Raw genomic sequence first — 144,179 nt, forward strand, 5'->3', positions numbered from 1 at the left:
GAACCAAGACACTGCTGCTGAGCATATGAAATGTATGGGAAAAAGATAATATTTTCTTCTACATAATTTATTGCCTAAAGAACCGCAATCGTTTAAAAATAAATTGAGTGGAGGCTCTTAAACTACAAGAATGTCTCTAAAAAGAGGAAACCGCATTGCACCCCTTCTGATCTCATTCCAGTACACTTTGTTCTAGCAAAACATAAAAGGTCAATTAGAATTCTGTAATTTAGCAATCAGAACAATGAGTCATTAAAAACAAAAGACATGAAGACACAGCACATCCATAATATGACATTTTAATATTTGAAATAATTTCTTTAGCTACAAGTATCTTACACATTTTCTTTGAACAAACCTTATATTACAACAAATGCTTCAGTAACCGGTTTTCACAATCTTTCACTCTTTCATTCCCTTTATGTGACGGAGAACTCACACGCAATCAACAAAAATGCAGCATGTACAGTTTCAATATATTTTTTTACGGCAGCTCTTGATGTGTTAGGGTAAGCTTTGGTCGTGAACGTGAAACACTGAAGTGTTACATTCAGCATCATGATCATGGGTGTGTGGTTGGGAGAGCTTGTTTCTCAGGCATTATAGAGCAAAACACATTTTCTCATGGATACCAAGCAGGGGATTTTAGGGAGACCTTCAATCTGCTTCAGAAGATCCAAAGTGCAATCTAGGTGAGTATGAGAGATGAGACCACAAGGGCAAGACTTTGCTTCAGCGCACAGGACGGTACAAATGAAGCAGCTTCCTTGCGATGGTTTCATTTGCGACATGTCCGATGAGGGGTCCGTTTCTTGGTCATCTCTGCTCGACATCGACTACGCTCATTAAACCAGGGCAAGTCAAAGTTTCTGTTGAAATACAGCGAAAGAATTACTTTTATATATTGCAATTAAATCAAGATATCAAAATAAACATCATTAGCATTATGCAAAACAAAAACAATTTGTAACTTACTGCTGTTTCAGGTTGGGAAGAGGTCTTCCAAAAGCCACCACTGGCAAAAAGGGTGTCACCATAACAGACTCCACTGAGGAAATACACAAAAAATAAGCACATTAAAAGAGAGGACCAAATACTTTCAAGGCCAGAATCCATCTGCTGACATACCATCTTCAAGGTCTGGATAGAAGGAGAGCAGCTCTGGTTCGCTTTCCTGAATGACCTTCCTCCTGTTCATCCTCTGCTGCAGGCGCTGAAACATCCTCTGCTCCCGAATACGCTGGATATCCCACCTGAAAAAGAGAAATGAGATTAAAGGATAAATAGATTCACAATGCTCTTGTCTACTGGACGCTACACATAAGAACAAAAAAACAAAACAAGCATCACCTCTTCCTCCTTTTCTCATCAAGTTCAAGCTTTGAATGTCTCTTCAGAAAGACGTTATCATCCAGACACTGCACAGAAGAAAGGTATGAGTATTTAGATGCATTACTAGGGCTGAATGATTAATTAAAAAAAAAACAATATGGCTTAGTGCTATAATCAATTCACAAAAGCTGCAATGTAATTAAATGCATCTTTGTACAGCACAAGCAGTTCATGATTTGGCGTTTTCAGCATCTCACAGTGGATCGGTTCGCAGAAAATGCAGCTCCATTTTCATCTGCTCCGAGTTTGGGTTGCTTATAATGTGCATTTGGGAACACAGTGCCACAAACCAAACTGAGTGAAAACATGAACACACTGGAGAGCTGCTTTATAGTGGAAAATGAAGTTGTACTTCTGATGTACTTCAAATGAGACACTGATTAAAATCAAGCTGCTTTACCATATTAAACATGAAAAACAATCTATTGTATAAAGTGCTATATAAATAAACATGACTTTACTAGAGTGCTGAATGAAAAAGAACTTTGCGGTGAGTATCAAGGTTTAAAGTTTGAAAATTAAAAATCTGGGACAGCCATACCTATTAGTATTGTAATTTTACAGTTGTGCAGTAAAATATAAAAACTGCTGCAAAAACGCATTATTATATTATTTTTATATATACTTTAATAACACTTGACTTTTTATTTAACATTGAAATAGCATTATTGCAATAGTATTACTTTTGTTTTCTTTTGATATACAGTATATATATATATATAACATTTTTATCGAATAGTAGTGATGATGATGATGATGATAATAAATCTTTATTATTTTATAGTTATACTGATATATAATTGAAAAAAAAAAATCTGGCCAAATTGTGCAGCCCTATAAACAAGTAATTTGATTCCCCCCTCCCCAATTTGTGCGGCCCCATGCATCACTGAATGAAAGATTGCATATTGGGGTGCTGCTCACAGTTCTTACTAACCTCAGGGATGTCCGACGACTCTTTTTGTCCTAAAGGCTCTAAGATACTCTCCCGCCAGGATGGAACTACATACAGAGAATAATGATAAATTTGAACATCTTAAATATACTTTAATTTCAATATATAATTCAAATCATTAACAGAGAGATTACATAAATTTCTCCCCACCTGCAACTGTGTCCTCATGTACAGGTGAGGATTCTCGCCACGGCGATGGTGGCGGCTGATGCCAGCAGCAGAGGTACATCTCTGTGGTAGCCAGATAGGGCAGTTCCTCCGAATGAGACAATTCAAGCCCCATCTCTTCCTGGGGTTCCTCTTTCAGATCTGGGCCATCCTGTGGTGGTGGTGGTGGTGATCTGGGCTGCCCACGTCGTGACCTACCCATCCGAGAGTCTTGGAAAAGAAACCTCCTTCAAGAGGGGGAAAAATTAGGACGTATTTAGTTTTATCAATTAATTGCTAAGAACTTCATTAGGTACAGCACATTAGTTTGAACAAATGTTAAAGGAATAGTTCACCCAAAAATGAAAATTCTGTCATCATTTACTCACCCTCATGTAAAATAAGATATTTTGAGTAATATCTCAGTGTTTTTTTGTCCATACAATTGAAGTCAATGGTACCCAAAACTGTTTGGTTACCAATATTCCTCAAAATATCTTCTTTTGTGTTCTGCAGAAGAAAGAAAGTCATACAGGTTTGGAACTTATTAAAATATTTCAACAACAAAAAATTCATGATCATACCTTTTCAGGTTTTTCCCTCCTCTTCCAAAGTGCATTTGCTTTGGGGTTTGGACCCGCCCCTCAGAATGCTGGACGTCGTCTGAGGCAGTGGCCTCGGCCTCAGGTTCCCTACGACGAGGAGTCTGAGAAGGACGGGATTCTGCTCCATCTTTTTTCACCATCTGCAGCCGGCGCTCCATGCGTTCGATTCGTGCCATTAGCTACAAACACACACCTGTGTTAGGCTGTGTATTAAGCATTGTGTTTAGGTGAACAAGTGAAACAAGTGTTTCAAAATAAGAAAAGTGGGAAACTATGAACATGCCCACTTTAACATTTAAATATGCACATGATTTAAGCTTTTATTTCATCATAGGAGAAGAAAAAGTGCAATACCATCTCTTTTTCAGCTTTAAGGTCATCAATCTCTTTGCTCTTGTTGTGCAGTTGCTTCTGCTGCTGTTCAATCAATTGCAGTTGCAGCAGCAGGATCTGTCGGATGCAGCTGGTCTGCGTGTCCACAAGGCCTGAGCCTTTCCTCACATTCCTACGCTTCCCATCGGGACTGTTCTCTGGTGAGGGGATCCCCACGACCGCCCCCACTTGCCCTCCATCTCTCCGCTGATTGCTGCCATTTGATTCCATAGGATCCATATTCCCTACGTGGTTGTGTTTGGCTGGACAAAACAGTGATTTGCTCTTGACCGGGGAACCTTCAGCCCCCATCTGCTTGGTTGACGGGAGTGTCAAGGCCTCCGGCTTCTCCCAGTTCTCCTCCTGCCCGAGGTTCCCTGCTGGAGATTGGTCAGGGCAGCTCAACACGCCCTGATGACTGATCTTTGCTTGGCTGTGTAGGTGATGCTTTTGATTTACACTGTTGTGGATTGTGCTCAGCACGTTGGTGGCGATGTTGCGGCTTTCCTTCTTCAGGCCAGCCAGGGATTCATGGGCTCCAGCTGGTTTCTTGCTGAGGCTTGTGTCCAGTCTGTGTCCTCCACTTGTGAACACAGTGGATTGCATAGTCTTTTCGACTTGCTCCAGTTGAAGATATTTTACCAACACCCAGCTCTACAGATGAGGACGATTTGTGACAGGCTGGATTTGTGTCTTTGAGGCCCCTTTTCTATAGCCATTCTAGGGGAAAATAACAAAATAAGGTATTTTATTTATAAGGTAAGACATCTTATATTAGATAAGACAAATAGGCTGCAAAGCAAAATGGAAAGATTGGCATAGAATGAGTGATAAAGGGCTGACGTATTGCTTGAATGTGATTTAATGGTTCTGATAGCTTGACATCCAAGAGTAGAAATGTAATTTCAGAAATATTATGTCTGATCATATTTCCAAAAAATAAATGCATATGGTTAGGATAAGCTATCCTTCCAAATGTGCAAATGGCATAAATGCATCCCATGCATTACGTTTACTGTTTCAGGGAGAGCATTGTCCAGCCTCAACTTACATGCAAGCAACTGGGAGTTTTTTATTTTATTTAACTACAATGAAAACCCAGAGTCATGCATTAGCAATTGTTTGGGCACAGGCACTGTGCGTCCACCATTTTAGATCTAACGTTACAGCAAAAAAATGTTTACAATCAATTTAGCAGTTCCCTTCGTCTGCTCTTGAGGGACGATGGCGCCATTTTAAGTCATGCAATCATGCTGCATATTTAAATATAGGGAGCATATCGCAACCACCGACCAAATAGTTCCTTACCATTTTGCATCGATGTTATTTTAATTGTCCCGACCCCGCCCGAACTCACCTATCGCCTTCCTTTGGCCCACTTTCCGATTTTGTTTGAATGTACGCACGCAGCGCATGCGCGGTGCGTTTGGAATCTGATTGGACGCGCGCAGAACAATATTTCGTGGCGCGCGCGTCTGGCTGGGTTTGAGGGGCTTGCATTATGACATCATGCAGAAATGCACTGCAGATTTACACGCCAGTTGCAAAATTACGGTAAATATGAGTGAAAGTATGAACCGAGACATTATAATGAATTCACAGACTAAAATATAACAAATGTTTGTTTATAAGCTCAATGTTAAAAATTCAAACAGTTAAAAAAATAAAATAAATATAGAGTAGCCTACTACCTGATTAAATAAATACTGATGAGTTCTGGGGCTGATTAGCTGACAATACATTCTGGCAAACAGTGTATGCTAAAATACACTGCTGTGTGTTAAGTTGCGTTGCGTATAGACTACATGCGTATACATGCAGTTATTAATATAAATCACATGCATACTTTTGTAAAACTTACACATATTGTAAAAATACTGAAATAGTCAATACTATAACAGACAAAACCTGGGTGTGATAAGAATACAGTGAAAATGTTTTTTACACAAAAAACAACAACCTTGCAAACCTAAATGAATAATTGAAATGTATAAATGTAGCTAATTAAAACCACATTCTCTTAAAATAAGTCTTATTTTCTTCATCAATGTTCTTCTCTGGATGCTAATTGATGTTTAGGGTGTGTTTTTTTTAAATACTTTTTTTTTTTTTTTTTTAAGGTCAGTCAGTTTATCAATACAAAATGTGTCCATTCTGTAAATGTGAATAGATAATGTTGTGCCTCTTCAGATGTCATATCTGCGGTTGTTCTATTGTTTGGTTCAACAATATCTGCGGTTGTTCAGCTGCTGAGGAGAAAAAAAGATAAAGAAAAATCACACATTCATAAATGTACATAATTTAACTCACTTAAATAAGTTGATCAGATCAGAACACAAACCTGAAGCTTGTATGTAAATGACCTGCAATATAGAGACAGATATACAATTATGAAGCATGGACAGCAGTCAGCAGAGGTTATGCCTTATGAATATAATCTTATGTACTAGTGAAAGTGTCAGTGACTCTGTACCTGCCCAAGCTGTGTAGATCTCTTCCTCCATATTTTAAAGGCAACCAGAGCTCCAAACACACACAGCAAAAGTAGTAGTACAGAGGGAACCACAATAACAGGATCAGGACCAGGTTCTGCAATCAATCAATCAATCAATCAATGTGTGTGTGTGTGTGTGTGTGTGTGTGTGTGTGTGTGTGTGTGTGTGTGTGTGTGTGTGTGTGTGTGTGTGTGTGTGTGTGTGTGTGTGTGTGTGTGTGTGTGTGTGTGTGTGTGTGTGTGTGTGTGTGTGTGTGTGTGTGTGTGTGTGTGTGTGTGTGTGTGTGTGTGTGTAAAAGTTTGCCCTATCAATTTAATACCTATACTGATGTCAAGTTTGTTCTCCAGGCCAAGGTGAGTCACAGTACATGTGTAGGTGTGCCTTTCTCTTTGCTCTTTGCCACTGAGTTCCACACTCTTCCTCATCTGGTATTTTCCATCAGCATTGGGCAGCAGTTCTCCTCCTGTGATCCTCTCCTCATTAACTGGCTGGCCGTCTTGAAGCAGGGTCAGATTAATGTGACGTGGGTAAAAACCAGTTGCCAGGCAGGTCATCTGAACTACACCTGTCTCACTACAAAAGCGTTTAATCACTCTCACTCTGGGCTTTACTGTCAGGGAAAGAGTGAACACATTAAGCAGGAAACACATAATGCATGTTTTCCAATCCAAATAAATGAAGAGTGCATTTGTGAAAGTTACCTCTTGCCATCACATGCTGCTTCTCCTTTTTTAGATATTTCCTAAGCTGGCTAATGCACAAAGGGCGGTAAAAGTGGGCATACAGCCATGCATCATACTCCAGCTGTGCTCTACTCTTTATGACAGGCCAATTCCAGTGAGTGTGTTGGTCTCCCTGAACGTTATAGCGTCGTTCAAAGCCACTCTCACCATTAAAGGCCTCCAGAGTCATCATTTGGCCGGGCTCATCGTGGAGAAGTTCGCATCCAACTAGTCTCTGCTGCACATGAAGGCCTTGGAAAGAAATGGTCTCAGATGCACATAAGGATTGAATTCACAATTCTGGCAATGCTTGTTATGACATTAACACAAAGTTCACAGTGCAAAAAAGCTTTACTTAATTTTGCTGACAACACTATATTTACTGATAGAACAATAAGGTTATCTACCAATCAAAAGTTTAAGGTGAAAAATATTTTTTATTAATGTTTTTGAAAGAAGTCATATGCCAACCATGCAAGGCTGAATTGATATGATAAAAAATACAGATAAAAACAGTAATATTGAGAGAAATTATTAAAAAATTTAATCAATTATTTATATATATATATATATATATATATATATATATATATATATATATATATATATATATATATATATATCAATGTTGAAAAAGGTTGCACTGCTTAATATTTTTGTGGAAACCGTGATACAGTATGTCAGGATTCTACCACATTATTTGACCACTTCCACTTTTAATCTGTTTAATACAAGTATGAATAAAAGTAGGCCTATAGGCCATGATAGGCTCATTGATTAGGCTAAAATCCTACTGACTTCAAACTTTTGAATGGTAGTGTATGAACATAATGGACAGATCTGAATGAAAATATTTATTTTCAAGCACTCTCAAGAGAATAGAACACAAGCCCATTAGAGAAAAATTACCTCTTGTATAATTTAAATAATCAATTAAGTGGTATGCTTTGGTTTTCATGCCCTCGTGTATGCCTTTGAAGACTGTTGATATAGTCATTTGCTCCGTGACATTAACAGATTCTTGCGCTGATGCCGGGACAAAACTTCTCTCATCTGCGTTATAGTGGCCGATGACAATATCATCCAGCATAATAACTGCAGTGAACTCTGGGAACGGGACTGAACTGTCTCCAGTCAAAAATGTAGCAAAGACCCATAGCGAATGTGACCCTGTAAGAGAGTAGAGTTAGGCTAGGCTACCTATTAGATTTTGGTTACACTTTAAGGTTACTTTGTTACAGTGTAATTAATTATACATTTAAGTACTGAGTAATAATAGTTAATTACAAGCAGGCCTATTTACTAAAAGGTTAGTTTGGTTTAGAGTTAGTTGCATTTAATTATGCATAAGTTGTAGTTATTACTTTAGTAACTACATGTAACGTGTAACGAGGACAATGAAAAAAATAAATAAAATGAAGGTGAGAGTGCAGAGCATGCAAATTAGAAGCTTCAGATGATAATTATTAGACAATATAAGGAACTAGAAAACGTGCTTCTAGTGTTAGTGCTGTAAAACTGTACGAGTGAGCATGCTTACCCGATTCAGAAAACACAGGGGTTGGCAGTATACACGCTGCAAAGATGAAATAAAACATGCCTTTTACAAGGTGTTAAAAAGGGTTAAATGTTTCCTTAGATACGTCTAATTCTTCTAATTTTGTAATAAGTTTCAGTCTGACTCTAAAGGCAACATTCGGGTAAATCTATGCTATAATTCAGCACAGTCCCGTACTGACACTTCCTCGTTGTTGTGCAGAGGTTAGTTCATTCACTGGAGGTGTGGTTAAAAAAAAAAAAAAAAAAACTCCGGCCACTAGGGGACGCAAATCAAGAGCCTCTAAACTGAATGTGGAACCTTGGAAGGTAGATTTAAAATATTGACAGTGTAATATGGTTAAAAAGAAGACAGTTAACAGTGCATTAACTGTCTAGGATTGTGGTGTTGTCTTTTACTGTTGTAACAATTATTTTTTAGGAGAGGTTGCTTCTCGATTGGGCAGTCAATTTAGCACTCTTGAATCAATTGCTGGTTTTACATGGGTTTTGTGCTTAGAGTACTTTTAGCTGGTCAGGATGAGAGACAATGTTGCTGATTACTCATTAGGCCAGTTTGGGGGACAATCTTAAACCAGCTAAGCCATGCCATTTTTGGCTGGTTTGATTGTTTTTTTTTTTACATTTATTAATTTAGCAGACACTTTTATCCAAAGTGACTTACAGATGAGGAATACAACAAGCGAGAAGTGCAGGTAATACAAAGTTTCAGATATCATTTATAATAATGCAAGCTAGAACAGGGAGAGATTTAGGAAAAGTGAAGGCATAGGGGAAGATTCTTTTTGTGCTGATGGAAGAGATGATTTTTCAGATGTTTCTTGAATATCGTCAGGGATTCACCGATAGGGATGGGAAGATCATTCCACCAGCAAGGAACAGTGAACTAAAATGTTCTGGAAAGTGATTTTGTGTCTCTCAGTGAAGGTACCACGAGGCGTCGCTCACCTACCGACCTCAGGCTTCTGGAGGGGATGTAGACTCCTACGAGCTGGTGGAGGTAGGAGGGTGCAGAGCCCATGTTACGTAGGCCAGTAAGAGCTATGTATATAAACCTCACTCTCCTGGCCTCAAGAAGGCTAGTGACTGACGCTAGAGGCTACGTTCTTTAGCGTCCTTGTTAGCGCGCGCGCCTCCCATGCCGGTGCAGAGAGATAGACAGAGGTGTGATGTGGGCACACTTTGGCTCATTGGCAACTAGTATTGCTGCTGTGTTGTGGATCATTTGCAGAGGTTTGATTGCATATGATGGACATTCAGCCAAGAAGAGGATTGCAATAGTCCAGCAGCCTAGAAATGACCAGGGCCTGATCTTCCTGATGTTGTGCAGTGCAAACCTGCATGACCGTGTTGTCCTGTAATGTGGTATTTTAAGGTGAGCTAGTGATCAAAGATTACCCCAAAAAGTCTGACTGAACTTGATGGGATTATTGTTGATGAACCTAGCTGGCTGGTGTAATTGTGCTGTATAAACAGAGTGGCAGGGAAGACGAGCACATCTGTCTTTGCCAGGTTGAGCTGTAGGTGATGTATCCATGCCGAGATTTCTGCCAGGCAGTCTGAGATCCGTGCAGCTACCGTTGGGTCATCTGGTTGAAATGAAAAGTAGAGTTGAGTGTCATCAGCAGCATAGAACTGGTTGGACAAACCATGTGCATGTGCTTGTATAATGGGTCCCAGTGATGTAGTGTATATGGAGAAGAGGAGAGGTCCAAGAAATGACCCCTGAGGAACTCCGGAGACCAGTTGATGTGCTTCAGATACCTCCTTTTCAAGGTCTTTGAAAGACCAACCTGTGAGGTAAGATTCAAACCAGCAAAGTGTGATGCCCAGAATGATAAGAGGGTGAACTGGGAATTATAGACTGCATGGGAATAACTGGAAATTATGTCTATAACGTGAATACAGTAAACCGTATACTATATAAATAGTTAGAATGTGAACTGGGAGTTCAAGATCTTGATGACAAAAATAGAACTGTAATTATTATTATTCTCCACTAGATCGCACTCTTTGCCAGGTTAATGCTATTGTCATTCACAGTAGGCCTCATGTTCAACACTGAACCTCACACATGTTCTCAAGTAGGACTCTTTAATATCATGTAAACAGCAAGATTATGATTCATTAGTGTACAGATTTGTAAACATGTTAATAAACAAGGTGTTTTTGCTTTATATGACAATGTTTTTTTTGTAACTTCCCACAGGGTAATTAAGTAGTGAATAAGAAATCCCCGGAATAGCAGCTACCAGTATATCACGATGATAAGACTTATCAATATTATAATGGTGTATGCAAAACATGCAATGACAAGGCCATATGAGTTCAGTTAGGCCCATGTCATAAAACTAACCTTGGTGAACTACACAGAATATATCATAATAATAATATTATAGAATACTACTCAGAATTTGATTTCTAAATGTTTGATATATACAAAAATGAATCTCTTATGTCCTCACTCTCTACCCTTTTTCCAGCTTTACAGCACCCTCCAAAAACAGTTTCCACGTCCTTCAGTTTACTGGATTTTTTTATTTTTATAACCTCTTATATTTAGTTTTTAGCCTTTCCTTTGGTACTTTGTTGTATACACAGTAAATACAGCTAGCCTAAATAGTAGAGCCACTTAAATGTGAAGAACAAGACCACGATTATCATAACTTATAGCCAGTCATAAGTTACCAAGACCACATATTATGCCGAACAAAAGAGGAAAATCAAGTAGCTGAGCAAATGAGTCTATAGTTGTAAAGAAATGCAACAGGTAAATTCATAGCAGGGTTCACTAAAGAAAAAACGTTTTAGGGAAAAATGTTCTAGGCTACTAAGGATAGTAGCCTAATTTAAAAAGTCAAATGGATGTCTATAATATCCCTATCTATAGATCCCTATCGTGTCAGTATGAATGCACGTTTAAATAGATTGTTTCCCTCAGGCCGCTGAGATGTTTACATGAATGGTTGACCGAGACTACCCGATTTCCACGAAAACAGAGCGCCGGGTCGACGCCCACTTTACTGTTCCACTTTAGTCGTAACAGCACCCCCCGCACGTGGACCAGCCTGGTGACCGCGCGCATCCGCAGCAGTACATTCGGTGACGACACACCCCTATCACGCTCCTGTGCGTGCAGCGCTGTCCTAAGTGCGGGACAACTCACATGGCACACGGGGACCCTGCGACTGCAGCGAGCAGAAAAACAGGGAAGCATGCCTCTATGCGCATCGATGCATTGAAGAGGTTTCGAATATCGTTTAGACATTTGCTTGAGGATTGAACAGTCCAGCGCGAGCGTTTCCATCGTAGCCTACACATGCCAGAGAAGACTGGCGAAGCAAATTACCAGTCGCTAATTGAGTTAAGAGATATAGCCTAGATGTAGTTGCTGTTTGAAGACGTTCCTGTGGCTATTAAACTACTAAAAGTCGTTTAAAGTAGGACTATTAAAAATATGTTTTCATCATGAAATGAAATTTCGTTAGGCTATACGAAATCATTTTTCCTTCAGTCTTAAAATGAGCCTCGTGAGAAAAGGATTAACTCGAACACCGGATCATTCCAAGTGAAGTCATTATTTAGGAGTATGTGCTTAAAGCAGCAACTGTGAGAAAGAAAGGAGTCGCTGGAGCTTTATTGAGTCACGCGGACAGTAGGTTATGAGGCGGCTCGAAGTGACCTACATTCATAACGCTGCAGTTTAGTCTTCGCGTTTTAAAACTTGATTGTAATGATGATATAGCCTTGTTATAGGTACATAAAGTATTTGTTTCCAGTGATTGTATTTATTGTTATAATTTTAGGCATTTATAAAAGAACATATCATATGATATTCATCTCGATCAAGCAGGAACACAATCTGGGCCAAACCCTAAATGGCTCAAAACTAAGCTTTTAATTGTCTTATCCACAAATTAGCCTATTGGTGAGGAAATTAGCCAAATTCAAGACATTATAAAGCCATTGTGGTCTCAGAAAAACATCAAAGACAGATTTTTCGGGAGATTATGGGAAGTTGTGTGTGGGTGTGGAGTGATGAATCACAACGAGACACGAGTTGCATTGTGATGCTCCAGAGCGGTGTCTTCGAATAGGCTATATCTTCTGAGAAATATAATAATAAAAGCATGGATGAAGAGACTGTGTCATTGTGTGGGGAGCCTTTTTAGCTGATGTTATGTGTGAGCTATACTTCACTGTGAAAAGTCATTTAATGCGTTGGTTGCAGGAGAATATTGTTGAATGGCTTGCTTCACACAAATGAAAAGTTATCTATCGGATGATATTTTTCAACAAGGCAATGCTCCTGCCCAAATTGCAAAAACAATTATGAAGTGGTTTGAGAACAAGTCCATCAAGCTCATGTTTTGGCCTGGTCAGAGTCCAGATTTGAACCAGATAGTGAATGGTCTCACATTAAACTCAAACGAACTGGGAGGCATTTTTCAGCGAACTGTTCGAAGTAATTAACATTGACTGGAACAACAATGACTTTTCTTCCTGTAAAAATCTATCCGCAATTTGGGGAAGGCTATTCTGTGCTAAGTTAACCTACTTTATGTAGCCTAGCCATTTGTGCAATTAATGCAAATTTCCTGATTTGTGATTAAAATGGTTAAGACCATTAAAAGACCACTAAATAATTTGGCTTGGTCTCCATGCCCAGGAGTGTATATGCCTATAATGACAGCAGTCTACCTAAAGGCTTTTTGGTTAAATCCCAGTTAGATCCTGAGAGAAGCGCACGAGCAGCCCACTGTTGCTATGGTTACCTCCTCATATGGACCCTTTGGCGAGTATCTGTATAACACGTACGCGTTACTTGTGGTGTTACGACCGTTTGTGGTTATTGAAACGTTTAAAACCCCTGTTAGAATCTACTTATCTGTAATACAAATGAAACATTCATTTTAAGAAATCAAACAGCTCTGTGTCAATAATTCCTATATTGATTAAAACAGCTCTGAATGAATTGGTTGTGTGGCTGCTTCGTGTTTGTGTTCTCCGGGTTTGCTCACTCTAAAGACATGCATCAACATTTTACCAACACATTTAGACAGTCTTGGCTCTGCTGCCGCCTTTGGTGTTCCCAGATGGAGGGAAAGAGCAATGTTGAGAGGCTAATGAGTGTGACTTCCTCACGTGGTCGAGCACGAGCATTTGCGCCAGAGTCAGTCAACACAGAGAGGACGAATAGCACAGGGATAAAACTAACTACAGTTCCGATTGTGAGGCCAATGATGAGTAGCCTATCATGCTGCACGTTGTAAATCGTCATTGCTAAAAATATGCACGGCTGACAAGGTGTGGTGCTTTCTGGAGAGTCGAGATTATTATTAAGGTTTTGACGGGTCACCATTTTAAAACGAACAGTAGCCTACGCAAATAACAATATTAAATATTAACAAAAGTTTTTGGCAAGCCTACCATTCAATACCACCCACGGGCTTTGAACATCGAATACTATTCTTTGAACTTTGTAGTAGCAGGTAAACAATGTAAATAGGCCACCACCCTACAAAAAAGTACTGTGACAGACAGTATACCAAGCTAATAATATAGCAGGCCTGAAATTCATTATCTGTTCTAAAAACTTGGTACGTTACGCATTCAGCACTTAATGAGTTTATCATTCAGTACCAGAATCAGAATGAGCTTTATTGCCAAATGCTTACACAGACAGGGGATTTGTCATGGTGAAAGAAGCTTCCAGTGCACAGACAGAATAACAGCGATAAGACATAGATAAAAGTAAAATGTGTGTGTGTGAATAAAAGTGAATACAAATTAATAGACAATATAGACAATATAAATATGTTATATGCAATGTAAGGGAAAAAAATTAAGTTTAATCAACTTGGATGTTTAAGTCATTTCAACTTAAATTACGTTAAACTGACTTTAAAAACGATTGGAATCTTGTATAACTCATAAAAAAGTTGAAAATTGCTTAACTTATTTTGATAAGTTAAAGCAATGTAAAAACATGTTGTCATAACTTATTGATCATCATATTGTTTTACAGTGTAGGCTAGATGTGGTACAGTAAATAGGCTAAATAAGACAAATTGTAGGTTACAGATCCATTGCTTTGCTATATGATACAATCATTATAGGCCTGCATGTTCATGACTTCATAAAAGCCAAAATCATGATACAACATTTTAAACTGCAGCTAAATCTTTAATTCTGCTGTATTCAAATGCAGTTGGGATCATGCTCAATCAGTTATGGCTTTAAACATTTCAGTTGGGCGTGATATAACTTCAAAAATAAAATAAAACTTTTAAGATAACTTCAAAATTGTACTCAAAATAACTCAATGTTAATTCACATTTCATTATGGGCACAGCCTAAACTCGAAGTTCACACAAAAACAATGTTATTGATATAAGATTTAGACTATTAGCTGGTATCAGGTCAGTTTATTTATATTTTTTTTAAATCTAGTAGCACTGACCAAGATACAACAGACCTGCTGGTCGGAATATGGTACACCGGTACGTTCCATGTGAGTTGTGTGTGCGCGCGCGGGCACGGTGCGCGGACGGAGTGGTTTTGCATGTGAACTCGGCGACTTGTAAAACTCAGTGGTGTCTTTGCTGTGAGACGCGGGAGTCTGCGTGCGCAGCTTTAAGTCCACTCATGCGATTTAGTAGTGCGCGCGCCCGGTCTCATGGTGTTTGGTGCAGTAACGTGATGTGCAAACGTGACGAAAACGGCATCATCTCGCCTTTGCAGTGGCACTGTTATTATCCTATCTTCGTGATATATACAACCACCACAAATATTCCGAAAATTACCATAAAGCTATGGTCCAAAAATAGAAGCAACAGGCGTGGTCAGTTCACTACATCAGGCAACTCTTGGTGCAAACAGCTCTTCGCCACACCTATCTGTTTATGTTTTCCACTTGCTGCGTTGTTTGTCACGTGCAGTGTCACGCAGTGGTGTTATACAGGTGAGAATGATTAATCATACCTGCAATAATGCGCCCGAGAGATTCACGTGAATGCAACAAGTGGCTCGTGCAGTGCCATAAGTGAAGTTACGGATGCGACTCGGCTTATTGCTGCGAAATGGTCTATTTTTAAGTAGCACGATTTTATTCTAAGACACGTGCCTGCCGGAGCCCCGAAAAGAGGATAATGGCCTTCCAAAAGCTGGTCAGTTTTTCTCTAGGGGAGACGCTCTATCTGGGACACAGTGAGAACTTATTTTGGGGGTGAATCGTTGTTTTTGAAAATAAACTTAAAATAGCCTCAAAAGCTGAAAAAGCACAGGAAGTGCCAAAATAAATCTTCTAAATACGACTTTAGACATTATGATCGATCGTGAATCGTAAACGTGGTGAGCACAAGTTAATAATTAGGCTATAGTATATATACATTATACAGATAATGAGTGTGAGAGAGTAGTTTACCCTACTTACCTAAAACTCAATGGTTTAAAAGCGCAATTGTCCGTATATGTCCATATGTGTCCACATTTAATTGGTCTCCAGTTAAAATGTTATTCCAGCGTGCCACTCTGTTCCCAGTGTCACCTTCAGTACCTGTTTGAACAGAAACAGAAGTGCGTAAAAGCATATTTTACGCAGAGAAAGCATGTCGCCAAAAACAATATAATCATCTCAGATTTCATGTTTTGACAATTATGAAAATAAATACTTTTGTCACGATAATATTAGGTCCCTTTTCTGATATTTCTATGTGTGACAGAGGCAAAAAAAAGTATCCAATAAGAAAACTGCAGTCAGATCATAACCAGATCCTGGGGCCCTCCTCATCTGAGGCATTATTCCACTTTCTACTTCTGTAATTAGATGTCCCGGATATACTGTATCTTTATTAACTCTATAGTCTTTGCTTATATGGAATATATAGCAATCAAAATACTTTTCAACAATCAATATACTGATAACTCAAAATACTTTTTTTGCATGGGTGGTAACACCGAGGAATTTTCGTATGCCAAATATTAAGATAACATGAGACGTTTAAAAAAAAGTTATAAATGCAGTTGAGTAGCTATACTTTGTCAGAGTATAGTTTTATTTTGGGAAACTTTTACTTCACTAGCCTACATTCCAAAGCATGTCGTACTTTTTACTGCATTTCATAAAACAAAACAAAAACAACAACACATAGTTCCTCGTTATTTCGAAATCACCACCCTCTCCGAGAAGCAAGAGCCGAATTCATGAATGCGTTGATTCTTTTCATTATTTCCTGGTTGGTTCACACATCACACTGAACTATTCATTTGACATGTCTGGAAAATAAAAAGTTAGCCTATTTGCAGATCAATACAAATTAAATGTCTGCACTAATCTTTCTTATTAGTGTTGACTAATGCTGGCTAAATAAATTATAAACATTGTTAATCGATCAGCATGTAATACAAGTACATAGCCTACTCTTACTGGAGTAATAACGTATCTGTACTTTTACTGATGTGTCTAAACTGTTTTAATTATTCTTATTTCTTTTTATTATTTTAATTTCTTCTATGTAAAGCACTTTGAATTGCCATTGTGTATGAAATGTGCTATATAAATAAACTTGCCTTGCCTTGCCTTGCCTTATTCCATCCAACACTGAAATTTTGTCATGAATTATTGCATTGTCTGAGTAGTGGGAGCAAAGATCTTGAGACAGACAAGAGACTGACACATTCTAAGTACAAGAAGTTTAAATCCCTTAAACTGAAACCTTCTCCTTATACAAAAACACTTTCACGCGTAAAACGCAAGCAGAAACAGTAATACAATCAATTCCTCTTGACATCAGGCGATTTCAAACTCTTTAACTTGAGGCAGGCACGTGCGCGGGGAGTTTTAAAATTCGTACCGAAATGTTTTCTGGAGAAAGTGTGTCACTGGGCCACGAGGTTTTCGCCAAGGTCACATGGACACATTTCGAGCCTCGTGCAGCGGCGGTGAAGTGGGTGCGCCTGCGCTCGTCTCATCCAAGCATGCTCCTTAGAACGAGGCAGTCTAAGCAAAACCGGGCCGACTTGACAGAACAGTTCAGAGCGACACAGATTGGGCGAGTGACAGGACAGGCGCAGGCTTATGATACATTTTCCTTAAATGATCCACATTTCACTGATGTCTTTGCGCAGCCTTTAACATCTTTTATCAGCATATAGCAGACGCGCACCTATTTTATGCGATTTAAGGAAAGCCATTATTGGCAGTTATGACTTTATCGTAAAGAAGAACTGAGAAGAAAAACAGAAGTGCATCTAAAGAGAGTGCATCTCCACTCTGGGTATCGCATTGGAGATTGTCAAAAACTTGCATGACTTTACTGGACCTCAACATGACGACAGCAGTAGACACAAACAACACAGGTAAGACTCTCTGGATGCTTTAAGAATCAGTCTGGTTCAGCGATTTGTTTCACCTCTCTGCTTAATCATTATCAACTTGCATGTTCATACATTTGTTGCATTATACGAACCCACAAACTAAATGTAGGCTATAATCATTGCTTAGTGCGGTGAAACGTCACAGCTATCTATAGGCTATAATATTTCTTTCTGCCGGACTTGACAGTAAATCGACGTATCAGGGCTCGCCAAATTATCTCGTTTTTAGATTGCATGGTTCTGAAACAAATAATCACGAAGGTATGTTTAATGACATGAAACATATTTCGAATGTGTAGATATTTAATTATTCCTTGATAAAAGTGTCCTTCATATGTGTGAGACGACTGTTTAGGTATGCGTAATTTCTAGCGTGAGAAAAGTTATAGAATAGATATAGATATAGATATAGATAGAATGTAAATGTCAGACGAAGGCAGGGACATCTCGGGTTAAGACACTAGTGTTCTCGTGAATTTCGGGGAACTAGGTCATAACTGAAAAGTCAGGTGTACGGATATCCCTGTGATGCAGGCGAGCGTCGAATATCCTCACTCGATTCACATGGACCGCCGAGCCTAGCCATGTGCTTTTTGTTTTCATTCTTCTCTCTCCGCCTACAGCTATTGGTAAGCGTAGTCGCTCATTACATAATTCCGCCTTGCGATGCGTGTCTGCCCTCCAAGAGCGAACTCGTGTGTGACGCTGCAGTGTGAGCCATGTGCGCGCTGCGATTGGCCCGGAGAGTGAGACGCGGGGGTGGGCATCACGTTAACAACGTGTTCACTTCAAAACTGGGACATGAAATTGATCCAGTTTAACATAACAGTCCCCCCCCCTGCTCTGACACGAATACGTCACAAAATATCCCCGTGACTGCCTATTTCCTCGAATTAGCCTAGTGTTTAAATATCTTTATTAGATTTAATTATCTTTGATTATTAACAGAATATTATGGCTAACTTTTGTTTATGATACAACAAAGAGGAAAATGTGTCAGCGTATTTTTTTATTGGTTTTATATGTCGCTATGATTCGGATGTTTCGTCTCTAATCCAGATTAATTTAATCCATGATTCGAAGACGTTCGATAAAATGCTGTTAAACGTCTGACTGCAATTTCTTACTTATTACGGTTCTGGAATGCTCGATTGTGATTGGTCAGTCGTTCATTCAGAAGTCAAATATTCATTGATAATGACTGTTGCCCATAGCAACACTAATATGTGCTTATCCTACATAACTGCACTTGCGTTCTTTTTCTATATATATATATATATATATATATATATATATATATATATATATATATATATATATATATATATATCACAAATAGTAACAATTTATAATAATTCATCGCTGTGTTGGAAGGGGTGGGGGGAAATTCCGGTTCGAATCTTACCTCTCATCCTTTACCTGTCGTAAATTCACTGCAACGCCCAGTTTTGAACTTAAGAGACAAATATAATGAACCCAATGTAAACACTGACAGCAGTATTAATGTAGAGCAAAAAAAAGCTTGCTCATTGCATGTAGGCGTGAATGAATGGTGAAGCGTTTAAAAAAGCGGCGCGGGTGTGTTTTGAGAGGCGTGCCTAATGAACGGAGTCTCGTTGAAGGGCTGTCCTTGTGTGGCGCACGTGGAGGGGAGGCGTGCTCCCCCAATAATACGCCTGAACAGCTCACACGCGCCCCTGTTGTGCTTACACAAGTATTTCCTTTGACAGGCGTTTAGGAAAGTCTTAAGTGTTTTGATTCAAAAACAATTAGGAGCCAGAGGAAGCACGTTTTTGAACACAAGCAGGGTGAAGATCCAAAACCACTGTTGCCATGTTACTATAACAGAAACATCCACAATGAACTCACTAAGTTAAAGTCTAAAACAGTCCAGTGGATCTAATCTAATTTAATTTGTGACAGGAGCGTTTCCATGTTGTTGCTCCACCTGACACAGTGACTTGTTGAACTTTTGTGCAAGTGCACTCTTGTTATGTAACTTCTAATTGGTTTGCCTTTGACATTTAAAATACTGCAAACTTGCAAAACACTTTGATAACCATAACTTAACACTAAAATAAGAGCACTTTACGGAGTGCTTAACTCTTGCATTGTCAATACAAGATCTTGACCAAAAATTGATACACCTCTTTCTGGAAATAGAGGTGCATACATTTTTGGTCAAGATCTAGCATTGACAATGCAAGAGTCAAGCACTCTGTAAAGTCTCCACCAGGCACATCCCAAAGACTTTAACTGAAATAAAGGTCTGGACTCAGAGGTGCTTTCATTCTTTCACAGTTTGAACCTGATGAATCTTGACATTGTCATCATGGAATATGGCCATAATGTGTCTTCCAACATGTGGTTTCCTAAAATGTAGTTTCCATCAAGTGCAGTGATTTGGTGTGCAGGAGGAAACAGTAAAACATGAGCGATGGAACGGAGTTTAACTTCAGGGGACCAAAGGTTAGGAAAGGCAGGAAGTATTGGACTCTAGGGAATAGTATACAAGGCAATGCCAATGTGTAAACTCTAACACACTGCACAGTTCTTCAAGAGCAAAGTTGACTAATCTTATCTGATCTGAGCTGATGATTTAAACTAATGAGCTGGATATAAGTCGAACAAAAACAGAGTTGTAAATGTTATTTATCAATGCACATGTCTGGGCATGTGCAACCAACACATCATGCAGAGTTGTGCATTTGATACACAGAAATGTCATGAGTCAAATGTGGCTGGCTCACATCGTTTACTGGTGCCAGTGAAACTATAAACCACAAAAAAAGGCCCTCTGAGACACAAGCTCAGGAAAAAAGGGAGTGGCCGCTGGAATTTTTTTATGTCCCCATCCAGTTTACAATAACAATTCCTAGAAAGTATCCCTATTTTCCACCAGGACAGATTCTCTCAGCTTCCTTATTTCCTCAGCACCATCTGTTTCAGTGAAACTCCATGTGTAATGGAGAGAAGTATTTATGGGAACATTTTTATGAGGATGTACCCACAAGACTGTTTTAGGGAGGAGAAAAAAATACCTGAGAACATTTTCAACTCCCTCTCGGTGGGCCTCTCTCACTTTTTGTTTTCGCACTGTGCAGCGAACAGGGAGCAATCTAGTAAGTGCGCTTTTCTTTTTCATCGCCAGGTGGGGTGATATCATACATCGGCTCGTGTGGAGGCTCTCCCAACCGCACCAGCCCCGTGTCCATGTACAGTGAGAATTCCAACAGCAGCCTGCAGTCCTTTACGCAACCCTGCTTTGGCTCTTCATTCCCACCATCCCCCAATGGATCCCATGATTCCTCACGGATGTACACCAGCAGCAGCAGCAGCAGCAGCAGCAGCTCGAGTTCTGGATCAGGAGAGGAGGGAAGCTCATCATGCTCTGGTGGATCCCCAAGACGCCGTGATGATGTTGGAAATGCACGCAATTCACCCAACAAATCAGTTGCCACCCTTACTAGTAAGTGATAAGAACCATGCTTTACCTGATCAATGGACAGTACGGTGTCCAGGAGAACGACTATAACATCTGACTTTCCTTCCAGAGCTGAATGGAATGGTATTGCTGTGCAAAGTGTGTGGCGATGTGGCTTCTGGTTTTCACTATGGGGTCCATGCCTGTGAGGGCTGCAAGGTAAGAAAATAGTATCTGTTTACATACACAAAACTTTAAGAAACATTGCACTTTTAATTAGAGCTTTTGTTTAAACAAAAAATTTACATTATCTGCATGGTCCACAGGGATTCTTTCGACGCAGCATCCAGCAGAACATCCAGTACAAAAAGTGCCTGAAGAATGAAACTTGTACCATTATGAGGATCAACCGGAACCGGTGCCAGCAGTGCCGTTTCAAAAAGTGTCTGTCCGTGGGAATGTCCCGAGACGGTGAGTATCTAGACAACCAAGCTTGGAGAAATACAGAAAAGTTTAGGGATGCACTGATATTAATTCTGACTGTTATTACATTTTTAAATGGGTGGAAATGAGCATATCCAATTTCAGCAGATATCGATAAATTAAAAAATATAAAATAAACGCCCAATATCAGATATAGTACCAATACTTCCTACATCCCGTGAAAGGTTTCTAAATAGAACATTGGTGTACATACATCAATATGACATTTTCTGTACTTTCTTTAACCCCCAGCTGTTCGTTTTGGTCGTATCCCGAAACGCGAGAAGCAGCGTATGCTGGCCGAGATGCAGAACGCCATGAACAACATGGTGAACAACCAGCTTCAGAATGAATTCCAGCTGGCGAGCATCACATCAAACACCCCCTGCTCTTCTTCGTCCCCATCCACCACTTCCTCATCTCCTTGCCCAGGCCTTACAGTGGGGCCGCAACCCCAGCCCCCCGCAGTGGCCGTAGAACCAACCTCATCCCCCCCGGCCCCAACAACCCCATCGGTGCAACCGGCTCAGAGCCCCCCACCTCTTACCTCTTCTCCACCACTGTGCTCCAGCCCAGGTGTTGACAAAACCATCGCCGCCATAACCCAGGCACACCGCGAGACCTTCGTCTACGCTCATGATAAGTTAGGTTCAGCGCTGCTGCCTCACAACGGCGAGCTGGACAACCGAAGCAGCAACCGCTGCATGGCTGGATACCACCTCAATGGCCACAACACCATCTACCACCATGATAATAATGTCGCTCATCATTGCAACAACTTCGAGATGCCACCAGAAAACGGCCTCCATTTTCAAGCCTCCCAAGCACCTGGACAACATCAACAGCACAATAACAACGGCCAGCGATCTCCAAACAGTAACCTCTACGCCGTAAGCCACAGTCAAGAGTTAAACAGCAGCTCACAGGGTCAGAACTGTCCGTGGAAAAAACGCAAGGAGATTCTGCTGGTAAGACCTTTGGTATTCTAACGATATGTTCTTCTTAGTACCAAGTAAAGAAGTCTTGGACTTTTGATTTTGAACGGATTTCTTTTTTCCAGGCTTGTCCAATGAACATGCATCCTTACTCGGACCCTAACAAAACACCCCAGGAAATTTGGGAAGACTTCTCTCTTAGCTTCACCCCAGCGGTGCGAGAGGTGGTGGAGTTCGCCAAACACATCCCAGGGTTTAGCACTCTATCCCAAAACGACCAGGTCACTTTGCTGAAGGCCGGAACATTTGAGGTAAGTCAATGGTATTTAATTTAAAACATCAGACTTTCGTCAAATATAAAAAAGGCCACAATGCCAAATTAGGTTTTACTAAGTATGTTTTATTTTTGAATCTCTCCTGCAGGTCCTCATGGTACGCTTCTCCTCGCTGTTTAACGTAAAAGAGAAGACTGTTACGTTCATCTCAGGCGCCACCTACAGATTGGAGGCCCTGAAAAGCATGGGCATGGGTGATTTGCTGGGAACCATGTTTGACTTCAGTGAGAAACTCAACGCATTAGAGCTCTCAGCAGAAGAACTGGGACTCTTCACTGCAGTGGTGCTGGTTTCTGCAGGTAGGTTGCATATTAGTGTTAAAGGGATAATTCACTCAAATGAAAATTCTGTCATCATTTACCCAACCTTACGTTGTTTCAAACAAATTAGACTTCACTTAATCTTATAATGAAAAATTAAGATATTTTTAATGAAACCTGAGAGGTTTCACTCCCTCTACTGGAAGTCCAGGTAGAAGATCCAAAAAGGTCATGAAGGTGTTATAAAACTAATCCATAGGAATCAAGCTGTGAAGAGATATGATCACTTCATATTATGATGATTTATCTTTATTAAGTTTTGGTTAAACTTGCACTGCATGACTTGCTTTTTTCTGTGTGAAAGAAAATGTTTTGAAAGATTGTTTATACAATGAAAGTCAATGGTGCCCAAAACAACATCGGACCCCATTGTCTTTCACTGTATGAACATAAACACTGAGACGTTTTTAAAAACATCTTGCACAGAAGAAAGAAATGCATAATCGATGACTGAATTTTCATTTTGGGGTCAACCATCCCTTTCATGGCTTGACACTACATATATATCATATAGTAAGTACGTTAGTTTGATCCACTACTTAATTTGGTCTCTCATCGTTTGTTTCTGTTGTACAGACCGTTCTGGGATTGAAAATGTGAATTCAGTGGAGATGCTTCAGGAAAGTCTAATCCGGGCTCTCCGAACCCTCGTCAGCAAGAGCGCCCCTTGCGACGCCTCCCGATTCACCAAGCTGCTACTCAAACTTCCTGACCTGCGCACGCTGAATAACATGCACTCGGAGAAACTGCTCTCTTTCCGCATTGACGTCTAAGGTTGCAAACCACTGCCATGAGAAGCCAGTTAAAGTGGGCCACCGCTGGTTGATTGCAAGACAAAAAAAAAAAAAAAGGGTACAAACATTAGAACCCGTTCCAAGAGAACAAACCAGAAAACAAACCAATGCATTTGGCACTTAAAAGGACTTGATGACACATTTGAAGGGATGCTTTGGTGTCTAATGACCGGTCAGTAGCCTTTATGGCTAGCTAACCATAGGGCAGTTAAAAGGGTCTTTGAGATGTCATTGCTTACTTGAAATGGGTGGTAATAATGAAACAGACAAAAACACTCACATTCAGACTGCATCTGCATAGGGAACAAGTGCAAAATGTCTCTTGCAAGGCTTCACCAGCCAGGCCAGAAGGATCTCCAGGCCACTTCCAGAGAGGAGACGACAGCAGCAGATCAGAGCGTCTCCTCATACCCAGGCCTGGGTTCCTGCTACACCCACACTCAGAGATGAAATAATCATAGCTATGATGCAAATGAAAAGCTATACATGGTATGAACCTTCATGCATATTCACATCCCTGTGACACTGTAAAATATTTGTAAATATGATATACATACTTTAAATGTTTTCAAATGTATAATATATATTTTTTTGTAAAGTTCACATGCTCAACGCAGATGATATATAAATATATGAGCACAGACATATAAGTAGAGTGTATGCATATTATAGAACTTCCGACATGTATTTCAATTGTCTTTTACTTCATAAAGCCATTTTATGAAACAGTGCTGCGTGTTGTCTTTTTTCAAGAAGAAAAATCTAATTTGTGTCGAATAAATCTTGGTGTACCTGTGTGCTGAAAACATTATTGTAAAAGAATAAAAATGTCTAAAAACAAATGAAATGATATAATATATAAATTATATATACAGTATTTATATAGAATATAAAGTATATATATACATAGTAATAAGTTGCTTTTCAGTGTCAAGAGAGTAATACACAGAATGTATCAGTTCTGTCCTCAATAGTACATTTAAAGGCAGTGTCCTCTAGTGGGAGCTGGTGTGTGAACAAACATAGAAGACAGGAAATTATGGCAATTATTTTCCATAAGTGCTGCAATTGAGTAGGACAGTTGAGATCTCTGACAACAGGTAATTAAATTAGTACAATATATGCTGTTCAAAAGTTTGGGGTTAGTAGGACTTTTAAAAAATAAATTAATACATTTATTCAGCAAGGATGCATTAAATGAATCAAAAGGGACAGTAAAGACATTTATAATGTTAAGATTTCCATTTCACATAAATGCTGTTCTTTTGAACTTCCCATTCAAAGAATCCTGGAAAAAGTATAATGGTTTCAACAAAAATATTAAGCAGCACAACTGTTTTCAACATTAATTTGGATTAATGATGCTCAAAATTCAGCTTTGACATCACAGGAATAACAGACGATGGAATTAAAGTCGCTAAAGCATCTAAAAGTCCTTGCAAATGGTTATTATATTATTAAAATATTTACTTATAGTAAATCAACACAGGTAAGTAGAAAATGATAAGCAAGTGGGAAAAAATACAATATCTACCTCATTCATTGTAAATATAAATCAACGTAGTACACTGACGTGAATTAAATGTAACAATAAATCATATTTTTAACATATGAAAGAATATGGAAATAATGAGGGGAAAATATGGTTCACCTAGCTATGCAAGCAAATACCACTGACAAGATCTTTGTCATTATTTGCCTAGACCCGTCTTAGTTTTCCCTGTTAGACATGGAATCTGATCTACAAAGCACAGAATAGAGTCCAGGCCCCATCTCATTACAGACAGCAGAATGAGCAGAGAATATGTGGAGTGCTCTCCACACACATGGACCCAAAACTGGGTCATTGTGCCCTCATAATCAGTTTCACAGCTCCCTATTGGCCAAATCCAGAACAAACCTCACATCTGATTTGGCCAATAAGAGCAGCTCCTGTTGTGTAGCACCAGAGGGCGGATAACTGGTACAGAAAGTGGAGTCATGCTCTAAGTGCCAAGTAGAGTATATCAGAATAACCATGAAAAAAAAAAAAAAGACTGAATTTGATCTGGTTTCATAACAAGCTCGGGGGTGGCCAGAGGCCAACGTGATAGGAGCTTTACATGTCTGAGGTGGAAATGTGCGACACTTTAAAAGTATCCAACTCTGTGTAGTAAAAAAGGGAGGATTAAATATCCAGGCAGCAGAACAACAAACCTGAGTCTAACCTGTTACCTAACCTGTTATGTCAGACGACAGCATATGGAACGTGCATGTGGTGCTACTTGCATAAAGTGCTGCCCTCTAGTGTTAAAAACAAGAGTAGAAGTGCAAAAGTCAAAACTAGATGCCATTTAATACATTTTAGATTCATTTTATTTAAAAGATCAATCCTTTGATACGGGTGAAGAGCAATTTTATACAAAATACTTATAAAAGTATTGACAGTCTGGGTTGGTTAGATAAAGACTGAAAGCACTTTATAACTCACAATACGTACACAGACAATACAAACATTCGTTTATATATCAACAAAGCAACTAGAACTGTACAATGCAGAGAGTGTGCGTGTTATGTAATAGACTCGGACTCAGGACATGACATACGTGGTGGCGATCTGCCTTTCTGAGTCAGGGCAGGAGTACATTTTGACGTTCACATCAGATGTTCGGATTGGAGGAGAGAAACTCAAGCCACTCTGTCAGGACAGGATGTTGCTCTGCGGGCTGAAAAGAGTCACTTATGAATAAACAACTCAGAAATGAATTAGGAAAAAACATGTTGCAAGGATATTAGTGGATTTACCAGTTCATGCTTGGGAGACACATTTTGAAAATGCAATTTATACATACAATGACTTCAATGCATCTCTTCTATGATGAGCAAATTATATATTAAAGTCTATTTTGATATTGTTTGGGGGAGCATAAAGTAAAAAAAAAAATCTCAGGATGAATTGTTCTGATATCACAATAAAACTACAATAAAATAATCATTTCAAAAAAATTCTACAACACGGTTAAATTAAGGAAATTAATATAAACAACATTAAGTAGATCGGTGCAATTTTACACTTATTTATTTGGGAAATAATTATTAATTTTACAAAGCATGGCTAGTTCAGGTTGTAAAATGTCATGTGGTGCGACTCCCCAAAACTGTAATGATATCAATGAATTAAAAATTCATGATATTGAAAAAAAAATATATATATATATATATATATATATATATATATATATATAATACACTTGAAACCCTTAAAAAAAAAAAAAACAAGTGTGCAATCAAACGCTTTCAAAGTGTAAGGAAAATGTTACGCTAGATGGTGGTCATTAAATTTAAACAACAGTTTTTCAAAACCATATCAAGCCAACATGAACACAAAGAGTACACTTCTAAGAACATGGCACAATATCTATAAAGTTTGAATATGGTGCAAACATAAGGTCACTATGCAGCAAAAAGCAATGACATAGATATTTGAATATCTTGATGCTTTGCATCGCAATTATTAAAAAACAACATGGATCAGCAAATTAAAACCAAACCTTTTCACTCTTCCTTACCTGTAGATTGGTGATATCAAACAGATTGCCGTCTTTTCTCACAGACAGGAGAGTAGCTCGACCGTGTGATGGGTAACCCTCCTCAACCCTCAGGTGACATACGGTGGTCGCAGTCTTGAGAAAGATCAGAAGCTTTTCAGCAGGACACCAATCAATCGCAAACCTGATGAAACAAATGTAAAATTGCAAATGAGCCACAGGGAGTAAAATTATTCATCATGTAAGACGAGTTTCCCCTTTTATTGCTGTAAAGTAGTAATGCTGAGTTCCGGTGTTATGTAAGGGTGGTTTCACTGCAGGGGTTCAGGCTGCAGGACTGCCGAATGACTAAAGAAACATTATCAGCAAGATGGTAGAAAAATTTACATTTCTTGTCTATTACCACCCACTGCTACTTATACCAACAATGGAAATAAGTGCAGGTATAATAGCAAAATATGTGGGAGAGCATTGCTATAGTTTGACGATACTGTATTGCAGTAGATAGCACATTAATGTTAAGAGCAAATCAAAGCTATTTAAAACTTTTGTAATTTGAAAGGGTTTTGTAAGTAAAAATTGGGTTTAACGACAATATCTGGTTATGGTTACACTTAAAATAGATGTATGAGATGATTAAATATTATACCATTAATCATACCCAGCATTTATGCAGAATGAGAGAGAGAGAGAGAGAGAGAGAGAGAGAGAGAGAGAGAGAGAGAGAGAGAGAGAGAGAGAGAGAGAGAGAGAGAGAGAGAGAGAGAGAGAGAGAGAGAGAGAGAGAGAGAGAGAGAGAACGAGAGAACTAGAAGAGTACACTTCTAACTGAGAGAGACTAGAAGAGCCACAAGACTAAAGCTAGAGCAAGAGATCCAAAGAGCAGGCCCCAAGAAAAGAGGACCTAGAAGAAGAGCCAGGGCAAGTTACAATCTTCCTTTATCCCTTCCTTGACCATGTGACTGAAACCCAAATGTGAGACATTCAAACTGACCAATCAGAAGATGACAACTTCCCCCACATACTAAAGGTGTGACAATTAGCAGACCCTCGATGTAAACACATCTTGGCCTACAGGGCTTGATCACTGTCAGCACCTCTTTGCCTTTAGGAATTCCAAATGGACCCTGGAGGGGGTTGGAATGGGCAAGCAAAAGTCTTTGTTGATTTTCATCCTTACAGTTGTTACCTTAAATTAGAACATTCCGCAGCAGCTGAGAGATTCAATAAAACCAAAAATAATCATAAATCTGAGCAAAGGTCGCGCTAACCGAATATTTTCCATCATTGACTGAATGTTTTTAGCGGTGACAAAAAAATCTGAAGGCTGTCTATCGTTTTGGCAGATTACACTGAGGGTGATCTATTGTAACTTGTTACTGTAACTCCCACCCTGCGAGTGCGCTCCAGTGTGGCAGCAGAGGGTGGGTTCAGCCTCTAGAACAAAATTAAAACTGCTGCGAGAAGTCGTCTGTCTGAGGCAAAGATGAAAAATCTAACGACAATTGCCTCTGTATCAGTCAACCTTGATACGTTTTATTACACACAGGAGAGCACCCAATTTAAGTCGATGTGGACCATGAGGAAGATATGAGTTCAGGCAGATACAGACACTATCAGGCAAGTCGACTGAGTTTAGGTCAGTTCATTTCAATCGTAATTGTATTTTGTAATATTGCACAGTTCATATTAGCCAGTTCAGGCACAAAAGCTTGTGTTTTAAGGCCCGTTCACACCAAGAACGATAACTATAAAGATAACTATATTAGCGTCCACACCAGCGGATGACATAGCGCACAAGCTTGTTACAGCAGGATGGATTCTGATTGGCTGTCAATGTTTTTATCGTTTATCAGCTGGATAAAATCCTTCTGAAAGTGATTCCAATGATATCTTTCTCTGTGCCGTTATCGTTATAGCTGTGGTGTGGACTATTTATTATTAAGAACGATTTTAAAACTAGGCAATATCTTTATCGTTATCATCCTTGGAGTGAACGGGACTTTAGTGGCACTCCGCTGTCAAACAAACATTCATCTGCTTCCTGTGGTGTTGAGCATGAAAAGTGACTCACATGTATAATCTAGCCTATATGCTTGTCCTGTCAGTTCATGATTAAAAATGAAAATGTGAACAAAAACAAAAACAAAAGCTATTAAACATCTTATCATTAAAATATGAAAATAAAATGACGGGTAATAATAGATTATGACAGAGTTTTTACGACCCTGTTCGTCAAATAGTTTATCAGTATTAGGACACTTGTATTTTGAGCGAAATTTTTCAAAACATGCTGAATAAAGACAAGACTATGCAGCTGTCACACATTTCACAGTGTGGAATCATTTTGAGGATGAGTTGTATGATGTCTTGGGGTTTTTATGAACCTTCTTCTTTATCAGCGTTTGATATGATTGAATATACTTTAAGAAAATGTACCTGGAGTGAAGAGCCTGAATCTCAGACAGCATCTCTCCTTGACTTATGTACCGCTCCATCACTTCCACAAGGGCGGCGCTCACTTGCCTAAGCGGGCCGTTCATCGCCTCCTCTACCAGGCCAGCGGTTCCCTGAAACACCTACAGACAGGAAAGAGGTACAGTCACAATAACATAATGAAACAAAATGAAAACCAGGTAAAACTTAAAATAAATGTAGTTCTAGAGGAATATTAGCTCTAAACACTGACAAAAAGATTTAATCATAATTTTATTACCACCATATGATCATTACCATTCAAAAGTTTTTCATTAGTTATCTCAAACAGTAACAATAAATGTTAACATCTTTCTTGATTATTGTTAAAAAAATTTTTAACAATAATTACTTAAATACAATCTTGGTGAATAAAAGCCTTAAATTGCCACAAAAAAAAAAAGGTTTTAGTATTGTACTGTACATTTGCAATTTTTTTTACAGCAGTACAAATTCTACAACCCCAAATCAGAAAAAGTTGGGACACTGTACAAATTGTGAGTAAAAAAGGAATGGAATAATTTACAAATCTCATAAACATATTTTATTCACAATAGAATATAACATATCAAATGTTGAAAGTGAGACATTTTGAAATGTCATGCCAAATATTGGCTCATTTTGGATTTCATGAGAGCTACACATTCCAAAAAAGTTGGGACAGGTAGCAAAAAGAGGCCGGAAAAGTTAAATGTACATATAAGGAACAGCTGGAGGACCAATTTGCAACTTATTAGGTCAATTGGCAACATGATTGGGTATAAAAGAGCCTCTCAGAGTGGCAGTGTCTCTCAGAAGTCAAGATGGGCAGAGGATCACCAATTCCCCCAATGCTGCGGCGAAAAATAGTGGAGCAATATCAGAAAGGAGTTTCTCAGAGAAAAATTGCAAAGAGTTTGAAGTTATCATCATCTACAGTGCATAATATCATCCAAAGATTCAGAGAATCTGGAACAATCTCTGTGTGTAAGGGTCAAGGCCGGAAAACCATACCGGATGCCCGTGATCTTCGGGCCCTTAGACGGCACTGCATCACATACAGGAATGCTACTGTAATGGAAATCACAACATGGGCTAAGGAATACTTCAAGAAAACATTGTCGGTGAACACAATCCACCGTGCCATTCGCCGTTGCCAGCTAAAACTCTATAGGTCAAAAAAGAAGCCATATCTAAACAGGATCTAGAAGAGAGGCGTTTTCTCTGGCTCAAGGCTATTAAAAATGGACTGTGGCAAAGTGGAAAACTGTTCTGTGGTCAGGCGAATCAAAATTTGAAGTTCTTTTTGGAAAACTGGGACGCCATGTCATCCAGACTAAAGAGGACAAGGAACAACCCAAGTTGTTATCAGCGCTCAGTTCAGAAGCCTGCATCTCTGATGGTATGGGGTTGCATGAGTGCGTGTGGCATGGGCAGCTTACACATCTGGAAAGGCACCATCAATGCTGAAAGGTATATCCAGTTCTAGAACAACATATGCTCCCATCCAGACGTCGTCTCTTTCAGGGAAGACCTTGCATTTTCCAACATGACAATGCCAGACCATATACTGCATCAATTACAATATATCATGGCTGCGTAGAAGGAGGATCCGGGTACTGAAATGGCCAGCCTGCAGTCCAGATCTTTCACCCATAGAAACATTTGGTGCATCATAAAGAGGAAGATGCAACAAAGAAGACCTAAGACAGTTGAGCAACTAGAAGCCTGTATTAGACAAGAATGGGACAACATTCCTATTCCTAAACTTGAGCAACTTGTCTCCTCAGTCCCCAGACGTTTGCAGACTGTTATAAAAAGAAGAGGGGATGCCACACAGTGGTAAACATGGCCTTGTCCCGACTTTGAGATGTGTTGATGCCATGAAATTTAAAATCAACTTATTTTTCCCTTAAAATGATACAGTTTCTCAGTTTAAACATTTGATATGTCATCTAGGTTGTATTTTGAATAAAATAGTGAAATTTGAAACTTCCACATCATTGCATTCTGTTTTTATTCACAATTTGTACAGTGTCCCAACTTTTGCTGATTTGGGGTTGTAGTATATTCATAATGCGAGTAAAAAGTTTGAATTGAATCTCAAATTTCTATATTGTGTGTGTGTGTGTGTGTGTGTGTGTGTGTATGCGTGTGTATGTATGTATGTGTACACATACATTTTTACTTTCGAACTTTTACACATTTATAATGATATATTAACTAGAACAAGAATACAAAAAAAAGTATCTTCTGAACTACGTATGAGTGCATGAACAAAGTCTATATGTTTTATGATAAGAAGCATGTTCCCCTTTTGAAATCAGGCAGCTCATCCCTTAATTCACATTTCTCCACTCTCAGCATAATTTAAGAGAAATGTTTGCTGAGACACAGTACCTGAAGTTGGAACTTGTCACAGGCTGTCATGGTGACGGAGACACGCAGAGGTTCAAGTGATTTTTCGACAGCACGAGGCAAGAGCTCAAGGCACAGCTCAGAGGGACTGACTGAGAGCAGCCTATACTGCATATTTCTCTGGGTCAATGTGGCCAAGGTTTGCAGCCTGAGGGACAAAGAAAATAAAATGAAGAAAAAGGGGAGTTTATTGTGATTATACATATACATATATATATATATATATATATATATATATATATATATATATATATATATATATATATATATATATATATATATATATATATATACACATACATACATACATATATATATATATATATATATATATATATATATATATATATATATATATATATAACTTCAGTGTAATCAGTAACAACAATCTTTAGAATCTTTGATACATTTAAAAAGAACATAATTTAATCGAAATAGACACCTTTTTGATCAATTTATTGCTGATTTGATCATTCTTGCTGAATAATAGTAATACATTTCTGTAATAAAAAAAACTGACCCCAACCTGTTCAACAGTAGTGTATATACAGACTCACTTGTCTCTTAATAGAGTCCAGTCACTAATTCGAGCCTGCTGTCTTTCAAACTCATCCTTGAGCTTAGACAGATGCACATCACACACATTCAAGGCGTTCTGGGCTGCCTGGAGGGAATCTTCCAGCTGAAAACTGATTTGTTTCTGTGCGTGAGAGAAAGGAATGAAAATTTAATCAATTTGATTCAACCAGTTTGTCCCACAGCTTATTATTATTATTGGAGCCAAACCAAGAAGTATAAAGTAAATGGATGTCTTACCTCAGCTCTCTGATTCTGCTTAGCTGTGATTCTTTCCTTCTCTTTGCACTCGTCCTTCTGAACGAGAACGAGATTTAATGTACAATACAACTGTATGAGAATGCAAGTATGAAGCTCCATGTATAGCTGCATAAAACCACATCATAAAAGGGCAACAACAATCAGCCAAAACAATTGCTTTTTATCAGATTAATCTAAAACATAAATCAAATTAGTTTGATAAATCTGATAAAAAGCCATTTTTCTTCATGTACCAGAAAGAAGCCGGATTACCTTTATCTGCAGAGTGGACAGTAGAGTCTCCAGTTTCTGCCGTTTACTCTGAAGCTCTTCCATGCGGACCTGGAAAGCACTGATCAGCCCTTCCACCTCCTGAACTCTCTCTTGATATTCTGCTTTTAAAGCCTTCCATGCAGAACGAGCTTCATTACCTGTGCACCCAAATCAAGGCATCATTTCACTGCTTTGTTTAGCAATGAACAGTCATGTACAAAAATCCATGATGTGTGAGTTACCTGGGTTTTGGGGACATGGCTCATTCAGCAGCTGATCCACTGACTCCAGACCTGCCAGCAGCTGGATCATGTCATACAACACACACAGCTGCCTGAATATATGCTTCTGTTTTCGCCTGCAGTCCTACGCACAGAAACAAATGCCTTAAAGTCGGCATGAAACGCAAGTTGCGGCAGTCTTTTCGTCCTTGTTGTGATGTATATGCGAGTGATAAGGCAAGAAAACAAGAAAAATGTAAGGTGAGACTTGATTTTGTCCATCTGGAATTGATTGGATGGTTGTAGTTTATTGCTGTGATGTCATGTGAGTGACAGGTTGCCCCGCCCTCACGCCAGTAAACACCTCATCAGAGAAAAGAGATGTCATTGCAAGAGGAAGAGGAAGTTGTTTTGATTAAAGATTCCAGGGGCAGATGAATTTAACAAAATAGTGATGTGCATGAGTAAATCATTTATAATAAATCCTGCAATATTCCATTAAAAAGAAAAGAAAATAATTGTCTATACTGATTTCATGGTGACTTTAAAACATCTATATTACATAATTTGAAGGAAATCCTATATTATTGTTTCATAATAGTGTGTTTTTAAAGGGACATGGTTGTTATAAACTGCAGTTACATAACAAAACTCAAAATGTACCATCAAATAAGGAGCCATAATTTCTCCTTCTCCTGTTTCCTGCAGTTCGGTGGTGTTCCATGATTTCAAGAAGGAAGGGTCAGTCCTTTCCAGAAGTCTGAAATCAGAGACTATTATTTAGTGTTTATTTATTCATATACTCTGTCTTTAAAAACTACCATGGTAAAAAAAAAAGAAGGCTTTCAGAATCTTCAGATCACCCTCTGATATGCATGAATTAGTAAATCCCAAAGGAAACTTTAAAACAAAATGAAAACAATCCCTGTAACGTATACAATTGTCAATTAACTGAAGTGGATATGCATTTAGGGTTGTCACACTCACGTGCACATCTATTGTCTTACATAATGAAGGAAATTATTTAATTCGTCAAATGACCATGTGAAAGTTCCTCAGTGTATTTCAAATAAGTGACGTAACGTTAGCCAGAATTTACGCTGTCACAAACATAGATGATTTATACAGAGTTAGGAGAACGGGTGGTTTGGATGCAACACCAATCCCTGAATGGTTAACAGTGATTTAAACATGCACGTAATAACGGCAGCGGCTAATAATACTAAGTAAACGACCAACGTTTCACTGTAACAAAAATACCTCAAAACTACAATTACAACGGTGACTTTGTAAGAAAGACACATTTTCAGGCCTTTGTACTTTCACCACACACATAAAAAACATTTTCAAGTGAACCCTTGATTCTTATAGCATCAGCGTAATTGAAAAAAGCTTAAAACACCGAAACATTAGTTCTAATAAACGCCGTTTCCCTTATAGTTTTTTAGATAATACTTACGCTTCGCCTCTCACCGTCGCCATTTGTGTTTTGAAACTTACCCGCCTAACGCTGATTGGTCAGAACTGCGAGGCCTTCGTCACAAACGTCAACCAATCATTGTCCATGAATGAAACAAGTGCTTGAATTTACCATAGATATGTATGTGCTATATATCTATGGAATGTACAGCCAAAAAACAATACATGATTAGTGTATTTTACAATATATTCATAACATGAAATAAATATTTTTCATTTTGTACATTATATTTAATCTATTTGTTTTAATAATCAGTAAAAAAAAAACGTTGTGTTACGTCTTTTGGATTGATTTAGCCTATTTAAATGAAAGACTTTAAGAAATACAATTGTAATGCTTATGCCAATATGTAGAATATATCAAAAGCGTTGTCATTTAGTAGCTAAAGAAAGTTAAGCAGTTCTATTTCAGTTGCTCATCATTACGATTTTTTAGCTGAATAAAACTTGAAAAATGTATAGGCTTAAATGTATAGATGCTGGACAAAAATGTATACCCTTTAAATAATGAATTTTACTCCACGATTAAACCGGGGGAGAGCACATTTCCGTTATTACTGGATTAAGGCTCACGTCTTAATTGCAAAACTTTCAAAAGGTATTAAGATTATTATTATTATTATTATGAAGAATATTAGCCTATAAATTTTCTATCGTCAATGCATGTCTCATTTTTCAGATTAATAGGACACCATAGCTGTCAGACTCCTAATAGTGGGAACTCGTTAGCCTATGCTTTTTAGCAACATTTATATAATACAATTCTTCAAAAAAAATTATGAAAAATGCAATAAATTTAACAAATGTTATTATTTTTTAAATATCACAATTTCTCCTGATAAAAAAAAAAAAAAAACGTATTCTAAGACCATCTCAGTATAAATCTGTGTTGTCGCTATTATGTTAAGATACTTACTCAACTATGAAAAAAACATGATATTGTAGTTTGGATGCCAGAATTCTGTCAAATGTGTCTATAAGAGCTTTTTAAAAATAAAATACAAAATCATAGAGGAAAAGTGTGCAATTGGACCAACAATAGATTAATTACAACAAATCATGGTTTAAATAATTTAAATTGATTCTGTGATGACCCAATTTCTGAGAAAAGTTAGCTGCATTTATATTTCTATACCTCAACATTAATTGTAAAATGTCTGCTTTTTTGTATTGTGTTCCTCTATAAATTTAAGTGTCAAACTGTAATTTAAATATTTTATGGACAAAACTGTCTCTACAGTCCATTCAGCTTTATATCAAACAGTATGTTTCTATAAAATATGACAGACAAAGCTAGATGTGCCCAAGTTAACACAAACGCACACAAACACACAGCCCAGACACAAGAGGACACCAGTTTACTCATCTTTTATTGTCACATTCATATCTATGCTCTGTATTTTTTTTACAAGGAGTTCAAAACAATAGTGGATGAGAATCAAAGAAAATCAGGCAGGCAGAGGGCTTAAAGTCCCGATAATGTCTGTGGCACCTGCTGTGAGAAGGGTGAAGGGATAAAGGTAGTCTGAAAGGTAGTCTACTTCCTCTCTCATCCTAAAATGTGCCCTATTTAATTCAACCAACCTTCACTCTCCTGTTGCATTATTACAGGTGAAATGAAACAATAAAAATGAAAACGATTTCAACATCATGCTGCTCTGTGTGGCCTGAAAAGATACTATGTTGCGGTTCACAGAGAAAAAGAGAGCAGATTCTATTGCAAACATAAGAGATACAATCCTATGTCATTTCTTAAAAAGCCATCAGAAATATAAATCAAAAAAGAAAGATGAAGAATTTGTAAGTTAAAAAAAGTCAGTTTAATAATAACGGAAAAAAAAAGAGAAGAGACTGGACAGTGAAATTGACATATTTTTATGTTATTTCCCCTCCCACATATCTATTACATTTCCAAATTCATCCTGAACAATTTAAAAAACAACTGAAGAAAAATCATCTTTGGAAGTAAAAGACTCCTATCAGTTTATGGAGATGTTGCTACCCAGTTGCTGAAGTCATTTATTATTAATATTATTATTATTGATTCATTAAGCCTAACATTTTCAAAATTAACTTTTTTTTTTTTTTTTTTTTTGATTTATGTCATGTTCTATCTGTTTGTCTTTATTCTAAGAGGTAGATCAACCAAAAAAGAAATTAAAAACACATGGTTACAGGCCTTTTGACTCAGGCCGTGAAATCATAAAATGATTAGGACAGAAAGTTAGTAGAAGCTCCGGGCAGAATTGCCATTTTATTGCTGATTTCAATCTAGTTTCAGCAAAAAAAAAAAAGAAAGAAAGTGAAGCCGTTTTTAAGACCAGCGAGAAAAGGGCTTTTAAACAGGAAGGATTGTTCTTGGGGACAAGGCTGCATGGCGTGGAGGTAGTGGTGGTGCCATTGAGGTGGGAAAGGATAGCGCAACAGGCACGATTGTGTGTTTCGTCTACACCGGTATCCTCAGTCACTCTACGAATGCTGGCCGAGTTACATCTGTGCCATGATGTGGGGACAATTCTAATTGAGCTTAATTGTGCACTAACCGAATTTCGCAGGTTCCTCCTCCTCCCGTGCAAACCATCACACCACACATCCGTTTCCCGTCCTGCCACCTCGCCCAACTCTAAGCTGGAGTAGTAGGCTATTCTATCCAAACGTCTACAGAAATGAAAAGCTAAAAATAAATTAAAACTCAAAAGTAAAATGTAACATGCACTTTCGCTCTCGTCTGCTTGATAAAAACAATCTTATGGCTAAGTCTTGAGGTAGCGTTCCTAGTTATGTGAGGTTTGAGTCGTCATTTGTAGCACCCAAATGTTTTCCTTAAGGAGAGGCCAGAAACTAGCACGGTGAGATACAACAGTGGCATGCAACGTCGATATGATAATCACACCCAACTATAAGCTGCGCTTCAACCTGTGGTCTACGTGTAAATCTATGCACTGCAATGCAACTTTTCCCAGTGGACACTTAACAGTCCGTGTGACCAACGACAGCCATTCGTTTGACTCGTCACAGAATTGCATAAGTTAAACAACATACTATCTTTTTTCCCCAAGCTCAAGTATGCTAGCGAAACGGTTCTACTGCTTGTTCAAGCCCTCGCCACCAACAACAACAACAACGTGTGGAGGACCTCGAAATAAAAAGGATAGAAGAAAACATTTCCAAGCGCCAAACGGGAAGTCGACTCGCGGTACTCAGGGAACCGTGTATCTAATATATATATAGCACTGCATCCGTTCCTGACTGCGTACAGTCTTAATTAGTTCCTTTTTTCTGGAGTACAACAACAAAACACAAAGAGAATCCCAGTTTGGCACAGGTATTACATGAAGAATGAATCATTTGTTAGTATTTCAAATGAACTAGTAGCAGTGTAAGAGGTGTCTGCGTAAAGAACTCTGATCGAGAAGAAACCTAGCTATAATCCAACCTACATAAATGGAGACAATTTGAGAGAAGAAAAACGAATGAGTAAAAATAAATTGCAAAGAAATTCAACATCAAACGACTGAACTGAACAGAGAAAACGGTCACAAACGAGGCCAGCGTGAGAGAGGGCGTTCTATTCCAGAACTAATGTTTCTTTTGAATCGGATACCACTAACGCAAAACAAAAATGAGCAGATGAAGGTAGCGAGTGGTGGGTGGGGGTGGGGGTTGAAGAAGAAGGGGACAAATGTGACATCTAAAACCTTTACAAAATGTCCACTGAATCTGTCCAGGGCATCTCCATCTCATCGCTTATACCTTTCACCCAAATAATAATAATAATAATAATAATAATAAAAAAAGACCAAATAATAAAAATGCAATTACAATAACATATCTACTATTTCGTTGGTGTCTTTTTAAACTATGTTAGTTCTTGGAGATCTGCGGTTATGTTAATAATTCTCGCTCACATTTTTTTTTTTTTTTTTTGTCTTTTATTGATGAAACAGTTCGCAACCAGATGTCATGTCCAAATAAAGCTTGCTGTCTAAAAGAAAAACAAAAAGGTAAAAACTAAAAGGCTGCTGCAGTCTGAACAGAGCAGAAGTGTGTGAGTGTGTCTTGGTGTCTGACAGAAATCTATGGGCTGGAACAGGACAGACGCTTCTTTCCTGCCTGAAGAGCAGTATGCATTGACAAGTCATTGACAAGTTCAATCCTCAAGCAGAAATCAGAAGACTAGTGTGAAAAAGGGAAGCTTTTGTAAAACAAAAACTAAAAACTAAATTAAAAGACCTTGATCTGTTAAAGCACATGAACATGCTGGCAAACCCTTCGCAGATGTCTGAATGGAACCTGAAAGAACGCGGTCTGGCAGTGTCCATCCATCTTTAACGGCTAAAAGTCTTTCCTTCCTTTATCCAATTAGTATTTTATTCTAAAAAAATACAAACAATTATACCCCCCCCCCCCCCCCCCCCCCCCCCCCCCCCCCCCCCCCCCCGATTGTTCCATTGAACAAATTTATGTACAGGTTTAAATTTGAGAGATGTGAATGCTTTCATTTTATTGATTTATTTATTTTTTTCAATATTTTTTGGCTCCCGTTTTTCAAAAGGTACCTTTTGTTCTCAGTCAGTTTTAAAAAAATGAGTGTGACCGAGGCCATAGAGTGTTTTTCTATGTTTCTGCCTTTTTAAAACACCCAAACCACTTCCCCAACAAAAAAAAGATTTAACACTCAAACTCAATTAGTAAACGCACTCACGCACACTTGCACAGGACAATGGAGAAGGACGAGACTCCATCCAAAAGAAAAAAAGAAAGATGTTAAATGGTTCACATTCAGTGTCTTCAGGCCGATGATGGTCGACATGCTTTCGTTTTTTAAGCATGACGGGTAAGTCAAGCCCTTTCAAGTAAGCCAACCAATGATATCAATGTCCTTTAGTGCAGAATGAACAAGATCACACCACAGGTGCAAAAGTAAAATGGCACAAGTTAGGAAAAAGGCCATTGCTTTGTTTTCTACAGTCAGCTTGTACAACAAACATACGCATTAGCGCCAAAATGTAATTCCTGTGGTTTGGCAACGTTCATTATGCACCAGTAAGAGATGGTAAGATCCGTCCTACGTCCCATTGGCCAGTGATTTCAAGTGTGACTCTTCAAGGACCCCCAGGCTGGCCTAAAGGCTGCGAGACTCACAAAACAATTCATCATTTTTCCTAGGAGTCCTTCTGAGCTCAGGTGAGGAAAAAAAAACCTCGATTACACTCTCCCAAACACGCATACCAAAAAAGAAAAATAATGGGAAAAAATAAAAAATATTTCTTCCTTAAAAAAATAAAATATTCAAGACTATCAGCTTTTATATAAAACACCAGCAAGCAAAAAAGGGGGTGGGGTGGGGGGTGGGGGGAAATCAAAAAGAAAAAGAAAAGAAGAACGAAATTAGGAATACTGAGGTAACAATACCCTGAGGTAGTTTTTTTGTTTTTTCTTAATTCATTTTATCTAATCTGTTCTAGGTTCAGTGAGAAAAGCCAGGACCCTGGCAAACTCATCGGCAAATGTCGAACAAAGTGGGCGAGAGAGAGAGAGAGCACAGAAACCATATTGCTGTCCCCTATTCTTGACCTTTGATCTAAAGGCAGGTTTGTGGAGGCTGTACCCTGTCAATCAAACCTGGCGTTCAAGACGACTGTCCTCAGTTAATTCGGTCTCGGCATATTTTTTAAGCATATTTATTCTCAGGAAAAACAGAACACCACGTCTGAAGGCCAGGTTTAGAGATGACAAATGCTTTTTAAAAAAGCGAACACGTAAATCACACATTCCTAAAAGCGAACACGCTTTTAAAAAAAGATGCTCTAAGTCTCGTTTTCTGAAATTACGGTACGCTCCATTTCATCGTCTGCCTGCTCCAATGCAATGAGGGGCCAGGTTAACTCACATATCATATATATATAATATATATAAAATATGCCGTTTGGGTGTGGGCGGCGCTGCAGCGATCATCGCTGGCGTGGTTAAGGGCGGGATTGTTGGCCATCCGCACATCAAAGCTGAGCCACTGCAATATAACTGCAGAGGTCACCTTTAGCCCACACGCTTACTGAACTCTCGCCGCACGTCCCGCCAGCCAAACGGCACGCGGCCTGAAAGGGAAGCCTCCGAATGCGGCAACCCTCTCAAACCAGGTGTACGATTGCAGACGATTAAACGTGCAGCATCTCAACTCAAAGTCATGAAGATTATATTTACAACCTCATTTTTTTTCATCTTTTTTTCATCTCGTCACCCCCACAGTTTAGCGTGGGGGACTTCAAGAGCAGTGTTAACAACGTTGGCCCCTCCCCTCATCTCTGATAGGTAGGGAGGAGTCACCTGATTGGTGACCACACCCACTAATAAATTGGACTGATTCTCTGCTCTCTTTCTCTCTCCCATCTCTACCTCACTGCATTTCATTAATAATACCTCTGAATAAACATTTCTATACATATATCTCTATCTTTAAAAAAAAACAGTTAAAATTTTGAAGTGACTGCTGATGGCTGAGGGTCCTATGTAGCTGAACTTTTGCGGGACCTTCATTATGCCCTATTCCTAATAAGCGGCTATGTATAAAAGCTCTCACCAGAGGGCGCTCCGCTCTGACAGACGTCCTCGCCATCCTCAGTCACTCCACCTGGCCTGGCATCTGGTCTCTGTTTTCTAGTTATCTCTCTTCTTTAGAAAAATCACTCTTTCTTTTTTTTTTTTCTTGTTCATTTTCACTAAACTTGTGTCCTCTTTCTCTCTCAGGCATGTTTTTTTTTTTTGTCTTTTGTTCTCTTTTTAATTCCCTCTCAGTTTGCTGCTCATTTCTCCCTGTCTACCGCTGGGTCTGTGTGTCACTCTCTCTCTCTCTCTCTCTCTCTCTCTCTCAGTCAGTCCGCTCGTTTGTCCTCCCATTTGTCTGTCCGTCTGACTGTGTAGCGGCCCCGGCCTCTCACTTCCTCCTGGGTTCTTGTGCCAGTCCCTGCGGGGACCCCGGCTCAGTCACGACCTGCGGATGGGGCCCCTGCTGGCCTCCCATACCTCCTTTCTGCTGCTGCTTGACTTGTGTCAAAATGTCCCTGATCTTCCTCTGTGCCAACTAGAGAGGAAACAACAACAACAACAAAAAACAGCATTTTAGCACTGTCTGCTGTGCCATGTGCCAAGTTTTTGTAACATTCTAGCCAAATGAAATGTCAACCAAGCTCTTTGGGGGGTCCACTAACTAAGTGAAGTATACTTGTGCAGAGAATACAGAAAGATAAGCAACTCACCTGACTTGCGTAAAAGTGGCCGATGATTTTGACGATGACCTGGTCGTGTTCATCAGGGGTTTGCTCTCGGGGAACCACTACTTCAGCAGCGGTGAGGTTCTGCAGCTCATTCACCTGATCAATGAAATCAGCAGCACAGTCTTGATCAGTATATTCCATAATTTTTACTTTTAATTACTAAAGTTCTCATATTTATATTTTGGCTTAATTTGATGCAATTAAATGACATAATATATATATTAAATGATGCTATATATATATATATATATATATATATATATATATATATATATATATATATATATATATATATATATATATATATAGAGAGAGAGAGAGAGAGAGAGAGAGAGAGAAAGAGATTCATATACATATATTCATATACATATATATATTCCTATACTTTAATATTTTTTAAAGAAATTAAAATGTATTCAGCAAAGATGCATTAAATTGATCAAAACTGACAGTAAAGCCATTTATGTTAAGATCTGAATTTGTATTTTGCAAATGAATCCTTTTCTTTTGAACTTTCTTCTCTATTTTATTCTTCCTAAGAGTCTTGTATCACATTTATCACAGTTTCCAAACAAAAATAAGCAACAAAACCGTTTTCAATGTTGATAATAATAATAAGAAATGTTTCTTGAGCAGCAAATCAGCATATTTGAATTATTTCATTAGGATCATGTGACACTGAAGACTGAAGTAATGATGCTGAAAAATCAGCTTTGACATCACAAGAATACACACTAGGGCTGCACAATATATCGAAATTATCGTAATATCGCAAATGCATATATCGCGATATGCATATCGCAACAGCTTGCAATAACTGGGATCATGAACAAAAGACAAAGAGAAAATCACTCAGAATCAGTATAGCCTATATTTAATTCATACAGTGATAACTAAGCAGTGTTGATTATTCAGTTTCTGTTGTTAAATAAACCTAATGTAGGCCTACCTGAGACCCTAAACCCCATGGTTTACACTGATGTTAAAATAATACTTCTTATGTTTCAGTAAAACACTGCTGTTCACTTTCAGAAGTTGTAGGGATGTTTTCTTGTCACAAAAAGAATGTGGAACACGTATGTAGGTTATATCATTTTAAATATTTTTTGAAGATTATTTAAGTTTACTTTACACACTTTTTAAGCATTATCGTATCGCATATCGAATATCGCATTATTTGATGAGTTATCGCATATCGCATTTTTCTTCAATATCGTGCAGCCCTAATACACACACATATCCATATATACAGGACCCTTTAATATTAATATTAATATTTCTTGATAAAATGAGCAGAAGTTAAAAGCTGAGACTGATCAGAAGTAACAAAGCTCTTTATGATTATTAGAAGGGAGGTGAGCTACAAATAATATTTGATGTATTGAAAAAACGTGGATCTGGCAACCCTTGATTCATCGGGTTAAACATATGTAATCATACACCAAGTAAAATCAGCCACCAATATATTGTGCACCCCTAATAAGCAACTTTCTCTGTAATAATCAGTCTCCAACATTTCATTTCATGAAGTAACTTTATGGATATTCTTCCTCTAAAGAGCTGTCATCATCTGACATCTATCAGCAATATATGTTAATGATGTATGACTTACAGTTTTCCCGCCCTTTCCGATGACCCTTCCTGCTGCTGCGGCTGCTACTTTGATGTGCGTCTCCAACTTCACCTCCTCTTTGGGGCCAAAGAAGTTCTCCTCCTTCAGCTTACCGTATATTCTGCCTTGAGCCTAAAACACATAGGGCTTGTTAAATGACTTGTGTATCTACTGACGGTCTTCCTGACAACAAATTATTTTTAAAAATTTGATCTGAAATGACTTTGCAAACCATGCATTAATGCAAACCTTGAATTGGGCCTCCGGAGGCCCTGTCACGATGACCATTCGCATTTTCGAGTCTGGAGCCTCTGCTGGTGCAATCTAAGGAAAAATGCATTTGAGATGTCCTTCAGGAAAAGGGAACATAAACCTCAATATTTTAAATGACATAACACAATATTTGATCTGAGATGACCCGTGACTACAAAAGTATTAACCCACACAACTGTTTTCAACATTGATAATAAGAATAATTGTTTTTTGACCAGCAAATAAGAATATTTGAATGATTTCTGAAGGATCATGTGGCACTGAAGACTGGAGTAATGATGCTGAAAATTCTGCATTGTTATCAGAAAAATTCAATTACATTTTAAAATACAAATAGAAAAGATATTTTAAACTATAATAATATTTTACTGTAATAAATGTACCTAGTGTACAATAATATTGTTTTTACTGTATTTTTGATCAAATAAATACAACATTGGTGAGCATAAGTTTACTTTTTTTTTTTTTTTTTTTTATCTTACAGACCCCAAACGTGCGTGTTTAAATGTGTATGGTACTCTTTTTCATGCAATTATAATGAATGGCAGTTTTTAAACTTAAAATGTATGCAAAGGTTTCATAAAGTATTATAAAATACCATAGAAGTAGTCCATATAAAGTAATCTGAAATCCTGAATCCATAAAATAGCTCAGTGTGAACAATCTCGTTCTCCTATTGCATTCAGGTCTGTTTTGCCTCAGACGAGGTACATCATTGTTTTGTTTTTTAAATCCATAGTTTTTAGTACGAAGATTAAACTTTGCGAGTTTGTTAAGACTGTCAAAATACACATCTTTTTTCCCCAGATTTTTTTAAACAAAAAAAATGTAACCATTTCAACCACATTGTTATACCCTTTGCTTTCGGAAATTGTGGCTTTACACATTCAATTAATGCTGATTATTTTTTTCATCTATTAATTAGATTTGTCTCAAATTTACCTCTTTCCTACACACACACACACACACACACACACACACTCTCTTTTCCTTCCCACTGGGATACATTTTGTTCATAAACATGCTTGCGCATACACAAACACACACACACACGCACACACGCACACGCACACACACACACGCACGCACACACGCACGCACACACGCACACACACAGTAATTCTGAAATTAAAATAAAATGACAATGTCAATGTATTTGTAGAGCAAAAGTTCATAGACCAAAATTTACAACTTATAATTCATGTTCTTATAATTCTGTTCTTATAAATTTAATCTAATTAGGGATGTCCCGATACCACTTTTTCACTTCCGATACGATACCGATGCCGCAGCTTTGGCTATTTGCCGATACCGATATCAATCTGATATTTTTATTTTATTCTTGAACTAATACTACTAATAATAAAATATATGGAAGCACTTTGCTCAATTAGCCACATAAAAACATCTCACTCAAATGGAGAACAAATACTTCTCCAGTATATAGTCCGCAACAACAGTTGATAATGAAAGACTGCCACCCTTTATTCAAAAGACCTTGAGATATGTTTGGTAATTGTACCTGAATGAATTTAAAATTAATTTGCTATATTTCAAATCAATATATTTGTTTCCTTAAAATTGTAATTAACTTTAAGGTTATTCTCATCTGAATTATAAATAATTTATTTCTATATAAAATAATACTACCATTAAAAACACATTTGATTTTCTTTTTTAATCAATGTAGAATGTGTAACTTCAAAATAAACAGATTAGTGCTCTGTTTTAGGACAAGAAATGAAAACCAATGCAATATGATGAATGTCCAAAAGATGAGATAATTTTTGCTTTTAAACAGCCTGTGTGTGTGTGTGTGTGTGTGTGTGTGTGTGTGTGTGTGTGTGTGTGTGTGTGTGTGTGTGTGTGTGTGTGTGTGTGTGTGTGTGTGTGTGAGAGTGTGATTTTGGTTGGGTGACAGTTGTAGGTTACAATTTGACAAGAGTTTACAGTTTGACAAAAGCACAATGTTGTGTTTTACACAAAAATAAGTAGGCTAAACACTTTTTGCAGTTTTAATGATGTCCTGTATGAACAAAATGACGGAGTATGTTTTTATGTTTCCACTGTTCGATCGCGCCCATGCCTCTCTCTCTCTCTCTCTCTGACACACACACATTCCAGCATTGCAATCTTGACATCGCAGCCTGTTCATTTTGCTGCGTTCACACCAAATGCGAATAGAGCGTCAAATTCGCGTCTATCGCGTCTAGTTCGATGCTTGAACAGTTTGAATCCATTCGTGCGAATAAAGTGAGCGTTTGAAGCGAAATAGACCCGCGTTCAGAGCTAAGGTGTAGGTGGCTACAGATTAGGTGTCCCTAAAGAACCCGCATATGTCTATGCCCGTATCTAACAGTAGTTCCGCATTACATTAATTAATGTGCACGCGAGTTTTATTTATTTTTATACCGTGTATTCTCCGTGTAAATCCATGCACCGAACCGTGATGCACGTACCGAACATACGTTCAATACGAATACACGTATCGTTCCACCCCTAATAGGTATCGGATCATAGGTATCGGATATATTTTTTTCTCCCCTCCGATATCCGATCTAGCGTTCTGGGCCAGTATCGGCACGATACTGATGCCGTGGATCGGATCGGGACATCCCTAAATCTAATGATATATTCTAATAACGTTTCTCATAAATACAGATAAAATCTTTTCTTGCATCACATTTTTGCTATAGTTCTTGAAAAAGTTTCACTTTTTTTTTTTTTTTTTTTATATAATAAAAAGGGGGTAAATTAAGAAATAGCATGGTAACCACATGGTAACATTCAAAACCTTTGTGCATTCACTCAATGAGAAGTTACTGATTAGATACAATATGATTTTAGTTGAAAAACATTGAGTTCTGACTGTTTTATAAGCTTACATTTCACCAGGTCTAAACAGACCCTGGAATGCAAAAGGTGTATTTACAGTTTTTAAATGCATTAGGAGGGTTCAAGTTAAAAAAAATTCTGGAACCATGGGAACCCGAAGAGATCAACCACAATGCATTTTCATAAAAGTTACCTTAATAGATGCTCCAGCAAAACGGCTTAGCTGCTTGATATGCTGTCCCTTCTTGCCAATAAGGGCTCCCACGGCCTGGGCTGGGATGTACACGTGGACGGTCTCCTGTTCAGCGGCCTGTAGAGAGACACAAAACAAATAACTATCACATCGCAACAGGTGAACACCCCGATAAAGAATTGTGCTTACAGACCATAATAAGGTAAAGATGCCACAAGAGGCCTAGTTATGTGACAGCAGCATCTATGTTTTTTAGAAATAAATAATGAATAATGAGAGAATGGGTCGTACCCCCATAGGGCCATAGGGAGGACCAGGCACAGAGTTTCCGAGGGAAGGAGGCGGCATGGCTGAGGACGGCGGGAAGAGGCCAATGGCTCCCAGGTTTAGGCCAGGGATCAGGTGAGTCTGTTGCTGGATGAAAAGGCAAATGTAGATTCAGATTAGGCTTCAAATTCATCTTTCGTGGCCAAGTAAGTTACACTTGCAAGGAAATAAAATTTTTTGTATCTTACGAAAACTCACATTCATGGCAGCAATGTCATTGTCATATGCCTCTCGCACTTTCTTCATGATCTCCTGTTCCGCCAGGCAGCAGGCTTCAATCGAGCCCTTCACTGTAATGGTCCTCTCTGGGTTATAAAGGGTCAGATCCTGCAGTCTGCAGTGAGAGACATTCAGAATATAAATGCCACCAATCGTGTTAAGGCAGCTCAGTACAAAATTGGGCCGCTGGTTGGTTCCTTTCATTTTTTTATTATGTCCTTTCATTGCTTACGGTGAAATTGTGATCTTGGTATCAGTGTCTTGTTCCACTTTCTTCAGGTTGCGTCCCTCTTTACCGATCAAACGGCCAACAAAGTTGTTGTGGGCAAGAACCTTCAGAGGCACCTCATCAGCACTACCAGAAATTAATGAAGATTGTTAATAAAGACCTGAGAGCAGACATGAACCAGCACTGACAATCCAAAGGACTGAAGGTTTCGAGAAAAATGAAAAAAATTAAATACCCCCTGTGGTGAAAATCAATTTTTAAAATGTTGTTTATATGTCTATGTGGTGTTTTTAATATGCTTTAAAAGACAAACCATGTGCAAATTCATAAGTCAACACCATTGCTGAGTATTTTCTCTTTAAAACTGTGATCTAAAGACGCGGTTTGAAATCGCTGGTGTTTCTGACGTCACAAACTACCTTGTAGCCAATCACGCCAACATACGGGCGGGCTTTAGCATATTAACTATGACCGCTCTGAAGCTGGGGAGTCTCAAGAAGCCAGATTATCACGGTATATTTTTCAGTTGATATGTAAAATCGGGTACATTTAGCAATATAGCGGGTGAATGATGTATAATATGTTATGATGAACTATGTCTTTCTCCACTGACGTTCTGAGCTGTTCAAAGCATTTCTACGAATGATGATTGTTAGAAGGCAGCTGTCTGACTCTGAGAAGGCGAACGGGAACATGGTTTGTGTAACATTAGCAACATATTAGCTGTTTGAAAAGTCAAGCAAAAGGATAATAATATTAATTAGCGTTATGTGTCCAACGTTGTTGAGAGCGATACATAAAACGCATCATCATTCTGATACAAGGGTTATATAGTTATATTCAAGCTATTTTAAGGCATGAATGCATTTTTTTTTCACAGGAAAAAAACATTTAAATGTGTAATTTTGGTGATCAAAAAGATGAGTTTTAAGGGATAAAATTATTGACCACATGGGGGGACTTTAAATGCATGTGAAAGTCTCTTATGCTCACCATGTATTTGATCAAAAGTACAGTAAAAATAGTAATTTGGTGAAATATTACAATTTAAAATACATTTTCAATTAAAAAAAAATGTAATGCATTCCTCTGAAGGCAATGCTGTTTTTTCCAGCATCATTACTCCAGTCTTCAGTGTCACATGATCCTTCAGAAATCATTCTAATATGATGATTTGATGATCAAGAAACATTTATCATTATTATCAATGTTGAAAACAGTTGTGCTGTTTAATATTTATGTGGAAACTGATAAATTTTTTCAGGGTTCTTTGATGAATAGAAAGTTCAAAAGAACAGCATTTATTTGAAATATAAATCTTTTGTAACAATATATAAAAGTCTTTACTGACAGTTTTAATCAACTGATTTTTTTTAAAGACCCCAAACTTGTGAATGGTAGTGTATACTGCACTTAAGGAATCAAAGTGTGTAAACTTATTATCACTCACGTTTTGGTGTCCTTGGCCTCCTGGTTCATGATTTCCAGGATCATGCGGCAGGCCGATGAACAGCCCTCTGGGGTAGAATGGATACTTATGGGCTTTTCGGCGGCACCTGCGTTCTCTTTACGATGCACATCAATCCTAAGAGATGAGAGGAGAAGAGAGGGAGGAGTTGTAAATGTTATGCATCAGCCAGTGAATAAAACTAACAAAGGCACAAGCAAAATAAAATAAAAAACATCTTAAAAATTTTACAGGTTTGGAGCGTCATGAGGGTGAACTCTTCTTTTAAATTAAATTAGTGTCTGTTCCATTCCATTAAACATTTACCATAAAATCACACTTTAAGTCAATCACTCACTTGCTCTGAGTCTGCTTGGTGATGTTACGGATGGTGGCGCCCTCCTTGCCAATGATGGCACCCACGTATTGCGTGGGCACCAGCAGCCTGAGAGGGATGTCAGCGTGCTGATGTTTGGAGGGGATTCCCGAACCAGGCGACATCTGGCGGTTTCCTCGCGGACCGTATCCAGGACGACGGCCGTTGTCTGGGCCTCGTTGAGAGTCGACCTCAGAGTTCTCGTCGGGGATGTATGACACATGCAGGGAGTTGTTCTCAAATTGGTAACCGTTGAGCTTCTGAATAGCTCTTTGGGACGAAATGCATAAATAATATGCATGAATGCAGGGTTTATAGCAACGGACAGTCTTTTTGGAGAAAATGTCACTGTCGTGTGGATGAATGCTAACTGATTAAATGCACAAAGATTAAATCATATGGATAATTTCACAGTTAAATAGAAGTGATTTGCCTTAAAGGTTAAGAAACATAATGAATTAATCTGATGAAGAATCCAGGCTGACACATCTCATCTTTAGCCAGTAGGTGTCAGCCTCAAACAAGAAAAAATATCTCAGTGAGAAGGCGTGTGTGGAGGTTTAATTTGATATTACATAAAGACAAGTCATTTATAAAGCTGAAATGGGTAACTTTTGTGTTCAAATACTTTTTGTATCCCATCTTAAAATGCACAAAGTCATTTGTCATTTATTTTATTTTATTTTTGTGCTCTAAAAATTGAAAACAGTGGTGCTTTTAAAACACTGAGAATCCAGACCAGCACAGACATCATCTCAACCAATGGTGTGAGTTTGGGGAGGGGCTTTCTGTTTGACCGACCAATGGCAGACAGGGAAATCTATTTGACAAAATTCCATTCTATTTGGTGACACTGGTGGAAAAATTACACACTTAAGCTTAAGTTAAGATTGCAGGGCAAAGTACACTCACTGTCTAGCATGCTCCCGTGTCCCATATGTGACGTTCACAACTGCGGTCTCACTCTCTGTATTCACTATGGGGAAAAATAAGAACAGAGAGAGAAGCAGAGTGTAAATTACTTACTGATACTGTAAAAGAATTAGCAACATGTCCAAGTGTTCATTATGAACTAATCTTTCACAGTAATACAAATTGTTGTGTTATTTCAAGGTATTAATTTACCTTGTTCACAGTTCTCAACAGTTCCATACTGGGCAAGCAGACCATCAAGAACCTACAATGGATAAAACAGAACGAAATGAACGCAAGGAAAATTACTCTGTATTTTTGTCTTGGTTTCCAGTAAATAAAGAAATATATATTTCCTAAATCAAAACATTTATTTTGGAAGCAAAAAGATTTAATTGTGATACATTTTTCAGAAAAGAAGCCCTAAGATGTTAATTGAGTTTATGCTTAAAACAAGAAAAACTATCGGTCAATGAGACAAGAAAAATAAACATAATTCAAAGGGAAACCAGGATTATTTTTGTGCACATTTTTCCTTCTCAAGTAAATGTATCTTGATTTAAAAAAAATAGATATTTGTAATGGTTTTCAGGAAGGCTCCAACTGATTGGTTTCACAAAAGAAATAGAAATCAGGGCTGATGTAAGTAAGTTGAGTCTCTAAGTACCAGTGTGTAGTTTGTTTAATGAAGCTACACTCTTAAAAACAAAGGTTCTTTAATGACATCTGGTTCCACGAAGAACAGTCGAAAAAGTTCTTTAGATTATTAAAAGAAAAAAATGGTTCTTTTAAGAACTGTTCTTTGACAGTTTGTTTGTTCTTCTAAGGTATCTCTGTGAAAATCCCCTTTCGTAGCCTTTAATTTTTAAGAGTGTAGCCAAGAGGACAAGCCATCTGTGGTTTAAACCGTTTTTTAAACTATCAGGACCTCCCAGAATCCTCAAACTCATATTAAAAATTGTCTCATCCCAAACGAAAATAATCAGGTATGTGATTTTGTGTATGATAATAACAGGCTTAAGTTCCATACAGAACTTCACATCTGTCAAACATGACTACACCAAACCCAGTTGGCATCAGATTGGTGTTTGCCACCTGGGTTTAGCCTCCTAGTGGCTGACATTGGCACAAGTGGCTGGCAGAAGTGGGGCCTGCTGGAGACGTGCCAAGAAAGACCCCGCCCCGCAAGAACAACAGTCAGGCAGTACAACAACCATCGGATAAAACACGCACTGTGCCACACCCATGCACACACACACACACACACATACCCAGACACTGTATGTCGATGGTGTAATCTCATAATCGCACACAAATCACCTAACCTGAATGACATGGGTAAAACTCTGAGTTTAAACCAACACAGGGCACTGCCCTTGCCAGAACATGTAGGGAAAGTTCAAACATCGCTATTCAGAGTCAGAAATTTGCACCAAAGTGACAGAATTGCACAGATGATATAATTATTAAGATGCAGTTTTGGCCACATAAGTATTAGAACATTTACATTTTAAAAAGGCTGTTTCAGGTTTCCTTTTGGAAGAGGCTGATTTTTTTGAGTGATATTGAAACACTTTCTCGTATTCCAACAAAATGTGCAGAGACAGCGATTTTCTTGTTTTAAGCATAAACTCACTTAATATGACATTTTTTAATTTTTTGCAGAAAACACCTTCTCAAGTAAATGTAAAAAAATCTTAAAATGCTTTCTCGTATTCTGGCAGAATGTGCAGACAGGTATAAGTAAGCCATTTGTAGCTTAATTTTCCATAAAACTCCTTAAACTTTTTTGGTAACTCTGTATTAAAACTCGTCTCAAACTAAATTAACAGCCGTGTATGATATTGATAACAGGACTAATTTCATCATATACATTTTTTTTTTTTTTACATTTTACAACCCAGTTGGCATCAGATTGGCTTTCATATATTTTACCAATGTAAAATAAAATGTTGAAACGACTTGACATTTACGTTGTACTTGCTTCTTTTTTTTAGGTCAAACTTAAGATACTGTCTGAAACTATGAATGGAGAAAAGCACACAATAATTTTTTTCTAGGATTAGGATTAATCGATGTCTGGAAAACATCCTTAAGAGCCACCCTGGCACTTCGGTAGAACATTTGGGTGAAGAGCATCGTGTCGATTAAGAAAAACTGAGAAGATCTTACTGTCAGAACAGACATGGACACACCCAGACTCACCTCCCACTGTAGGTGTGGCGGAATGTTTCTGATCTGGAGCTTTCTGGTCCTGTAGAGGAAGAAATGAAGAGAAAACGAGGTTTAGAAAAGGTTCCCCTCACAAACTTCGCTTGATGAAACAAGTGCTATCAATATATCCAATACAAATGGTCAGGAGCGGTCACAGCCACAGACATTAAAAAAAAAAATTTGCTTTCAAGTTTACACCCACAATCACATTAAAACTAATTACACTAATGACATCTGGTGATTCAACGTCATCCAAATTCTGATTTACGCTGGTGGCTAGCGTTCAGAAAGGTCCCGGTCTTGTCTACATCTAAATGGTGTGGCAAGAGAAGCATGGAAAGGTGAAAGTCAAAGTCAGAACAGGGATAAATCCATCTGAACAGTAACTTCCATCATAAAGGGTGCTTCATTTTAGCTCTGACATTAATACTTTTATTCTTTCACATGCCATAAGAGTGAGCAGATATAAATCAAGTTCTTTTTTAACATTGCAAATTATGTGCTTAAAAATCTGTTCGTTTTTTTTTTCATTTGAAGGTATTGATTAACTACGAAGTCCAATTGAGAACTGCAGCATGGCACTGCTCCCATCACCATAATAATGGCACAGTTAAGAGGAGACGGTTATCCAGATAACCTACACACATACTGGAGCACTCAGGAACCTCTAGGGGGCGTAACAGCAACCTTCTGATGCAATGTATGCGTTTAGGATGAAGGAGGGAAATGAGTGGCGGGGGTTATTTGGGAGGGGCCTGAAACTCTGCTCGGGTGACTGAGACCAGAAACCCTAAAGACCTCTGAACTCTGCAAGGTTGACAAGCAAAGAAAATGGCGCGGTTTGCTCACTTTCTACCTCCCCTCATGCAAATGGCGGGCAAAACATCCAATCAGGGAAAAAAGAATATCCTGCAAGAGTGTTTCACACCACACAGATCAGCAATGTGAGTGTGTCCAGGCCAAACAAAACCAAATGAAATCATGTATTGTTCAATTTATAAAAAAAAAAAAAAAAAAAAAAAAAAAAAGGCCATTCCTTGGAGCACTTGCTTAAGATATTAGAGTATGTACTTTCTTCTTTTGTTTGCTTCCAATATCATTCACAGTTCAAGATGAAAGCAACATGTCTTCCAGTGTGTTTCAAGTAAATTAAGAGCGGAAAAGCACCTAAAGATACAACAAATGTTAACAAAAGGCAAAGGCCACACAAACACCACCAATCTGTTCGCTCTCCCACTGATCAATCACCTCGTCCCCGAACCCATCCCCCAACCTGACGCTTCCGCATCCCACCCACACCCGCAACAGAGTTTTTCATCCCCACCCCCACTCCTGAAAAACATCCTTCTTGTTTGGCACCTTTGAATCCATTTAAACCCATCATGTCACGGCCCACCAAGTCTCTGACCAATCTGATTGGTCAACGGAACGGAAATCACGGCCACGTGAAAGAGGCGAAGAGGACTGACACCTCCTTTCGGTCTCTTTTTCTATTGTTTAGAGACGAAAACATTTCTGAATTGACCTGTAGTGCTGCAGGCCTTACGTCCAGCCATGGAGCAGTGGATGATGGGACACTAACCACAAATCTGTTAACATGCTCAAATTCTCCAGAAAGAGTTGCATGGGATTTTTCTGTATTTTATGGCGTGGCAAATAAAAGCTATGTTTAGATTTGGCTTCAGTTAAAACAGGAATCTCAACACGCATTGAAACAGAAATTTCAAATCACACAGCACTACAAAGACGATCAAAAATGCTAATAAAAAGACCGAATAACAAGAACAGAAAAGAACAAGCATAGAAAAGATTGGAAGAAAAAAAGAAGAGAGATTCACTCCCTACAAGGGTCAAAGGTGAGGGCCCTATAGGCAAGCGAATAGCATTGGGGGGGGGGGGGGGGGGGGGGGGGGGGAGTGTGTGTGTGTGTGCGTTAGGGTGAGGGTTGGTATGTGGTATTGTCCTATAGGAGAGCGTCAGCAGTGCATAACTGAAGTTTACTCATATCTTGAACTTGTAAAAGTGAACGAAAAAGTATAGACATGCCTATGGCTTGAGATAAGATTCCAATTGAATGGGGAAAAAAAGAAAAAGTGGCAAACATTTCGGTCAAGTGACCTTTCTCAACTAAGCATTGAGAGAGGTCACATGTAACCAAACCGTTTGCTACTTTTTCATTAAAGCAGCGTTTTATCTTGTGTACAGCCTTTTTTGAAGCATTTCCCTAATTAGACTCATTTGGACAATTTGTTTCTTGAGACAAGATTCACCAGAGACTATAGCAGAAGTTTGCAATGATGTATAGCAGTATGTTTAATCAATAATCATATATTATGATTATTATCATCGTTATCATTATTATTATCATAAAAAAAAAAAAAATCCACCATTGTTTGGTCTTATAGTAAAGAGATCTGAAATTCATACTAGCTGGAGCATCTAGCAAAACTCTATCCGTTACACACACACACACACACACACGGTAGCACATGATAAAAAAAAAAAAAAAAATGAAGGGGAAAAAACTATACTTCTTTACACAGTTAAGCACATTCAGTTCCTCCATACCACGCAAACACGCTTAAACACACAAACACATTTACTTCACATTTTAAATGAGGCCGTACCATACACTTCTATTCTAAAGTTTGGGATCAGTAAGACTTTTTTCACTTTAAGAAATGAATGCTTTTATTCACCAAGGATGCATTAAATTGATCAAAAGTGATATATATTTGAAAATATTAATTTAAAATAAAAGCTGTTCTCTTGAACTTTCTATTCAAAGAATCTTGAAAAAAAAAATGTATTCCATAGAAAAAAAAGAAGAAAAAAAGATTCCATAAAAATATTAATCAGCACAACTGTTTCAACATTGATAATAGATACATGTTTAAGCATCCAATCAGCATATTAAAATGATGTTTGTGACACTGAAGATTTGATTAATGATGCTGAAAATTCAGCTTTAAAAATCACAGGAATAAATTACATTTTAACATTTTATTAACATAGAAAAGTAACTTTAAATTGTAATATTTTTGAACTTAAGAGACTTATTTTAAAACATTTAAAAATCTTACTGACCACAAATGTTTCAATGGTAGTGAAAATAATTTATATTTGATTATAGCTATAATATAAACAGATTATTGTAATTTTAAATATTAGAGCTGTTAAATATATACTATATAACAATACTTTACATTTAATAAATGTGATTTCATCATTACTATTTCAAAAATATTAAAGTTTAGTGTAATTTTCACATCAATCTTTTTTTTTTTTAAACTTAGGCTAACTATGCCTAGATGTGGATTTTTACACAAACATAAAGTAGGTGCACCTCCCCCACCCTCTTCGCTAAACATTAATAAGACCTCCAGCACATCCAGATGCATGATGGGCCAGTCTTAGCTGGCTTGGAGGAATCAGCAGGGCCACCTCCATCAGATGGAGACTCATCTTATATTCAAAAACACACTCCGAATCCCTGGAATATCAAACACACACACACACACACACACACACACACACACTAAACTCAACTACGTTGCCTGCTGACAATCTTTTAAATGTGCATTAGGGTTAGTTTGTCTTATTTGATAAATCAACAAAATGTATAACATATTTTACTGTGGTATCTAAAACTTTTAGATACCACAGTAAAATATGTTATACATTTTTATACATAAAAATGATCAAGCGATAAGTAAATCTGCTTTTCCTGTGTACATATACAAAACACACTCAACATTTACAACAAAGAACCCTATAGTTCAGAGAACAAATGTGTCACATTGACATTAAACACACAGGCAGTCTCCTACACCGTAAGCGCTACACAGGTGCATGCAAACCTAGGTCTGTGTGAAAAGTGCTAAAATCCACCAAACCACTTTTGATGAGCATAGGCCTGTCAAATAAGAAGAAAAGACACAAATCCGGAAGACAAATGCATGTCGTCGAGGATAATAAACGTGCTTCCCAAAACATTGCACTCCATTTAGTCTCGACGGACACATTGCGTTAAAAAAACGGAATTGTGTCTGCTCTACTATAGCCTTACCATGCAATCATCTTAAAAGCTTTAGACACTAGGAATCTTTTTCTGTCAACTGTGTGTGAGGGAATTTTTTTAAACAGAGGAACACTAGTTGGAGGAAGGAGCTGGGAGAAATGAAGAAATCATTGAAGACATGCACGAGGGTTTGAACTAAATACAGCGAACTACACTTTTTTTTTTTAAACTAACAACTTCGGAGATTTAATAGAGACAAAAACATGAGGTTAATGTGATTTGTAGTTTACAATACTTCACATAAGTGTAACTGTAGGTCAATGTATCCATTTCAAAGTGCAAGAACATAATTGACATTTAATTATGACACTTAAAGCTACAAAAATTTTGTGATCTAACAGTAATTAATTAACCAATTTCAGGCCCACTGTATGAGAGGTCCAACAGGAAACCAAGCACACAGGAAGTCAAAAATCACCCCTTAGAAGTCAAAACCCTCGTTGAGCAACTTCCTGTCTTGCTTTCAGCCATTTCCACCTCAGCCAATCAGAGGTGAAGTTGATAAAAAAAACAGGGGAAGATAAGCAGAGAGAGAGAGAGAGAGAGAGAGAGAAAGAAAGAAAGGGAGGAAAAAGAGAAACAATATGCACAAAGAAACTTAAATCACTCACATCCTTAACCCCTCCTCCATCACTCATTCATTCACCTCACACACAAACACACACACACACACAGCAGCAGATTATGGATACCTGAATTATAAGATTATGAAATATGATGCCAGTTAAACTAAAGTCTTCTAGGCAAGTTTTTACGCATCTAAGAAAAAAAAAAAAAAAAAAACCTACACATACATTTGCTGACCAGTAAACCAACCTAACTAGCTAAACTGTCCACATATTCAAGTGCAAAATATCAACTTGCATGAAATTAATCTGAAATGAAACGGAATCCCAGATTCTTTCTAAAAGTTTTGCTAGAACTTTATTAAACATAAAAACTACAAGACTTATTAAAACCTCCAATTGGGCTTAAAATACTGCTGTGAAAACAAGGTCACACTGCACCGAACTGTATATATTCTTTTTTAATATGGTAAAAAAGCATTTCAAAGGGAAGGGGTCCATTTTCTTGCTTAAATTAATTTCAAACAAAATGATTATATATATATATATATATATATATATATATATTTATTTTTTATATACTTTTTCTATATTCAAATAATAATATAGGCTATATAAATATTATAAAAGCATTTAAACAAAATATATTTCTTCAATACAAATCATCTAAGAAAAAGAGAAGCAGCAGGGATTATACTTAGCACAATAAAGTTTAATATGGTTTTGCAAAAAATATTTGCTACACAGCCCACACACACACACAAAAAACACAAAAAAAAGAGAAAAGTGTTATTTCTAGGCTAATTAAATTGGTGTAAATAAAAGTAGCTTACTTTCAGCACTAAATATTTATTTTTCAGCTAAAACAATTTTTTTTTCTTTTAATAAGCAAATCTCATTTTACTTTAAATAACTATTGTATTGTACTAATAAGTTATACATTTAAAAATCTAACCTGGATTCTCCTGAAAGCAAAAACTAATATTCTATACTGAAGATAATGAAACTGCATGTAAAAAAAAAAATATACAGCCATAACTGAAATTATACAATGCTAAACCTTTTTTTCTACTTCAACATGACACACTGTGGGTTTACAGAGGTACGACATGAAACAGAACTTCAGTCAGTAAACTGCCAGTGAAGCTTCATACAGCAAGGCCTCTGCAGCCAACACTGAAAATGGCGGGTGAGTGTGGGAGGGGAAGGGGCGGATCCAAAGTTCCACACACCTCCCTTTCCCGCTCTTTGCGTAACAACGAGTCCGCGGAGGGACGTTGTGAGCTGCTTGAGGTCTAGATGGACGTGGAGGTTCCTCAAGTCAATGAAAACATCCTCGTAACAAAGTTAAGGACAAGGATCAGAGTTTAGTTGTGTAGAGAGCCATTATAGAGATACCCTCTCGCCCGGGGGGACCAGATGCGGTGGTTCCAGGCGTTGAATGGAACAGCAAGGGTTAAGCCATAAATCAAAGTGGTGTAGAGAGTATAGCAGAGATGGTGAGACAACTTTACCAGAAATAACAGACGTCCCATCCCCCCTTTTTCCTGCTTTCTTCTCACTCTGTTTCTCACTCCCTCTTTCTACACTCCTCCCTGTGGAGCTTTCTGCTCTGCATTACCTGATAGGCCTTCCCACCTCCTCGCCGCTCTGCTTTTTTCCTCTTGCCCTATTCCTCCGAGAGGTGAAAGGTCACTCCCCAAGCTTAGCAATCAACACACGCTGATGCAACCCGTAACATACCAGAAGAAGAAAGCGAGAGGGGGCGATATATTGCTTACTGCCGGCCCCAGCAATACAGTCGTATAACAATGAAAGCAATAAAAATAAATCTCCCGCCTCTAGCCATTGAACATTGGTGATGGCCAATAGCATGGCAGTGGTGGACACAGTCTATCTTAAACCAAAACTGAGACTTGAGCCTCATATACGGAAAAGACAAAGTCACTGATGGTTTTTGTGAAAATGTATTTCATTTTTTCCTCTCAATTAAATAGCTGCTCAAAAAGAATAATAAAAAAAAAAAATCCTCTAAAAGTTTTTTTGTTTTTAAAATCAGGACATATGATCGGAATATGAAGCAAGCACTAGCAGGAGAAAGTGTATTCATATTCAACTACAAATCACATTATAAAGAGATAAATCCATAAATTAATGCAAATAGATGCAGTCTGAAAACAATGACAACGCTGCAACTGCACAATTTGGTGACACAATTACTAAGAATAGAAATGTATCTGTTGCCATTCAAACCATTCAAATGTAACAGGAGTGAAGCGGACGTTGGCCTTGTGCAAAATTGATTCCAAGACAAATTCTAGACTCTCATAGATGCAATAGAGTGGAGTATGTACATTTTTCACAGTCCATGCAAAAGTGACCAGTGACTGTAAAGTGTCTTTTTGACAAACACAAAGATTTGAGAAGCTGCAAGGTATGTTAAGTTCAAACCTTCACGGACACACAGACATCTAAACAGTTGCAAGAACGTAAGAGAGCGGCCAAATGTTTTGCTATTAGATGTATAAATTTTATCAGAATTATACAAATATTATGCAAGCAATGAAGAAGGAAAAAAGCAAGAGACAACAAAAATGTGCTGCTTTCATTAGAACCTACGCATAACAAGATTGCCACTCTCCACATATACCAGCCTGTGGTATAATACGCTAAAGGTGCAACCGATTTAAAAAAGAAAAGAGAGAGAAATAAACTAAATGTGATGACACATAAACAGTATAATACTTTTGCAAAGTTTAGTCTGAAGCTTATAAGCTTCTCTAATGAAATAGAAGAGTCATAGTTTACGGCACATGTTCTACTGCATGGACACTTTTTTTATTAAATCCTGTTGAACTCTCACAGAGAAGTGGATAATTGCAATTAAAAAAATATTATATATACTATATTTAAGACTGCACTTATTGTCATAAGCAAAAAGCATTTGAATGCTATAGTGGAAAATGATTGAAATCTGCTAAAAATGCATGAATTACCATACCATTTTCACACTTTTGTGTGAATTATTTATATAGCAAACTGCTGAAAGACGATTTTAAAAATATACACGGTTCAGAATCATTACGCAAATATAAATCACTGAAAGTAAATCCAAATTATTTGAAAATGTATTTAGAATGTAGTACTAAAATTATTTTTTACTTGCATGAGTCTAATAGGATAGATTCTAGTATAGGGAAAGCACTCTGCTTTCTACTGCAAATTTGTAAGCATGTCAAAGTGCAAGGAGCGACATGCTCAGCTGAGGAATGCAATGCCTCTGAAACGGCAGCCGGTGGGGGTGAAGCGAAGAGAACCTGAGGTCCTTTCCTGCACATTATCATGTGAAACACCCCTCCCTCTCATCCGTCATCCTCTCTCTCTCTCTCTCGGCCATTTGAGTGAGACGAGAAGCCATGGGGAATGGAGAGCGAGAGAGAGAGACAGAGAGAGATTTCATCTCATCGACAAAGAGTTTTTTCTGCAAGTAGTTCTCAACCTTGCATCTCAACCTTTGACCCCAATGTGGATGAGGAACGCTTTGGCCGGGACATTAAAGAGAGCCATAGGGCAGGGCAGAGGACTGGGGTTACTAGCAAACAATTGAACTTTTCAAAGAGGCCGCAGATTATGCTGAGGTATAGCGGCTCTTTTAAAAGGTGGTGGTGGTGGGGGGTTACAGGACATAAAACAGCTGATAGTAAAATCTTTCTTAAATTGTGGTGCATTGAAATGGACAAACTTGGAAATCAATTTAAAAAAATAAGATAATAATAATTAGCACAGAACAGGCAAGTAAACAGGCTTGTTGAAAAAGGGGCGTTGCCTGAGTCATAACTCATCAGTAATGACAGAAGGCACTGTCTAAATGTTTTATTAGTTGAACACACTAACATAATTGTTGCAAATAATCCTTACTCAACTTGTACGATACTATTTACGTAAACAGTGCGTGGCATAGCCTATCTCGCTATTCAGAGAAAAGACGCTTAAGAGTGTTTGCGTCTTTCTGAAAACTCCATATGTAGGCCTACAGGCATTTCCTCCTAGGGTGGGGTTGGTTCGGGGGGTGGTATGTGAGGAACAACTGTAGACACTAACAACTCCGGGATCCATTTAGTTTACAAAGGCAATATGCCCTTAGTTTTGGGTCAAAGTTCACGCTTGGCTCTGCTGTGCCCTACTCAGCGTGCAGAAGATGGATGACGCGTTTGTGCGCCTCCATTTTGTGACTCAGGAGTAGAGCACGGGACATGACTGACGAAGCTGAAGGAAGAGACATGCATTGAGCTCATTATTCCAAATGCATTTGTATTATAAATATTATTTAGATCCACATTTAAAGTTATTTTACAATGAACAATCGCACGATATAAGAATAAAAAAAGATGACGCTCCACTAACGAGGCATTATCTGACAAACATCACAACAGGCTGTAAAGGACTTCTGTAGACTACTTTAATCGATTTTGTAAGCTAATCAACGATATAAATTATCCTGACACTCCAGTGTTGAATATAGTTTACCTAAAATCTGTATAAAATTATTCCTCCCTCTCCTCGTCTCGTGTGTTCGCCGTTCCACGAGAGCCAAGTGAACACAGGAAGAAACGCGTGTTCACCCTCAAAAGTCACATTTGAGCTGCTTTTGGAAAATACACATGCTCAATTTAATCAAATAATCACGTGTTAATTGATTTTCAAAGTGTGTCTGTCTCATGCTGTTTCATTTACGTTAGCCTCAGCTGCCACTCACTCGCGGTGGCGGAAAAATAACTAAATAAACAGCTCTTAAGTTAATAAAGCAGTTCTCTTAGTCTATAGCTATTTAAATGGGTCATATTTAATTATACACAAATGTGACTTACATTTTACAGTGTTAAAAAAAATTAAAATAAATCTGTGCATATTTCTTACAATGTTTTACACAGGCTACAAGACAAATAAGACTACGGAACCAGCACTATCAAGGGTATGCAGGTTTAGCCTATAGTTAGGTCGGATTATGCTCGAAGAGCGTGTTTAAACAAAACAAAAACCAACAGGCCATAACGATTTTTATTTTATTTTACCAGACGGCTATAATATAAAAAAAAATAAAAAATAAAATAAAATAAAACAGTTTAGCTCAAATACGAAAATGAGATGTCATGACAAAACAATGTTTAACTTTATAATATACACAAATTCTTTAAATGTGAATCATGAAGCACGTACATTACAATAATACACGAAAACATGCGCCTTTTAAGACAATGTCTTTTGTTGTAGACTATGGTTAAGCATTAGCTTATACGCTACCCAATGCGCACAGTAGGTAGCCTACGTCAAGACGTTTAAGTCAAGCAACACATACAGGCTAATTTGATTCTCTCATCACATCAGACTACAAAACCAGCCGGACATTTTTATCTGAGAATAACGTGGGCCTGGATAACCATGTGTAGGCTATAGCTACGTTCAGCCATCTTCCACTGACAACGCCCAGTTTACCACAATGTGAACCTCAGTCACATGGGCAGGCGCAGAATGTGCTAGAAAACTATAGGTAACATATAGGAGCCGGATTACCATCCATGTCAGCACAGAGCGGGATGTGGTGTGTCGTAAGCATGCTATTGCAAAAATGCATGAAAACCAAGAAGTGCATGTGAAAATTGCAAATAACCCAAAACCATAAAAAAAAAAAAAAGGCAGCTAATGTTGCCATTTTATTTGATGAAATCATTCTCCCATTTGAAACTACATTGTACCGTTGTAGTGTCCGCTGTTATGTAAATGCAATGAGAGATCAACATGCATATGAATTCTATTACAGTTCATGCAACAATAAAGTGCACTATTCCGCGTTAAACGGCAATAACCAGCGCATTTATTGGAGCCACATCGAACTGCCTGCAGTGCAGCAGAAGCAAACGCTCGCGCTTCTGGATCACTCCCCTTTACGGTGGCTTCAGCTTCAGCTTCTCGCAGGCAGTGAGGGGGAGACCTGCCTTCATTCATAAAGTCACCGGGCTACTCGAGAGTACTACAGCGTCGTGAAAGAGGCGGCGCGCGCAGTCACTGTACCGCCCACCCCGGAGCAACGGAGGGGGTTGGTCGAGAAGAGGAGAGCTGCACGTTGACGAGGAAATGGGGTGTGTGTAACGGAACAGAAACTGTCTTTTACAGATCCGAGCTGTGCATCCACGCTATAAGTGCCAACATGCAGTGCACCTGACTCAGCACGGTTTAATAACGATTTTGTCACGATTGGCACTGCTTCCAGTGCTGTCCTCTTTAAGAGCACATGCTTGTTATTAAAGTAGCCTATGGATTTACCGTGCTCTACCATAAAGATTCGCAAATTATTCGTTTCCGTCATGTTCTGGTCATAAAACACGCTATAAAAAGAATGACAATAATTTACAATAACTGATTTCGTTAGATTATGAATTTATGAAATGAACGTGATTATTTGTATCTAGGCTAAGACTGTAAATCATTTATTCTTTCATACTCGAAGTATCTAGAGTTGCGAGCTGTCATATGATAGCTATTTGGGAAAAGTCAGATAATTTGGCTCACTGGAGTAACAAAGCCTACATTTCTAAAAGATTGCAAAATGTGAATGAACATGCCCTGTGTATGGAAAGGTCTGATATTATCTTATGGTTACATACATTTCACATAGCCATTTCCCAAGGCCTACTCCTTTTCGACCTGCATAAAGCAGCGTTTACATTTTTTCCTTTCTTACATGGTCATATATTTCGTGACAAGATAGTCAGACAATCATCAACATGTGTTGTCACATCTCTAGAAGTTTTTCTTGATCCCACATTTGATCGGCTATATAAACATGAACGAAAATTAGCATAGTTTACATAAATGTCGCCATACACAAGACTTTCTTGTTTTGTATAGCTGGCTAAAACTGAATCTTTGCATGAAGACCAAAACAAATAAAAAAATAAAATGTTTTATAAACTTTATAAACTGAACAAACAAAACCCTGCATCATCAGAGACACTTGCAAATTTAAGTTCATTTCAAAATCTCTGAATTATTTGAATTAAAAGAAATAAGACCAAAAAAAAGAGAGAAAAACACTCAGACTCACAGTTTCTTTTAATAAATATATGTGACTATCAAATTCATATGGTTACTTTTGTTAATCTTCCTACACATTTTATTTAAACTTATTTACTAAATTACAATTAATCTAACAACATTGTCTAACAAATTAAAAAAGTAAATTCACAAAAATGTTCATTGCTCAATTATTTCATTTGTTGCACTGTTAGAAACAAAATTTTAAAATACAAGTGTGCACTTTGCATGGTAGCAACAGTTTTGCTTTGAATGTAAATTAATTTCACAGATTTGTTAAATTAAAAAACAAATAATTAAACTTAAGGAAAATTAAATGAAATAAAACCAAACAAAATAGCAATAAACCAATTTTAATCAAAAAGAAACTAAGGACTCTGAAATGTTGTCTTAAAGTTTATTTTATTAATGCAGTTTAATTACAAGAGCTAAAAATCCAAAATTTCTCTCTGACACTTACCTTTTCAGAATCTTTACACAGACAGTAGTTAAACATGTTTCAGAGAGGGGAAATAATTACCATTCTAAATATGAGGTTCCAAAACAATGATTTACCACTAACTAAAATGTAACAATTTGTAGCTAATAAATAATAATGTCTAATAAATTGGTTTCTTGTTTTTTCCCCCGTACAAGTCCCAACTATGAAACACTTTGGCATCTTTCTCCACTTCAAAGACCCTCTTCTTTGCAAAGCATGAGGTCATTTTTTCATTTGCTTCTTTTAAATTCACCAAACTCTGAAAGTGAACCTCTGGTGAATGGAAGCAACTCTTCTCACTGGTGTCTTCACTATCTTTCCTTGCTCCCTTCTCCCATTTACTTAAAATCATTAATGAATAGAAATTGCTGTTTGTATAAAACTTGAATAAAAATATGGTTTTTTTTTGGAGGGGGGAGGGGTGTTCTTCTTCAAAAGGGTTAAAAAATAAGTTAAAAAATGCTCAGTAGTCCACAGAACAGGGGCCTCATGAGTAAACAGAGGACACTGTGGGGAAAATCAAAACAAAATTGTCATAAGAAAACAAGTCTAAACAATAAGCTATACACAAAGTAATGAATTCAACATGTGACCACATTTTTTTCCTAAACACTATACTACTATGTTAAACAGTATTATATAATCTAGAAAAAAAGAACAGCATTTTTTATTTATTTTTAATAACTGTCATCCACAAAACTTCTTTCTTTCAATTTGAAATCAATTCCTGGTCAGCTCTATTTCACAACACCCTAAGTTGTATCTGAATGGACAGCTTGATTGCACTGAAATTATCAATTTAAGATATTTAAGATATCAAGATATCAATTTTCATAAAGTCCACTGAAATGTTGCTCTGAATACCATCACATCAATGTCCAAATGAGAAGCACTATCAGCCAGCTTATCTGAAAATATTAGTCAACTATAGGTCAACATACACACACAGCTCTCCCCCACCTGAGAGGAATACGCTCTATGCTGCATGTTTCTGTATTAAGGGGAAGGTATAACTCCATGTAGGTCTGAGGGGGGTATTGTCAGCCCTTCCCCCTCTCTAGCTTTTAAAATGCATGTGTGTGTGTAAAGGGGGGATAGCATGACCATACCAGCACATGCCTGTTATGAGGTCATGTGATCTAGAGGCTCCATTTTAAGTGATTTGGACTAAGAAAGGAATTGCAATGTGGAGGAAGAGAGGGGTGGAGGAGGGGGGGGGGGGGGGGGGGGGGGGTATAGAGAGAAAGAGAGAGAAAATAGCATTAAAAAGAGAAGAACAGTGTTGACTGATCTCTATGGCCTCACGGAGGGGAAAAGGGTGAACACGCCATTTTTATGGTGAATAGCAAAATGAAAGAAAAAAAATACACAACTGCAAACTTCTGTTCATTTTTTAGATTAACATTTGACTGCTAGCTCTAAAACTGGTCATAGCATTTAACTACAGGAAAAGCATATGGACCTCACTTATAATTTTGCACAGACAGTAACTATTCTTCATCTAATGGAGGGGCAACGATATGAACTGAAAATAATATTAACACCAAAATCAAAACCTAGAGTTCAGGCTAATTCCATTTCAAAGCAAACAAACATTAAGGTTGCGACGTAAAAGAAGTAGCGACAGATCTTTTCTTCCATATTGTTGCGTACATACAAGAGTAATGGTTTATCGAAAAAAAAAGAAAGAAAAAAAGAATAGTAATAATAATAGGACGGGACTTGGTTGTATCTATCCATTGATGTTGATTGGATTTTGAGATGTTGCACCCAAGACTACAGGGTTCAAGCATACCAAATGATTGGAGAAGTTTAGCATCTGTCACCAGAAAGAAGTTTCATTTTACTGGAAAATTATGTAAATAAAAAATAAAAAAAATGAAACAAGCATGGATGAATCGTTCACAATAATATTATTAACATGCATTTACAAAATAGATGGTGAATTTTAATTTCACGCTGACTTCAAGAGTAGAATTCAGTTCACAGAATGTTCTGTTTATTAGGTGTGAACAGCTAGCAATGGCAGGTCAGCATCAAATTAATATAGTTTTACTGGCACACTGCTCTCTAGAACATACATTATATACATGCATACATTATGTAAACGCATACATTATTTATACGTACAAAGACAGAGGGAAGATAGTCACTAAAGAGAAAATAAGCTACATTTTCCCCGTTCTAATATGTGGTCTAATGCTCTTGTGATGATTAATACAGAAGTAATGTGATTCTGTAGGACTTGACTCATATCCTCATTTTTAAATTTTCTGGGATTTTTCTCATTTTGAATTATTAATGAAACAGAGAGAGAAAGAGCTTTTCAATTTTCAGTTGCCGTTATGTTGCAATGTACAAAAACAAATGGAACCTAATAGGATATTAATTTAGTTCAGAATTATTTGTAGGTGCAAGGAACAATTATTTGCTTGATCAGTTCACTAAAAGTGTAAAGCTATTAATAGGAGCATGCATGACATAAGTTGTTGGGTTTTTTTTAGTGCTGGAAGATGACAACTTCACAAGAAATTATTAGAAGCCACATAGAAATGCAACAAGACACGATTTCCCCATCCTATGACAGTGACCAGTTAACTTCTATTATAACGCAATTCCACAGAAATTATACTATAAATGTAAGGCCATGTTTCAGTAACAGGAGAAAAAATTACTCAGGGAAATATGACTGCTCTGGGTGATCTGTCTCTTAATATAATAACTAAAAAAGCACATGAATGAGTAAATAAGGAGAGAGACTGCATTTCAAAAAGAGATGAAGACATTTCTTGAGTGTGCTGTTAAACTAACATTTTAAAAGCACGCAGTGAGAGGAAAACCAACAACTAGCTAGTATCTTTGATCGTTTTCACTTCAAATTCACTAATCATTCAAATATATAAAATATTGTCTAAATAATATGTAGAATGACAATCATTTTAATTGCTGTGCTTGTGGCATGAGCTTGTTTCACCCAAGCAGGATCAGGAGCACAAATAGCACAGGAATTTAAGCCAGCAGCATTTTAACACACATCCTGCAGAAGAACAATGTGCAAAATAGCTTCATTATTTACAGTGCAACAAAACCAATTTGGAACACACTTCGCTCTTAAACAAGCAGGGCATATATTTAAATATGCAATGAGAAGTTGAATGAATATTAATCAGTTCAAGGCGCTTGTGTCAACATTCTGTCAACATCATATGTACTATGAACCCAGGCATTCAAGACACGTTCATTGGTCCATTTTGGGGGGGGGAGGGAAGGAAGAAAAATGTAAAGAATTCTAGGACGACCCCCCCCTCCCCCTCCTCGCCCTCCTCACCAGTGTTTATGATGGCGACGCCTTCGGAACGGCCAGTTCAACAGAGAAATAAAGAGTCATTGGGGGGGTTTGGGGGGGGTCAAACAGGGAGCACATACTTCAGAGGGCTAAACCACCATGAAGGTTTTTTTTCCCCCTTGGGAAACACCCCTAGTCTCACATCTCTCCCACAAGCACCAAAAAACAAAAATACAGAGCCACATGCATAGACTGCTCTGTAATGCCACACTGCACCGTTCTGTAGAAAAAACGCAAACTGAACATTCAAAACAAGACAAACACAAAAATAGTAGATTTTACAAGTAATTCTTATCCAGAACATCAAGCCTATCAAAGCAGCACAAATAGCACCTTTTTTGGTGGGGATAAATGTCAACAGTTCAAACATAAAGTGAACTGTTTGTTCCTACAGAAGTCAAATTTATTGCATTTTTACAATTTAAATAAATATGTAAATGCTCAAATTCTGTTCCAAATATAACAGTTAGCATTTTACATTTTAAACATGCTGTAAAAAAATAAAAAAAGTAATATGAATCAGGCAAGACCCTGAAACCCGTCCCACAGCAACTTGGGCAGCCATGCTGCAAAATGGCGCCAACCAATGATTTGAACTTCAAGCCAAGTCCCATCCACCTGTTCACGCTGCCTCGTGACAGCAAGACTCTGCGGATAATATATTCATCTCCGAACAAATGTTGTCAAATGGAAAGTGAGGGAGAAAATGTTCATATGCGCCATTACTAGTTCCTTGACATTCGAGTTAACAAGAACCAGCTCTTACTTACTCTATTTATCCAAATCCTTCCTCAACACAGGCGCTTATACAGACAAGAAATGCTTATTGGGAGAAATCTCCAAATACAAACACTCACTTTCATTGCCTATTTTAACCCCTTTACACAAAAACATCTATTTTTGACTAAAAGCCCTTGGGTGTGTTTGTGCTACTGAATGAATAGTCCAAAGACGAGGTAAAGGGACTTCGATCCTTTTCAAATAACACAGCACAGATGGTTCAAAACTGGGAAAGGGGGAGAGAAGAGGACACATTAGTAAGGGGTTAAAATGGGAGGGGTGCTCTTAAAGGCACAGCACACACTTAACCTTCACATTTTTAGTATGTCTACGTGCCATGAGCATTTTTCCTTTGTCCCTCATTCCCCATCTCTCTTTTCTCTGTTCAAAACAACAGCCGTTTTGAGAGAATCGCTCTCCGTAACGGCAGAAAAAGGGAAGCCCACAAGGAAGTGCTGCTGTGCATTCCCTCCTCAAACCCCACCCCCTCTTCTCCTCTTCTCTTCTTATCTCCTCTCTTTTTTCCTCCTCTCCTCCCTCTTCCTGCTCAGGCAAGCCCTGCAAGTAGGACGTCATATGACCAAACTGACACAAGTGTTTGCCTGCACATTCTGAATCTGCAACCCTGCAAATGGGGGAATCAATCAAAATTGCATGTCTTGCAGCATAAAGACAGACAGCATATGCAACACAGAGGGACAAAGAGAGGGAAAGAGCAAAAGAAAGAGACAGACAGAGCATAAGTGCAAGCCAGGAAAAGAAAAGGGGAAAGAAAAAAAAAAACAGCACGCAAGCAAGCACGCTGCTGGGAGAGAGAGAGCGAGGAAGAATGAGAACGAGGTTGCCTCGTGTGCAGCACCGTCAACGGCTTCTGAGAAACTGCACACAGGTGTTCCTGGCCCCCGATTGGTCGCACCTCCTTCTCCGTAAAAACCCCTCCCCCTGCCTTCTGTAGTACTACGATCACAAGCGGAGATGGAGAGAAAAGGACAGAGAGAAGAGGAGGGAGGGAGCCAGCGAGAGAACGAGTGAGGGAGAGAGAGGACAGATCAGGCAAGTGTGGCTTCAGACTGCCTGAGCATGCAATCGCAACACGCTCGTTTATTTACCCGGCCAAACGCTGTGATTCGATTCAAATCCGAAGCTTTCTCTTTTCTCCCCCCCCTTTCTCGCTGAATCCACTTTGCAAAGGTCTGGTGAGACGTAGCTTCTTTAAATGCACAAATCCTTACTTGGGAGTTGCTTTTTCAAAACTGCTATTATTTCAAAGAGAAGATACACAGCTGTAAGCCAGTAGTTTTTTCCTCCAGTTAAATCAACCAAAGAATTTGTTGGATATTACTTTGTATTTAAAGAAAAACAACCACCACCACATAAAACAGGCTATTTACAGCACTCCCTAACTGCAAGACAGCAGACAATCCATTTTTTTGCTCTTTAAAATGATAATTATGTTCTAATTTAATCAAAGTAGGTGTGACAGCAAACATGGGCCATAGTAAATGTTATTCTCTAGCTTTCTCCTAATTGAAGCACCTGAAAGAAAAATTAGCAGAGTTTTACTGAACGGTTATAATGCAGAATATCATGACACAAAAACATCCCAACAGGGAGAACCTATCAACGCTACACATACACACACTTCAACAGGTCTTTCCTATCACTATTTATCAATTAACCTAAAGAATATAGTTCGCAATTTTTTTCCCTACTACTCACAAACACACACATAAAACCAGATGTGCAGCATTGTTTCAGACTGCCGTTTTGAAAATAATAATTAACTTTTCACAGTTTTTGTTTTGTTTTAATAGTATATTTAAAATACGCGTTTCTACATGAGTTCTATGCCAACAATTTATGAAATTGCACCATACTGGCCTCTTGCCCTACTTCTCTGCTGCATTGTTTAGTACACAAAAAAATGTGCAAGTGTCAAAATTTGTCAATATACATCCTTGTTCTGATACTATGAGAATTTTTTAAAGGCAGCAAAACCCATGTTGCTTTCTTGATCTTGATATATAGGTGTTTACAAGGCGAAGGGAACGTGCAGAGTTGCATTTGGAAGAAGGGGGAAGGGCAATTGTTACACTTTTAACACCCGGTATTGTCATAAAGGTGTGGCTCTTCCCCCTTGTCTAAAAATCTCTCCTGCCTAAGAACTTCAAAAGTGGCCCATCAACCCCATTGCAAATGGCCCCGTCACACCAATGCAACATTACATAAAGCAGGGAGAAACTCAAGGCGTGAGACATGGAGCCGCCCACACAGCTCTATGCACAAAACATTATGGCTTACTCACTACAACCTCTATGGTCTTCACTGTATTCTTTACTTACATTTAACTTCAGTTTTACCAACAAATACCTTACTTTAAACAACCAGATAAAAATGCTCTTAATACCAGCTATTGGTGGCCTTGATGTTTTGACAAGTATTATTTGTTTATTTGCAACAATAAGATGTCTTCAACAAAATATATTTCTGATTTTACGTATGAGCACTTACATAAGACAGACCCCATGTTACCAAATGCAAGGGGTGTGCACAATAGGAACGGATCTGCTCTGACGCCCTACCCCTCCCCAAATCTTGTTACTCATCCTGCATCCACACATCTCCAAACCAACAAATGAAACTTACAGCAGTTGAAAATGTGAATGCACAAATGTGTAATAAAAAAAAATAAAAATAATGATTTGGTCAGAGTAGCAATTTCACCAGCACATAATAAGCATACAAAACAACAAAGGGTCAAAGCAACATATATGCTGACTTGGGGGTGTGCGTTGTTTTTTAAAGTCCCCCACCTCAGAGGCCAGCCCCACAAAAAGGTTTATCAAGATGGCGACAAGTAACAGTTCCACTCCAATTAACAGTTCTAATTCATTTTCCACAACTCTGTGTTTTTTTGTGTGTGTGTGTTCTGGTTACTTGTAATTTTCAAAAATCAAAAGAACCACACAGCGTCTCACTAGGGCAGACTATACGAATTCTAAAATTAGCATACGCACACAGGGAAAAAAAAAAGTCCCTTAAGTATAAACGTAAATGGCAAAATATGCGAATTTAAGAGCAAAACGTGTTTTAGCTAAAATATATCACCTAGCATTTATATCCAGGACCATCTCACGGATTAGTAAACTGTTTTACATGCGCTATCAAATGAACACGTATAGGCTATGTATTTGCACCCATTCATATGAATATCCCAGTGCTTTCAAACGGAGCCTGCGACAGAGGGATACATTGTGCGCCATTTTCTCAATTGCTGACGTTGGTTACTCTTCACATTAATGGCGACCACGTGTCATACTATCAGTGTAACGTTGGCCTCCCAACACTAATCACAGCGTATGCCATTAAGGTCCATTTAAAACATATATTCGTTACACAATCATTAATAACTATTTTTAAAAAAGTGTGCTTGATCAGTATACATTTGGATACACATTCTGCGTCTGCGTCACACATACAAAAAATAAATAATAATAATCAAAAACAGCTATTATATACATATAGTGTAATATCAGGACTTCCGTAACTGTTGCAACACATTGCATACGTTTTCTCACAACAGGCCTGTCAGCAGTAAACAGATTTATAGCTAAAATGCGTAAACATGGGGAACACAAACAAAGCGCTGGTTCAACTTTTCAGAAAGCGGTCCCTCAAAACAACATAGCCTACATTTATAAACTGTAGCCTACCTACCACAAAATGTTCCAAACATATATGAGAAAACGAATTAAATATTAACTGCAAATTGTGTATTTATATTATTTAGCACAAATTATTGTCCTCACATGATGCAACATTTTAAAGCACTATAGGCCTACCAGCGAATTACGTCAGGTGTAGTTTGGACGTTTAAGAAAAATGCGTTTAGGGTGTAAAGGGGTAAGAAGGAGAGTTGATTTGGGTGGGGACGAAGGAGATGAGACCTTTTTGTTCCACGTTAACAGTCTTCTGTGCGCCATGCAAGCTCCCAGAGCACAAATAAATATATTTCTGAAGATAATTTTAATTTCAAACAACAAAAGTTGTGCTCTGACATTCAGATTTACTCATAACTATTGTCAGAGATGCGGATAGAAGATCGTTTAGGCAACAATTCTTTAAAACTGTCCAGTTTATGTTACACACATAGGCATCGCTTTGTTTCTCCTGCTCTGACCTGAAGCGGCGTTCCATACGAAGTATGTCCTTTATATATCCGCACAAAAGTAACAACAACGATGGTGTTCCAAAGTAATAGCAGCTTCTAAACCACAGCGGGCTAGAAAACTAAATCTGTGTAGCATGAACCGTTTAAACGAATCCATCACCGAGGCCTAGGCCTTGCAGTAGGCCAAGGCCTAATCAACAGGGAACAAGTGATTGAAATGACACGGAGAACAGCATTGTATATGTTTGACAAATATACACGCATATGTCTAACGCAGGATATAGCGCTGTAGTAACTATTAATGTAACAGCACGTGGTGTAATGCTAAGGGCAAATGCCACTTGAACACCCAAGCACTAGGCTATAACATGCATCACGTGAAGAGAAACAAAGAATATTCTCATATAGATAGATATGCTCTCAAAGTAACAGCAACTTAACTGTGTCAATCAAACATATCCACAATTTAAGCACACAGCGAGATCCTGGTGACATAGTAGGCTACACATATGTGTAGGCTACTACCGACACAACATACATTCAGCTTTTACATACAGTATGCAAACAATTGTTGAATGAGAAAGCAAATACCTCTGCTTTTTAGGGACAGAATGTTCGACCTCAATTCGTTTGCCGTGAAGTTCCACTTTACCTGGAAAAAGGAAACAAATTTTTTTTTTTCTATTTTTTTAACCCCAACTAACAAATTATGCCACCATCTTACTTAAAAGGCCCTCACAATCAAAGTCGACTTCAAAAATTACGTTGCTTTAAAAGATTAAATATGTGCCTTAAAGATTTTTATATAGCCTTTGCTTCGTTATACTTTCCTGTGTGAAGAGAACGGTATTTTTTTTACTGTAGGCTACAACTTGCTTTGCGAATGGCCTAATGAGCTTTCGAGGTTGCAAAGGGTAGGCCTACGCGTTATAAAAAGTAATCAAACAAATATTTTATTGTTTGGCACTGGTTAAATTACAGAATTCGTAGGACGCTTTCAAGGGTCACTGATCAGGGCTACACAAACTATTTACGTCAACTGTGACAGAATCCATAGGCTATGTGTAGCCTATTATGTGTCTAGTTGAGACCTAAGAGATATAGCGATTAAAAGAACAGCTGAAGATGAATTAATCTTGACCGTGACTTCATGTGGTTGATATAGTTTTAACTGGATCCTTATCGGCATGGCGACCTTCGTGCTATAGAGCACACGTCACATGCTACATATGTGGAGAAGCGAGGAGATACACATTTTGTGGTCTGTAGGACAGATGCAGTGAAATTGCATTGTTGAAATCAGCATATAAGAATGGATATATTAAAGACACGAAAGTATCCCTCAGTACTGTGCCTGTTAACTCAATAGGGGCTTCAGGAAACATGTTTCATTTTAGCTCCACTGGCCTATTAGCCAAAAGGGGGAGGGGTGAGACCTGATTCTATAGCTGTGCCGGGTAGGCTGGACTAAACCTAAAGACTGAGTTTAGGAGAACTACGTCCTACAGCTTACAACCACAACGACGCTAAATGTAGGCTACACTTATTTGTCATAGTAGAATATAAAGCACGTTTTAAACCTGTCAGAGCAGAGAAAGTAAGTAAGTCGTGGTTGATGTGTGCATGAATGCTTTCAGTGTCTGCAAACACTCTGCACTTAAAAAGTTCACTATCTCAGGTACCTTTGCACTATAGAGCCTTACATTGCCCTGACTTAAATGGCAAAACAAGTAGAATCATACATTCACTTTCACAATATTCTCGAAATCTTTAGTAAAACAGTAGAATTTGAATTATAAACAACCCAAACGCGCATGGGAGGTTAACAAGAGTAAGTCATTAAAGAAAGGCCCATTAAATTAAATGAACTCACCCGAAAATGTTTCAATCGCTTTCATTGCCCATTGGTCGTCCGGGCAATCAACAAACGCATAGCCAGTTTTCATGAGAAACTGTCCAGAGTATGGAATCTTGTAATCTTCAAAGGTTTTAACCAAGTCTTCTGCGGTGACGTTTTCATTGAGATTTCCAATATATAGCTTGTTCATCGTGGAAAAACTGTAACGCTCCCCCCAAAAAATAGAAATGAAAATAAAAACTTTCCGTCAAAACGTTCTTATTTTTGAAAAAGGACCAAGACACCCGCAGATATATAAAATCGTGCAAATGTCAACCGGTTGGAATTAAAAACGTGTAGAGAAAAAAAAAATCAAACAGCAAGACAATCCAAAATAAAAAGGGGAAAGTTCGACTAACAGTAACGTTGTAGTCTGATTAAGTCCTGCAGGCGAGTGGTAAATATTCTTCACTGTAGCAACCTTCGAATTCCCAGCACGCTGTAGAAATGATAACAGTTTGAATTAAGCTGATGTTTGTTACGATGGAATAGTGGTGCGAGTAGCCTATATATATAGCGGGATCGGGAGAAATTCTTTCCTCTCGCTGCCCCTCAACCTAAAGCTGTACCCTGCACTGTCACACAGATCCTACCGCTTGGCGATGGCACCGCCTCTAAAACCGAGTCGAATTTACTAATTTTTTTTTTGTTTGCAAAGAAGAAACCACGTGGTCTCAGAGTAGCTAGAGAAGGGGCCGGTCCTCCGCTCTCTCTCTCTCTCTCTCGTGCGCGCTCCCCCTCTCTCTCAAGCTGGTTGTGCTTGGAAAGACAGGAACATTCTCTGTACATTGCACCGTATATCCTTTCTGCATGCATTTCTTACAGACATACACACATTCATACTAGCCCACACATGCTCCAGATTTACGTATGAGCTTTATGTCACGAGAACTGCTTTTCGTTGAACCTTTTTGTTACATTCATCAGAATTTTTCGGATTCCACTAAGACACAATTTGCAGGACAAAAGGCCATTTGGTGTAATTTTACATTTTGTGCGAGTTTATGTCCAAATAAAACCCATATGTGATGTTGCTCGGCTAGCTTTGGTAGTTACCCTTTTCATACTCGCTTGCTATAGTATGCAGTCTCGTGACTGAAGTTGATCACGTAACACGTTTCTAATAGTTGTAAAATAGTAAAACCAATAGCCTTTATGTACATGACATTGTTAGCTGTGGGTCACGACCAGGGCGGTGAAGTAAAATATTTAATTAGAGTAGTTTTACAACCAAAGTTTATGGCAAACATTTTTGAGGTGGAGTAGCCTAAATACGAAGCCGTAACAAACATATTCAATGCATGGTTTTATTGAAACACTGTATCCTTTTTAATTCGGCTCTTGGGAACTTGGCCGAGTGGGTAGCAGAATCCAGTTTTACTTTAACAGGTCAGCTCCAAAACTAGAGAGACACATTTCCACTGAGATCTCGAAAGTTCTCGTGCTCACCTCCATGTTGCGCCAAAACGAGACATTAGAAGGTCCAACAACTGATTCAAAATGGGGGTGTTGTTGAGACAGCAGGGCCTAGAGTCGAGGATACCGCCTACCAACAGGAAGTGAGCAACTGTTGCTTTGCCTATTGTCTGTACACCCCGTGTATATGATGTCTCATTGCGAGGCTTTTTTCAGCTATATACTCAGGTCAGAGAAATCCGACCTCAAACCCCTTTTCAAATGAGTTTTAAACGCAAATCAGATGGGAATTTCAAGCGGTTACTTTGTTACGTGTCTCTGAAATTGTACACGTGGCGGCAGTACCGGCTCACTGTGAGAAAATGGCTTCCCGTCCATTACAACAAGGATGAGGAATGATTCACGTCTCGCAGGCAGTCTCACAATAGTCCATAACTGGTGCATAGTGAAGAGTATTTTGACCAACACTGAAATAAGGAGCAGGTTCTGCATAAAACCCATTTCTCCTGTCCCTCGAGCTACGCGCATGTTTAAATCACTCATGGCGTGGCCATTCCGCAACGAAGCACAACTTGGGCGCAAGGTTTCAAGGATGATTACGATGAGTTGACTAAAGAGGCGTATTTGTATGCATGTCTGAACTGTTTAACACGTCTGAAGTGACTAGTGATATATCAGCGTTTTTATTGTCTGGATAAATTTTAAGTATGCCCTAATGCGCACACATTAATCTCGCGCAAGCTTTCCTGCAAGCAATGTAAATAAAGACTGCATCGTGCAAAATTGTTCCAGATTATTACGCTCTCTATTTTGTATACGTACATCCACCACAATTCATAAACGCACACGCTTTGCCGTGCCTAGGGCCATACTTCAGTCTATCAGCAAACGTATGTGAATTTTAACAGACTTAGCATTCAGCTGCACATCATGCTGATGTCTCTGTTGTAACACCATCTGACATGCAAGGTAGAACTATTAAGGGTCACTCTTTTGATGGCCTCTGTCTAAACTCAGCTAGAAGTTGCATTTTTTGTGGCTGTACAGAGTTAGCTTTAAAGTTACTAGGTCAAATCTATGTGTTGGCCATATTCTTTTAATTGCAACAATAGCTAAGCAATACTGCAGTTGTCATATCTTGCATTGCATTGCATATTAACTTATTTTTATAGTCCTGTGTGTTACACTCTGTAAAGAGAAACTGTTGCAAGGGGGTGCAGTTTGTGGTCCTGTGAAGGAATTGGTGTTTAAGAGGGACTCTGAGATTTGAGATTGTGTCCTGACCACACACTGTGAGGGGGATGAGGGATGGCTGGTGTGGGGGTAGGGCATCTCTTTTCTGGGTGAGGGGGACCACAGGCTTGGAGCTCATCCAGGACAACAAGGACTTTAGAGTTTGATAGTGCATCAATGAAAACTGTCCCTTGATATTCTTTACAAAATGCTGTTTATTTGACAAAATAATTGTTTTATTTATAACAGCTGTTTTAAGGTATGATCAAGTGCTTTGTTTTCACTTGCATCAGGGTGTTCATAAAAAGGCTCTGGTTCTTGCTCTGAGGAACAACAAAGCATGGTGGGAAGGAAGTTCTGAAAAGAAGCATGAAGTATGACTAAAAATAGTGTGAATATGTTTATTCAGCTGATTTCATTAACTTTATGTTACTTTTAGGAGAAAGTAATGAGCGGTGTAACTTAATTTCAGAAAGACATAAAATAATACATATACCAATAAATAAAGTTCAATGCAAGAATTTAGTATTGGTCTAGATACATATACTCCTTGGTTGTCTGATCGGCTTACATGCCTATAAGGAAAGTTAGGACATTTTCAAACAGTTAATATTTGGAAAGCAACATTTGCAAAGAGACCAGAGGCAAGGTCAGTTGTGAACATGGAAAAGGAAGACTGTAGCTGAAAAACATAGACAGTTCATTATTATTTACGTTATCAGTGGAAATGTAATCAGCCTTTTTACGGAAAGAAAAAAGTAATAAATGTTATATAACTATGAAAAAAAGTAGCTTATAACCAATGGAAGACACTAAAAATGCAGTTTAGGGACAGAAATACAACATTATTGCATGTGACTTACTTTCATTTTATTGTAGAATTATTATAGAATAAAATTAGTCTCAAAGTTTGAGTCTATCTCAAACCTAAAGTCTATCTTTTCTATCACAGGAAGGGCAGATTTGTCATATTTGTTCAACTCACATGATCAACTGAAGCGCTTGCAGAAGAAGGTCTAACCGTGTAAGAAGTTTGAGACTTAATTACTTCATGGTTTCCATGAATTTTTCCATAACTATTTGCTTGCTTCTTTTGTTATTGCATCTATGCAGTTTTCCTCATAGTAATCATTATTAACTTTTCAGACGTTTTATCAATTATTAAAGATTAAATGTAATAATACATTGATTGAAGAAGATATAGCTAGTTGCTTAACATAAATCATTTTAAATTGATCTGACTTTTGTAAATTGTAAATGAATAGCCTACTTAATAAGTGGATAATATTTTTTTTTGAAGTGGAATATTTAATTAATAGCCTAGTTTCAACCTATACTTCAAATTAAATATCTGAAATTGTAGTTAAAATTCATGCTGTACAAATATGAGTAAAAATGTTACAAAAAGTAATCAAAACATGAAGATTTCAGTCTTAGTTCAAACAGTCATGACTGCACAAAAAATAACAGCAGCATCAAAGCTGATTCAAAGTTTTCAAAGTTTGAAATGAGGGTTTCTCTCTCTTGGAATAATACAAATAATGTTTTATATTTTAACAACTTGTTAGAAAGCAGATTGGATTATTTAAACACTTGATAAGATGGATGTAATTTCTGCCCTCTTGGAGGAAGTTGAGAATGATTGGCAGTTCTCTGTCATTTCCCATGATGCCACTCAAATGATGTGAGACCCTCTCTGCTGTCTTAGCAATAACACAACATAATCTGGATTTGTAAAACCCTGTAAATCCAGCCTTATTAATCTAAGCAGTAAGCCACAATGACGAAATACCCAGTATGTTTAGGTGTTGTTTCCAACTCCTAAAACAGTTTTGTAGCATATCTATACACTGTGAATTTAGAATGAATGGTTTCAAACGGTCTTCACTTTTATTTCTAAAATATGTATAAATAAATATCTAAAAATGTTCCCAGTTTTAGCCCATCTAAATATATATATTTTTTTAAAAAGAGATGTCTCTTAAACAGTAAGCAAATGTATATCCAACCCACAAAGAGACTTGTGGGTTTATAAAAATATGTTTGATTGAGAAAGCTGAGTGCAAATAAATAAATACTATTTATTTGCATTATATTACAAGCAGTTTCATTTTACATGCAATTTCAATGTTAAGAAATGGAAGTATTAATATAATCCAACCCCTCACAAAAAAGTAAGTTTCTATAGTTTATTTGAATCTAATATAAACTTAAGTATAATCTAATCTCACAATGAAATAAGTCACTAAAGTTTGATCAAATAAGACACATCTTTTTCTTACAAATACATAGTGTGCAAGTTAAGAGTATAACAACATATTTGAAGCCTATAGGAAGAGTTATTTCCAACTAAAACAAAGTAGTTTATAGCACATCATACAAGCAAATTTAACTATTTAAATATGTAGGCTAATTAACACGCACAATACAAGCACATTTAAAATAAATAATTAGCACAATTAAAGATACCACTGCAAGATTTAATCATGCAAGCTTTTTTTGAAAAATAAAGTTTTGTTAACAGGTTTAAAAACTGAGTGAATTTGACTTACAATAAGAAAGAAAGAAACAAAGAAAGAAAGAAAGAAAAAGAAAGGGAATGATCATCAGGTTCAATGCACGCGCTGTTGTTGAAGTACCTGACTGATTCATATCATCAGTTCCTCTATTGTGTTTAACTTCTCGAAGATAATACATTGAATATTCGATATCCGTTTTGTAACGACAAAGAAACAGTTTTAATGATCAGCAACTTGAAGCATATATGCGATTTCCCACAAAATGGAGAGGGGGGAGGGTGTGTCCAATCAGAACAGTGCTTGGCCTCTATACTGGTGACGTGCATAACACACCCCTGTGCGCGTGCAACGTGAACAATTACACTCAACACCAGTTGGTGTATTTCCTTCGTCCGTATAACTTAGCCTATCATTCGGTTGACGTTTATCAAAGTATGTTTTTGTCAACAAATCTGAAGAAATTATACAGTAGCCTACTGAACATATGAACGCAATTTTGCCCCTTTAATAATTAATGTCAAATGAGTCTGGTTTACATGTAGCGAGAGCGCGAGCGTTGGAAAAAAAGCTTTTAGCGTTAGTTGGCTCTCATATCAGAGATCTAATATATATCAACTGTTGTATCGACAGCTCTCCGTGTAAATTTGTCCAAAAAAAGAAAGAAAAAAAAGTATGTTTAATGCTCAAAACCGTGAGTAGACCGATAGCTATATGATTTTGCTGTTTGAAGTAGGCTATATGTTATGCCCACTAGGTATGCTGCTTCCACCAAGTGGGCATTTTGAGATAATGCAATTCCAGAAAACAGACTCAGAGAATTGAACACTATAGGTGTTATACGTGTTCATTTAAAGTGCACATTATCATTTATTTATTGCAGTTGTTTACATGACCACATGAAGCTCCATTAACTGAATTAATTTATCATGAGACAATTCATGTAATCAGATTTCCTGCGAACAACAGTGACATTTTCTTTAGCAACATTATGGGAGCAAAACCCAAATGACTGATAAATACTGAATACGTCTTCGATTACGAATCATAGTGAATTTCGTTAACTTGAAATTTTTGCCAGACTGATGTCACTTGCGAAGTTAAAACGGTGTTGTTTACCAGACATTTCATTCATATTATGTCCCTTGGATACGACAGTTGTGTTGCACAAGAGTTACACATAACTGATGCTCAAAGTTCGTGTAGGATGTATTGAATTTATTTATATGGTTATGTGTACAAATGATAACTGACAAAGACATAGCGATATAAAGAAATTCTACATAGCGATTTCCAACGCAAGAAAACAGAAAAATAACCGAACCAACGAAATTAAACGAAATATTGTGTTACTGTTGTGTGCTTAATTCTCATATAATTTTCTAGCATAGCTACACATTAGATTCGGAATCTTTTCACCATTGCTAAGTTTGTTATTTGGGCTGCTCGAAGCACATGTTTAAAGACAACAAATAACAAAGACTAAAAATGGACGAGTATGGCATATTTAATAATAGGCTATAGGCTTCATTGTGAAGTCACGTTGGATTAGCCTATCTTAACCCAGACCGTAAACACAAGACCAATCAAATTGTTTACTTGTGTTTTGCGTATTTAACGAGCTATTCAAGTGTTTTGGAGGTGCAAAGTCAATGTTACAACAATCAAGATGTTTACCTCTTTATAATAATTTTATGAATTCAATAAACAGTTTGCTATAACGAAAGACTGAAGTCAAATAGAATTTGATGCAGTCAGATAAGTTTTCTAAAGTGAATAGGCTACTTGATCTGAGGGAAAAAGGCGTTTTCATAAATGAACGAATTAAGTGTAAAACTCAAACTGTTCACAGGGCGTTTAAAGAGCAATACAAACGTTGTGGATCAGATAACGCCTTGTTATCGCACAAACAATTAATTGCCATAATTCTTTACATGTAGCCTACGAAGCATAAAAACCATAAAGACACCCCCAATATCTAACCTCACTGCTTCCTCTGAGAACTTCCTTTATAACGGAACTGCTGTTTGTTAGTTATGTGTGCCATAAAATCGTGGTTTTCCGCCCATCGCGGGGACTTTTGTTGTCATGTTTAACTTTCGTATTGGTACATTGTATGCGTTTGTTGTTGTAGTCTATTGGTTAGTTTGCTTAGCATTTCTGATTGCTTAAAACTACGTAGATAGTGACGTCATGAAACGTTAACTCTCATTGCCCCTCCCCTGGAGTTCCAATGTTGTCATGGTTGTAATGTTGTCGCGGGGAAAAAAAAAATCCTGCACAAGTTAGTCACTATTCATGAGGCAGTAACCAAAGACACCTACACTACGTTTCACTTATGATGTATAGGTGAAAGATTTCATATTGCCTAGAATTAATATGAGTGACGTCATTACTAAAGCATATGTGGCTCTCCTTTTGAAGGGAAACGAATTTAAACCCGAAGGAATTCGATTAAGGGCTGAAGGTCCACGTTGTCTGACAACCGAATCTTGTAGGCTAAACACAATGTGTTTCTGTTTACCAAAGATCTTTTGAGAACTGATAAGCTCAACTTTTTAGCTAGAGATACCCGAGTAGTAATCACAATTACTAGCCTACACAAAAAGTGTTCCTGTGTTCAGTTATATGAATTACAACTTACAGTATTCATGCTTGAGAACAACTGCTTCACTTTCACAGTTCACTAGAATAGATTTTTACCAAGGAGGGCACAGCAAATTATTATTATGAGTTTTTAAGTGATTTCTCAGGAGATTTCTCAACATTTCCACACTGTAAAAAATAATTTTCAGGATTTGTTAAAACATTTATTTTGTCAAATCAACTTAGATAATTTATGTGGTTCAGATAACATTGAGTTTCTGTTGATTAAACAAATCTTCTTCTTTTCTTTTTTTCCAATGAACTTAAAATTTTAAGCAACCAGGCAACTTGCTTTTCAAGTTAAACCAACAATAATTTTTACAGTGACCAAGACCATTTTTATCTTAGTCAAACAGCTTGTCAAATCTGAGGCAGCTCTTATAGTCAAGAGTTTAATGTCTTCTGATGTATAATGGGACGAGGATATAAAAACAGCATGCTGATACTTCAGACCACAACAGAGACAGTCTTTCTCAATTATATATATATATATATAAAAAAAATGTTTTAATGCATTATATTTAGGGCTGTCAAAAGATTAATCGCGATTAATCACATCCAAAATAAAAGTTTGTGTTTGCATAATATGTGTGTGTACTGTGTATAATTAATTTGTATATATAAATAAACACACATGGATGTATATATTTAAGAAGTATTTGCATACATATACTGTATATATTATATATAATTTATATTATATATAAATATAATTTTTTTATATATAAATTACACGTTTTTCTTAAATATATACAAGCATGTGTGTTTATTGATATATACAAAATAATGATACACAGTACACACACATATATTATGTAAACACAAACTTTTATTTTGGATGCGATTAATCGCGATTAATCTTTTGACAGGCCTAATTATATTACATTGCACATATTCACATATTAGGTTTACAACACAGAGATTGTAAGAACAACTTTTTGATATAACTTCAGGATTCATATTATAAGTTGCCTCTATAAAAGCACATCTAACAATTTAGCCAAACTTTATCAAGAATTCAGAACTTTGGCAGTAATCCCAATCTTCCACAGGTGATGATCAACAGGTTTTTCAATACGAGCCAGTTGGATTGTGCTCTGTGTGGTGACAAAAACTACGCACTACTGCCCCCTAATGACCGCTCAACAACACTGTAGCAGTGGACATAAGACAAGAGCGATTGTACTTACATTAAAAGTGCTCATTTTAAAAGAACATTAGGAATATTCTTGTGCCCTGAAACTAAAATGTAGCTAATTTTAGTGTGTGTTGATCTGATGTGCACTAAACAGATCAACTCAAGACATTTAAATTAAAATCCTAATTGTCCAAATCAGTCACAGTCCAAAAATGTTTTAGAACTATATGAATGCGTGACGTTTTTTTCCCAAAAACTTTGCATAAAGCTGATTGAAAGTTAATAGCAACGTGTCATATTTGTGACCTAAAAACATCAAAACCTGATGAAAATTTGAAACATATAAAATGCTGTGAGTTTAATAATTCAGTGCATATTAACCATAGCTTTTATACACTAGCTTTCAAAAATTTGGGGTCAGTAAGATTTTTAAAAGAAGCCTCTTATGCTCACCAAGGCTGTATTTATTTAGCCAGAAATACAGTAAAACAATAATATAATACCGTAAATATGATTACAATTAACTGTTTTAATATATTGTCAAATGTAATTTATTCCTATAATGGCAAAGCTGAATTTTCAGCATCATTACTCCAGTCTTCAGTGTCACATGATCCTTCAGAAATCATACTAAAATGATTTGCTGCTCTATCAGTGTTGAAAACAGTTATATTTTTGTGGAAACCTTGATAAAATAATTTTTGAGACCCCAAACTTTTGAATGGTAGAGAATATATTTTTTAGTTAATGTTAAATTCATAACAGTTTAAATGTACTGTAATTACAGAGTGCTCTTTTCTTTTTTTAAATTGCTATGAAAATCCCACATAGTCAAATGAATCAGTTTGACCATAGAATGCATTTATTTTATAACTTTTATAATAAAAAAAAAATAAAAAAAAACCCACATGTAAAATTAAGAGAATTATGAGTGACATTATTTGTGAAATATAAAATACACTCCCTCTGCCGTTTTGAATGGTTAAAATAGTATGTCAAACAAACAAAAGCAATCAAAGAGAGGCACGTAATCAGAATCAATTTTATATATATTTTTCCTTATAGTTGCAATTGATTGATACATTAAGTATTTACATAATTCATTCTCATTTCGCTAACAAGGGAAAAGCATTAGTACATCACAAAGTCAAACTCACAGTTAAGGAACTGTTTCCTGTTGCAGGGCGTTCTAGAAGAGACACACAGACGTAAGAGTCAAGCAACCTAACAGTGCTGTTTTATCAACATATGATGTCCTAGACCAGAATATATTCTCTCGCACTCAAGAGAAATCAAAATGATAGCACATGCAAAAACCTCAGAACTGTACTTGGCCCAACTGAAAAAGTAAAACTTTTTTTTGTTTTTTTTTGTGTGGTTAATCACTCAGTATAGGTCTTAAATGTAATCTGCTTTTCCATGGATAGAACGTGTTATAAATGTACATGTATACAGAAAAGTAAAGGCTGCCATTTTGGTTGCGTTTAGCATGCTGTGGGAAACTATATGCCTGCTATTTAAAGGGATGGATTTCAATAGATAGTTGCAAAATATCGGAGCATAGATAGAACCGTGGTGTCAAGAAATGGTTTTCTCCAAATCCATTCCTCTCCTCCAGATCTGTACTAGGCAGCTTCATCCCGTTGCATATGATGACACAAGTGACCACAGTATCCCCGGTAAAGAGAAGGACATTTGTAGCAGTGTCGAGGGACACTTTGAGCAGAGGCTGGTGTGGAACTGCTGTGAAATTACAACAAAAAGCATGTAAAAGAATGTTTCCGTCTAGTTGAAAATTCAGGATTATTCCCAGAACAATTAAAGAACAGATGTCTCTTTTGACACTCAACAGCTTCACAATTAGAGACAGACTTAAGTTCACCAAACGGACACTCAAAAGGCAACCTTTCCCACGAGTGCTTGGCAGGCTGCTGTTACTTTAACCAGTTCAATAGCATTTTAAGAACATTAAAATAAAAGTTCTCTATATAATCATATGTACATTTCTTTAAAGTTGCATCCGTGTTTCTTGCTCTTAAAGTGTGGCGTTCAATTCATTATGTATCTCAATTTATGACCATACTCATTTTTTTTTAATGATTTCATTAGTGAAAAACAAACATTTTGATTAGACTATAAGGAAACGGTGAAAAAAAAAAAAAAGAAATGTGTGCATTTGCACGTAAACTGGTTTGTTTTAAGAGTGATTTTATTATCATAATGAATTATTTGACTTCATACGACTTCTTTTTTTTTTCTGTTTAGCTCTACAATGGATGCAGCAAGAGACAGAGAAACATGGACTCGAAAGGTAGAGGCTGTGTTGACCTGCCGAGGAGCCGGCGTATACATCTCTGTCACTTACAAATGTACACACGCACACATACATCTATATGCAAGGCCCTCATTCCCCCTCCTGCCCTGCCTGAACCTCTTCTCCATGAGGGAAAAAAAATAAACAGCAAAACAAAAGGCAGTCATTGGCCAGCACACAAGGAGAAAGAGCAAAAATATATTAACCAATCAGAAGAAACAGACTCTCTGTTCTCCGTGAGCAGATTCTCCAGGTTTTTTTTCCGGCTCTTCTTGCATCTGTGCTCGCTTGAGGAGTCCGGAGCTGCAGGTAAAGGGAAACGATCTAACCTTTGCTCGCTTCGCACCCCTAGAGGGCACTCTAAGGCTGTGAGCTGCCCTGACTGTCCGGGTCGGTGCCGGACGAGCTGGTGTCCGAGTCAGAGTCGCCGTCGTTGTCCTCTGGCGGGCACTTTTCCCGCAATCGCCTCTGGATGACTCTGAGATGGGTCAACAGACCCTGGTAGTCAAAACGACCTCTCTTCTCCCCAAAAGGATCCTACAAGAAATACATACATTTGACGGGGAACAAAAGGGAAGGAACAAAACGTTTAGGACATTAAACTACACTCAGGTACCAACTATAAAATTGTAAAACAGCAAAAAAGGTTTTTATATATATATATGTGTGTGTGTGTGCGTATGTATGTATGTATGTTTATATATGTATACGTGTGTGTGTATATATATTATATTATATTATATAAATATATATATATATAATAAAAAAAAAATATATATATATATATATATATGTGTGTATATATACTGTATATGTATGTGTGTGTATATACGTGTGTATGTATGTATGTATATGTGTGTGTATATATATCTATATCTATCTATCTATATCTATATCTATATCTATCTATATCTCTCTCTCTCTCTATATATATATATATATATATATATACAGTGCAATGCATAAGTTAATACACCCATGCTAAAGTTGACTAAAAAGAGGAATAAAAAATCATATTTTGGAAATTGAACTTAATGCCTTAATTTAAAAAAATTGGAAAAATCCAACCTTTAAGGACACCAATTTTCTTTGTGAATGAATAATGTATCGTAAATAAATAAATGTTCTTCCTTAAAATACATGGTGCATAAGTTTGGACACCCCTATGTTAAATTCCCATAGAGGCAGGCAGATTTTTATTTTTAAAGGCCAGTTACTTCATGGATCCAGGATACTATGCATCCTGATAAAGTTCCCTTGGCCTTTGGAATTAAAATAGCCCCACATCATCACATAGCCTTCACCATACCTAGAGATTGGCATGGTTTTATTTCAGTTAGCCTAAAAGCTAGTTTGATTTGCATTGCTCTCATGAAGTAACTGGCCTTTAAAAATAAAAATCTGACTGCCTCTATGGGAATTTAACATAGGGGTGTACTAACTTATGCACCATGTATTTTAAGGAAGAACATTTATTTATTTACGATACATTATTCATTCACAAAGAAAATTGGTGTCCTTAAAGGTTGGATTTTTCCAAATTTTTTAAATTAAGGCATTAAGTTCAATTTCCAAAATATGATTTTTTATTCCTCTTTTTAGTCAACTTTAGCATGGGTGTATTAACTTATGCATTGCACTGTATATATCTATATATATATATATATATATATATATATATATATATATAAAAAACAGCACAAAACCATAAGCTCCAATCAAACAAAAGACAATACACTTTAACCACGGTCTGTACAACAGTTCCACAACATTCGTGACTACCATGACTACAAAATGCCTGAATACTGATTCATAGCAGGACAATTCACTTGAGGACAATAACAACTCTAAAAATCCCGCAGAAATGGCTGCACGCGAATGGAAGCTGCTCTCAGTGATTCAGCTAAACTCAACTTAACTAGGAGTCGTGGCAGTACGTCAGATTCTTTGTTCTTGTTGGTCTTCTGTAAATGCTGACATGAATGACTCACCACAGCTAATAGGAACATGTGTAATATCACAACACATGCGTAAGGTATCACATAAACATTTGCGTAAGGTTGCATTTCTAATGCTATGATGACAAACGAAATGACAAATCCCAAGGCGCAATGTGAAAATGTAGCAAAGCACATTTGCAAACAGTCATCACCTGCATGTTCTGCCCTTGGAGGTGCAGACGTTCTTTGCAGACCCCCTCATAGAAATCATAGTACTCCAGGAAGGACTTCTCCATCACGCTCCTAGGAACAGAAAAACGATGCGTTTAATAAATAGTTGATCGGTCTGTGTTTTAACGCCATGCGAGCTTCCATGGCTATTTTCATGGCGACTAAGTTATAAAAAAGCAATATAAAAAAAAACAATGAGTTTAAAAAATGTGCTTTAGATAAATACTCTAAAATAAGACTATTGTCTTATTGACTAAGACTTATGTGTTTTTTTTGATGAGTTACATAATTTCCTAAGAAAACTTAAACCATTTAATAAATGGTACAGTACAGTACTAATAAAAAGTACAGTACAGCCAACAAGCCTTTTAAAAAGGACCATGATTATGCGAAATGGCTGAGGGATCATCACTCACCACAAGGCCTCGGGACACGGCACTTTACCCTCTAGCATATCGCACACAGCAACTCGCATGGTCTCGTGACGGATACACTCGTTGTAGTTTTTGCTGTCACCTGGGTGCCTTTCCTAGCAAACAGACGAATAAACTATAGCGTTCACTGTGAACCAAATAAAACACAGCACAGGAAGTAAAGCAAGAATGTGGGAGCAGTAGTACCTGCTCAAAGCCTGGCTCATTGTGGTAAGGGTTCTCTGTCATTAGGGACTGTATGGATATGAGAACAGAGGAGATGCTCTGGGCGGGACTCCACGCTGGACCAGTCCAAGTGCTGTAGAAAGAAACAGCTAGGATCTGAGTAAAAGCCCATTCATACCAAGAACGATAACTATAAAGCTAACTATATTAGCGTCTAGTCTACTAAGGGTAACAATACATTGATATGGAAAGATATTGAATAAATGACTAACAGTATATATATATATATATATATACACTCACCTAAAGGATTATTAGGAACACCTGTTCAATTTCTCATTAATGCAATTATCTAATCAACCAGTGCGGGTGGTGGTGGCGCAATGGATAAGACACATGCCTTTGGTGTGAGAGACCCAGGTTCGAATCCACTGTGAGACACCAATGTGTCCCTGAGCAAGACACTTAACCCCTAGTTGCTCCAGAGGCGTGCGACCTCTGACATATATAGCAATTGTAAGTCGCTTTGGATAAAAGCGTCAGCTAAATGAATAAATGTAAATGTAAATGTAAACCAATCACATGGCAGTTGCTTCAATGCATTTAGGGGTGTGGTCCTGGTCAAGACAATCTCCTGAACTCCAAACTGAATGTCAGAATGGGAAAGAAAGGTGATTTAAGCAATTTTGAGCGTGGCATGGTTGTTGGTGCCAGACGGGCCGGTCTGAGTATTTCACAATCTGCTCAGTTACTGGGATTTTCACGCACAACCATTTCTAGGGTTTACAAAGAATGGTGTGAAAAGGGAAAAACATCCAGTATGCGGCAGTCCTGTGGGCGAAAATGCCTTGTTGATGCTAGAGGTCAGAGGAGAATGGGCCGACTGATTCAAGCTGATAGAAGAGCAACTTTGACTGAAATAACCACTCGTTACAACCGAGGTATGCACCAAAGCATTTGTGAAGCCACAACACGCACAACCTTGAGGCGGATGGGCTACAACAGCAGAAGACCCCACCGGGTACCACTCATCTCCACTACAAATAGGAAAAAGAGGCTACAATTTGCACGAGCTCACCAAAATTGGACAGTTGAAGACTGGAAAAATTTTGCCTGGTCTGATGAGTCTCGATTTCTGTTGAGACATTCAGATGGTAGAGTCAGAATTTGGCGTAAACAGAATGAGAACATGGATCCATCATGCCTTGTTACCACTGTGCAGGCTGGTGGTGGTGGTGTAATGGTGTGGGGGATGTTTTCTTGGCACACTTTAGGCCCCTTAGTGCCAATTGGGCATTGTTTAAATGCCACGGCCTACCTGAGCATTGTTTCTGACCATGTCCATCCCTTTATGACCACCATGTACCCATCCTCTGATGGCTACTTCCAGCAGGATAATGCATGGGCCAACATTTCTAAAGAATGCTTTCAGCACCTTGTTGAATCAATGCCACATAGAATTAAGGCAGTTCTGAAGGCGAAAGGGTGTCAAACACAGTATTAGTATGGTGTTCCTAATAATCCTTTAGGTGAGTGTATATCTCATCTGTACCATCTGCATGTGTGCCAGATCGAAATTCTCGATTCTTCGATTACATTTGAGTAGTCGATTGCGATTTGCCGTGTTTACATCCGTGCAGGTTACGTGTTTCTTGAGTGACTTGATTTCTTTCCCCATTATACAACTATTTCAAAAAACTAAAGTGTATTTTTGTTGTATATCTGCAAATATGCATCACTGGTTAAGAGAATCAATATCAGATCGTATCGAGACAAAACGATTTAAACTATAGCCTAGACATTGTTTTTATCAGCTGGAAAGATATTCCACTGAAATTGATTCCAATGATAACGAGCCTATATTAGCGTCCACACCACACTGCGGTCTACCACTCTAAATGCTTCAGCTCTATCAGTCGGTGGATTTTTGATTGGCTGTTAATGTTTTTATCGTTTATCAGCAGGAAAAAAAATAACTCCAGTGATTCCAATGATATCGATCCTCTGTGTCATTATTGTTATAGTTATGGTGTGGACTTATTCTCAAAGAATTAGAATGATTATCAAAACTTTATAGTTATCGTCCTTGGTGTGAACAGGCCTTGGCCACTTTTGCTTTCAGAGTTCAGTAAAATATCTGTGAGAATCAATCAAAAGCCTAAACAAGAAGTGTCTCTTACCCGAGGATGCTCAGGCAAACTTTGCCGTTGCGGTAGAAGTTGGGGTTGAAACGAACGGTGTTGTGCCCTGTAGTGATTAGTTTGACGCGTGGAGGGTGGATGGGATAGTCAGGGGGACAGCGGAACAGGAAGAGGAAGAAGCCACCCTCATATGGTGTGTCGAAGGGGCCGGTGATGAGGGCGTGAATCTGTGGAGACAGGAGGAGGAGGATATGGGAGAATAACCACAGAAATTTCCATGATTTTTTTTTTACAATATTTTTTACAGCATTAATTAATTTAGGATCATTTCTAAATTTAATATTGTTCATTGTTAATTCATGCTTGTACATAATACTTTAACAAATGTATATACACATATATATATATATATGAGTACACTAAAGTCTCTGTTATGCTCATAAAAGCTAAATGTATGTGATCAAAATACAGTAATATTTATAAATGTTATTACAATTAAAAAAAAATTTTTTTTATTTGAATATAATTTATAATTGTGAGGTCCAAAGTTGAATTTTTAGCATTTTCCCCTCACAATTATGGTGATATCTCAGCAACATCCGTTGCTGATGCTTACCTTGGTCATGTCGTGAGGATCAGGAACCACAAACATACCCGGAGGAGGTTCTTTATAGATGGACATAATGTCTCTAAATGAAAAAAATATATGTTTAGAATCATTATAAACAGAGGCATCATTCACATGCAGAAATATCAGTGGCAGTGTGCGCCATTTTTGTCAAAGCTCAAGAAGGAAGCAGAAGCCACACACAGTACACACCCTTGCCAAGAAAATCACCAGATCACTGAATGCCTGTCATACAGAGCCAAACTACACATAAACACAACTGACTCATTGTAACTGAGTGTTTCCATTTTCGTGTCCACATTTCCATTATTAGTCCGCTGGGGACGTCTGATCAAGGCCAAAGTCACTGCAATTCCCAAGAGTGGCAACAATGTTGTGCCTCATAAAAGACAGTCGCCTATGACAGGTTAATCTGCAGACACAATTGTAACATTTGGCTGGAAATGGTTTGAGAATGCCAGGCTAGTAGAGATTGACTGGTCATTGGTTTGAGCAACATATATATTTGACCAATAATCAATAACTGAAAAAAGGTTCTACTGATAGGAAACACCATAATTTGGTGGATGTCTGATACCCAACTACACAATTACAGCACTGTGCATTCATCAGAAAATAATAATGCTCACAGGTGAGTAGTGTATATTGTTAACATAAATTACTCAACTTTTGTATGCTTAATTCAAGCAAGAATTATAATGAACAAACAAATTAGAATGAACAACTTTGCATTAATGTAATGAACATTAGGCCTATATTTTTGTAGTCTAATTAATAAACAAAAACAACAATTACCAGTTAAATATAAATCGGCTCATTCAGCATTCTGACATGCTTCTTTTCACCATATGTTTGGATTAGAAAGTAAATTCAACTGTTTGCACGCAGGCGAACTTTAAAAAGTTGTCTTACACTTCCCAAAACAAATACAGATCCTATAGGATAGTGCAAAATTACCTTTTTATCCGGAGAATACACTGCTGAGACGCCTTCTCGTTGTCCCAGTCGGTGCTTAACGTGGGATCCCAGGAGGTGGCGTGAATTTGGGACAGGAGGCCCGCTCCGGCCGGGACTCCTGATCCGATACCGGGCGGCAGGGATGGAGGAAGGGCCCCGGGGACCGTGGAGTTGAGCGCATGAGTCAGCAGACCGAGTCCGCTCTCCACGGCCGGACTGATGGTGTGCGGGATCCCGGGAGCGACCACGGACAGGCCGGTCTCTGCCAGAGGCGGGGGGTCCGCTGATGAATGCCCCGGTACAGAATTACCCAAACTCGCGGAGAACTGCGCTCCGTGGCCCTGCGCCGTCCCCACCGAACCGTTGGCCTTCTCCTCCCCAACGCTATCCGCCATCGTCGATGAGAGCGAAGCAGCCGCGAACTGTTTGACCAGCTGTCAGATCAGTCAGTTTCTTCTGCAGTTTCTGTTTCTCCTTGCTCGGAGGCAAGTGGAGGAGGGCAGGAAGAGAGAAATGACTCCTACATATTCTCCCGTTTCCCTGCTACCGATCTCAACTATAACACCCTGTGTCAAAAGCAGCACTGATTTTAATGTATCAGTCGAATTAGCTGAGCATTTAACAATCACATTAATGAATAACTGAGTTTAAGGTCTAAACGCACGTAAACGTAATTTCCCCTCGCTCGGCCTGGCCTGTTTATCAATGTTGTTTCATTTCTCTTCACTTCCTCCTCATTCAAGAAGGAAGCAGCGCCATCTAGCGGTGCACTCCTGGAGGAGATTCGAGCTGAATGGGAGTTGTAAGGGATTCAAACGATTCTGGTTCCATTAAAGACTCTTTTAGTGCATTCATTGAATACATATTTGGATAATAGAAATGTAAAATCATATTAAATTATATCTGGTTATAAGAAAACTCAAAATGTGTTTTAAAAGTTCAGTAAGCGAGTAGTAGAACTGGGAATCGGGCATTTTTGGTCGCCCTGATTCGCTAAAATGAATCATTTCATAAGAGTCATTCGTTAAGGAATCGGACTACATTGGTCACGCTGTACGTTTTTGATTCACTAAAAAAAGTGAATAACGTTTCCTATAATAAAACCATGGATCATTTTTGTAAGGGTTATGAGTAGTAGGGTTAGAATGTAGTTGGACCTCCTATCTCCACCCACAGTTCTGCAGTGAGCAGCCTCTCAACGACTGGCCTCCCAGTTAAACCACCTCTGCCCGTGAGTAAGTGCTTCTGAAAAAGTTTAAAACAACCCAACCAAAGCTGCTTTAAGCTGGGGGTGGTTTTCCAGCAGAGTTAGTGGAGCTGAGATGAGGGAAATATGTAATGTGTTATGCAGTTACCTTCTATGAACTTTTTAGTACTACTTGCCTCTGTAATGTCTTTCAAAAACATTGAAGTGTCTTTGAGCAATGGTTTCATTCATGTATTTTTATATCACAACTGCAATTTAATCTAATAACCATTGTATTATACATGAGAATATTGATATTAGCTTGTTTTACATTAGTGCACAATAACCAGTTAGAGAGAATGTGCATACCAATTGAAAGTCCCATTTCTCCACATTGTTAAAACCTCACCTATTTGTGTACGGTCTCAATATTGCATGAAATCAGTAGGTTATAGTGAGCTAGTAACTGAGGTGCATACATTGGAAAACAAATTTAAATGGGGTATATTTAAATAAATGTGCAATGCAAATCTCTACAAGGAGTCAGAAGATTTAGATTGAGTGACTTAAAGTCAGCCAACCCAAATCCAATATGGTTTTCAAAAAACCTTCCCTCAGACTCTACATTCTTATAGCAGAAAAGACACAAGCAAACAGATTTCAACCATTTATTCAGATGGTCTTATGTGAAGTGAGTTCTTACATAAAACGTTCAGATAGAGAAAAACGGTACAGGGGAACATAAAAAGGGAGAGTTTCTTGTAGTTTTGTTGGAATGGCGGTGCCACGGCCTAAGCTGCATGTCAGTTCCAATCTCCAGATCAAGGGAGTCGAACTGCTTAGAAGAAAAGACATCCAAATTACATGGCGAACAGGATGAGGAATGCCACCATCAGACAGAACAGACCCATGGCCTCAGACAGAGCGAAGCCCAAAATGGCGTAGGAAAAGAGCTGCTGTTTCAGGGAGGGATTCCTGTAAATGAAGAAAAAGCTATTAGGCACAAGCAACATGTATAACAAACCCATTTTAAAGAGACTAATTTCAAAGTTTGATTACCTGGCATAGCCAATAATAAGGCTGCCGAACACTGTCCCGATTCCAGCTCCGGATCCGGCCACACCCACCGTGGCAGCACCAGCACCAATGAACTTGGCCGCTGTGTCGATATCTCTGGATACAGCGCTGGTCTGGAAACCCCGGGTTAGGTTAAGGAGGGTCGCTTCGCTGACTGGCAACAGAGCTGCCTGAAAGGGAGGGCAAGACATTTAAGCATGTGCAAGAGAAGCAGCAAAGTACTCCAGAGCATTCACATAGAAGGCACTTTTTATTTTTTACCTGTTCGGTTCTTGCTTCAGGTCTGTTGAACACGACTGAAACAGGCCGGGCCAAAACCCTGGATCCTCCACGGACCTAAAGGAAGAAAGAACAAACTTTCAGAAGAACTAATTTAACGTCTATATGATGCATATGCTTTCTGTTACCAAACCATGTTTCAAATTCAAATATTTTATGAGAGTGCAAGGATCCAGTGTACATTAATTTGACCAATTTATTTTAAATTCATCTCAAAACAATGCACACAAAGAAAAAAAATATCCGTAATTTTCCTCTGCTCTAAGCTTGTCTTCTAATCTAGCTTTCGAATAAATATGGCATCACAAACTATGAATATTGCTGGCTCTGTGCGAGGAATTGCTTATGGTCCTCTGTTTTAAGTTGTTTTAAGTAGCATTTAAATGCATGATTATAAACATGGTTAGAACTAATATAAAATTGTAGGCAATAATTTCCATGGAAGTAAGAGAATACAAGACTCTAAAAAGAATGGCATTAAGGTAATTTTCTGAAACAGCCAATGGAATGTGACATTAATAGAGCTTGAATACATACCACAGCAGGTGAGGTGACAAACTTAGCACATGCGTACATGTTTGAAGCCTGTGGAGAAGAAAGATGTTAGACAGGTGAAAGAAAAGAGCACCAGTGTCATCAACATAAGATTTCGTGCCATGCTGTGCATCACCTTCCTTCAAATTAAAGCATAGTGAAGCACAGCAGGCAACATTAACCTGATGCACCAAGAGCGGTTTGTGGCATCAATACTGGAGTTAAAGACAACTCGCTTGCAACTGAAGGGACTTATTTAATTAAGCCAAGCCATCAGTGCATTTCCAACATCCCACAAACAGTTCAGAGAATGCAAATATTAAATAAGTGTTTTATAATTTCTGTAGGATCCAAACCAAATGATAGATGGTCTGTATACATAAGGGACCCACACCTGCTTTGACAAAAAAAACCTCCAGCCACAGTGGATGCAAAACTTCCTCAGGCCGAGAGCACATACCCTTTAAGTCAGTGGTCAAACATATGGCAGCATAAAGGTCATGTTGTACTACTGTACTGAGAATAGCCAACACAAGCTTTACCCACTCAAGATACAGAGACTTGAGGGATAGAGTCAGCCATTAAATCTGAGGTTATTAGAGCCTGATAAAACGGTCAACATTGTGACAATAGCAGCAATTAAGTCCATCAAAAAAATAAAATTATGTCCTTTATGTCGGCTGAGTGAAAGTTTACGCACGTTTGCTTAATTATAAATATTCATAGTTACTTTGGTTGACTCTTTTGGCTTCACTTAATTCAGGTCGCCCTTTGGACAACCTTTTGAACAGCCTGAGCACAAGGCCCATGCTACTTGCCTAAAAATACATGATCAAGTACAAAATGACTAATAATCGGGTCTAAGGTTAATTTGAGTTCTAAGCCGCCGAAAGCTCCCGCGGACGAGCTGGATAGTGAAGGTCACCAATAGCTTTGAATGGTGCTTACTTGAGACATAAACGCATATAAACTGCCTTATAACATGACAGCAGACAAACTGCAACTGAATGGCATTAAAGTATTAAAACGCTTGCGCTTGAAAGGCTGAGGCGCAGTGCGAGCTTTTCAGGCTGATACGGGCCCAGCGCGAGGACATTTTGCAAGTGTCACGAGCAATATGAGAATTAAACCTCCGTGCATTTAAAATGCAATAGTAAATCGTGAAGCTAAGAAGCTTTAGCGTTATTTACCAGTTGCTCTTTGGGTTAAAGTCTTGAGACGTGATCGCAGACTGACTCATTCATTCATTTGAAATGACTTTGACAAGCGGCTAGCGGAGCTTTAGCAACGCGCTTCACTGAACGGCACCCGAAAGCCGCAAATATTTTAGCCGGATCAGAAACTTCCGCACATTTTCCTATCTTTAATAAGCAAAGTTCCCCACTAGGTGTATTTAGTTAAATGCAGAGATAACCCGACTCACCGATAAGATCCAGCACACAAGGGCCCGGGGTTACAGGGACAAGATTGCAGCTAAAGGCAATGAGTAGTACGCCGTGAAAACTGTCACCTTGTCATTTATAAGCTTCGGAACTACGTCCTCGTTTGTGATTGGCCAGAGGGTCACGATGTCCTCCTCTGATTGGCTACGAGGCATGTCAATACATAATACATACCCGATGATGTGCGTTGGCAAGAGGGCGGCCTCTCTGTGATTGGTTTAAACGATTTAAGGAAGAACGCCGGGAAAGTCAGGAATCGCATCCCGTGTCCCGTGTTTCTATTGGATGCTTTGGGTGGAAATCCCGCCTTTTAGATTTTAGAGGACGGGGTGAACTGGAACGCTGTATTAAACATAACATTGTAACACAACTCAGGGAAATGTGAGTTCTGTGGGCAGGAATACACAGTAGAACATGTCATGATATATTGTCAGAAATAGGAAAGAGAATAAAGACATTTGATCCAAAAATTAGGAGCGATGAAAATACGCTTTGATTTAATAGATCTTCTGCGAAAAGAGTCCACAGATAGGTGTTATGAATTATTATTTCAATTTCTTAGAGAAAATAATTTAAGTGAGAGGATATCGTTTGAAGAAGAAGAAGAAGAAGAAGAAGAACCTGGAACTGTGACGTGCATCCACACTCCATACCAGTTGGAGGCGGTGATGTACCAGTTCGTTGTTTGCCAACCGCTAATAAACCCTAGAAGAAGAAGAATTCAATAGCCGTTGAATATCTCTAGAGGGCGACCTGTACTTTTCTTTCCTGAGTGAAATGTGATTAAGTAGCAGGGCAGAGCAGGGATAACTTTGCCCAGGGCCATTACATTAAGAAATCTGTGGTTATGAACTCAACTGAAAATGGAGGCCTGAACTTGTTAGTTTTACAACCCTTAATCACGCCTTCAAAGTTATCTGGATTGAGCAATTTCTTAAAAAACAACATCTAACAGTTACCTGGAATGTTACCTCACATTATCTTTTCACAGGTTGGTGGTCTTCAGTTCCTTTTGCTCTCATTACCATAAACAGATGCTTCTTCCTGGGAACACGACTACTCACAAAACAGGTGTTTTATCTGGAATAATAAGCACATTTTGTATAAATCTACGTTTTTATTTCTTGAGAAATGGTTTTGTTATGAATTAGTTTTGGTAAGCCATCTCTATAACCATGAAGGTCTAATTTCTGAATTTCTCTCTAAATGTAATGTTCCAGTCCCTCCTGAAGATTATGCTGCCCCCTCTGGTGTAAAAATGCTTCCTGTCCTCAGCTCTCTCTACATTCACACTGGATCCTGCTGATCCTGTATAGTTGGTTGAATCTGTTTTTCTCTCTTTCCCTCATTAGGAATAATAAGCGTTGTGTTCAGGCTTTGTTTCAAAGTGATATAGTCTCTAGTCCTGCTATTGTATTTTTTCAATTTCAGTTCAACAAAAATGTATTTCTGTCCTCACAGATAATTTTCCATAATAAAGAAAAAAATATACTTAATAACCGAAAAAGGTGTAGGCCGAAGCATTTGCTTATTGTGCCTACCTTTTATACATATTTATCTAATGAGCATCACTTTTCTCTCTGGATTTGATACAAAATAAACAGTTACATAAGACAATTTCCAAAATGTACATACATAAAGGTACACATTTAAGATATTATTACAATTGTTTAAATATTACATACACAAATGATTCATATTGAGTTATATAATTATTTATCACCTTGTTTTTATTAAAACATTTCTTGAATTTACAGAGTGAAATACACTATTTTAATTCCTTATCACAATTATTCCATCGGTTTACCCCTTTGACAGATATAGCCTACATCTATTTTTGTATTAGTTCTTGCCCTTATTTTTTTACACACATACATTCCTCTTAGTTTATACTGACTTTCTCTTATTTCAAACAGCCTCTGAATACAATTCGGAAGTAAATTATTATATACTTTATACATTATCTGTGCAAATTTTAAAGCTTGTAAATTAATAAATTATATATTTGATGGTTCGCCATAGTCAGCCCGTTTTACAATCCTTATTGCTCTCTTTTGTAATTAATATATTGAATTTATATTAGCTTTATATGTATGACCCCAGACCTCCACACCATAAGTAATGTATGGAACTATGAGCGAAAAATACAATAATAATTTTTCATTCAAAATATGTTTTATTCTATTTAATATTGCAATGGATTTAAACATTTTTGTTTTTACATTATTTATATGTGGTTTCCAGCATAATTAATGATCTATTATAATAACACCCAAAAATGTCTATTCATACACTCTTTCTATTTCCTCATTATTAATCCTAATTTTAGCTTTGTTAGGCCTATTACTTTGCCGATTGCTAAATATTATGAACTTTGTTTTTTTTTTTTTAGATATGTAAAAGTCGATTATCATTAAACCATCTTTTTAAGAACATCAATTCAATTTCCACTGTATTCAGAAGCTGTTCCAAATTGTGTCATCAGCAAACAATACCATTTTTTATATTTTAGACACTTTACAAATATCATTCTATATACAATACAAACAATTTGGGGCCTAACACTGAACCTTGTGGAACACCACAAGTAACTTTCATTAGATCTGATTTAATATCATTTATTTGTACAAACAAATATTATCAGTATAATTTTGGAATGGCTGTGCTGATGGTAGCCTATGTTAGGAGTAACATTTTTAAATGTCCTTATAAATATTTAATCACAAAAAAAAAAAAAAAAAATCAAAGAAATGTATTAAAAACTAATTTATAAATATATCCCTTGCAATTACTATCTTCTAAACAGATTTAATTGTGATATTGATATCACATACATATTTTGTACATTTTGTGGTTTACATGCAAACATGCTTATTTTTGTAGTTGTCCTCATTCAGCTTGTTTGGTCAGATTTTCGTGCCCAGCTTTTTAACTGTGTTTTAAATAGCATACCTTTATTTGGTTATGCCTCTTACGACATACCTTATCATAAGGAATATTGTCTAATTAATCTGCTACTTAGGCTAGCTAAATTTAGAATTCACAAATGTAAATTTGTCAATCAAGGTAATATGAATTATTAGTTAAGTAGATTGCTGGCTAATCTATGGTCTGTGTTCTGTTTATGTATCAGTTTCTGCCCAGGACCCACATTGCCACTGGCCTAAAGGAAGCTGTTACATTTATTCAGGTAGGAACAATGCAGATTTTTTTTTGTAATATTGGTACTAAATTGGGCCCCAAAACCCCTCCCCAAAAATCCAAGTTTTGAAAGAGATAACTGCTTAAAATTATGTATTTAATCTTTTGACGGTTGTAAAACATGTAAAAAATGAAATCTACTTAATTTGCATTTAGCAATATACAGTCAAGATCTACTTAACTTAAGTAAGTAAGTAACTTAAAGTAAGGCTCAAATTATAAATTATAAATTACATTTTTTTGGGTAAATTCATGCCTGTTACAAGAATGTATTCTATTACAATTCACTACAGAAAGATTCAGATATAACCTGGCCATGCCCCATACGTTTGAGTCTTTCTCCATTCATGTGATGTGCAGTATTATATCTGACAGCTTCTTTTAGTGGTTGAGACTTGCATACCTTTGACTGGTGTGAACTTCACCTTTCTCTATATAACTTTCCTTTATACTCTACCTGTGCGTCTATATCATTTTAACTGCCTGTCTGAACAAGACCTTTTATGGATTATGGGCATGATAAATCAAATCGAAATCTTTCCTTCATCTTTTGGAAAGGAAAACAAAAAATATTCTCTAACATTTTTCATCTGGTCTCCGTATCTATGAATGAAACCACTGTACGAAACTCTAAAGGCTGAATTGTGAATTCTTGGAAACCTGCCTTCAGTTCAGAAACATGTTTATGGTACACAATCACATAGGCTAATTTAGAACTGATTATGATGTTGAATGAATGACAGATGAAAATGAATATGTGGTTTATTAGCCTATTTGATATCTAAATTTTTAATGCATAGATGTTCATGCATATTAAAATTTAATTTGTGCTTTACTGCTGTCATTCACTTCAGGTTTAGTTATAGCTGACAAGTTATAACAAATGTCTCTGATTTCCATTATGTGCATGTGTTGTGCGTATGTTAATAACCGAAATAGCCTTAGATTACTCTCAGACAAAGTAGCCCTTGTGTCATTGATTAAACAGAAAATGAAGCAGAACACATCCCTCAAGTATATGTCTTTCACTGCACAATAATTCATCCAAAGCTTCCACAGATTTTTAGCATGCTTTGAAGACATTAGATACAGTTTGCAATTCATCAAAGGTGTACAGCGTGAGATAAAACAAAGGATTCTAAAAGGATTTCCTCTGAGGATTTAAACAGAAAGCGTTATTTCATAAAATCCTTAATTCTTATGTGCACATAGAATTTAGACTGATACTCCTTTAATGTTGCATCCTATTGGAATTTGAATATATATATATATATATATATATATATACAAAGAATATTCCAGAAACAGACCCGTTCTAAGGGTTTAGCCGCTCTCTCAGCAGGAGGTAGATTTGATAAGTTTTACGGATGACAGCGGGAATAAATTACAGAACTTTACAAGCTAAAGCTGGCAAGGTTTTCCACAAAGAGCCACAACTGCATGAAGCACAGGCACAGAGTTATGGGCACATTCAGAATGATATCCATAGTGATTGTAATTACACACATCTTATGTTTTGATATGTTTGTTTGCTTTATCAACAAACATATCAATACATATACACATTTTAAAAATGAAAAAAGTCTCACTGTGTGAATAGGAACAGGACCGTGCTGTATACCATACTTAGCCTATAGGCTAATACACTTGCTAAACCGACAAAAGATTGTAACTGGTTAACTGATTGTTATATTAATAAAAAACAAACAAACAAAAACAAAACAACTAAACAGCCCCCCAAAAAAACGTGTTCACCACTTATTTTACTGGTGGATACTATGGCCCTCGTGATTAATCTCATGATTTTGACCGGTTTTTAGAGAGCAGAATAAAATGCTAAAGATATTTATACAACAGTTTGTTCTGGTTCTCAAATCTGATTGGCTGAAGCCTTTTCCAGCCATGCGATATCACACGGAAACCGTTTCACAATTTGTATCATTTCGCTTGTTTTTGCCGGATCTATACTGACAGCATTTCTCACAGCATTTCTCTTATAAACATATTTGAAAATTTGTATAGACTTGTTCGGAGCTCAACGTCTTGCTGATAGAGCCTCATGGCATTTCTTTACTCGTGTGATATTGCTCATTTATACGGGCTGTTACATGCTCGATTCTGATTGGTTGACAATAGTTCTAAGGCGTGCGATTTTTTTTTTTTTTTTTTTTTTTTTTTTAGGGAATGCACAGCTAAAGTATTTTCAAATGCCCTAAATTTATGTCAAATGTCCTTATAGCCTACTACAGCAAAATAAGCAAAACCCGCAAAGACATTCACCATATATAAATATATTTATTTATATATAACAAACAATTACCATGTTTTTCCCAAGTTTTATTATCGAAAAAAGTCTCTCTCTCTCTCTCTCTCTCTCTCTCTCTCTCTCTCTCTCTCTCTCTCTCTCTCTCTCTCTCTCTCTCTCTCTCTCTCTCTCTCTCTCTCTCTCTCTCACTCACTCACACGCACGCACGCACGCACGCACGCACGCACGCACACACACACACTAGTGGCACTAGAATCCTTGATCTGCATCAGTTCCCTACTTCTGCCAGTAAGGGGCGCCTCTGCAATACCATATGATGGCTGAGTGATTCACTTTGCTATAGACCTTATTCAGAGCAGCGCCATGACAGGTATGAAAGCGAGGCTGTGAGGGATAGACTTGCTGTGTTTCCAATGGAATCCACTGTAAAAATCTGTATGAAGCTCCTAGATTACTTACAGTTTTCCACATCTTATATTGTCTGGAGTTTTTTGTCAACTGATATTTCTTGGAAAGATATTTCCCCAGTGTTTCATGAGCAGAACAAACCAAAAAACTCATTAAATAACAGTACAGACCATTGAAGAAATGCATGTCTGTCCCTCACAGCCTCGCTTTCATTCCCATTAAAAATCAAAGATGGCGCTGCTGTGAATAAGGTCTATAGGCTCGAAAAACATTTACAGTTTTTTACAATCGCTAGGACACATCTCTCAATACTTAGAACATCTTTTTCAGAACTCTTCACACAGTGATCACAACAGCAGTCTAAACTGTGAATCATTTATCATTGCTTTGGCACAAAATCTATTCCATTCTATTCAGTGACGACATTTTTCAATTTGAATTCTTTTCACATAGACACAAACACCATACTTTCTACAGAAAAAATACCATATTGAAATATATTCTGAATCTAAAAAATCCATTTAATGTTTATCCATTCAAAAGAGGAACAATTAGGAATAGTTTTGGAATAGAATAGAATAGAATAGAATAGAATAGAATAGAATAGAATAGAATAGAATTGAATTGAATTGAATTTATTTCAAAAGAAAACATTGTACAACGCCAAACCTGATTTTAGTGTTTTTATGATTGACAAAGTGTGTTTGTTGGGTGACAACCTTATGGAAAATGTAGTTTATTTGAGACATGTATTAAGTGTTTTGGTAGTTTTAGTGCGCTTTGAATGTGAAATTAACTTCTGTGTGTGTCAAGCTGAAAGTTGTTAGGAGAACTGTGTAAAGAGTTTAAAAAGCAACCTAAGTATTGAGAAATGTGTCCTACACTCAAAAAATGAATTGTTGCCTCTTGTTCAATTTAATAAATCAAAATAAACTAAAGTAGTAAGATTTTTTTTTAAACATTTTGTTACAACTTAATTGAATTGTGTTCAATCAACCTAATATATTTAAAACTTAAGTTTACTTAATTTGTGTGAAAACTACATGAATATTTTTTTGTTGACAGCTAACTACAGTGGATCTATAGTTCCCAGCATGCTTCGCAAGGGACTGCATTAGAAGGGTACATTTAGGGATTTAATTGTTAGTTATTTTTTTTCAGTAAATGGAAAGATGTTGTTAGTTAATTTTAGTGTTTAATGTTCAGTTATGTTAGAAACTAGAGGACTTTCTGTAATGTTTTTACACAATTTTTAGATTTTTGTGGTTACCATTATGCATAAGAGTGGTCACTGTGTTTAGGCTGTGGGCACTCAGTATACACTATATATGCATTAAACCTCATGCTTAGACCTACATAACTAATATTTATTGTTACTTTGTAATAAAACAAGTATTTCACTTTTATTGGAAGTAACTGTAGAGTCAAGTTAGCTAAAATTATAATGATGGCAATTTTATTGTCAGGACAAAAATTAAGCGTAGGTAATCTGACAGAATTTTCTCTCTTAGGCATTGCAAAACTTTATCTAGGACTGACACAATTTTTTAGTAGTCTTGACTAAATGATTTTAAGTTCATACAACAAGATTAAAACAAATCATAAAAAAAAATGTAATTCAATTTCGTGGAAAAGTTTCCCTTAATTTAATTAAGTTCGTTCAACAGAGTGTAGCGATTGTAAAAAAACAAGGGCAGCAGCTTGGAGACCTAAACATTTTAAGTTGGTATTTCACATGCTGTTTTCCACACATGTAGATTTCTAGAACAATGTGATTTTGAAGAGGTGCTCGACACAAACATTGCAGAATTTATCTCGCTAAGATCAGAGACCCTATCTATCAAAATGTTGTCCTTGAGGAAGGTACTCAATCCCTGTTTGCAGTTCCTCTGTTAAATCACTTTATCAACTTCCATCAAAAAGCTTCACTTATTAACTATAATATGCCCACAGCATGCTAATGAGTTTGACTTCATACTTGTGGATCTGTTTATGAATGACTGACAGCTTACACAAACAGGACATTCCAGTGAACCAAAAGGTGTGTCAGCTTGCTCAACGGGTGTTAGGTTCCCTTCAGTCCACCCTGACAGCCATTCGGAACTGCAGAGTTATGTTGAAGAGCAACTGGAGCTGCATGCATGCATCAAATACATACCATATGGATATTCTGTTTTTATTGAATACTTAACTTTGTCACATAATTATAATATTTCTCCCATGCACCATCTTAAACATGATGAACAGCAAGACTGAATCACCCATTTGTGACTTATTAAAAAATGAGCAAAACAAACCGTACAAATGCAGAATGGCTAATGAATGGTTTTGTTTTCATATAAATTATGTATATTGTATGTATACATTTTAAATATATTTATATAGACTAGAGAATATATATTAAAAAAAAGTTTCACTACAAAAATGACTTCTTAATAGTTGTATTAAGAAACTTTCTCAATGTATATAATTACCTGAGAAGTGAAACTGCATATTAATTATTGTTAAAATGTTACTTTAATACAATTGGTTTGTTTTACTGCCTAGGCAAATTCATCACTTTTTAAAATACATGAAGGCAAGTGGGGAAAATAATTCCACTACAGATTTTACACTTACAGTTAAGATGTAAAGGATATTTATGCTGTGTTGCCTCTCAAGTACATTTATCTTACTTTAAGGTCTTTTGCAAACTGGAAAACAAGAAAAAAATACTAAAGTTATACATATATACATATACATACTCTGTGTCTATGTTCAATTCAATTCAATTCAAATTTATTTGTATAGCGCTTTTCACAATACATATTGTTTCAAAGCAGCTTTACAGAAAGTGCATTTCAGAAATGTACATAGAGAAATACAGTTAGTTAATCATGTATTGATTTAGGGCATAAACATATCGCCAGCGTCGAGTTGTCTCTTCACAGGCGTCGAGTCGTCTCTTCACGGGCGTCGAGTCGTCTCTGCACGGGTGTTGGGGCATCTGTAGTTTCCATGGGAGGCTGGATACAAACTGGAGCTGACGATCTGTATTTACAGAAAAGCATATGGAAAATAATTAGCGTAGCTGCTGTTCGTAATATTAATGCATTCAATCTGATTCAACTGTAGTTGTCAGAGAAAATGTGCGTTTGCATATTGCATATCTCAAATAAGAAACAGAGTAAAAATAATTACATGAGGAAGTATCACTAGTTACATTTAAACATTTGGGTAGAGAGAAATTTGCGCTGCAAGGTCAAAGAGCATGGCACAGATGGACTGTGGTGGCCATAGAAAAAATGATGTTGTTGGCACAGCTGAGTGGCTGTTAGTAAGAGTAAAGTGGGCGTAGCTCATCTATGCAATGTCACGCCCATTCATTTTGTGCTAATCTATGACCAGCACTACTTAGTACTTTTACACTCAATTGTTTGTCACATAAATTGCAAAACTGGTCACAAATCTGCTGCAAATGCTACTTCATTCAACACTGTGACTGTACGTTCTGCTCTTACATCTGCTCTTGCACTATTCCCAGTATCCTCTGAATGTATGGCAGCGTAAAATCAATAGGCTCTTAACAGGCCAGCTAAGCTTATTTCCCGGCCTCAACCTTGACAAACGAGGCAGTGTGCTAATTGATTGGCACAGCCTTCACAATGTTCTCTGCGTGATACTACGTGCAAACCGTCTTTTAACACGGCCTGTGAGTATGTAGGGTTGATCACTGCATCCAGCTCTTAGCACATCAAATCATGTCCATGAATCATCTTCATGGGACAAACTGTCGATACTGAAGATAGTAAATGGGAGGCAGATCATTATGACAGAGTAGTTGGTGACGGAGTGATGCACAGGCTAATTTTAGCACAAGTCTCAGCTAGTCACGTGAATCTTTCACTATAACATGAACATGTTGCATGACAAAGGAGTTGTGACTGAGTGGATGGGGTCTGTGTAAAGTTTGCTGAGGTTTTATTAAAAAATCACTATAGTCATTTGAGTTCTTTGAGTCAACATCTTTCTATCTCTATCTGTCTGTCTGTCTGTCTCTCTGTCTGTCTGTCTGGATCTATCTATCTGTCCGTCCGTCCGTCCCAGGGCTTTATTTCCTTGAAAGAACAATGAAAGTGTTGTACTTCCATACAGATGTGGGATACACTAGGTCTTGTTTGTTGTACTTCTAGTAATTGACTTGTACACAGGTTTCATTTGATAGATCAGATTTATGATTGTTCTGTTGTTGTATAGTCTCCTTATGGATAACAACGACTAGCTCTGTGTGTGTGTGTGTGTGTGTGTGTGTGTGTGTGTCTGTCTATGTCTATGTGTTTTTTTTTTGGCTTTAGAAAAAGAAAACCTTTTGAGTCCACAGACCAGCTGCTCATTTTTGGCTCGAGTGGGAGAGAGAAAAAGAGACAGATGGGGGAGGGAAACACTTGGTTACAGCTTCTTGTAAATAAGGCTCATCCCGTCCTTTTGATGTTACACATTCACACACACACACACACACACACACACACACACACACACACACACACACACACACACACACACACACACACACAGACATCTGAACATTAGATACACTCACTTACATGAACGAATATCTAATGTCGGACTCAAGTGACAGGTTTGTTGGGGATAAAACAGCTTAAAATCTCCCAGCTGCTGCGCTCAGGAAGTATTCAGCCACTCCGTAATAGCACAAAAATAATACAGAAAAGCCACATAATCAATAGACCTAATGCCTCCGATTCTTTTCACAACCATCCCCCACAAACCTTTTCTCACAGACATCAGCTTCATCCCTGTCAGCGCAGTGAGCAAGTGCTTTCCCGAGGAGCTGCTGCTGTTTTTTTAATGGGCTGAGAGGGATGTGAAGAGCCTGAACAGTCATTCAAAGTATTATTACACTCCTGGGCTGCACACTGCCTGCTTGGCCCCCTTGCTGAGGTCGTGGAAGATGGATGGCTCGCTGGAGCAGCAATTAATAATGTTTTTACAAGAGCAATGGAGGCGTGCGCGAGCCACGGACGGATTGGGCAGAGTATTGAAATGTGCAGGTGAATTGATTGGCCCTTCGGATTTCCTGTAGAAATCATTTGGATTAATTGAAAGCACTGGGAGGGAGGAGGGAAGGTGCAGGATGTGTATTGATTTATAGGTCTCACTCAGAAGAAGAAGAGGGAGAGAAAATGGCCACCTTGCTCCTGGAGACTTGATGAGGTGGTTTTAGGTTGGCTGACACTTTAACAATCATTGGTCATTGTTAGTAATATCATCCAACACCACAGGATGTAGATTCTAAGGCAGTCGGCTATTTAAACAAACCAAAAAATTAAATAAATACTGCTAGAAAAAAATCACTATAGGGATGGTCCACTCAAATACCGCTCGTAAAACATAATTTGCTCTTTATTCTTATTATCTTCCTCCCTTTACTGTCATTATCATTTGCAGTCAAATTTGCACACTGAGGCCAATGCTGACCAGATGTACCATCTGAAAAAACACAAGAGAGCTGTTTTGAATTTTTTTGTTAGGTACTCAATACTGCCCCCTGTGGTGTCTATGTGTTACTAAGAGTCTCATATGTTGGGGGGGGACTCTTGTTGACGAATAAAGGTTTTGATCTGCTGATAACATTTACTCCTACTCCGTACAGGAAACATTAGTGAATCCATATTGCCATCTCTAGCTGTCTGCTTACAGACAATGTGATGAGGCAAGTTAAAGAATAAACTACAGTGGCACCAGCTTTTGTTATTAAACATGTCTATGTTTGCTCACTAAGCTGAATGCAAAGTAGGATCTGCCTCTTTTAGAGATAAGAATGTTCTATAGGTCCTAAAAATCAACAAACATCAAACAGATCATTTTTTATTGAGGTAGATGCTATAAATATGTTTTTTATAAGTATGGTTTAGGCTTTGCTTCTCAGTTTTTGAAATGAGAGACCTCTTGATCCAGGGGGCAGCATTGTCTCCTAAATAAACCAACAACAATCCCTCTTTTTAGGACTAATTGGTTCATGAATTCATAACAACATAAAACTTGGTGCGACTGGTTTTTGAAATAAAGTAAATAAAATTATATGTTTTATTAGATTTAATATTATTATGAGTACAACACACATAATCATATAGCTAAAACTCCAAAAAAGTTTACACAGTGATTATAGCACATGCTAATTTTCATCTGAGTTTCCTGTAATGGCTCAGAGAAAGAAAAGAAAAGAATACATTACTGTTCAAAAGTTTATATTTATACTTTTATTCATCAAGGATGCATTCAACTGATTGAAAATTACCATACAGCCATTTTGAAACTTTTTTTTAATTCAAATAAATCCTGAAAAAAAAGTATCATGGTTTCCGCAAAAATATTAAGCAGCAGAACCATTTTTAACTGATAATAATAAAATATTTGATCAAGAAAATGCAGCCTTGGTGAGCATAGGAGACATCTTTCAAAAAACCATAATGATGACGAGTATGAGCTTAGTTTGACAACAGGTATGTTAAACGTTCTATATTGCCTTACTCATTCAGCAATTGCTATGCTAATCAAAGTATTGCATGTGAGCATTTACTGAATCAGCTATACCTAGTTTTGTTTCATCTTCTAAAAATATTAAAGTTGAGAACTTGAGATTACATGATAATTTTAAGCTAAATGTATGAGGCTGGCCCAACACATTTCACACCACGCAGGAACATTAAGATGATCTGTAGAACCATCAAGACAGTCGGGACTTTGATTTTTGGAAGGGTCGAATTGGGCCCAAAATCAGCCTGATTATCTTGTAGTGTGAGTGCCTTTAGCTTACTCAAATATTTCAAGTTAAGAGCAATATACAATGTATTGTTGGCTATTGCCACAATATCCTGTGCCACTTGTGACTGTTTTTGTGATCCAGGGTCACTAATGATTTGCTGCTCAAGAAACACTTCTGATTATTATCATATTTTTGTGGAAACTGTGATACATTTTATATGTCAGGATTATTTGATGAATAGAACGTTCAAAAGAACAGCATTTATTTGAAATAGAATCTTTCGTAACATTATAGCCTAAATATCTTTACTGTCACTTTTTATCAACTGAATGTGTCCTTGATTAATAAAAGTATTAATTACTTAAAAAACTATTGACCCCAAATGTTACCTGTATACAATAATTTTATGAAATAATTTATATCTATAACATTATTATTTGTTAGAAAGAAATTCTAAGTCAAGTTAAAAGAAATGGTGCACTTGTGTTTTTGATGTGATTTTTATTTACAAAAAAAGTTTACCTGTGAAATTTGTATGAAATCTGGTTTAAATCAATTTTTTTTGTATAAAATGTATTGTTCATTGATCTCTTTAAATAGATTTTTAACTATATAAGGTCTTCGTGTCATTTGGAGCGACCACTTATCATGTGGTGCGAGTCGTGCGACCAATAAAAGCAATCACTGTATTAAATGTAAAATAAAATGTCTTATTTCTGTGGCTGAAATATGAATCACTGATACAGTATGCTTTAGTAAATTATATTTTTAAAACATTTATATCAGTTTTATGTGATTTACAGGAAAAGTAAGTCTGTTAACTAGATTTAAGAAGGCAACTCAGAAATTATAGACCAAAAAACGAGATCATTATTTACAAAAACTCAAAAGAAATGCAAAACTTGGTTTCTAAACACTTTAATTACTAAGAATTTGTAAAAAAAAATGTTTAAGCATGTTAAGGAAATTAATTAATTTTAAGATAAATCACAGTCGCACCACATGACATTTTTTAAGGCTACGGACAATTCATCTAGATGAAAAAACACTAAAATCACTTAAATTGAATTTTTTTTAATGAATTTAGGTGTACACAACATCCTTAATGTTTGAACAATTGCAACAGATTTTTTTTTTTTTTGTATTTTAAAATTGACCTGTCGAAAATCCTTATACGTCATTGATACAAAATAAAAATCTGACAGTTCTGCTACTTAAACTTTGAATTACTTTTGATTAAGAAATTGTGATGTAACTGATTATCTCAAATTTGATGCTAGCTTATTCAGATTTACAGTGTGTCGGTCTGGTGGTCAAAATCACCATCTTTTCTTGCTTCCCAAGCCGAGGGAGAGTGAGTGCGTGAACGAGGGAGGTTGAGAGCAGAGGGTGGTGGGACGTGATGCCCGGAGGCAGGCGCTGGTTATGGCCAGCTGCCTGTCTGTAAAGAAAGCGGGTGACGCTGAAGCAGGCAGGAGCGGTGCTCTCCGGTTACAGTACCTGTCTATAAAAACCACTCCCGTGTCCAGCATCCCTCTCCTTCCAGACCCCCCAGGGTTCCCCCCAAATAGTACCAACGATGAAAGCCATGTCTTAGGTTGCAGTCTCTACAAACCCAGCCTGTTTATGAGCCCTCGTTTGATGTCTGCGCCTGGTTAAGGGGCGCTCGCACCCAAAAACGGGTGAGTTGCGCCTGGGTGGTGCATGGAAATTTGCACAGAGATACTTTAACTCAGGGGAGGGCCCTTTAAACATATCACTCACCATTACACTAGCACTGTTTTTTATTTTTCATTTATCTATTTGACGTTCAAGGCCTGGTCAGTAGCTCAGCTATTAGAAGTGAATTATATGGATATAATGTTCCTTTCAGAAATGATGTCTCATGTCATCATACTGTGCAGCCATCACTTATAGTATTAGCAGTTCTTTAACAGAAGCTACAGGCTAATCTGTGCAATGTAATCACAGATGCATGTTTGTCTCCTAAGGGTTAAGATCATCCCTTTGTACCCAGCACACCAGCTCAAGCCCTGTTAAAATATCTCACATTCCCCATGACATTCAAGAGGCTGCTGAAGGACTCCGAGCCAGTGGAGTTAAAGATCGGGCTCTTGTGTAGTTCCAGTGAAGGCTGTTTATTGCAGATTTCTTTACTGCATGCTGGTGCACACCTTTTTTTACAACGCAGAGAGAAGGCTTAACGGTTGGGGAATGAGTAATAAGTGGCATGTGAATGATGCAGGTTGGTCTGAATGAGCCCCCTCTGATGCTGTTTACAAGAGCTGAGCCTTTTTTAAGACTCTTCCCCTACCGCAGAAAGTCAGATCGCCCTCTTGCTTAATTACTATCAGGGTGTATGATTTTTACAGGCAGGCCAATCACAATTCAATTTAATCCTGCCTCCTTTATTTTGACAGTTTTAGGAAAGCATAGCAGGATTATTTGTTTATTTATTTAGTTTGTTGGTGTTTTGAATTTATTCATTTATTCGGTAAGATCTTCACCAGTCAGGTCAACACATTATGTTGCATAATTATTGTCTTTGTATTATTTTAGTCTTTCAGTCTCTTTTATCCAAAGCAACGTTCAAATGAGGAACATCACAGACAAATTTGTCATCAAACCCAACAATATTTGCAGTGCACAAAACAAGTCTCAAGTACAAGCGATCAAAAGCGCTTGTATAATAGAGAGAGACATACGCATTAAAGGGATAGTTCACCCAAAAATATGAAAATTATATAATTATACTCACTTTCCAAACCTGTATGACTTAATTTCATCTGTGGAACACAACAGAAGATATTTTGAAGAACGTTGGTAACCAAACAGTTTTGGTTACGATTGACTTCCATTATATGGATGGAAAAAAAATAAATCAACAGACATTTCTCAAATTATCTGCTTTTATATTCCGCAGAAGAAAGAAAGTCCGATTTGGAACAACATGAGGACGAGTAAATGATGACAGAATTTTCATTTTTTTGAGTGAACTATCTATTTAAAACATAATTTATTTTTGCCCTGCACTTTTAAAAATTAAAGGTTCCATTTAGAACCAAAAAGGTTTTCTAGACTGATGTCATAGGAGCAACAGTATTTGTTCCATTGGTGAAAGAATGTTGATGCGCAAGAACCGTTAATAGAACTGAATGTAATTTCTATTCAAATTTTGTATGTTCATAGACAGTTCTCCATTTCCAGCCCATCGATTGTGCTGTACTGATTGTTACAGTTTCTAAGATACCAATGAAACATGGAAAGGCATGGAATGAAACCAAAGATACCAGTGCTCCAGTCTCAGAAACCATGCTGTATAATAATAATGGCAATTATGTATTTTGACAATGGTGTCAGTCATTTAAATATGCTTGCAAGGAAGAATCTGATTCCATGTGTGCTGTTGACCAGTAGGTGGCATGAGAGACAGTGTGCATAATGGACAGGGCTTCTGGGTTTGCTGGTTTTTAAAGCAGCATCATACACCAGCGAATTCAGTTATTTACATCATTTATGTGAAATGAGTTTAAGGCAGCAGAGTATATTGTTAAAAAGACTGTTTAAACGTTTTTTAAGGAAAAAACTTAAGGAAGCTTTGATATGCACTAAAAGAAAAGGCATTGATTGAGCTTTTTATGATCTTGAAGATATTCCTGTCACATTTCTATCACATTGTATTGTATTATTATTTTATAGTATACCTGTTGCTAAAAGTTTAAAGGAGAAAATCAGCAAATGCATGCAGCGCTAAAACAGGCAGATTCCACTAACACATATAGCCTATCCTATCACGTTCTGCCAGCACTGCTATTTGAATTAATTTCTAATAAAATATTGCTGAATGTATCTTCACTGTATGAGTGAAAACCAGAGACAAATATAAGTCCATGTCTAGAAAAAGGTCGATACAGGCAAAATAGGGTTCCAGAGCACACTTTCTCATTTACTGTAATAATCAGAAGACAAATATTTCACAAACAAAAGGTCTAAAAACTCTTTCCACAGTTTCCTAAACAATCTGAAATGAAATGCAGGTGTCTGGTGGAGGATTTGTCACTGCAGTTTAATATTTATTGTCTTTATGTCCTTGTCTATTTTTTCAGTTCTGTTGTATTATAATTTATCAATATTAGCAAACATTGTTAACGTTTCCTTTGCAACCTTTTTTGTATCATCATTCTCTGGAAATATTGTATGCAAAACAATCATGTAAATAAAGTACATTTGAAATTGGAATTGCTGTTTACATTATAGGCTACAGAATATCTTAACAAAATGCAGTTATGGCCCCTTGGACAATGTAATAGGAGTAGGAATAGGAGTTTTCATAACGGAGCTGCCAAACAATATTATATTTAATTGTATACATTAATACATATGTATAAAAAAACTTTTTTTTATTTCCAAATATGTGATCAAATGCTTCAAATCTGCTTTAGAAATGTAATTCTACCTGCACTCTCGAACTTGTTGACAAGATCACTAGTGCATGTAATTTTCCAGAATTTAAACAATATTAAAAATAATAATAATAATAATTTAATCGAAAACATAAACCGTTTAAGACATGGGCATATTAAATTATGCCTCTGTAGATAAATCAGAGTAATTTCAACCTAATGAAGAAAAAAGTGTTTATTTTCGAATCCCTTTGGAAATACCAGAAATATTAGCTGTAGCCTACAATAGAAACTGGAATCGCTGCAACAATCGTGACCGCCCTAAGGCCTGGCTTCCGGAAGTAGTTTAATTATCCCATTAATTTTCCCCAGATATTGCTGAAAATTCTTCAATAAAGTGTTCAAGGTCTTGAATTAACCAACTCCAATATTAAATTACAACATTTTTGAAAATATTTGAAAATAGAGAGCCTACTGTTAGCCTAGTGATATTCTTGTCCCATAAAACATTGCGAATGAATCTACACATGATTTCACGGCGTGTCCAAAGCGGCATTTTTGCGCCTTTCAATGGCGATGCGCCAAGGCGATAACTATCCGGACAAAAGAAAACAAGCAACCGTAGGCTACATTTTATTTGATATGGTGGTACTTAAATTGAACAGGAATTGTGTTTGTTTTACCATGCGAAGACACGAGCACATAAGTTGAAAGTTGACATTTGAATTAAAGGAATAAAGGAGTTATTTGATACAAATAATAGGCAAGATAGCCTAAGGAAGTCCGAAAGTGACGTAGGCTATATATTCGTGGAACAACCTAGACTGAAACAGATTTCACTCAGAAATTGCTAGGCTATAGTAGGCTACATTTCTCAAATTGAATTAAACGGGAAATTCTGAAGCAGAAAGCCTAACATTTTATTTTCTTAAGACCTAAAACATGGTAGGCTAATCTTTTTTTTAATCTTTTTTGTTTTTAACTACAGAATTTGAATATTTGAATATTGTAAAATATTATTTTTATTATTTATTACCGTTCAATTTACTCACTTCAAGTGTTCTGCCATCCACAGTGAGTGAGTACATCGAACATCGGTTTATTGTATCATACTCAGCCATCTCGTTTTTTTTTCTAATGTTAACCAACCAGATTAGTGATTGGATGCTAGATAGGCCTACATAACCCACAACATGTTCTGTTATCCTTTTTTGTTGTTGTTATTATAATGTTACATTATTTTGTATTTTTAGTGATAGTATAAAGCCTTGTTCTTTGAATTGTAAAATGTCAATTTTTAACGTTTACATCCCCTTTTTTGGTTAGATAAGCATGGCATGCTGTACTGCAGATTTTGTGTGTGTTTGTTTAATAAAGCAAATTTAATTTATATAAAGCAAGGCAAATTGATGCCTTCAGATTTCTAAGTTCTCTCAATTATGGTCTTAATAATTGACACTACTTTGTTTTGTCAATTTGAATTTGTTCTTCACTAAATTAAAAATGTCTCATTCCCCAAATGACACAAAATCTTCAAGACAACAACAGATTTCTTGTTCAGCTAAATTTCATTTAGTTACACAACAAATTAAAAATTGTATTTTAAGTGAACTATGTTTTGTTTGTAATGAAGAATCATCCAATAAAGCAAAGATAAAGAATTTAATTTTAAATTTAATTTAATTTAATTGAACATACTCAAACACAAACCTCAAGAATGGTGACAATCAACAAATATAAAAAAGAGCTCTTTACATCACAACACAACAAATAACTAACAATAATGACAAAATAAGAAAAAAAATTAGTAAGCAAACAGCAAAACAATAATCCTACAGTAAACAATTTATTCATGCTGAAAAGCATGCTGGGAACTCACAACATTTCAGCAATATGAATTTCTTTGTTCAGACAACTGTGTTTGATTAGTTGGGAAAACATTTGGGGGAATTCGTTTGGTCTGGGTTTTTGTAGTTTTAAGAAAATTGCATTTCTTAGTATTTGAGACTCAAAAGGTTTTGTAAACTGGAAAATATGTGATGTGGGGTGGGTTGGGGGGTGGGGGTGGGGGTATATACAGTGCACTGGGTGCTAACATAATTCTTTTTTATATAATGACATATGTTAATGATATTATTGCATGTATTGTATGGTGATATCATTAAAATAATGATATAGCATGCTAAAGTAATATTACATTTCCTTGTTATTTATGTTAAGGTATTTTAAGTCCATAATTATATCTCATGTTTCTGTATGTCCCAAAATGTGAGTTTGATCTGAATGATTAGGGGACATCAGTGCTTTCATCTTATTAGTTTTCTTTTGAGTACACAGCATAATGTTATTGGAACGTTGAATGCCAGTATTCTTGCCACAGGTGTCACATTTGATCTGATTTCTTGTTATTATCTAATTTTTCCACTGTTCTTCATACTATTCAACAAAACAAGAAACCCTAAATGATATCCAACGTCAGAATATGATCAGTCAACTAAACAATTGGCCTAGTGAAGGTCATTGAAAGGCATGCAGAGCAAGAGTCAAATGATCTTTTTTAAAGAAGCTGGTTTTAACAGATGTGTAGTTTTCCGAAAAACACTCCTAAAATGTTAAAGCACAGAAAAAGAGCTATCATGGACCAGGCAGAAACAGTGAGATTGGACAGTTGCAGGCTTAATGAAACTGAGTTTATCCAAAAGTATTGTATTCATGCACAGCAAACAGTAGATGGTGCACAGCTTCAGACTCTAGGACCCTGGGAGATCCTCGTGTTCTGTGACGGCCCATAAAACTGTGGCATGTCTCATTGGCAGGCTCAGTGTACAAGCAGGCTCTAGATTCAGTTACTGGTGTGTTTGATTCCAGCTCACCAGTTCGTAGCACACACTGATAACAGAAGCCATTGCTTTTTAACACACATCAACAACTGTAGTATACAACCACATCAGTTGGCCTATAGCATTCCAGACTGCAAATATTCCCACTGACATGCATATCTTGCCATTTATATGCAATCATGGGCCTTTAACAGATAAGGTTGCGGCTGCACTTAACAGGTTGACAGAAGTCAGATGTAGCTTTGAGGCATGTGTCGTCAACCACAGGACACAACCACAACTCTGTATGCACATTAACCCACAGTAAAAGGATGCAAGCAGTTATATTAACAAGCTATATTAACAAAGACATGAATGAACGGTCTCCCAACCGTTAATCAGCTCAGCGTGAAACTAGACGCATATAGACTAACATTTGTTAATAACATACTTCCTGCACATTAACCCTATAAAGCTTTCTGTCATATTTAAATATCAACATGATCAAATCTTTGAAAAAGAAAGCTGTTGTACACAATCTACTGCATGTTTTCTGTTGTCAGATTAATAGTTTTATACTTTATTTTAGCAAGTAAAAGGCCTTTTAGTGTAATTCAAAAAAACTACCCCCTTCAACTTGTGTAACACATTTGCTGTGAAATGTTTATTGATTTATAAAGCAAATGTAAGAATAACTTTTATATTGTTAATAATATTTCCAGATGAACACTTATTGGACTGAAGCAGCGTAGGTTTACTTGATTACACAGACATATTTTTAAGAAAAAGTCATGTTAAAATGTGCCTCAAAGGCTTTTGAGGAACGTTTTTTTGTTTATCCCTCAATCATCATTATATTGCATTGTATTATATGTTTTGTCCCCCACAATAAAAACAACAGAGCTTTGATCATAAACTAAGCATTCAAATATTATCTTACTAAGGCATATTATTGGCAGATAGAGTGACAACAGATATGCTATTTATAGTAGTCAGCTATAAAGCTCTCATTGATTTACATTATAAGCTATCAGAAAATATCATCTTACTTTTTGCCATATAAATATCAGCAAATGCACGAAATTGCATATTTTTGGGCCTCTGAAAAAAACTTGTTTTTGATGTGTTTTTTCCCCCCTCAAGTATGAGCTCCATGTTATCCTATATCATATATGAGCCATAACAGCCTGACATATCAAATATGATAATCAATAAAAAACTCATATGTAAACTTTTTTAGACTTGTTTTTAAACGTTTTGTCTAAAGGTTCAATAAACTTTTCCATTTAAAAAAAATCAATATTTCTCAATATTATTTCATAAGTAACATCAGGGTTTAGAGGGTTGAAGAGTCACTTTAATTAATACATTTTCAAATAGTTAATTCTGTTGAAACTAGAAGGTAAATTGTTTTAATTTTGAACCAGTCTATATGGTTATGCTTTTAATGAATAGCTGGATTGACTATTTTCAAAGCAATGATCTTATTTCTTATTCTTCTTATTTCACATTATGTTGTGGAAAACATGAGAACCATAAAAAATAAGTCTGATCTAGCAGACAATAAGGGACAATAAGACATATCTCATTTGCATACATGACTATGACCATTCTGTTTTCTGTCAGAATGGTGCAAAAATACCATATGGCCTAAAGGAGGCACTAGATGGAACCAATGAAAATGATTCAGGACCAACCTGTCCTGTCTCTGGAGTACCAGATTAACATTCACAGCTATCAGGTTAGTCAACATTTTTTACTACTAATGTGCTGGTACATTTCCCTTAAGCTATGCAGTACAGCTGTGAAAATGATCGGCTCACCGATTAAACAGCCTGCAGGGAGTCAGTGATGCACAGATTTTTTTTATTTGATTGTTTACATCTTTGTTCCACAGTTTTAATATTGCCCTGAAACCTGAGCAAATCAAATCCTCCCCTTACTTTCAATTGTTACAACCTGTTTGTTCTCCCTCTAGTAGAATTTTTTTATTGAACTGGTGTCTGATGTTGTGTTGATGTTGTGCCCACCCCTACTGAAGATGATCCATTTCCTTGTCATGACTGACATACGGAAAGTATTCAGACCCCCTTCAATTTTTCACTCTTTGTTATATTGCAGCCATTTGCTAAAATCATTTAAGGTCATTTTTTTCCTCATTATTGTACACACAGCACCCCACATTGACAGAAAAACACAGAATTGTTGACATTTTTGCACATTTATTAAAAAAGAAAAACTGAAATATCACATGGTCCTAAGTATTCAGACCCTTTGCTGTGACACTCATATATTTAACTCAGGTGCTGTCCATTTCTTCTGATCATCCTTGAGATGGTTCTACACCTTCATTTGAGTCCAGCTGTGTTTGATTATACTGATTGGACTTGATTAGGAAAGCCACACACCTGTCTATATAAGACCTTACAGCTCACAGTGCATGTCAGAGCAAATGAGAATCATGAGGTCAAAGGAACTGCCTGAAGAGCTCAGAGACAGAATTGTGGTAAGGCACAGATCTGACCAAGGTTTAAAAAAAATTCTGCTGCACTTAAGGTTCCTAAGAGCACAGTGGCCTCCATAATCCTTAAATGGAAGACGTTTGGGACGACCAGAACCCTTCCTAGAGCTGGCCGTCCAGCCAAACTGAGCTATCGGGGGAGAAGAGCCTTGGTGAGAGAGGTAAAGAAGAACCCAAAGATCACTGTGGCTGAGCTCCAGAGATGCAGTCGGGAGATGGGAGAAAGTTGTAGTAAGTCAACCATCACTGCAGCCATCCACCAGTCGGGGCTTTATGGCAGAGTGGCCCGACGGAAGCCTCTCCTCAGTGCAAGACACATGAAAGCACACCTGAAGGACTCCAAGATGGTGATAAATAAGATTCTCTGGTCTGATGAGACCAAGATAGAACTTTTTGGCCTTAATTCTAAGCGGTATGTGTGGAGAAAACCAGGCACTGCTCATCACCTGTCCAATACAGTCTCAACAGTGAAGCATGGTGGTGGCAGCATCATGCTGTGGGGGTGTTTTTCAGCTGCAGGGACAGGACGACTGGTTGCAATCGAGGGAAAGATGAATGCGGCCAAGTACAGGGATATCCTGGACGAAAACCTTCTCCAGAGTGCTCTGGACCTCAGACTGGGCCGAAGGTTCACCTTCCAACAAGACAATGACCCTAAGCACACAGCTAAAATAACGAAGGAGTGGCTTCACAACAACTCCGTGACTGTTCTTGAATGGCCCAGCCAGAGCCCTGACTTAAACCCAATTGAGCATCTCTGGAGAGACCTGAAAATGGCTGTCCACCAACGTTTACCATCCAACCTGACAGAACTGGAGAGGATCTGCAAGGAGGAATGGCAGAGGATACCCAAATTCAGGTGTGAAAAACTTGTTGCATCTTTCCCAAAAAGACTCATGGCTGTATTAGATCAAAAGGGTGCTTCTTCTAAATACTGAGCAAAGGGTCTGAATACTTAGGACCATGTGATATTTCAGTTTTTCTTTTTTAATAAATGTGCAAAAATTTCAACAATTCTGTGTTTTTCTGTCAATATGGGGTGCTGTGTGTACAATAATGAGGAAAAAAAAATTACTTAAATGATTTTAGCAAATGGCTGCAATATAACAAAGAGTGAAAAATGTAAGGGGGTCTGAATACTTTCCGTACGTTTTTGAAACCAGTATGTTTCTGGTCCAAAACATTTTAATGAATGAATATTTTCCCAAAGAATATTATATCTTCCCCAAGACCTGGTAGGCTGGTATGCGTATATGCAAGTTTATTGTTTTCTCTTTACGTGTTTGTCTCTTTCTTCTGACGGAGCAGATGTTTTACCATATAAAAATATTTGTAGCATTGCCAAAGTTCACCATGTTATGAGTCTCAATGAGTTAATGTTTGAAAGCACTGTACAAAAATATTACATTGTGTGTTACATTTTTTTGCATTGTGCATTCCATCAGCATCCAGTTCAAATATCACATTAATATTTTTGTTGTAATCGGTCTGCCGTGACCTTTGAATTTTTCTAACAAGTCTATTATGAATTATCTTGGCATTATGTTAGCAGGTTTCCCAAACAAGTAGGCTAGATAGATACGTAGATAGATAGATAGATGGATAGATGGATAGATCCACAAAGATGTAGAGTTTTTGTTGCAATATACATTTCAAGCTTTTGTGCGAAATTTAATATTCTAGCATGTTTATAACTTTTTATTATATTTTATTTTAGTCAATAGATATCTTACCTTAGAGTTGTGGATATTTGCAATAGCATGGCATTTTGTAGCTGTGCTTGTCTGCATACATCATTGCAGTTTGCAGAGAAAGTGATTGGTGCTTTGTGTAGTTCAGTGTGAAAAATGTCCTTGTTAAAATAGCTACTAGTTAAAATAGCTATTTTTTCTGATACAGTAGTGCAAAGGCGGGTGTTATTACACCATGAAATGTTCTTCAAACTTAAGTTTTTCACACAAAACTTGCCTGACTGGGAGGGGTAGAGGTACTGGTCTGGAAATTGAATCCTTTACCATCTCTGTGTGACAACAGCTCTTTTGAATCGCATGCACCAGTCCTATTAAAATCTATTTTGTAGTTGTTTATCATCCCCCAGGTCAGCTTGGCAATTTGGAGGAGTTGGATGTGTTACTCTCATCCTTCCCTGAGGATGGTACTCCTCTCGTAGTTCTTGGAGAGTTCAACATCCACCTAGAAAAACCTCAGGCTGCTGATTTCCACACTGCTTGCCTCATTTGACCTCAAGCGAGTATCTACTGCGGCTACTCACAAATCAGGTAACCAACTGGACCTTATTTACACATGCTACTCCTCCACTTACCATACGCTGGTCACTCCATTGCACACCTCAGATCACTTCCTCCTCACTCTCAACCTCAACCTGGCACAGGAAACCTCCACAGGTCACCTTTCGGCGTAACCTACGCTCAATCTCACCCTCCCGCCTGTCCTCTTTTGTCTCATCCACACTTCCTCCCCCCTAATCAGCTCTCATCACTAGATACTAACAGTGCAACTGATGCTCTTTTCTCCACTCTTAACATCGTGCTTAGACAACTTTTGGCGCAAATCGAAATACCCCACTGACCTTGGTTTGTATCAATCCCTCCTCCAAAATCTCTCCTTTTCATACCTTTCACATCATCCTTAGTCTTTCTCCTGATTGGTAATTTTCATTTCATTCATTGATAATAATTAAAATGGTGCAGGTTCATCCTTCTCTGCTAATGTCTCTTGCTTACTTTGCTTAGCATCCTATTCACCCTAGCCGGGTATGGACGATTTCCTCTGTGATGCATTTCCATTGTACTCGGCCCATTGCCAAGGTTTGAATATGTTCTTGCCATTCCCGGTCAAATTTCTTTCTGCTCAATCCAAAGGGCACCATGATAAAAGATTCAGCAGTCTTGTGAAAGTATCTTTTTGTTGTCGTACGAACGCCTCCTTTAGGGCGTTTCCAAAGAGGTCCAGGAATGGCCATAAAGGTTTGTAATGGTAAGCGATTAATTTGCATACGTAAAACATGTCCTATCCATTTCCAGCGACGCCGGGTAAGTACAGAGGACAGAGGTTCCTTTAGACCACAGCGTTCTCGCACCTGCTCATTTGAGATGAAGTCGGACCATCAAACTTTTGCTATGCGTCAAATGTCTCTACTGCTAAAATGACTTACTACCACAACAAAATGAACAATTCCTTTGATTCTCGCATGCTTTTCAAAACTTTCTCCTCTCTTCTTAACGCTCCTCCTTCTTCATCAACCCTAACAGCTGACGACTTTGTCACATTCTTCATAAATAAACCCACCACGATCAGCGGCCAATTTTCCACATCACAATTTGACACACACATCTTACCGCTCAACACACACATTCTGCCTTCCTTCTCTCCGCTTTCAGAGGCAGTCTTAAAATGAATCCTTTCCAATCACCTTACTACCTTTTTGCTTGATCCTATCCCCACTCATCTCCTTCAAGCCATTTCTTCTTCAGTTGTACCCGCACTCACTCATATCATCAAAACCTCTCTTCACACTGGTACTTTTCCCACAGCATTTAAGCAGGTTCACATAACCCCACTGCTTATGAAAACTATTACTATATCATCCAGTAATCAGTCTCGACTGAGAATGCCCTGCTCTTGGTTATTGAAGCTCTGAGATTGGCAAGAGCAGCTTCCAAATACTCAGTTCTTATCTTGCTGGATCTGTCTGCTGCTTTTGACACAGTTAACCACCAGATCCTCATGTCAACCCTCAAGACAAAGGGCATCTCAGGAATACTCCAACGGTTCAAGTCTTACCTCTCAGGTGTCGTGGAGAGGTGAGGTGTCTAAGTCGGAACGTCTAACTACTGGGGTGCCTCAGGGCTCAGTGCTTGGACCTCTTCTCTTCTCCATCTACATGTCATCACTAGGATCTGTCATTCATAAAAATGGTTGTTCCTATCACTGCTATGCTGATGACACATAACTCTACCTCTCATTCCAGCCAGAGGATCTGACGGTAGCTGCTTACATCTCAGCCTGCTTTCTTGCTGGATGAAGGGCAACCACCTTCAAGTAAACCCTGCGAAGACAGAGCTGCTTGTGGTTCTGGCCAACCCAACACTCCATCACAACTTCTCCATTCAGCTAGGTTCATAATCCATAACTACATCCAGGACAGCCAGGAACCTTGGAGTTTTGATTGATGATCAGTTGAACTACACTAGAACTTGCTAGAACTGCCCAGTCCTGCAGATTTGCCCTATACAACATTAGGAGGATCAGGCCCTTCCTATCAGAGCATGCTACACAACTCCTTGTGCAAGCTCTTGTTCTATCCAGACTGGACTATTGTAATATTCCCTTGGCAGGCCTTCCACCATGCACTGTCAAATCTCTGCAACGGATCCAGATGCTGCAGCAAGAGTAGTCTTTAACGAGCCGAAGAGAGCACACGTCACACTTCTCCTCATAAACTTGCAATGGTTGCTAATCGCTGCTCGCATCAAATTCAAGGCACTGATGTTTGCCTACAGAACAACCACTGGCTCCGCACCCCTGTACCTAAACTCTCTACTTCAGACCTATATGCCCTCCAGAAGCTTGCGTTCTGCAAGTGAATGGCGCCTTGTGGTACCATCCCAAAGAGACACAAAATTACTTTCAGAGACCTTTACCTTGACTGTTCCCTGCTGGTGGAATGACCTGCCTAACTCAACCCGAGCAGCTTAGTCTTTAGCCATCTTCAAGAAACAGCTAAAGACACATCTTTTTTGTCAATACTTGACCCATTAATACTAATACTTACTATTCTATATCTATTTTAAAAAAACACCTTGCTATGTGTACTGTGCTAGACTAACTGGGACTGGTCACAGCACTTGCATATTGCTGCCATATTGTTAGTTTGATTGCTTCTATTGCTCTTCTCATTTATAAGTTGCTTTGGATAAAAGCGTCAGCTAAATTATTAAATGTAAATGTAATGACAATTGACAAAATGGACAATTCTTGTTCCTTTTATGTAACATTGCATTATTTATAATAAGAGATTACACGAGCACATCATTATTTATTTAAATTTAATTTGCCCTCATAATCTTTAATCAAAAATAACTTCCCCTCCCTCTTGCACCTCATTTCTTCTCTGATGATGTGTTTACCGATGCAAGGGCGGGGTAACCTGTCACTCACATGACATCACAGCAATAGCAGACCACAACCATCCAATCAATTTCCGATAGACAAAATCAAGTCCCGCCCTATATTTTTTCTAGTTTGAGAAGCTGTTTCACTGGAATATACATCACAATAGGGAATAAAAGACTTCTCAGAGTCTTCTCCGAGAAGACAGAAATGTTCTGACTGAATGATCTTCACTATTTAAATTTTTACTCACTCTGAAAAGACAGTTAAAAAAAAGACAGACAACTTGACACAGACAGATTTCATCACTCTATATCTGAGTTTTACAGTACTTAAATAGCTTCAGTTGACACAGGCCAAGCCTGTAGATTTTACTGCTGCAATAAAGCTTTGTCCTAGCAACAATATAGATACATCATACATACTCATAACTCTCTTGCTTGCTTTCCTTTGCTTTTTCTATCTTAGAAGTATGTCAACATGTACATGACTAATTATGCTATCACAAATGGTACGAGATTACAGAACTGAAAACAATACTGAAGCTATCCTGTAGTATTATGTAAGAAGAGACAAGGTCAGATTTTCATTTGTTCAAGTGATTGGGATGATTCAGTGATAATGTATTCTGCATGGTATTTGCTTGCTGAACATCATAGGCAGTTTACTTTAATATTGCATCATCTGGTCAGACAATTATTGTAAACCATGGAGAAATTAAAATATAGGATGACATAGTTTAGTGGTTAAAGTTTTATATTTTAAATATAAAAAATTGTTGCTGTTTGTGCATTAAAGCATTTGGAGTCCCTCCAAAGGGAGTTCTTCTCTATATCAGTAATTCCCTGAAATGCCTCGATTGTAGTCTTAAAGGCAGGGTAGGTAGAAATGGTCTAAAAATTTTATTTTTCAAATTTGTTTAAACTTTATGTACATATCAATACATAATTAAAATGTAAGTACTCTGAAAAAGAAAGTATCAAAATCGAGTGTCTGTAGACCTCTCACGACTGTTTTAAAGACATCTCATTATTTCCATTCACTCCACCCCCTCATTTCTGTGCTTCTTCCAAAGCCACGCCCCCAAAACACATGAACGCGCGACTCCGACCGCTGAGCTAGAGGACGCATTATTTACCTGAGACAAGCGGAGGGGAAGGGGCATTTTTTTGCCTGGTTTGCCTTCACTAACTGCATATGCCGGTACTGTAAATTTAGATTGCTCTTTCTCTGCCATTGTTTTGGTATTCCTAGGTTCAGTGCCTTCTTCTTCTTCTTCGATAGATTTTATTGGCAGCTTGCAAACATAGTGCATTACCGCCATCTACTGGACGGAGGTGTGATCAGGTTCCGTGCCTCTCGCACTCCTCAAATCAAACGGTCGCGCGCAAGTGGGCAGGTGCTGTGTGGCAAAAGGGTGGTTGCCATGGTTGCGAGAGAGTGACAGTCGCCTAAGCCAATCCTTTGATTCGTCCCGAATCGAAATAATGAGCTGTGTTTAATACAGATTAAACGGTCTAGAGTCACTTGATTTTTATACTCTTTTTTTCAGAGTTCTTACATTTTAATTATGTATTGATATATATAGAAAGTTTTAACAAATTTGGATCTTTAATTTTTAATAAATCCTACCTACCCTGCCTTTAAATGTTCTTCATGGAATGTACACGTTACAATTTTGCTCATTTAAATAATATCCCGCCCAATAGGTTAAGTTGCAAGTAGTTATCTCATGTCCAAAAGACAGCCTGGATCTAACATGGTTATGGTAAAGGGGTGTGACATGAAGCACGCTCAAAGTGGTTAACCAATCACAACACACTGATCCAGCCGACCAATCAGAGCACAATGTGCTTTTTGTAAGGTGAACCTTTAGAGAGACAGGAACTAAGCAGACTGGAAGGAGAGGTGTAAAATATGTGGAAAAATAAGGAATGTTTTTGAACATTCAAGCATGAAAACCTATTAAGAGCCCAAATCAAAATCAAGACTTTGTAAAAGGGCATAATAGGTCCTCTGTAAGGATGTCTTTGTGTTTTTGCAATAGGCTACTGTAAGATACTTTGGCTAAAATTAAAAAGCTCAATTTTAAAAAACAATAAATATTGAACAATAATTTTGTGAATTTAAGAGATTGTCATAACCTTAGGGTTTTTTCTCTGTCAAGGGAAGTTGTTTAGTGGGACAAACACTTGCATATTACACTGGCTAATTGCTTTCGGCAGCTTCAGGCGATCATTCATCCATAAGACGATGCAGCTGTGGTTGTTGGCAAACACAGCAGCTTCAGTGTGGCTTCCTCTTGAACCTAACAAAGCTTTCTGTGCTCACTACATACCATTAAATTGCTCATCTCACTTTAAGCTATAGCAATATGTAAAGCTCAGTGCATATGCTTGATTGTATGAGACCCATGTAAATGTTACACTTAGAAATGTTGGCTATTACAGCTGTTTGTGATACATCTGTTTCACTGTATAAGATAGACTGCTGGTTTCCCTGAGGTGCTAATGTGTCTCTGAGAGTTCATTTTCCTTAATTAACTTTAACGTTGACTTAATTTCCTTTTAAACTCATTGTGGCTTTTCCTAATCACGTTTCTGTATTTAGTGATGAAGTGTGTGATCCACAAAAAGTAAACTATTCTTTCCAGTCACTCCTTTCTCTCCCTTTCTTGCTTTGTACCTCTTGAAGTGAATGCAGTGTGTACTTGATGTAGGGAACGAGAATGTGAATATATGTGGAAATCTAACGCTTGAGCCAGATGAGCATGTTTGCCGCTGTTTTATAAGCCAAATAGCATCACATTTATTGTGTTTTATTTGTGTGATAATCTTGTAGGCTACTGTACCTGTGCCGTTCGTACTTTCAACACTTTTGGCCTCTTGAAGGTTTTTTTTTCATAAATCAGGATGGGTGGCCAGTGACAGTGTAGGAAGGGACTGGAAGATGCTTGGAAAAAGCTAAGTCATTTTCAGTGCGGTAGAAACGTGTAAATACACTACTGTTGAAAAGTTTGGATTGGTAGTTTTTTTTTTTTTTTGAAAGAAGTCTTTTATATTCACCAAGGCTATAAACAGTGTTGGGTACTTAACTCTAAAAAAGTCATTATTAATGGCTACTAATTACATCTCCAACAGTGTAATCAGATTACTGTACTAATGACTGAGAAGTGCAAGGTTTTGAAAACGATGCCTTTACCGTCTCCATGTAAAAGACTTTGTAAAAACGGTGATGTCATGCGCACGTGTATTACGTGTTCACAGTTTCTTGACAAAGTGCCATCGCCACCTACTGGCCTGGCATGCATATACAGCCTTTTTAGTCATTTTCGCAGATCTGTGAGAACGGGATCGTTTTGACAATTGTCACGTAAACACACCCTTATTCTTGAACCGGCCGAAGAATTTAAAGGGAGAAGGTTACATTAAAAACACACATTTTATCATTAGACGTTTAATTTTGATATTAAATCCACAATTGTTTTTATCTAGAATTGTTATAGTCATGATTCTGCCTTCTTGTCCTTGATTTTCTCTAGTCTTGAGGCAGGATCATGACAGACCCATGTTTTGTGTGCAAGCACATGGCCTTTTGTTTGGGCCATGTGCTTGTGTTGTCTCGTTACTTAACCCCGCCCCCTTGTTCTCCTCGTTAGTCATTATTGTTTCATCTGTGGCACCTGCTGTCATTATCAGTTTCACCCTATTTAAGCCCCTTGTGTTTGCTGTCCTGTGCCGGTTCATTATCATACTTAGTGAAACCTTGTGAGTATCCTGTCACAAGTATTGTCTAGAGAAAGTTCTGATTCTGTACTTGCTGTTTGTTTATCGTCTAGTTATCGGTCAAGTCATAGTCTAGTTTAGTCACTCTTTGTCCTGTCCATGTTTTGCCCCCTTGTGGGTCTTGTTTTCCCTTTTTGTCTACAATAAACTTTGTTCAATTGCAGACGGTCTGCATATGGGTTCATCTCCTCCACATTTCATAACAGTTATATAGTCTATACATTTTCAATGTAATTACAAGAAACTTTAAGAGTAAGAGTTATCCCTTACTTTATTTTTCAAGGGAAAAGTGATTAAATTACAGTAATGAATTACTTAGTTACGCATTACACCCAACACTGGCTTTATATTTATTTGATAAAAAATACAGTAAACCAGTAATATTGTAAAATAAAAATGTGATATGATGGCAAAGCTGCCACACGATCCTTCAGAAATCATTCTATATGATTTGCTGCTCACGAAACATTTCTTATTATCAATGTTGAAAACACTTGAGCTACTTTTTATGCAAACTTTTTTTTTTTTACCAGGATTCTTTGATGAATATAAAGTTCAAACAAACATGTTTATTTGAAATAGAAATAATCCTGTGAAACTGCTGCAAATGGAACTACTTCTGTAGCTTCTGAACTTCCCAATTAAAAATTAAACAGAAACTTATTGATCTGCGTATGATGCATTTTGAAGCAACTTCCTTTAACTATGTTAAGATGTTGTAAAAAATATGGATGTGTGGCTGCGTTGATTAAATATACAATGTTCTTTAAAATATTTCAAATAGGAAATAAGAAGAGGCATATTTTATACTGAGGCTGCATGAGGAAGGTTTATGGAGAACTTGCAGTCATGTCAACCTGTCCACCTCTGACTCCCTCAAGGCCGAGGTAGTATTAGGAGCAGGAAGTTGTAAAAATCACACGGTAGTGCTCCTCAGACAAAAGAGGATCCACTACTGTGTGCTCAATCGGTGTTCCCACAGTCACCAGAGCAGAATCTCTTTACAGTCTGTCCCAATTTACCACATCACTCGCAATTCACAGGAGCAGGCTTTTTTTTTTTCCTTTACTGTCATTTCCCACCTATTGCCAAGGCTTTACTGCAGACGTCACCCATTGAGTTATTGTCAGACTCAGACAAGGGTACTGCTGATGTCTCTAATGATCTAAGCATCCAAAGTGTTGGTTTTTACACCTCTAAACATGCATAGATGTGACAATGTTACATGCATTCATATTAACGATACATTTTACTATGTAGGTTAATTATTATTATTTTACAAACCATGTTTTTAAATGTATTCTGTCTAAAGTAATGCTATGACATTCCTTACAAATACCATAAAAAAATTAAAAAATAATTCATCCATATGAAGCAGCAACCCTGAAGTTTTTACATCACATAAATTGTTTTGGTAGCTACAAATAAAGTTGAATGTATGGCATTCAGCACATGTTCTTGTTACTGTTATCATGACACAAGCCAGACGCTGGTTTATTTACGCTGAGACACAGATTGAGAAGCCTTTCAACTAGAGTTCACCTGTAGCAGGTGGAGGTAAAATAAGCCCACACACCTGGATATGGATATGTTCACCTTCGAACTACTTAATTCTTAATTTCTAGTGGAGTGTGTTGAAAGCTGATGTGTTTGTTTGTGTGTATGTGTTTTTTCTTAAAAGTCATGACTAGTGCCATAATTTCATAGACAATGGTAGCAGTGAATTAAACAATAAATTAACATACACTACCGTTCAAAACGTTGGTGTTCGTGGGATTTATGCTTGCCGAGGTTGCATTTATATGATCACATTAGAGACAGTAATATGAAATATTATGACTGTTTAAAATAACTGTTTTCTATTTTATATATGTTTTAAAATGTAATTTATTCCTGTGATCAAATCTGAATTTTCAGCAGTCAACTCAGTCTTCAGTGCCATATGATCCTTCAGAAATCATTCTAATATGATGATTTGCTGCTCAAGAAACATTTGTTGTTATTATCAATGTTGATTTTTTTTATATATATAAATCTTTTGTATATTATAAATATATTTACTGCCACTTTTGATCAATTAAATGCTTCCTTGCTGAGTAAAAATATTTTCCGTCAAAAAATAATTCTTACTGACGCCAAACTTTTGAACTGTATATGTGTATACAATTATGTGTATTCATAAATTCAAGATAGTCAGTGTGGCAAGTCCATTTTGCTGCCACTGTATGTCATTTTATGCATTAATTCAGGCGTTTTACTTGCACACTTGCAGACATTATATATTAGAGCAAGATCTTTGAGGCTCTGGAGTCTCAGACACCCCTGTCCACCTGTTGATGTTTTGTCTGGTTACAGGCTGTTTGATTTTAGATTTTCAAGATCATAATTCAGCAGGTTGTGTCTAGCAAGGAGTATAATGACAGGAGCTTTGTGTCTGTAAGTTGATAAGTAGTCTTTAAGATTACAGTGCTGTTTGGCCAACAGGTTGGTGTTAAACAATGACAAAATTGTTGGTGTGAACTTAGCTATATGAATTCTTGAGGATGTTAATGAATAGAGCATTAACTGTTTTCTGTCCTTGCATAGTCCCATTATTATTGTTAAATATTATTTTTTATTAAGAAAAAGGAAGCAATACATTAAGTAAAATGTTTCCATAAATATTTTTAATAGTCAATTTTGTCATATATATTTTTGGAAAGCATATATGTACACAGTGTTCAGGTGCAGAAATGTCAATAGATGAAAAATGTTGAACAAACTTCAAAAGATCAGGTATTTTAAGAAAGTAAACCAAACTGTTATCTATATTACAGTACGATAAACAACAAAATAGTTTTTCAAGAGTGACATTATCTAGATTTTGAATAACTGTACAGATGCATAAATACAAAACAGCCTTAGAAATTTCATTGATATGGGCAAAAAAATCTTCAAAATATATTCTTTTGTATCCCGCTGTAGAAAATGTCATGTAGGTTTAGTAAACAATGATGGAATTTTCATTTTGGGGTGAACTATCCCTTTTATCATGGTAAATCCACCTCTATCCCATTATCCTGAAGCACTGCCGAAGGTTTTGGGCTGCGTGCCTGTCCTAGCTCCCCCTCTAGGTTTAAGCAGGTGGTCCGGTCTCCAGTGCAGGCAATGGGGACAGTGGCATCCTGCGGGATGGTGCATTGTCTGGACAGGGGAATAGAGAGCCGGCTGTGGAAGTCCACCTAGCCAGGGGTAGGTCGAAGGAGGGAGGTGCAAAGTGTCCACTGGCCTTGTGGTGGCGCTGTAGGGGTTTGAAAAACCGGGGAGGCTACCCATGCCGAGATGAGAGTATAGATGAAGGGGTAAGCGGGGAAGCAGTGGGTAGGGGAGTCCAGCAGCCGCCTGACTCACCATGAAGGCACACAGGTTTGGGTCCAGTGGGTTAGGCCAGTGCAGACTGTGACGCTGCCTCTTGTCCTTCATCCTCCTGTTCTGGAACCAGACCTATAATGAAATAGAGTGATAAAGGGTCTTAGTGAAGGACACAGCATGTTGGTGGGATTAGGTAATGGTAGATGTATCCAAATTTTCAGTTTCAGCAGGGATAGAGATCCGGTGTCTGATTTTATGGCTTCTTGGCTTGTCTGAAACCCCCAGTCTCACAAAACACATACAATCCTCTCTTAAACTCAAAATTAAAAATTCTACTTCAGTAGACTTTCATGGATTGCAGAAGTTAGTCTCAAATGTATTCTTGAATGAACACTTTTTAATAGCAAACTCTTTAAATGCTGCCTGTTGGGCCAGAGGTTGAGTGTGGCATGAAAAGGTCTCCGCAGTGAATTACCTTTATTGTGGTCTCGGGCAAGTTAAGCGCTGCCGCCAGTTCGCATCGTCTGGGTCGAGACACGTAACTTTCTTTGCAGTATTCTTGTTCAAGACGGGTCAGCTGCTCCCTCGTGAAAGCAGTCCGGTGTCGCCGACTCTGGTCTATCCCATTCAGTAGTGAAATACGAGGGCACTCTTCCTCTCCTTGATCACTGTCAGCATGAGCAACAGTAGACACTGGCGACTCCCTGCCCTCTGCTACTGAAAAGTTTACTTCACATTAGGCATTCGTTTACTTTGCGAACATCACATTTACAATGAGAAAGAAGGGGGGGTTCATTAAAGCCCCAAAGTTAATTTCCTAATTTAATGATCTCGCTACACAGATGTTGATTTTGTACAGCAGGCCTACTTAAACGACTAGAAAAAAAGGTGTAGGCTACGTTCCTCTCAGCTTGCTGTTGGAATGTGGATGTTGTTAGCTACTTACGCATTTTATCGTTTATATCACGTCCGCAATCCAGATATTCCCCAAATGGATTTTCACACACTTCTCATAGTCCTTAAAACAGTCCCAGACCAGCCCTACCCAAAAAAAAAGGATTGTCACTTGTCTTCCGAGCCAAGTTCGTTTATGAAGGAAAAGATGAGTTGTTTTTGTAGTCGCTGTCCACCCCCCCTCCTCCCTCACCTCTGCACCTTTCAGGTCGTCCCATCTTGTGTACTAATGAGAGACGCGCTCTATCCGCTGAGGCGCCGCCGGGGCGCGCGGACAGAGGGAGGTGTTAAATTGTCTTTGGTCTCCGACCGGCCTTTGTACTTTTTTGTTATGGAGAATTAAGATCGACCTCCCTTTGCATACTGTCACAGTGGCTTCCCCGTTGAGATAGGCCAACCCTGATTGTTCCTTGCTGTTTGATGTTTGTATTTTTGGAAGTCAATCATTAGAATCCTTATGTCCCCAAATTGCAGAGGTCTACAGTTTATAATAGAGATGAAAGCGTTTCAGTGCCGTATAAGTATGTGAGGAAAATGAATTTATTTTTAAAAAGACAATTAATTGGAAAATTGTCAGAGAATTTGAACTGACTAATTTTATAAAAATAAAAAAATAAATCAACGTTGCCAGACAGAATATGCTGGCATTGCTTAATAATATAAGCAATATAAGCGTCGCATGCCTACCTTATTTTACGACGAAGTAGCGCCTGCTTCATGCTCAAAGGGATAGTTCACCTAGAAATGAAAGTTCTGTCATAATTTAGTCGTCCTCATGTCGTTCCAAATTTGAATGCATTTCTGTCTTCTGCGGCACAAAAAGTATAGCCAATATATATATATTTTTTTTTTTTAAGTCCAATGATGTTTTGGAACTAGGCTACTATCAGTTTAGACAAAGAGTTGAAATATTCTTCACAATGTCTTCATTTGTGTAACGCAGAAGAGGGAAATTCATACAGGTTTGGAACGACATGAGGGTGAGTAAATGATGACAACATTTTCATATTTTGGTGAATATTTGCTTCAAGTGCATCGTTATTGGAGCTGTCAGGCTCAAAGGTGTTGAACGAAGGCGCGGTATAGTGCGGTTGAATAGCCTGATGAATATTTTAAATTTAGTTTCTTCATTATTGTGGCTTTAAGACCCTTTTAAAGACACAGCAATGATGCAGTGATGCATACAGATAAAAATGTCACGTGACTGCAAGAGATGTGGATCATTAAGGGCTTCTGCAGTTAACATGTAGTCTAGCTTGTTTGGACATTAAGTTATAAGCTATAGGCTACCGTATTGTCTGCCATTTAGCATTTTAGAATAGCAGTTTGGGATTCTGAATAGAATAAGGTCCGTAATTACCATTAGTACTTGAGGCTTTCACGTTTTGTTTTACATTGCGTATTGATTTAGCAACAAAAAGAGCTGCCCTCTCTTCTTTCCATCTCACGACTGTGGCATATCCAGTGCTCGAAGTGGGCTGGTATACGTACCAGTACCGGCACTTCTATATTTTAAACTGTAGGCTATACCACCACTCACTTTTTTTTGCTTAGGCTACCGGCACTTCTCACGTATTGCCCGCGTACTCTGACCGCCCCGCAACGCGATTTCAACCGAGGTGGACAACAACAATTTCATCCCTCAGGAGTAGGCTACTGGCACTTTTTTCCCCACTTCGAGTGCTGCATTTCCCGTATTCAGACTGTGGCATATGCTCCCATCCGTGGCGCTTAAGATTAGCCTGATATCAAACTGACCAATGGTTATATTGTTATCCACCAGTGCTTTGATCACTTGTCAGTTAAGGGAAAGGCTCCATTAAATAGGCCTTAAGGCTGTAGTATCTGGAGACTGGCGCAGACATCGCGTAGTGGTGACAGAAATTGCGCTTCCATTAACAGACAAAACTGTGTGTTGTCTGTACTTTAGGCTACTCAGTTTGGCTGTACTGAAACGACACTGTCTGCATTGATAATTGTTGATAAAAAAAGTCCCCGTTACTGATCAGTACACAATGACCAAGATATGCACTGTTTGTGGGCGTGTCCGTTTGGGTCTTTAGCACAAAACTGCAAGAATCTATAGGCTACATAATATCAGCAGATAGCCTATACTGCAGTTTTTTTCCAAGCTATTTTCCCTAGTAATAGGCTTTATATATATCATTTTTTTTATATTGTTTTAATATAGATTTGTATTACTGTAGTTTTATATTAGTGCTCTTTATGCTAACATGTATTTGTATAAAACACATTTATTTTATGAAACTGCATTTAACAGGCCTATTTAGGTTGCTGCATTAATAAGTTCATTTTCAATATTATGGCTAATTAATCGAAATAATGAAATGTTCAAGTAGCTTCACTGCAATTAATTTTTTTTTATTATTTAAAAAAATATTTTTTTATCATAAAGGGCAAATTTTTTATTTATTATTATTATGTGAATAAGAAAAACTAAAGATATTTAAATGAGGGTCTGTTGCGTTTCATTGCTCTGCAGTCTGCGTGTCCTTTTGCTTTCACTCCTCTTCGTCTTCGTCTTCCTTCAAAAGTTTAAATCTGTTCCCCATTCGCAATGTAACCACACAATATTACAAAGCTGTACTTTATTGGGGCAGATCAGGTGCACCTGAACAAACCGTTAACGGATTGGTTGCGCACATTTTTATCTGTATTGCTCTGATGCAGGACTCTTTCTTCCAAAATGCATAATATACTTTGATCGTGCCGTTCTTGAAAATGGTTTTATGTTTAAAGTTTCACAGGTATGGATATTTTTAGTAAAGACTTCTTTATTTCTCATTTTAAAACAAGACTCATCACCCATGCCTCCTTAACCGCTTATAGTGTTTTCAATAAGTCCCGTTTGCATGCAGTGATCCACAAGGCTTTTCGTTTACGTGGAATTATAACATACCGCAAGGTTGATCTGCAGATAGTAGCTATAGTTTCCTGCTCCAACACACCTGGCTGTTATGTTCAAGAAAAGGTCCTGATGCGCTTTTTTCAGGTGTGTCTGATAATTACTAAAATTTAAACTGTACAAAGAGCATGATAGAATAGTAATATGCGTCAGATTGCTTCATACTTGCTTCAGAAAAAACAAAAAACAAAAAAAAAAACAATGACTATGTTGTTAACAACAATAATTATTATTATATGAGTAAATGTTATCTGAGTTATTAAAATAAGTTAGTTAAAATTATATTTGAGTGCAGCTTTCGATTTTTTTTATTTTTAACTCCACAATGATTGAAAATGTCTTTTTGAACTTTTCAGTATTCCATGATTATGCTAATTATGCTTATAGCTTTAGTTTAAACTTCTCTTAGTTGGCCTACCTCTTCTCCATTGAACTCTATAACATCAGAAATAAGACATTTACTTGGTTAATGAAATCTTTGTTTTAGTTTGGGGAAAATGTATTATCCTCCTATCCTCAAAACTTCAGTTTTCAGGTTTGTTTGTTTGTTTGTGTTGTACTGCAAATATCAGCCCTAATATGTGCTGCACTTAAATTAATTATAAAATAAAGTATTAGAAGTAGACAGAAACCATCAGGGCAATACCCTCAAAAGGACATCTTATCCCTTAAAGGGTTTACCTATTCTAGGATACTACATATGCATCTTTTAGAAGTTGTGACAAGTGACAATCAGTTGTAGCCCTAAAGGTAAAAAGACACATTTTTGTTCTGACAGTGTAAGGCTATTGTATTTGTGTTGTAGCAGTAGTTTTAGTAATGAAAGAACATATTGATGAAGTTGATTAAGCTTATGTGACCCACATATTTACACATTTATCCTAATGGCTAGTTCAGTGATGTGCTGTTTCATATCATGTCAATCCATAATGATTAGACAGCATTCTTAACTAGCATCTATTTTATATAAAGAGCATTTTTGGGAAATGTGCATCCTACCCTCTCAGATTGCCATGAAGATCAGTCATTATCAGAAAGCTTTGACAGTTTGGATGTATGTGATTTTATGATGTCTTAATGTATTAGGCATTTTGAAAGCCATGCAAGTCCAGTCAGATTTTCACTAAAATGTACATTATATTAAAATGTATTCTGCACAGATGTCAAAGAGCTTTAAGGCTTACGATTCAGATAATTTGACACAAAATTGTACATTTTTCTTATAGCAATATACTTATTTTTTTCCATAGAATCAGTCTTATTCCCCCTTTCCAAAAATGTAGGCCCATATCCCAACTCTGCAATGTAAAATAGTCTTTCCACAAATTATAGTTATAAATGAATAATTTAAATAATTGTGTCTGGTCATAACAGCAGAGGTAAACCCTCCCCTCTTTCTTCTTTGTCTATACCATTACTCTGAAACTTATACAGAGATTGTTATGTGGTGCTAAATACAGAAATACTATCCATTTTATTTATTTGTTAGGCAGTTTTTCCCACAGATACCACTATTCTTATAGAGTCATAGGGGCATTACATCGTTTTACATGGTAACCTGGTGTTCTGAAATTCACATAGGCCTATGTTTGTGTCAAAAACTACAGAATTTTTCTGATTTAATTAGATGATACATTGTCCTCACATTGTCTTTCAACATTTCCTTGTCTCCTATATAATCTTGCTGTCACAAACTGCATGCATTTACCTTTTAGATCTGATTTAACCCCTTCTGGATGAATATATTAACTGGCCATCTGTATACATTACACGAATTGATAGAGATGCATAGTACCTAATAATTTTTTATAACTGAAAAAGGGAATGAATAGCAGGAATGACATATTGACAATTGTTTTGTAAATCAATGTTTCAAATATAAGGTGTTTGGGGTTTAAACCTTTGCTGTTGATTTTTCCATGTAGATTTTTTTTTTTAAATATGGGTCTGTTAGCCCTTACTGGTGTTGCCAAAATACCAAAATTAATAGGCAATAATAAATTCTATGGTTTCACGACACAATTTCCAATTTTATTGTCATCTCAGGATTTGATTTATAGCTTGGATATTGTTATGTACATTTGACCATTTAAAGTATTTATAATGATATGTCCGAAACTGGATTTTGGGACTAATTGAAACTGTAATTGTAAAAGTGATTAAGATGCTATGTGACTTTTTATTATTACTATTATGAATAGTGGCGTTATTAGCCTATATTAGTTGTGAAGAACAGTAGGCTATATGCGCACACCCGCATCCTCACTGCAGAGAACAACGCCATTACATGAATATAGAGTGACTTTTCTTAGATCTGGTTCGAGTGGTCAAAGCCTTTAAAAAATGCAATAGAATAGATTACTTGGGCAGATTTGAACCTGCCATTAGAGGAATATGGTGAGTGGAAGAAGCTAATTTAAGTTCCCTCACTCACTCACTTATTTATTTATTTATTTACTCACACTACTGCGGTATCATGTGACATGATTACATTTATATAGGCTACTTTAACTGAAATCGAGTAAAATCTTAGATATTGTGTTCCTTTGGTAACAATCACAAGTCATTAATATCGAATATTTTATTAATATTTTACTTGTCTTTGTCTCTGATGAACTGTCAGAGCATTATAAAGTTACTTTTTATTTGCAATATCGAGTGGTCAGAGCGCTCCTTAATATGCGCATTGTTTTTATGCTTGGGTAACATGTCGATTAGTTTGCGTGATCTTTTTGCTTAAGTGCTTTGGTAAAACCAGCCATTGTCAGATTTTATATTAAAATCCTTTGAGTGAGATTACAATTATCTTACATTTTCTGAATTCTATATCACAATAATCGGTACCTTTCATGAAGTAACAATCAGAATTTCCTCACCGTGTGTTTCCTGTAGCTGTTTAATTATTTTCTTTTTTTACTAAGGATTAGTTCACAGAAAAATGAAAATTCTGTCATCATTTACTCACCCTCATGTCGTTTCAAACTTAAATCGCTTTTCTTTTCTTTTTCTGTGGATCACACAAGGAGATATTTGGGTGAGAAAAATGTGCGTCTTTGTCCATTCATTGCAAGTCAGTGGAGTCCAATGTCGTTTGGACCCCAACTTTATTCAAAATATGTTCTTTTGTATTCTACAGAAAGTCATAGAGGTTTGGACCTACACGAGGACGAGCAAATTAGTGAAAAGTTAAAATTTTCGGTGAACTTTAAATTCGAGAGGACATAACAGAGCTGAGAGTTGCCTATAAGTGACTGTAACCATAAAGTCTATCTTAGCCGGTTGACTCACAAAATACAGAAAGGCAAATTGCACAATGCACACTACTTTTCACGCATAGATCATGTTGTTGCTCACGCTTCATTGAAACATAATTGCTTCGTGTACAAAAATAAATAAAAAATGCAGAAAAACGTTCTAAAGTTTTGTAATAGGATTTCAATTACAAAAAAAATGTAAGTTTTTACATTTCAATTTTTTTTATCGTTTACCATTTTACTGAACGGACGCCAACCATAGGCTACTCTCGTGCATAAACAATGCTAAAATTAATGATATTGAAATGATTGATTTAAACCATTTATTGTAGTTTGATGTATCAAAATGGCAATTAAGAGAAATTAACTTGCACTTTTCGTGTCCTTTCATTTGAAAATTTGCACCGAAATGTAATTTGTAAGTGTAACTTTGTAAGTGTGTAATTGTGCAATGCAGTTCTCGTCGCATGAACAACCTCATTAGGTAGGCTATGTAGGCGTCGTCTTCAGTGTAAACGTAAAATGTTTGGTAAAGAAAGGCGGAACACCTCATTTTGTAGGGTAGGCTACCTTGCGTTTTACGTTTAAAATAAATGTTGTTTTTGATATTATGAACTCTTACATCGATTCACGTGAAACTTACAACGCAAAACGTATAGGCCTATTCGCCTTCGCGTGCTATCACTTCACTTTAGCTATCTGTCATTTGAACTTTACATATTGTTTTAAATATTGTATCAATAAGATTTTATTATAAAACTTACCCTGTCCTTAATGAATATCATGCACCAGTCTTCTGAAGATGTAAGTTAATTCGTGCTGGACAGACTGTACAGAGTTTCTTGTAAGACCCCTTGCATGTGGGCAGGGCGTTTTACAATGAAACCATAAAGGCATTTCCTGTGTACAGTAGCAGCTTCGCACAAGCACAACATGTGTTGTGAGGCTTCTTATAGCCCTGACTACAAAAATCTCATGCTTGAACCCAGAGTAACAGCTGTTTAGTGGTAATGGAAATTCATTGATGATTCACAATGTTTAAACAACATGAAAATCATTTTCGTCTTATTTTGGATAGATCTATTGAATTTCAGTAACTTACATTACACTCTGAATATGATGGTTTGAGTCATTTCTTTGAAATCTGAGCAATTTTGTTTGCCTGTATGCTTTTTTTATTATTCCTGCTGGATTCAGAGACCTTGAACTTGGATAGTTTGCCTAAGGAGGGACTGCTTCTATCATTGCCTCCTAAACAGGCCCTTCAGGGAGGGCTCATCCCTTTAAACTTGGCCTTGACCTTGAGGGCCTTGCCTGACCTTTATGTAAAGACAGCAGTCTGGGGAGGTGTGTGTGTGGGAAGGAGGATTAAAGGGGAAGCATCTTGTTGTTCCCTGAATTTTCCACACACAATGACATGCATTAGGCTTTAAGCCTCTGTAAAATATTAAAAAATATCAGCATATATAAATGCATATAATCTAAGGGTATTTCTGAGGGGGAAAGTAAAAACAAACAAACAAACAAACAACAGCACATAACCTGGAGGATTTACATATTAAAAGTACATTATATGTACAATTTTCATTATACATTTATTTGTCAGTTATGTGTCTTTATTTGCTCGTTTAGGGGCATTTTTCTTGCAGTATTAATACTTTTACATTTTGCTTACACTCGAGTTTGGATTAAATTCACTCGAATTTTGTTTTCAGTTGTTTTATCTTCTTCACCGGATCTCAGTTTCCAGAAGCAAAATGCTAATAGCGAGTGTCTTGTTTAAAAAAAAAAAAAAAAAAAAAAAACTGATAGAATGTGAAATAAAAATAGGCGCACAACTCGTTTATCTAAAAACCTTTAAACACCTTGCAAACTCTGTAATAATAAATTCTATAATTTGTGATTTGTACAGCTGCAGTTCTCATTCTATATTAGCGATAGAGACTTTTGAATAACAACCGAGGGAACCGTTTTGAAAGTGGATATTTTGCCTCTTTATTTCAGCGGATTGTGTCTTTCATAAAATGTTTCGAGGCGTTGTTCAATCTTATGTATGAGACAAGTTATGATTTTTCATTTTTTTATGGTAATGATAAATAATTTATACATCTGGCACTGCTGATTATGGGCCTTTAAAATATCTGTAATGATTTAAAGGCATTTCAACGTGTGCTTGGCCAATGTGCAATTACATCCTACATAAAAAGTATGACCCATTTAAACATTTCTATTGCTTTTTGCAGTGAGATGTTGGGAGAAATTGTTATAGTATTTGATGATCAGCAAGGGAGCTGCCATGAATATTTCTATATAAATTATATTATTTCATGTAGCAAGTACGCGTAGCGCGTAGGCATATTCAGTGCGTAATATGACATGAACGTGTAGGCTGTAAGAAATAAAAAACAAAATCCCTTCATCATTGCCTATATTGTGATGATATTTGTTGAACAACATAATTTAACTTAAAATGTATATTCTTTCAATGACTTAACATCAAAATAACAAAGAGCATCAGACGTAGCTACGCTACATAAGTTTGTTCCCCACAAAACCAGAGATGCGATGAAATGCTCAGTGAGTTAAAGAACAAAAAGTGGATTAGAGTGGATTAATGCATAAAGGCAATGCAAGGCAAGGCAGCATTTGAAGATAACTTTTACACATTTAACTCGGTCTTGACCAAAAAAATCTTTGACATTCTTCAGTCAAGGTTTATTTTATGCGGCACGTGGTACAGCTCTTATCCAATGAAGGCACTGCAATGCAGACTGTAGTCCATTGCGTCAATGCAGCTGTACCAATGTAACTGAGTGTCCTGCTTCGGACTTTAGTCTTTGCAACATAATTTTCCGTCCGAATGGTGAGCGTGCTATGACCACCTCCCTGGTCCTGAATCCTCGCTGGGCGGACACGGTTATGTTTGTGTATGAAAACAACTTGGATGAGCTGAAGAACATGGAGGGTCTGGTTGGAAGTGGCAATTTTGCAGCCAACCAGTGCAGGAATCTGATGGCCCACTCGGCTTTGAGTGGCCACCCGTCTAGCCTCGTCCACGGCTCCAGCTATTCCACTGTGGACGTATCGACTTCAAGTTCTGCAGAGCCGGGCAAGCAGTGCACACCCTGCCCAGCGGTTCCACAGGCCTCGTCCACCGGTCCCATCCCGTACGGCTACTTTGGCAACAGCTATTATCCTTGCAGAATGGGGCGGGGTTCCCTCAAGTCCTGCACGCAGCCGAGTGCACTCAGCTACTCTGCAGAAAAATACATGGATACCCCGGTCACATCTGAAGAATATCCCAGCAGAGCTAAAGAGTTCGCCTTTTACCACAGCTACCCCAGTCCCTACCAGTCCATGGCCAGTTATTTGGACGTGTCAGTGGTACAGACGCTTGGAACGGGAGAGCCGCGACACGATAGTCTCCTGCCTATGGACAGCTATCAACCTTGGGCTCTGGCTAACGGATGGGGTAGTCAGATGTATTGCTCCAAGGACCAGAGCCAGGCTGGCCATCTCTGGAAGTCTGCATTAGCGGGTACGTTTTAAACTATATTTCGTCTTAAATGAGAGTGCTCAAAATATTTTTTAAGCGTTAAGGTATTGCCAAAACTCTCACAAATATCCAAGATATTACTCTTCTGGTCAGACAGAAGACATGTTTTATTTTAGATACAGGTTTTAAATTTCAGAAACAAGAGCACCAATGTGACTTCATTTTCTAAAGCACACAAATACAACACGCTTACATAAAGAAATATATAATTTACTAATCAAATAACGTCTGCATATGTCTACATTGTTAAATTGATTAACTCCGAAAATCTACAAATGCTAAAAAATTTTAAACGTAGTTTAGGTAGACAATGAATGAGCCCATTATTTAATAAAACTTTTTGTTATTCGTTCCAGATGTTGTGGCCCACCAACATGACGGGGGCTCATTCCGTCGAGGTAGAAAGAAGCGGATACCGTACACAAAAGTACAACTCAAGGAACTGGAGAAAGAATATGCAGCCAACAAATTCATCACAAAGGACAAGAGGAGAAAGATTTCAGCGGCAACCAACTTATCCGAGCGTCAAATCACGATTTGGTTTCAAAACAGGAGGGTTAAGGAAAAGAAATTCATTGCCAAAGTTAAGAACACTGCGCCATAGAGCAAAGCTGCATTTTTGTTTTTCTCGGTGACTTCAAATTAAGAAAAGCAAAAAAAGTCGTCGCGAGGACGTTTTTTGGACTGGGGGCTGAATGTTTTCTTTTCCCAGCGCATTTACACAAAAAAATAAGAAAAAAAAAAGAAGAAAAAAAATAATGGGACTCAAAAATGAATAATCTTAATAAATGGAAACATGAAAGGACAATATAGCTTGTATATAACGCACGTGCCTGCCTATATGTAACTGTGTTCGTTTGAAGTCTTTTAGTCTTCTTTTAGCTTGCATTTAAATGTTAGGTAGGCTATGTCAATTGTTGTCGTTGTTGTTGTAGTCCTATTCCTTATTACTCAATACCTGTCAGTACCTATATACTATGTTTATATCGCTTGTAAAACATAATAACATATATATCACAAACCTTAATAAATATGTTAATTCCATTCAGTGTTTTAGCAAAATAGTGTATTTATGTATTATTCTCATTGAGCGTCGCCCAATGACTCTTTTCAGTCCCCTGTTGTCAAATTA

The 144,179-nt window shown here is 37.5% G+C and overlaps 9 protein-coding genes across 15 annotated transcripts; 2 read left to right on the forward strand and 7 right to left on the reverse strand.

Moving 5' to 3' along the window:
* Positions 1 to 284: 284 nt before the first annotated feature.
* On the reverse strand, positions 285 to 4,906 carry msl1a (MSL complex subunit 1a). 2 transcript variants are annotated; one of them, XM_084425694.1, is made up of 9 exons: positions 4,829 to 4,906; positions 3,454 to 4,191; positions 3,079 to 3,278; positions 2,498 to 2,742; positions 2,330 to 2,394; positions 1,351 to 1,418; positions 1,129 to 1,253; positions 976 to 1,048; positions 285 to 869 (listed from the first exon to the last, which is right to left on the reverse strand). In XM_084425694.1, the coding sequence occupies exons 2-9, from the start codon at positions 4,075 to 4,077 to the stop codon at positions 779 to 781; spliced, it is 1,491 nt and encodes a 496-aa protein (XP_084281820.1). In that variant the 5' UTR covers positions 4,078 to 4,191; positions 4,829 to 4,906; the 3' UTR covers positions 285 to 778. The 2 variants fall into 2 exon arrangements, with proteins under 2 accessions (XP_084281820.1, XP_084281819.1); XM_084425693.1 differs by having other exon boundaries at positions 4,780 to 4,882.
* Positions 4,907 to 5,083: 177 nt separating this feature from the next.
* On the reverse strand, positions 5,084 to 8,472 carry LOC311300980 (major histocompatibility complex class I-related gene protein). Of its 3 annotated transcripts, none has more exons than XM_084425716.1 (7): positions 8,229 to 8,472; positions 7,598 to 7,858; positions 6,668 to 6,940; positions 6,286 to 6,576; positions 5,945 to 6,060; positions 5,813 to 5,834; positions 5,084 to 5,717 (listed from the first exon to the last, which is right to left on the reverse strand). In XM_084425716.1, exons 1-7 carry the CDS (start codon positions 8,284 to 8,286, stop codon positions 5,665 to 5,667), a joined length of 1,074 nt encoding a protein of 357 aa, XP_084281842.1. In that variant the 5' UTR covers positions 8,287 to 8,472; the 3' UTR covers positions 5,084 to 5,664. The 3 variants fall into 3 exon arrangements, with proteins under 3 accessions (XP_084281842.1, XP_084281843.1, XP_084281841.1); XM_084425715.1 differs by having other exon boundaries at positions 5,527 to 5,720; XM_084425717.1 differs by lacking the exon at positions 5,813 to 5,834 and having other exon boundaries at positions 5,084 to 5,720; positions 5,919 to 6,060.
* An 8,761-nt stretch (positions 8,473 to 17,233) lies between these two features.
* Positions 17,234 to 24,172, forward strand: nr1d1 (nuclear receptor subfamily 1, group d, member 1). Its single transcript, XM_084425679.1, has 8 exons — positions 17,234 to 17,605; positions 20,775 to 21,092; positions 21,178 to 21,266; positions 21,374 to 21,518; positions 21,783 to 22,498; positions 22,591 to 22,776; positions 22,889 to 23,099; positions 23,697 to 24,172. Exons 1-8 carry the CDS (start codon positions 17,554 to 17,556, stop codon positions 23,891 to 23,893), a joined length of 1,914 nt encoding a protein of 637 aa, XP_084281805.1. The 5' UTR covers positions 17,234 to 17,553; the 3' UTR covers positions 23,894 to 24,172.
* Positions 24,173 to 26,231: 2,059 nt separating this feature from the next.
* On the reverse strand, positions 26,232 to 35,194 carry LOC311283761 (uncharacterized protein). 3 transcript variants are annotated; one of them, XM_084398452.1, is made up of 10 exons: positions 35,083 to 35,137; positions 34,287 to 34,383; positions 33,645 to 33,768; positions 33,403 to 33,560; positions 33,130 to 33,186; positions 32,871 to 33,013; positions 32,296 to 32,461; positions 29,881 to 30,020; positions 27,463 to 27,625; positions 26,232 to 26,619 (listed from the first exon to the last, which is right to left on the reverse strand). In XM_084398452.1, the coding sequence occupies exons 1-10, from the start codon at positions 35,103 to 35,105 to the stop codon at positions 26,554 to 26,556; spliced, it is 1,137 nt and encodes a 378-aa protein (XP_084254578.1). In that variant the 5' UTR covers positions 35,106 to 35,137; the 3' UTR covers positions 26,232 to 26,553. The 3 variants fall into 3 exon arrangements, with proteins under 3 accessions (XP_084254578.1, XP_084254580.1, XP_084254579.1); XM_084398454.1 differs by having other exon boundaries at positions 26,253 to 26,619; positions 35,124 to 35,194; XM_084398453.1 differs by having other exon boundaries at positions 26,253 to 26,619; positions 34,611 to 35,084.
* Positions 35,195 to 41,854: 6,660 nt separating this feature from the next.
* On the reverse strand, positions 41,855 to 76,081 carry igf2bp1 (insulin-like growth factor 2 mRNA binding protein 1). Of its 2 annotated transcripts, none has more exons than XM_084419273.1 (15): positions 75,404 to 76,081; positions 74,122 to 74,182; positions 53,005 to 53,053; positions 51,013 to 51,064; positions 50,800 to 50,863; positions 49,870 to 50,157; positions 49,515 to 49,649; positions 48,068 to 48,190; positions 47,815 to 47,950; positions 47,581 to 47,697; positions 47,290 to 47,406; positions 44,238 to 44,312; positions 43,989 to 44,120; positions 42,359 to 42,472; positions 41,855 to 42,183 (listed from the first exon to the last, which is right to left on the reverse strand). In XM_084419273.1, exons 1-15 carry the CDS (start codon positions 75,576 to 75,578, stop codon positions 42,037 to 42,039), a joined length of 1,785 nt encoding a protein of 594 aa, XP_084275399.1. In that variant the 5' UTR covers positions 75,579 to 76,081; the 3' UTR covers positions 41,855 to 42,036. The 2 variants fall into 2 exon arrangements, with proteins under 2 accessions (XP_084275399.1, XP_084275398.1); XM_084419272.1 differs by having other exon boundaries at positions 47,581 to 47,703; positions 75,404 to 76,049.
* Positions 76,082 to 85,407: 9,326 nt separating this feature from the next.
* Positions 85,408 to 93,926, reverse strand: ube2z (ubiquitin-conjugating enzyme E2Z). The gene is made up of 7 exons (XM_084419290.1): positions 93,187 to 93,926; positions 92,218 to 92,290; positions 91,641 to 91,828; positions 89,482 to 89,593; positions 89,278 to 89,390; positions 88,843 to 88,933; positions 85,408 to 87,227 (listed from the first exon to the last, which is right to left on the reverse strand). The coding sequence occupies exons 1-7, from the start codon at positions 93,579 to 93,581 to the stop codon at positions 87,051 to 87,053; spliced, it is 1,149 nt and encodes a 382-aa protein (XP_084275416.1). The 5' UTR covers positions 93,582 to 93,926; the 3' UTR covers positions 85,408 to 87,050.
* A 1,100-nt stretch (positions 93,927 to 95,026) lies between these two features.
* On the reverse strand, positions 95,027 to 97,849 carry atp5mc1 (ATP synthase membrane subunit c locus 1). The gene is made up of 5 exons (XM_084429922.1): positions 97,686 to 97,849; positions 96,266 to 96,313; positions 95,711 to 95,785; positions 95,432 to 95,619; positions 95,027 to 95,347 (listed from the first exon to the last, which is right to left on the reverse strand). Exons 2-5 carry the CDS (start codon positions 96,302 to 96,304, stop codon positions 95,233 to 95,235), a joined length of 417 nt encoding a protein of 138 aa, XP_084286048.1. The 5' UTR covers positions 96,305 to 96,313; positions 97,686 to 97,849; the 3' UTR covers positions 95,027 to 95,232.
* A 34,119-nt stretch (positions 97,850 to 131,968) lies between these two features.
* On the reverse strand, positions 131,969 to 133,389 carry eve1 (even-skipped-like1). Its single transcript, XM_084388804.1, has 3 exons — positions 133,304 to 133,389; positions 132,833 to 133,074; positions 131,969 to 132,489 (listed from the first exon to the last, which is right to left on the reverse strand). The coding sequence occupies exons 1-3, from the start codon at positions 133,305 to 133,307 to the stop codon at positions 132,061 to 132,063; spliced, it is 675 nt and encodes a 224-aa protein (XP_084244930.1). The 5' UTR covers positions 133,308 to 133,389; the 3' UTR covers positions 131,969 to 132,060.
* Positions 133,390 to 142,346: 8,957 nt separating this feature from the next.
* On the forward strand, positions 142,347 to 143,770 carry hoxb13a (homeobox B13a). The gene is made up of 2 exons (XM_084384771.1): positions 142,347 to 143,029; positions 143,404 to 143,770. The coding sequence occupies exons 1-2, from the start codon at positions 142,366 to 142,368 to the stop codon at positions 143,649 to 143,651; spliced, it is 912 nt and encodes a 303-aa protein (XP_084240897.1). The 5' UTR covers positions 142,347 to 142,365; the 3' UTR covers positions 143,652 to 143,770.
* Positions 143,771 to 144,179: the final 409 nt, after the last annotated feature.

Source organism: Rutilus rutilus (assembly GCF_951802725.1).
Source record: "Rutilus rutilus genome assembly, chromosome: 1".
Taxonomy (NCBI): Eukaryota; Metazoa; Chordata; class Actinopteri; order Cypriniformes; family Leuciscidae; genus Rutilus; species Rutilus rutilus.

Coding starts and splice junctions, on each gene's coding strand:
- msl1a (XM_084425694.1), bottom strand. CDS start 4,077: ATGCAATCCACTGTGTTCACAAGTGGAGGACACAGACTGGACACAAGC. Junction 3,279..3,453: donor TTAAAGCTGAAAAAGAGATG/GTATTGCACTTT, acceptor GTGTGTTTGTAG/CTAATGGCACGAATCGAACG. Junction 2,743..3,078: donor GGAGGGAAAAACCTGAAAAG/GTATGATCATGA, acceptor CCCCTCTTGAAG/GAGGTTTCTTTTCCAAGACT.
- LOC311300980 (XM_084425715.1), bottom strand. CDS start 8,286: ATGTTTTATTTCATCTTTGCAGCGTGTATACTGCCAACCCCTGTGTTT. Junction 6,941..7,597: donor TTATTTAAATTATACAAGAG/GTAATTTTTCTC, acceptor TTTCTTTCCAAG/GCCTTCATGTGCAGCAGAGA. Junction 5,835..5,944: donor GATCTACACAGCTTGGGCAG/GTACAGAGTCAC, acceptor TCTATATTGCAG/GTCATTTACATACAAGCTTC.
- nr1d1 (XM_084425679.1), top strand. CDS start 17,554: ATGACTTTACTGGACCTCAACATGACGACAGCAGTAGACACAAACAAC. Junction 21,093..21,177: donor ATCAGTTGCCACCCTTACTA/GTAAGTGATAAG, acceptor CTTTCCTTCCAG/AGCTGAATGGAATGGTATTG. Junction 23,100..23,696: donor AGTGGTGCTGGTTTCTGCAG/GTAGGTTGCATA, acceptor TCTGTTGTACAG/ACCGTTCTGGGATTGAAAAT.
- LOC311283761 (XM_084398452.1), bottom strand. CDS start 35,105: ATGGCGACGGTGAGAGGCGAAGC. Junction 27,626..29,880: donor ATTCAGGCTCTTCACTCCAG/GTACATTTTCTT, acceptor TTGTTTCATCAG/GTTTGCGATTGATTGGTGTC. Junction 26,620..27,462: donor TTGATATCACCAATCTACAG/GTAAGGAAGAGT, acceptor GACTCTTTTCAG/CCCGCAGAGCAACATCCTGT.
- igf2bp1 (XM_084419272.1), bottom strand. CDS start 75,578: ATGAACAAGCTATATATTGGAAATCTCAATGAAAACGTCACCGCAGAA. Junction 74,183..75,403: donor AGCGATTGAAACATTTTCGG/GTGAGTTCATTT, acceptor TCCTTTTTCCAG/GTAAAGTGGAACTTCACGGC. Junction 44,121..44,237: donor CTCCGGAGGCCCAATTCAAG/GTTTGCATTAAT, acceptor TATGTGTTTTAG/GCTCAAGGCAGAATATACGG.
- ube2z (XM_084419290.1), bottom strand. CDS start 93,581: ATGGCGGATAGCGTTGGGGAGGAGAAGGCCAACGGTTCGGTGGGGACG. Junction 89,594..91,640: donor GTTTGCCTGAGCATCCTCGG/GTAAGAGACACT, acceptor TTCTTTCTACAG/CACTTGGACTGGTCCAGCGT. Junction 88,934..89,277: donor CCGTGTCCCGAGGCCTTGTG/GTGAGTGATGAT, acceptor TTCTGTTCCTAG/GAGCGTGATGGAGAAGTCCT.
- atp5mc1 (XM_084429922.1), bottom strand. CDS start 96,304: ATGTACGCATGTGCTAAGTTTGTCACCTCACCTGCTGTG. Junction 95,786..96,265: donor TTGTCACCTCACCTGCTGTG/GTATGTATTCAA, acceptor TTCTTCCTTTAG/GTCCGTGGAGGATCCAGGGT. Junction 95,348..95,431: donor CTTATTATTGGCTATGCCAG/GTAATCAAACTT, acceptor CTTCATTTACAG/GAATCCCTCCCTGAAACAGC.
- eve1 (XM_084388804.1), bottom strand. Junction 132,490..132,832: donor TGCCCGAGACCACAATAAAG/GTAATTCACTGC, acceptor ATTTCATTATAG/GTCTGGTTCCAGAACAGGAG.
- hoxb13a (XM_084384771.1), top strand. CDS start 142,366: ATGACCACCTCCCTGGTCCTGAATCCTCGCTGGGCGGACACGGTTATG. Junction 143,030..143,403: donor CTGGAAGTCTGCATTAGCGG/GTACGTTTTAAA, acceptor TATTCGTTCCAG/ATGTTGTGGCCCACCAACAT.